The sequence below is a fragment of the Gigantopelta aegis genome, chromosome 12 (assembly GCF_016097555.1).
Source record: "Gigantopelta aegis isolate Gae_Host chromosome 12, Gae_host_genome, whole genome shotgun sequence".
NCBI lineage: Eukaryota > Metazoa > Mollusca > Gastropoda > Neomphalida > Peltospiridae > Gigantopelta > Gigantopelta aegis.
The window spans coordinates 15,149,842-15,289,841 of record NC_054710.1 but is presented as its reverse complement, the minus strand read 5'-3'; the positions used below and the strand labels follow the sequence as shown (position 1 = coordinate 15,289,841).

The 140,000-nt window shown below is 38.5% G+C and overlaps 4 protein-coding genes and 1 pseudogene across 8 annotated transcripts; 2 read left to right on the top strand and 3 right to left on the bottom strand.

Moving 5' to 3' along the window:
• Positions 1-1,267: 1,267 nt before the first annotated feature.
• LOC121386731 (tripartite motif-containing protein 43C-like) lies at positions 1,268-19,762 on the bottom strand. 3 transcript variants are annotated; one of them, XM_041517727.1, is made up of 4 exons: positions 19,626-19,762; positions 13,409-13,596; positions 4,738-4,803; positions 1,268-1,853 (listed from the first exon to the last, which is right to left on the bottom strand). In XM_041517727.1, the coding sequence occupies exons 2-4, from the start codon at positions 13,590-13,592 to the stop codon at positions 1,318-1,320; spliced, it is 786 nt and encodes a 261-aa protein (XP_041373661.1). In that variant the 5' UTR covers positions 13,593-13,596; positions 19,626-19,762; the 3' UTR covers positions 1,268-1,317. The 3 variants fall into 3 exon arrangements, 2 of the variants coding, with proteins under 2 accessions (XP_041373661.1, XP_041373662.1); XM_041517728.1 differs by having other exon boundaries at positions 13,415-13,596; XR_005959697.1 differs by lacking the exon at positions 13,409-13,596.
• A 9,839-nt stretch (positions 19,763-29,601) lies between these two features.
• Positions 29,602-59,042, bottom strand: LOC121386854 (E3 ubiquitin-protein ligase RNF185-like). 3 transcript variants are annotated; one of them, XM_041517874.1, is made up of 4 exons: positions 58,873-59,042; positions 40,333-40,526; positions 37,088-37,159; positions 29,602-30,488 (listed from the first exon to the last, which is right to left on the bottom strand). In XM_041517874.1, the coding sequence occupies exons 2-4, from the start codon at positions 40,520-40,522 to the stop codon at positions 30,151-30,153; spliced, it is 600 nt and encodes a 199-aa protein (XP_041373808.1). In that variant the 5' UTR covers positions 40,523-40,526; positions 58,873-59,042; the 3' UTR covers positions 29,602-30,150. The 3 variants fall into 3 exon arrangements, with proteins under 3 accessions (XP_041373808.1, XP_041373809.1, XP_041373810.1); XM_041517875.1 differs by having other exon boundaries at positions 58,983-59,031; XM_041517876.1 differs by lacking the exon at positions 29,602-30,488 and adding an exon at positions 35,159-35,453.
• Positions 59,043-67,414: 8,372 nt separating this feature from the next.
• Positions 67,415-92,259, bottom strand: LOC121386635. Its single transcript, XM_041517600.1, has 5 exons — positions 92,086-92,259; positions 80,382-80,578; positions 76,348-76,458; positions 71,348-71,413; positions 67,415-69,061 (listed from the first exon to the last, which is right to left on the bottom strand). Exons 2-5 carry the CDS (start codon positions 80,566-80,568, stop codon positions 68,523-68,525), a joined length of 903 nt encoding a protein of 300 aa, XP_041373534.1. The 5' UTR covers positions 80,569-80,578; positions 92,086-92,259; the 3' UTR covers positions 67,415-68,522.
• A 4,807-nt stretch (positions 92,260-97,066) lies between these two features.
• LOC121385737 (protein ALP1-like) lies at positions 97,067-100,236 on the top strand. The gene is made up of 3 exons (XM_041516505.1): positions 97,067-97,437; positions 97,900-98,015; positions 99,449-100,236. The coding sequence occupies exons 1-3, from the start codon at positions 97,116-97,118 to the stop codon at positions 100,010-100,012; spliced, it is 1,002 nt and encodes a 333-aa protein (XP_041372439.1). The 5' UTR covers positions 97,067-97,115; the 3' UTR covers positions 100,013-100,236.
• Positions 100,237-100,443: 207 nt separating this feature from the next.
• LOC121385855 lies at positions 100,444-136,606 on the top strand (annotated as a pseudogene).
• Positions 136,607-140,000: the final 3,394 nt, after the last annotated feature.

The window sequence follows — 140,000 nt, the reverse complement described above, 5'->3', positions numbered from 1 at the left end:
GTATTCCAGTCGCCTATCTTGACGGAAAGCCTCGAGTTCGAAAGTCGATCGATCGAGATAGTAAGTTGATCGATCGAGATAGTAAGTCGATCGATCGAGATATTAAATCGATCGATCGAGAAAAATAATTTGATGTGATGTCCTTTCCCAGCCACCGTAGTTTATCGATAGGTAGCGGCAGCGGGTTTCCTCTTTTTATCGACCAGTTGTTCTGAGGTTTCTTTAAACAAATATTCCATCAAAGCTGACTATAAACAAATGTTTTGGTATCCAAGAGCAATCTAATTAAAATTAGCTCCACTATTACATGTGGATCTAACAGCAGCCCGTTGGAGCTCATGTCCAGTTGACCTTTCATTCGACCAATCAAAACCTTACTTGCAAAATCATGCCAGTGATTTGACTTGACTTGAAAGTGTTTTACATGCACATATATCACGAAGGTTTCGAGCATTTAAAAAGAATTTGAAAACATTCAGGATTATGCCAAGGGTATACGAAATGATTCGGGTGAATTACGAAGTATGCCGGAAACTAATTGCAATATAAAATTTTATATAAAATTCGTTTCAAGACGAAACTAAAAACCGTGATGGTATAGCCATAAAATCTGTTTATACTAGTATACAATCCAGACTTTATTACTGCACTTTTCCCCCTGGTTTTTTTTTCAAGTTGAAATAGACCAACAAGTTCGCCTATTGCACGCCCATCCCGGATTTGATCTCTGACCTCGCCAATGACCAACTCCGGGACAGGAGGTGCTGTGGTATGTGTTATCCTGTGTGTGGGATGGGGCTCATAAAAGATTCCTTGCTACTAATGAAAAAACGTAGCAGGTTTCCTCTCTAAGATTATATGTCACATTACCAAATGTTTGATATCCAATAGCTGATGATTAATAAATCAATGTCCTCTAGTAGTGTCGTTAAACAAAACAAACTTTAACTTTTTAATAAGTAGATGTAAGGACACCAATAGAGCACTAACCATCGACTATTGGATGTGACACATTAGGTAATTTTGACATATAGTCTTAAAAAAACAACCTGAAACATTTTTCCATTAGTAGCAAAGGATGTTGTACATGCACCATCCCACAGACTTTGATATGGTGGATCGGCTGGACCAATATTATATCGACTTCTCTCTCAGTAATTACTAACCCTCTGTCCTGAACAGCCCCGATAGCTGAGGAGGTGTGTGCCCATGACAGCGTGCTTGAACCTGAATTGGATATAAGCAGGAAAATAAGTATAAACAAACAAACAGTTTGTCAATTATTACAGATAAAAAAGAATTAAAACTGAAAATATCTCAATCTCCTTCTTCAATCAGTCTTCTCAATTTCCTCCAAAATCTGAGAAGCTTCGTGAAAAGCATGTCTACGTAACCCCGCGAATATGGTTTCGCCAGCAGTAACACCACAAAAGCTAGCGTGAAGACCAATGCCAGCCGCGTGATCGTGGAGGTAACCTCGGCTGTAATGTTTAACAGGAGTAACATCCCAGTACCGACAGATGTTAGGAAGATGCCTGGAATAAAAGCCAACTCATTTACAATATCGAAGCCCAAAGACTTAAGATCAAGAGCAACGTCCCACAGCATGGACATAACCTCGGGATGACATCGTCGAACACACAGGGACAGTCGGTTAAACACGTTCAGAAAAAAACTCATAAGGTGACGGACAATATCGGCTACCGGCGCCACCACTGGCAGAAGACAGCCCAGGATAAATCCACGTTCGTTCTTTGCATCATGGACAACAGCACAAAGCATGAAAGTGAGCAGGAAGACGAAGAAAAAATGTCCACCAATCCCAAAACTGTTCCACGAGGCTTTAGCCTGGACTAAAATATAAAAAGCAAAAACAAATATTAAAGATGCTAACACTAGTTTTCAGACATGACAAAGTATTTCCAGCTGTTACAGATCTTTTACCATCAACTTCACATTATTTAAACTTTCTGATTAAATTATGAATTTTGGAAAATGTAACGAGTTTCTGTTCATCGTGGGGTTTGTAGTAGTTCAGAAGAAAGACCTCCTGATGCTGGATCATGAAAGCAATCACGACTTTGCCTATAACGTCCTTTCGACTCTGCCTTATGCAGAGATCAATATTGATTACGTAATACGGTTTTGTCATTCAGAATTATACGAAGCGTCGGGTTTCCTCTGATGACTACGAGTCAGAATTACCAAATGTTTGACATCCAATAGCCAATGATTAATTGATCAATGTGCTCCAGTGGTGTCGTTAAACAAAACAAACTTTATTTATACGAAGAGGTACACAGCTGTAAGAGTAGTGTCAGCAACTTTAAACCAGATTGTTCTGCTTCACCACTTTTCTGGCATCAGGATATGGTAAGTGTTTATCCATCTTTACCTCCTGAACCTTTCTGTCCAATTTCCACTTCGCACAGTCGACGGTCCGGGACGTAGCCCAGTGGTAAAGTGCTCGCTTGATGCGCTATCGGTCTAGGATCGATCCCCGTCGGTGGGCCCATTGGCCTATTTCTCGTTCCAGCCAGTGCACAACGACTGGTATATCAAAGGCCATCTCTGTGAGATGGTGCATATCAAAGATCCCTTGCTGAAATTGCTACTAATGGAAAAACGTAGTGGGTTTCCTCTCTTACACTATATATCAGAATTACCAATGTTTGATATCCAATAGCCGATGATTAATAAATCAATGTCCTCTAGTGGTGTCGTTAAACAAAACAAACATCTTCGCACAGTCGTTCGAATATATAAAGTGGATAAAGATGATATTTGTTTATCATCCATTAAAGGCTTTTGTAGGAGATATCGCTAGCACTATAATTTGCGATATCTCCTGCAACATTATCCTAGGAGATATCGCTTCTTTTGTTACGTCACTGTGTATGTTTCAGCGCTAAACCTATCATTACTGACGTCACGCCACTGTCGTTCTGCTAGTTAACGAGTCTACCGTTGCCAAATGAAAAGAATGATAATGAACGATAAAAAGAATACCTACCTCGTATCTTGTGATATCATATTTATCAGCATTTGTTGATAAAAGTATAAAACTAGTGCTGATAAATTATAATATCACAAGACACTCGGCTTTAGCCTGGACTAAAACATAAAAAGGAAAAACAAATATTAAAAATGCTAACACTAGTTTTCAGACATGACAAAGTATTTCCAGCTGTTACAGATGTTTTACCATCAACTTCATATTATTTAAACTTTCTGATTAAATTATGAATTTTGGAAAATGTAACGAGTTTCTGTTCATCGTGGTGTTTGTAGTAGTTCAGAAGAAAGACCTCCTGATGCTGGATCATGATAGCAATGACGACTTTGCCTAAAACGTCCTTTCACTCTGCCTTATGCAGAGATCAATTTTGATTACGTAATATGGTTTTGTCATTCAGAATTATACGAAGCGTTGGGTTTCCTCTGATGACTACGAGTCAGATTTACCCAATGTTTGACATCCAATAGCCCATGATTAATTAATCAATGTGTTCCAGTGGTGTCGTTAAACAAAACAAACTTTATTTATACGAACAGGTACACAGTTGTAAGAGTAGTGTCAGCAAGTTTAAATCCTAGGAGATATCGCTTCTTTTGTTACGTCACTGTGTATGTTTCAGCGCTAAACCTATCATTAGTGACGTCACGCCACTGTCGTTCTGCTAGTTAACGAGTCTACCGCTGCCAAATGAAAAGAATGATAATGAATGATAAAAAGAATACCCACCTCGTATCTTGTGATATAATATTTATCAGCATTTGTTGATAAAAGTATAAAAACCCTCGGCAAGCCTCGGATTTTATACTTTTATCAACTAGTGCTGATAAATTATAATATCACAAGACACTCGGGGAGTATCCTCTTTATTATATTTTTCTCTCACGATCAAACAGACTACATCGAGTACATTATTTTTCCTCGACATGTACTTTGCCCATGACCAAATTTTTGGTTGGCACTGTAATCAAATGATTTGGAATGTAAGACTCAACAGTTGCTCATCATTAACAGCCTCTGGAAGTACTATTGTACTGAGTTAGGTTTAATGTATTCAACACTGAATCATTATTCCAACGAAACATTATCCATTTAACAGATGTTAAAGTTTCACATATTTCTTCTTTGCAGATTTCTTCAAAATCACGTGATCTAATAACTTTCATCAGCTGTTGCGAATAACCATCAAACAGCCATGCCAGGGATACATGGTTGATAATATATATTAAAAAAAAAATCACCCAACAAATACAAGTAGCTACTTTAGCAATTTTTATTCTTGACAATATAAATCAAACAAGCTTGGCATGACTAGCTGACTGATCAGGTTGGGCCTTCATAACCACCCCTCTACCAGAACTCCAAGTGAAAGTGACATAGTATAAGAAGTCATACCCGCAGATATGCCCCAACTCAACCACCAGGATACCATCATACAGTTTTAAGGGATGCATCTTACAGCCCAAAAGCTACCCTATAGTGGCCACTCTAAAAGAAAATGTAACACCTTTACATTACGTTGCGGAATCGAACAGCACACACAGATATAGGAATGTTTGAGTAATGATGATTACAACAGAATGTTTATGCTCTTAATAGCATGTAGTATTTACAACAATAACAATACCAAGATCGTTTCCTGAAACAAGTCCCAAAATGACAAATTAATGTAGGATTAATCATACACTACGATGGTCGTGTTATAAGTAACAGATCCCTACCTGTCAGTTGCCTCAATTTTTCAACATTGAGAAACTTAAAAGCTTTCCTCTTCACCGATCGCTTTCCTGAAAATTAAGAATGTATAATTCATAAGTTAATATAATCAAGGGTAAACTTTAAATAGAGAATAACTAGTTAATGACGTCGGGTATCTGCCTTATTCTGTGAAGGTAAGAATGGGAAATACCAGTGCAGAAAGGATGTATTGTCCAATGAATTATCTCCCAGGGGTGATTGTCCGCCTAAAGACGAAGCACTAAATAGACGTTCATGGAATCAACCACTATTTTGCCAAAATCCCATTCGAATTGTTTCCTCTTTAATACTATATGTCAGAATTACCCAATGTTTGACATCCAATAGCCGATGATTAATAAATCAATGTGCTGGTGTATATATAAAAATTATTCCAACTGTAGATATTAATGTAACAAGTATTTAATAATATACAGAGTGGTTAATAAATTGTGTAATTGAATGTTATGTAGCGTATATAAATGTCGTTGTTTTCCTACTCTTTTACACCAGTGGTTACGATTATCTAAACGTCAAAATTGTAATGCACGCCTGTACAACTTAATTTCAGAAACAAATAAACAAACAACAACAAAAAAATCATACTACAACTACAAAATATATAATTTAAAATAATTACTGTATAAATAAATACAGGTCAAACCGATTAGAAAAATGTTGTTCACTACTTTTAATTATAATTATTTGTAATAACAATAGTTCTAAATAAAAATAATAACAGCAACAACACAACATTAGTTACGGTAGGTTTTTTTGGAAAATGATAAATTTAAGATATCAGGTTGGATTATAAATACATTATCTCACTACCAAGTGCACATGAAGTCATCCACTGATGTAGTAAGGCCACTACACCCTCTCTCCCTAACCACTAACCAATTAACAACTAACCCGCTGTCCTGGACAGACAGCCCAGATAGCTGAGGTGTGCGCCCAGGACAGCGTGCTTGAACCTTAATTGGATATAAGCACGGAAATAAGTGGAAATAAATGTGTGCATGTGTGAAAATACACACGTATAAGTAAACAATTGTGGGTTTTTTGTGTTTTTTAACGACACCACTAGTGCACATTGATTTATTGGATGTCAAACATTTGGTAATTCTGACATATAGTCTTAGAGAGGAAACCCACTATATTTTTTCATTATTAGCAGGTAATCTTTTATATGCACCATACCATGGCTTTTGATATACATGTACCAGTTGTGGTGCACTGGCTGTGATAAGAAATAGCACAATGGTCCAATCAAAATGGATCAATCCTAGACTGACCACGCTTTACCACTGGGCTACGTCCGGCCCCTCCAATTTATGGAGACACTAAAAATTAAATATGAATATGAATTATTCATCAACTATCTATCTGATCAGGGTAGATTTCCATTTTATTACATATGTGCAATTAAAATTATATTATTATTTTTTAAGTAGATGTGAATAATCTTACTGTATGTTTACTACCGATGTCACTGGTAGTTTTCAGAAAAACAGACACGTAACATTTCAAAAGAGTGGATTTTACGGTACCTAAATACCGAGGGTACATGGATATCATCCACCGAGGGTACTTTTCCTTTAATATGGTATATTGCATTACATATGTGTTGGCTATTGTATATTTCAGCTAAGTAAACACCTTTTAATGTAGACATGACAAGTCAATATGAACAGGATGGCTTAATCCATTATTTAACTGATCAGGATAGATATTCTTTTCATATGTAAAGTTTCAATTTTTTTTTAATAAATAGATCTGAATAACCTTACTGCATATTTACTATCCATTTCAGGAGTAGTTTTCAGAAAAGGAGATCCTTAACAGTTCAAAAGGGTGGATTTTACAGTATAGTACCTAACTACTGAGGGTACATGGATATCATCCATGAAGTGTAGTTTTTCTTTAATATGTTATATTACATTACACATATGTTGGCTAATGTATATTTCAGCTACTTAAACACCTTCTAATGTAGACATGACAATTCAATATGAATGTGATGGCGTAATCTATTATTTAACTGATCAGGGTAGATTTTCTTTCCATGTGTGAAAGTTTTTCTTCCTTTTTTTTTTTTTTTTTTTTTTTTTTTCAGTAACAAGATGTCAATAATCTTACTACTATCCATGTCAGGAGTGGTTTTCAGAAAAGGAGATTCTTAACATTTCAAAAGGGTGGATTCTACTGTACCTAACTACCGAAGGTACATGGATATCATCCACTGAGAGTACTTTTCCTTTAACATTGCATATTACATTACATATATGTTGGCTAATGTATATTTCAGCTAAGTAAACACCTTCCAATGTAGACATGACAATTCAATATGAATATGATGGCTTAATCCATTATCTAACTGATCATGGTAGATTATCTTTTCATATGTAAATATATATTAAAAAAAAAAAAAAGTTATTTTTTTTTAAAACTAAATATATATGAATAACCTTACTGCATATTTACTATCCATGTCAGAAGTAGTTTTCAGAAAAAGAGATCCTTAACATTTCAAAAGGGTTTATTTTAAAGTATGGCACCTAACTACCGAGGGTACATGGATATCATCCACTGAGGGTACTTTTCCTTTAAAATGGTATATTACATTACATATATGTTGGTTAAAGGCATATTGTCACAGATTTAAGGACCTTATTTCTCTAAAAATGGATAATAAATAAAAAAATTACATTCATCGTTGGAAACCAAATCTAGTTATCGCATCACCTTAACTGAACCACGATGGAGTGAAATCCATGTCATCCCTCTCTGCAATTTTATTTTTTGAATTATGGACCATTGCCATAATTCAATTATTTTTATAAAATGTCATTAATAAATGAAGTATGGTGGTTATGAAGATGGTTGAATAAAGTACATTTAGAGACAAATTAAATTATTTTTGTTCAGGTAACACTTTGTTAGACCATTAAATAGGTCAGTGGTCTGTAACAATATGCCTTTAATATATATTTCAGCTAAGTAAACACCTTCTAATGTAGACATCATAATTCAATATAAATATGATGGCTTAATTCATTATCTAACTGATCAGGGTAGATTTTATTTTCATATGAAAAATTTAATTTTTAAAAAAAATAAATAGACATGAATAACCTTACTGCATATTTACTGTCCACGTCAGGGTTAGTTTTCAAAAAAGGAAATCCTTAACATTTCAAAAGGGTGGATTTGACAGTATGGTACCTAACTACCGAGGGTACATGAATATCATCCACCGAGGGTACCTTTCCTTTAACATGGTATATTGCATTACATATATATTGGTTAATGTATATTTCAGCTAAGTAAACACCTTCTAATGTAGATATAACAATTAAATATGTATATGATGGATTAATCCATTATCTAAATGATCAGAGTACATTTCCAAATTAAAAGAAATTATTATTATTATTATTATTATTATTATTATTTAAAAATATATGTGAATAACCTTATGGTATGTTTACTGTCAGTGCTAGGGACAGTTCTAGGAAAATGAGACACTTAAGTTTTCAGTAGGGTGGATTTTACAGTACCCAACTACCGAGGGTACATTATCATCCACCAAGGATACTTTTCCCAAAAGATGTTATATTAATTTACATATTTGTTAACTAATTTATATATCAGCTAAGTAAACACCTTCTTATGTAGACACTATATGTGATAAATTAATCCATTATCTAAATGATCAGTTTAGATGTCTAAATTGTATGTAATGTTTTTATTTTGTAATCAAATATATGTGAATAACCTTACGGTATGTTTACTATCCATCTAGTAGTGGAGCGACTTAGCTGATCAATTGTGCACTTTTCCATGAAAGCATGAACATTGGCAAATGGTTAGAGTAACCCAATACAAGGATATTTAATCCAGGGCCCATTGGAAATTGCACCCTGTATGGCTACCATCTTGAAATCTAAGATGGCCACCATTGTGGATCTGTTTTGTTTAATATCTCCTTAACTAATACACATATCGAGAGAGTTGAAATGCCTATACCTACATTTTAGGGGACTAGGAATACAGTGGTGACAGAAGTGTTTGCAAATTGTGGCTGCCATCTTGAAATCCAAGATGGTCGCCGTCCACATGCTATTTTGCTCAATATCTCATTTAGTAGTAAAGGTATCAATACAGATTTAACACCTTGACTGACATTTCAGGGGTCGAAGAATCCAATGGTGACATTAAATATATGGCTGTCATCTCGAAATCCAAGATGGCCACCATCCACAAGCTATTTTGCTCAATATCTCATAAAATATAAAATATATCAATACAATTTTAACACCTATAATGACATTAATCATCGGCTATTGTCACTATAGGTACTTGTGCAATCATACATTAAAATGACAAATCTTGCAATAATAGTGGTCATCCTGTTCTGTTATAAAGACAGGCTGCATGTTCTGAAATCAAAAGTCTTAAATGAGTGGCAAGCAGTGTGGACCATACCACTAACAAGTCAGCAGGTGTGCAGGCAGAATTAATGGAATTTTCCGTAAGAAGACTGGAATTTTAGGTGATGGTAAAGATCTTGTCACAAAGGTATTGTTGGACAGCTCAATATTTTATATAGCACAACTGACAGAAACAAGCGGACACTTATAAACAATGGGGAATGGGGAAAGCTAACGAAACATGAGTGGCACCCAGAGACATCAATGCTTCACTATAAGAGCTGACAGATTTTTTCAAATGCACTTGCAAATGTATGGCTCATTAATGGGAGATGGTATAAATATAAAAAATCAACCAGAATTACAGGTAGTGAAATGTTTAAGCAACACTTTGACAACAAATTAGAATTTACATTGTCAAACCATTAGCAAACATCACTGAACACATTTTTTTCTGACTGAGCACATTGAGTTTGCATTTTAATGTCAGGATACCAACTTTTAAGTATGTAAATACTGTTTGAGTTTCCAATAACAATTACATTATATCTAATCACATTAAATATTTATTATAAGATATTCTTTATTTTTATAACATTTAAAACAACAGAACATGTCCAAACAGAACAGAACAGAGGGGTGGGGGGGGGGGGAATGCAGTGTAAATTAAAACAAAAATTATTTACAAATTACCATCAAACTGTATAGGTTAACTCTTTGTGTGTGTGTGTGTGTGTATGTGTGTGATAGAGATTTTAAGGCAATTGATGGGACATCCAAGGTAATCTGAATGACATAACTATAATACATGACCAGGGCCGTATACCTGCACAAAGCAGAGTGGAATGGGCATTTGGCAAAACAGTGGATGATTCCTTGCATCTCTATCTAGAACAGCTACTCCCGAGGAAATAATTTGCTGGGAATTGCACCCTTCTTGTATCACCACAAAGTTTATTCGACCCCCCCCCCCCCCCCCTTTTCATCACCACAAAGAGGACTGCCACTCCCAGACTAGTTTACTAAAGCATGCGCAGTTCTACATTTTGTCTGTTTCTACTGCATTATATTTTACCCTGTAATGAAAAAGAGATTTATTATTATTAATTTAATCGTACTTTGTAAAGAAACATGTTTATATATACTGGATTTGGGGGTTTTTTCTTTTTTGTTTTTTCGGGGGGTTTTCTGGGTTTTTTAATATAAATTTTTGCTTTATTCATTATGATGTTAAACATCAAGTCATCGGGGTTTTTTTTAACATAAACGGTTATTATTAAACAAAACACACTATAGTCTTAATTTTACCTGTGCAGTTAAATTCCAATGTGATAATTGGAGGTCTAGTTGAATTTGAGAAGGGCCAGTAAGATGTTTTTTCAACTGACCCTGCTGGTGACCTTGGTTTTCATGTTAATTTTCAACCCTGATGTATGTATGTATGTCTCTCTCTCTCTGTGTGTGTGTGTGTGTGTGTGTGTGTGTGTGTGTGTGTGTGTGTATTTCATTCTTCTCTACACTGTAAGCCTTCAGTTTATGATAATAAAGGTCAGTGTCATTGTCTTTATGATAGTCTCGAAGAATTACCACTTGGGTGTGCAAAATTTGACACACAGTTGTTATCTATGGATTCTGACACTGTTGGGGGTTCTGACACTGTTGGGGGTTACGGTTATATGGCATCAGACATATGGTTAAGGACCACATATATATAAAGAGAGAGGAAACCCACTGTCACCACTTCATAGGCTACTTAGCAGCAAGGGATCTTTTATATGCACCATCCTACAGACAGGTAAGTACATAGCACAGCCTTTGATATGCCAGTCATGCTGGCACAAGAAATCAATAGCTAACAAATACATAAATTAATATACCATATTAAGGAAAAAGTACACTCCGTGGATGATATTGTACCGTCAGTAGTTAGGTACTGTAAAATCCACCCTATTGAAATCTTAAGTGTCTCAATTTCCTAAAACTATCCCTAGCACTGATAGTAAACATACAGTAAGGTTATTCACATATTTTAGTTTTTTAAATAATAATAATAATAAAAAATAATAATAATAATAATAATTTCTTATAATTTGGAAACCTACCCTGATCATTTAGATAATGGATTAATCCATCATATACATATTTAATTGTTAGTGTTTATATAAGATGTTTACTTAGCTGAAATATATATTAGCTAACAAATAAGTAAATTAATATACCATATTTTGGGAAATGTACCCTCGGTAGATGATCTTGTACCCTCGGTAGTTAGGTTCCATATAATTATTTTTACAAAAATAAAGGAAGGAAGGACAAAACACCAAGCCGGGCGAATGGTGAAGTTGCACTTTTTGTTGTAAACTGTTTATCTTTAATTATTTAATTGGCTATTTAATTAGCCAATCAAACCTGAAGCTGAAGAAGAAATAATTAGTGTGTAAGTGGTTGTTAATTGTTGTGTAGTGTAGTGCCGGGCTACACTTTATTTCTTTGTTGACACGTGCTATGCGGAATCTGGTATTTGCCAGGTACATAGTAAAGTTTGTTTTATTTAACGACGCCACTAGAGCACATCGATTTTTTATTTTATCATCGGCTATTGGACGTCAAACATATGGTCATTCTGACACTGTTTTTAGAGGAAACCCGCTGTCGCCACATAGGCTACTCTTTTATGACAGGCAGCACGGGATCTTTTATTTGCGCTTCCCACAGGAAAGATAGCACAAACCATGGCCTTTGTGGAACCAGTTATGGATCACTGGTCGGTGCAAGTGGTTTACACCTACCCATTGAGCCTTGCGGAGCACTCACTCAGGGTTTGGAGTCGGTATCTGGATTAAAAATCCCATGCCTCGACTGGGATCCGAACCCAGTACCTACCAGCCTGTACACCGATGGCCTAACCACGACGCCACCGAGGCCGGTATCCCCAGGTACATAGATTCCGAATTCGCAACGTCCTTTTTGTTAATTTGTAACTTTGCTAATACTATTTTCCCGTTCCATCCCACAGACAGGATAGTACATACCAGGGTCTTTGTTACACCAGTTGTGGAGCACTGGCTGGAATGAGAAATAGCCCAATGGGTCCACCGATGGGGATTGATCCCAGACCAACCTCACATCAAGCGAATGCTTAATCCACTGGGCTATGTCCCGCCCCACTTTTACAAAAATAAAAAATGAAAATTACAATTAACAAATTGTAAATATACCCTGATCATTTAGATAATGGATTAATCCATCATATTCATATTTAATTTTCAGTGTCTGCATAAGAAGGCATTTATTTAGCTGAAATTAACATTACATATAAAATGGAAAATCTACCGTGATAAAATTGAAATCTGAAGTTTATAATTTTTGCAAAAACTACCCCCAGCATATATAATACATGTGCAGATTTGGTGCAATCTAAAGCTCTGACATTAGCCAAATATCATGTACCACATTGTTAAGTCAGTTGTTAGGTCATTTAACCCCATTCTCTCACCTTACCTGTAGGTGGTACATCATGAATTAACCCACGATTATATATTCCTTTTTACATATACTGTATATATATATATATATATTCATGTTTAGATATCTGATACAGGCGTTAAAAAAACACACAAAACAACTATGCGATATATTATATTATTCACGTATTATTAATATTGTGTCACGCTAACAAACGATTAACTATGCAGCGTTGTTTGTAGTCCGATACATCTGTCATAAACTCAGTTGCTGAGTTGACGGCAGGTGTATCGGACTACGTAGGTACGTCAAAACATCGGAAGTACAGATTAGAAGAAAAAACACATTGAAAAACGCTCAGTTATAAAACGGATTTGTATTACTTAATATTTTATTAAATGCTCGTTACAATAACACAGATCTATATTTGGCATAATTTACTAGGGAATTAGGCCTACTCGTTCATATTTTTGTATATTTCCCGCGGAAACATCATACTCATTTGTGACATGGGGGCGTGGCTTACGAAAAAGAGCACAGCTTAAAATCGCATTTCGCGAGATGTTACATCCTGCTGGTTACGTTTAAGTATTTCCGTATGGTTAAGGACAGTAAAGATATTGAGGGAGGAATCCCGCTGTCGCCACTTCATGGGCTACTCTTTTCGATTAGCAGCAAGGAATTTTTTATATGCACCATCCCATAGACAGCATAGCTCATACCACGGCCTTTGATGTATTACTTAAAGACAACATACTGTTACCATCCCAGATGAGTCGCTGCGTAAGGTTGATCCTAACACGACAGTTAGGACACAGCTTGTTAGGCGTCATCTGCTCCCATTGGGTGATACAGGACTCGCAGAAAACATGGCCGCATGGAATGCACGTGGTTGGACGATATAAAGAATCAACACAGATTGAACATTCCATTGTGCTCATAGTTCTGAAATTGTAACACAAAAAACCCCAAACGTAAACAAAGACTCCTTATTCAGAAGAATTACTCCAATGTTAATATAATATTAACTAATTAAAGTGCCAGTCTTCTTATTAAGCAGAAATACTAATCATGTGTCAACATAACATTTACTAAATTACTAATACTAATTGAGCAGAAATAGTATTTATGTGTTAACATAATACTAACTAAATTTAATCGTCTTATTACGCAGAAATAGTATTTAGGTTTTACCATAATATTAACTAAATTACTAATACCCTTATTCAGTAGAAATAGTATTCATGTGTTAACATAATATTAACTAAATTACTAATACTAATTGAGCAGAAATACTATTCATGTGTTAAAATAATATTAACTAAATTACTAATCTGCTTATTCAGTACAAATATTATACGACTGGGTTACAGACTGACGTTTGCCCCCCTCGTCTCAGGGGAGTAGAAATCGTTGATGAAGAGTACAATGTAAATCTTGCTAAAGTAGTGTCGGAAATAGAATAAAAATGATTTTTGTAAATGATTTCTTTTATATTAAACTGACAGGTAAATATTTTGTAAATACCTATTTAATGATACTCTACCTAATTTAGCATTTACTTTTTTGGGCTCTCATTGATGTACAAGGTGGTGTTTACTCTTGAAATTGAAATAAAAATGTCAGTAAACAGGAGATTTGTGACCTTTATTGGAACAGACTATAACACATTTTGATGATATGTGTCAATTTCATTCACGCTTAAACAAACTTTTAATTTAAAACTGCAAGTTAACTGATTATTTTAAATTGCAGCATAACTTATTAATTATGACCGGCACATTTAGTGAATATAAATTCAATATAAGTACATTAGAAATTTACACAATCTTGCAACCATTTAAAGGTGCTATATTAGAAATTATATGTGAGCATCTGTTTGTGATAAAAATTCTCCAATAAAAATGTATTTTCTACTAGTAAATAAAATTATTTCATGTAATCATTTATGGGCATACAGTTATTAAAGGTGTAGTCTTTAAACGTTAAAGCAAAATTTAATAAAAACATGATTTGCAATAGCTGTCATTATGCAACTTTGAGATAGCACCTTTAATACCGGTATAATAGATCACAAACTTAGAATGGTTCTTGACAGTTTTGCTCAAATGTTACTTATAAATGTCTACAAATATTTTGTTTTGGAGAGGGATAGGGGTAAACCGTCATCAGAAACAGTCCTTCACATATTGTAACAGTAAAGAAATTGACAATGTATGTTGACAAGAATTTTTTATAGTCTGTTCAAATAAAGTGCACAAATCACCTGTTTACTAACATCTTTCTTTTAATTTGAAGAGTAAACACCACCTTGTACATCAATGAGAGCCAAAACAAGTAAATGCTAAATTAGGTAGACTATCATTAAATAGATATTTACAAAATATTTACTTGTCTGTTTAATATGTAAGAAATAATCGATGAAAATCATTGTTATTCTATTTCCGACAGTACTATAGTCCCTTGGGCGAATTGCTCTGAGCAGAATCACACGGTGTTTGATAATGAGTGTCATGACTTGGGAATGATGCTTGTTCTGTACCAAAAGAGCTGATATGCTGGAGGTCCAGGGTACGGGTGAAAGTTAATCATTATACGCTGTAGTTATATATAACCTTTCTTTTCATGAACATTCTAATGAGAATTCGTCTTTATTCTCTATCCATATATGTACAAACGGGCATCTTGTGGACATCGAACGTTGTACCTAGATGAGTGGCAACTGGTGCAGCTACAGAAACGGAATGAAGAGTGACTTTTGGTTTACAAAAGACCCTTTTTACCATAAACTATACTAGATTAGATCAAAATGTTCCATCCCTATTAAAATATGTGGAACTGAAGTCCAACTAGATATCTGAGGCATCTGTCTGTGGACTGAAATACATTTAAAGGGACATTCCTGACTTTGCTGCATTGTAAGATGTTTCCGACTAATAAAATATTTCTGCAATTAAACTTACATATTAAATATAGTTTAGTTTAGAATATCAGTATCTGTATATTGAATGTGTTTCTGGTCGTCTTAATATTTTTAAGAAGCACAAACTGGATTTTGTCTTCAAATAATTTCGTACGCACGAAAAACAAAATTGGAAATAAAATGAAATTTAACCTAGTACAAATATTAGAACGATCAGAAACACGTTTAATATACAGCCACTAATATTTTATGCAGAAAAATATATTTGATATGTAATTAAAATCGTTAAAAAGTTTGTGTTAGTCGATAAAATATTAACAATTGCAGCAAACTCAGGAACTCCCTTTAACTGGTCATACACACAAAACGTGCACGGCCTTGATTTGGATGAAACAAAAACTCCGCAAGGCCTCCAAAACTAATCTTTTGATATGCAAATAACTTTATGTATTGACAAGTAAAAAAGCTGGCATTCAAAACATACCGAGATTTGTTTCACATTGAAATACTAGTTGAAATGCTTCGTTCCTTTATGATGAAGGATTATTTATGAAATTTGTCGTGGTTTGGGTTTGATTTTATAAGTATGTTAATCTGAACGACAAAACCGTTATCCAAGATCAAGACCGTATCTCTGCACAGTACAGAGTGGAATGGGCATTTGGCAAATTAGTGGTTGATTCAATGAATCTCTATCTAGTGCCTCGTCTGTAGGAGGACAGCCACTCCTGGATACCATATTAACGTGGCGATATCCAATTAGTGGTTGATTCAATTAATCTCTATCTAGTGCCTCGTCTATAAGAGGACAGCCACTCCCGGATACCATGTTAACGTGGCGATATCCAATTAGTGGTTGATTCAATTAATCTCTATCTAGTGCCTCGTCTGTAGGAGGAGAGCCACTCCTGGATACCATGTTAACGTGGCGATATCCAATTAGTGGTTGATTCAATTAATCTCTATCTAGTGCCTCGTCTGTAGGAGGAGAGCCACTCCTGGATACCATGTTAACGTGGCGATATCCAATTAGTGGTTGATTCAATGAATCTCTATCTAGTGCCTCGTCTATAAGAGGACAGCCACTCCCGGATACCATGTTAACGTGGCGATATCCAATTAGTGGTTGATTCAATTAATCTCTATCTAGTGCCTCGTCTGTAGGAGGAGAGCCACTCCTGGATACCATGTTAACGTGGCGATATCCAATTAGTGGTTGATTCAATGAATCTCTATCTAGTGCCTCGTCTATAAGAGGACAGCCACTCCCGGATACCATGTTAACGTGGCGATATCCAATTAGTGGTTGATTCAATGAATCTCTATCTAGTGCCTCGTCTATAAGAGGACAGCCACTCCCGGATACCATGTTAACGTGGCGATATCCAATTAGTGGTTGATTCAATTAATCTCTATCTAGTGCCTCGTCTGTAGGAGGAGAGCCACTCCTGGATACCATGTTAACGTGGCGATATCCAATTAGTGGTTGATTCAATGAATCTCTATCTAGTGCCTCGTCTATAAGAGGACAGCCACTCCCGGATACCATGTTAACGTGGCGATATCCAATTAGTGGTTGATTCAATGAATCTCTATCTAGTGCCTCGTCTGTAGGAGGACAGCCACTCCTGGATACCATATCAACGTGGCGATATCCAATTAGTGGTTGATTCAATTAATCTCTATCTAGTGCCTCGTCTATAAGAGGACAGCCACTCCCGGATACCATATCAACGTGGCGATATCCAATTAGTGGTTGATTCAATGAATCTCTATCTAGTGCCTCGTCTGTAGGAGGACAGCCACTCCCGGATACCATGTTAACGTGGCGATATCCAATTAGTGGTTGATTCAATGAATCTCTATCTAGTGCCTCGTCTATAAGAGGACAGCCACTCCCGGATACCATGTTAACGTGGCGATATCCAATTAGGGTTCAGGCACGCCTCTTCCGGGCACAACCTCTGACTTCGTCAGTGACTGCGTCCGGGATATAAGGGATGAGGGTGAGTTGGAAATGGACAGATTTTGGAATAGAAATTAGTGAAAAAAGCTAATAGATTTTTCTTTAATTAAAAAGTTTACAATTCAAAAACAAAAAGTAATTGACTGCTCGGCCGAATATTTATATCAGTTGGAGCATTTGGAGAGGATTGGACTATTTAATAATACAAAAAAAGAGAGGTAATTTTGACATAAAATTTTGAACGAAGGTCTAAAAGTTTAAAGTCCGGTCTATATGTTCATGCGTTTGACCTCGATTCAGGGCTTTAAGGTGCACATCCATTTTAACATAATATGAACTAAGTTACAAGGCCCCTTATTCGGTACAATTACTCCAGTATTAACATGATATTGCGTAGTTTTGATTACAATGTTCTCTGGTCGTAATGAGACCGTCACAACAGTTACTGTCCGTCTTGCTCTCTTACAGCCAGAGTACTAGCGCTAGGGCAGTTGAGCTAAGAGACCATGCATAGACCAGGAAGGACAGCCAACCTTTCATAGGGGATATCTTGCTCATATACGTACTGGGGGACGTTATCAGTAAAGTAGGGGCGGGACGTAGCCCAGTGGTACAGCGCCCGCTCGATGCGCGGTCGGTCTGGGATCGATCCCCGTCGGTGGGCCCATTGGGTTATTTCTCTTTCCAGCCAGTGCACCACGACTGGTATATCAAAGTCCGTGGTATGTACTACCCTGTCTGTGGGATGGTGCATATAAAAGATCCCTTGCTGCTAATCGAAAAGAGTAGCCCATGAAGTGGCGACAGCGGGTTCACTCTCTCAATGGTCTTTAACCATATGTCTGACGCCATATAACCGTAAATAAAATGTGTTGAGTGCGTCGTTAAATAAAACATTTCTTTCTTTGTATGTATGCATGTATGCATGTATGTATGTATGTATGTATGTATTCACACAAGTATTGGTGTTTATTTCACACTTTTATTTTTTTCTCTTTTTTTTTTCATATATTTATATATACATATATATGTGTGCATATTTGCACGGTTTGTATTTTTCTCATATGACAACAGATCATGTATATATGGTACTGATAACAGTCTACTAAATTTCTATAGATGTGTGAAAAACATATTATCCATAATGTTTAACTGAATTAAAATGTTTTAACCTACATGTAATATTTGTAAGTCATGCGAATGCTTACCGACATTGTAATATACTTTTACATACCTAAATAACTTAACATGTATGTTTAATGACATAGATGTGCAAAGTTCATTTCAAAGGGTTTTAAGTAAGCAGTATTACAAAAACAATTACTTATGCAGGGAAATAAGGTGTGATTGGGGCGTCAATAGTAGAATTGTTCTGTCCGTCCATGGTGCCTGTATTCTGGTAATCTGGTATCATACAAGTTTGGATACTTACGAACTTCGTTAATGAGAAGTTCGTCTTCTATTGAAGAAAAGAGAGCTTTTTTAACGCCAGCCATCTTTGTTTTTTTCCTCAACAAAGCAGAAACGCATTTGCGCAAAAAGATAAATAAAATTCATCTCAGGCGAATTGGAAACTGATCAAGCGTGCGAACGCTGAAAACATGTCAGTTTCATTCGCTTTGCTACGTCATCTTGCGTGCCCCTTGCGCGCGAGTTTGTTCGACGATGCGGTGCGGTATACTTTAGCATGCTCATATACCACGAAGGGTTTCAAGCATGTCCGCCCCAGGCAGTGGCGTAGGCAGGATTTTGTATTGGGGTGGGTGGGGGCAACCTGTGTAGTGGGATATGACACAGGAACCTTTTTAATTTTATTAATAAGTGAAAAGGTAAAAAATTCCCGGGATTGGGGGGGGGGGGGGGGGGGGGGGGGGGGCATGGTCTCTGGGAAACCAGGGGCCCAATACGGGGCAGATTTGTTCGACGAATTTTTTTTTTGTCGGCAACCTTGCTGCGACCTAAATTTCCGTTCCGCATGGAGGTCGGCGAGTGAAGTATGAATCCATCTTAAATTACAGTCAGAGTACTCGGGCTAGGACTCGTGGAGGCCCTATAAACAACTGCAATGACTTACAATCGACTTACCTCAACTGATGTATGCTTTTTAAACTGACTTTGACCGTTCTTATTCTGCTATGGTGTTCATACCACTCTAGACGTACTTCAGTATTAATAACCACAACTCAACAAACAAAACTGCACACACAAAAAACCCGATTTGCTTTCATACTTTCGTTTGTCACGCGTCACGTGATTAAACTTCGCTACGTTAAAATAGGACAACTCCATTTAATCATTTCGATCCATGGGTTACTCGTACTTTAGGACCTTTCGTTTATTTATTTATTTACCTACCTATTTACGGTATTTCTGGAGTACTACTGGAGGATTAGTGCACGGAGTACGTTATGTCAATACTTTTCTTAACGTGCACGGCGAGTTGTCTCCCTGTATGTAGCATATATACTCTGTCAAAAAAGAAACGCATAGGCGAAATATTCATGGAATTATCTCTTTTAATACAAAGTGGCATATTTTCGTTATTTATGATTGTATCAGTCAAATTTGACATGAGTATGTGACAATGTTTTTGCTATGGAATGACGGCAGTGGAGGCGTTTTTGTCACCAAACAGCGTCGCACGACGGCGCTGAAATCAGTACCTTGTGTGGCCAGCAGCAGCAGCAATCACTGCGCGACATCCCGTTGGCATAGACTGAATGAGTCTCTGAATCCGGGCACGTGGAATCCTAGTCCATTCTTCCTGCAGTGCATGTGACAGTTGCGGAAGCGTCTGAGGCTTCGGGTCACGCTGGCGTACACGTCTGTCCAGTTCGTCCCATAGATGTTCAATGGGGTTGAGATATGGCGATCTTGATGGTCATGGCAGCACATTAATGTTCTCATTCTGCAGGAAATCCATTGTTACACGTGCCGTATGCGACCTGGCATTGTCCTGCTGAAAGAGTTGTTCTCTCCGTCGATCCAAAATAGGAAGCATGTGACGGTAGCGTATAGCTGTCAGGTTGCCTTATACGAACACAAGTTCACTTCTGCCGATGTATGAGATGGCTCCCTCTATGACACCCCCTCTATGACAGAACCTGGATGTAGCGATCTTGTGCTGCAGTTGTTATGCGAGGTCTTCCACTTCTGGGCCGGTCTTCAGCTGATTGAAACTGCTGGTACCTACCCCAGAGACGTGAAATGGTACTCTGATGGACGTGCATGTGGCGTGCGACTGCTGACTGCGATTCACCTAACTGGAGGCGGCCTATTGCAATGTTTCGATTCGGCAGACTTAGTCTCGGCATCTTGTAACTCGTCTACGTCGAAATGGAAATGAGGCATCATTGCGAGCATTGCAGCTTTAAATACCCATCACTACTCCAATCTTTTCCCCGAGTTTCACATGCATTCGTCAAGATCTGACCATTTCACGCAGATTTCCTGCAATTGTCGCACAACGTGCCACAACGTGTGTTAAATTTGTTTTAGGGTGCATTTGGGCATGCTGTCCCATTCCGGGAATATTAACAAACATGGTAATTCAGCAACATTGTACAAAAAAAACACCCAATATTTTGTACAATCAAACACTTTTCTTCTTTCCCTAACACCTATGCGTTTCTGTTTTTGACAGAGTATATTTTGAAATGGCGGGGGACTTTTGACGGTTGTCGTTGGAAAATGTATTTTGTTAATAATGTCACAAGTACTTCAATCGGGATTTAGTTACTACGGTAGGTTATACACTTTTGGTTTGTGTGTCCATTTGTTGCACTATTTCAGTTGAGAAACGTTTGAAACATTGTGTCACAAGTTTTGAATACCAGCTACATATAGGTAGATAGATAACTATTCTAACGTGCTCATATACCACTAGGGTTTTCAGCACGCCCATCCAGAGTCCGACCTCCGATAAGATCGGTGGCCTGACCCGGGATGGGGGGAGGGGGAGGGTAGAGTTGAAAATGGGCAGAATTTTTAAAATAGCAATTAGTAAACGAGTTAATAGAATTTAAAAACAAATAGTAATAATAAAAAGTTACACGCCAAAAATAAAAAGAATTGACTGCTCGGCCGAATATTTATATAATTTGGAGCATTTTAGAAGGACAGTCCAAAATTAAATAAGAGAAAGAAGAGAGGATCGGACTATTTAATAATATAAAAAAAAGTAATTTCGACATAACATTTTGAACGTAGATCTAAATGTTTAAAGTCCGATCGATATGTCCACGTAAGTGGCCTCGTTACGGCCGTTTGGGTGCACAGCTTATAGGGATGAGATGGGTTGCATGCCGTCAAGAAAACCCCTAGATTGACAGTCATTAGACGTTGAAGGTGTAGTGCTGTGCTGAAATACAGATCTTGAGAAGCTGGATCCGTCTTAACCAGAGAGAGTATCAGACTAGGGTATAGTCCAGTAGTCATGGGTTGGTATAGTGGTGAGAATGGGCCCGACTCTGGAGGATACGAGATGGTATCACTATAAAGCAAAGTAAAGTCTAAAAAAGAGTAGTATGGGCCGACCCCGCTTCCTATTTCTTCTTAGAGTGGGGCGGTCAATCTTCCAGTGCTGCTAGGACAGGCTCGGACATGTAGAGACTAAACGCGAACAACCGTGGCGTTCTGCAGAATGGCCGTCATACGAGTCACGAAAAAGCAATTTCGCTAAAAAAGAATCCAACCTGGTGGTGCAGGCTGTCGAAACAAGAAGCGTTCGAGCGTTCAATCAGTTCCAATGGCCGCATACATCCCAGACAAAAACAACGAAATGAAGGATCCCCAAGTCGAGCACACGAAAGCACGTGCAGTGTGCACAAGCGAAACAAACACGTCTTACCGCGTTGAGCTCCAGACTGGGAATGGCTACATATAGGGTATGTAACAAGGTTCGGACGTAGAAGAACCACACATTCTACGTCCCTTCCGACTATACTGGAGGGTATAAAACGCATTAATTGTTCAGGTGGGTCTGGGACATTTTGAACACTGGATGGGCTAAAACGCGATCTAGGCCCAAATTTTCGAAGCTGTCTTAGTGCTACGATATCGTAGTGATGTCATAGCCTACGACGGTTTAACAATATCGTATCGCTAAGATAGCTTCAAAATTTTGTAGCCAGGGTTTTAACAAGGCTATTGACAAATGCAAATCCAGTAGCAAAAAAGTATAACAACACCACTAGAGATTTATTAATCATCGGCTATTCGATGTCAAACACCTGGTAATTTTGATATAGTCTTAGCGAGGAAACCTGCTACATTTTTCATTAGTGACAACGGACCTTTTATATGCACCATCCCACAGACAGGATAGCACATTCCGCGTCATTTCATATACCACTCGTGGTGCACTAGCTGGGACAATAAATAGCCCAATGGGTCCACCGATAGGGATCGATCCTAGACTGACAGCGCATCAGGCGAGCACTTTACCACTGGGTTACGCCCCGCCCCAACACTCTCGAGGGGGGGGGGGAGCAGGGATTTAGCTCAGTTGATTGAGTGCTCGCCTGAGATGCTTGGGTCGCAGGATCGAACCACCTCAGTGGATCCATTCAACTGATTGGTTTTCTTCTCATTCCAACCAGTCCTCTGATGACTACGGGTCACAATTACCAAATGTTTGGCATCCAATAGCCGATAATTAATTAATTAATGTGCTCCAGTGGTGTCGTTAAATAGAACAAACTTTCTTTCCTTTACTGAACAATACATGTGTTTGACTGCCACAAAGAAGACTGCCACTCCCAGACTGGTTTACTAAATCAAAACTAGCACAGGAAAGAGTTCACTGGAATAAATACAGCTGTGATGACATGCACTCATGAATCACTGTTAAAAAAATCCAATAATATATATTTTTAAAGGGACGGACCCTAGTTTTTAAACACCAAGGCATAGTTTTCACCTAGACCCTAGTTTCAACCCGTAAAATTTTTTAATTTACAAACCTGTAAACAATGTGGATACAATAGAGTGAAACAAGACATTGAAATACCCTTAAAAATCGATTAAAAAGCGACTCCATAACCGTTACTTCTCAGACACACGTGAGTTTTTATAAATATGTAAATGCATTTTATGGTGATAGAAACACCAGAATGACCAGAAACTCTTCGGTTGTTCGGAAATGGATTCTCTAAACAATAAAATATAAGTAATGTTTTATGGTGATAGAAACACCAGAATGACCAGAAACTCTTCGGTTGTTCGGAAATGGATAATCTAAACAATAAAATATAAGTAATGTTTTATGGTGATAGAAACACCAGAATGACCAGAAACTCTTCGGTTGTTCGGAAATGGATAATCTAAACAATAAAATATAAGTAATGCTTTATTTCATGACCATAAACAGCTCTAACAGTGAACAATATGTCTCAGTGTTTAAAAACTGGGGTCTGTCCCTTTAAATGAACACAACAATATAATATGATGCTACACAGCGAACGTGACGTTTTTGACAAATTCCTTACGGTCCTTACGGTCCTTAAAGGACACCATAACATTACGTCACATAACATTATGTCAGGCCCCATAAGTATTTCAGTTTAAAGATATTATCATGTGTAAGTAATTTTCATATTATAACGGTTAAAAATTATACAGTTTAGCAGATATCAGTTAATATCAGCCATTTTATCAGCCAATTACTTTTCGTCTTGTTATGGCATAATATTCTGACACTTTGCTCTATTGTAATTTGGGTTAACTTTTGATATTCTGTTCTGCAGACCCGTTAGTACAACAACAACCAAAAAACAAAACAAAAACATCACAAAATTATTTTTCTCCAATTTGTTTGGGATTAAAGCGACATACCTTAGTTTTAAAAAACGCACGTTCGTCTAAGAAATAATGGTTAATGAGACAACCTCTAGTTATTTTTGACGGATTTCCCTGTTTAAACATCACAGACTTTATCTTTTGACGCGTAGCCAGAGAGGAAAAAACGCCGAGGTAAAAAACGCCGAGGAAAACCTGTAACATTAATATTAGTGTCATTCTTCTCTCTTTTATAACCATATCCAAATGTATGTTACAGGTTTGTAAATTAACTAAACTTAGCGTCCATTTTTACGGGCTGAAACTAGGGTCTGTACCTTTAAGTTTTTTCTTTCATATTTTGAGTATATTTATATTATTATTATTATTATTATTATTATTATTACCATCATCATTATTATTTTAAACTCAGCCTTTGTAAACCATGATCGTCTTTCTTTAATTATAATTTGAGACGGTTTTCGAGTACACATATTTAGCAGTAGCATATTCAAGGAGGGGTGGAGGCAGGGCGGATCCGGCACAGGGGACGTATGCCTCCGAACAACCCTATCAGGTTTAGGCCCTCAAACATATTTACATTTATTTCAATCCATTGATACCCCCCCCCCCCCTTTCACTTTCACATACACGCCCCCACCCACCCACCCCTTTTATTTTCACACACACGGGCCCTGGTATTTGATTACGACATACAAAGTGTTTTACTTATTAATAATCACGTTTTAAGCTCAGATAACAGATACATAATCTAGGTCGCAAGGCTCAGTTCATTTCTACAAAGTGTTTTACTTATTAATAATCACGTTTTAAGCTCAGATAACAGATACATAATCTAGGTCGCAAGGCTCAGTTCATTTCTACAAAGTGGGTGTATGGTTAAAGAAGAAATGAAGGAAGGAAATGCTTTATTTAACGACGCATTCAATATATTTTATTTACGGTTATATTATGGCGTCGGACATAATATGGTTAAGGACCACACAGATATTGAGAGAGTAAACCCGCTGTCGCCACTTCATGGGCTACTCTCTTTCGATTAACAGCAAGTTATTTCTTGTATGTGGAACCTGACCTTGGACAGAAACTACTCACTAACTTGGGTAAATTGTGAACTTGACACAAAAGGGTGGTTCTTTTGGCACACATATCAGATATCTGGAGTGAATGAGTGAGAACTCTTTGTGCATACCACTATACCAAAAGGGTTTCGGGCATGTCTATCCCGGGCCCGGTCTCTAGCATGGCCAGGGACCTGACCTTGGACAGAAACTACTTACTAACTTGAGTAAATTTTGAATATTACACAAAAGAAGGGGAAGTGTTCTTTTGGAAGCGCTGATAAGAATGTCTGTCCAGGACAGTGGATTAGTTGTTAGTTGGTTAGTGAGTGAGTGAGTGAGTGAGTGAGTGAGTGAGTGAGTGAGTGAGTGAGTGAGTGAGTGAGTGAGTGAGAGAGAGAGAGAGAGAGAGAGAGAGAGAGAGAGAGAGAGAGAGAGAGAGAGAGAGAGAGAGAGAGAGAAACAGCCAGACACACAGAGACAGAGACAGACAGATAGAGACAGAGAGAGGAGAGAGAGAGCTAGAGCGAGAGACAGACAGACAGAGACAGGTAGAGACAGAGACAGACAGATAGAGACAGAGAGAGAGAGAGAGACAGGCAGACAGACACACAGAAACAGAAAGAAAGAAATGTTTTATTTAACTACGCACTCAACACATTTTATTTACGGTTATATGGCGTCAGACATATGGTTAAGGACCACACAGATTTTGAGAAGAAACCCGCTGTCGCCACTACATGGGCTACTCTTCCGATTAGCAGCAAGGGATCTTTTATTTGCGCTTCCCACAGGCAGGATAGCACAAACCATGGCCTTTGTTGAACCAGTTATTGATCACAGAGACAGAGACAGACAGACAGACAGACAGACAGACAGAGAGAGAGATAGAGAGAGAGAGAGAGAGAGAGAGAGAGAGAGAGAGAGAGAGAGAGAGAGACAGAGAGAGAGACAGACAGACAGACAGAGACAGATAGACATATAGAGAAAGAAAAAGAGAGAGAGACAGACAGACAGACAGAGACAGACAGACAGATATATAGAGTCACAGAGAGAGGAGACACACACAGACAGACAGACAGAGCCACAGAGAGAGAGAGAGAGACAGATAGAGAAAGAAAGAGAGAGAGAGAGAGAGAGAGAGACAGACAGACATATAGAGAAAGAACAGAGAGAGAGGACACACAGACAGAGGACAGAGACAGACAGGAGAGAGAGACATAGAGAGAAAGAAAAAGAGAGACAGACAGAGAGACAGACAAGAGAGAGAGAGAGAGAGAGAGAGAGAGACAGACAGACAGAGAGAGAGAGAGAGAGAGAGACACAGAGGAGACAGAGAGAGAGAGAGACACAAACAGATAGAGAGAGAGAGAGAGACATAGAGAGAGAGACAGAGAAGAAAAGAGAGGAGACAGAGAGAGACAGAGAGAGAGAGAGACATAGAGAGAGAAAGAGAGGAGAGAGAGAGAGAGAGAGACAGAGAAGAACAGAGAGACAGAGAGCGAGAGGAGAGACACACACAGAAGGAAAGAGAGGAGAGAGAGAGAGAGAGAGAGAGAGAGAGAGAGAGAGAGAGAGAGAGAGAGAGAGAGAGAGAGAGTCGTTAAACTCGCTCTAGGAGCGATCCAGTACTGTGGTTTGAACCCAGTAACTACCAGCCTTGTGTCCGATGGCTCAACCACTACACCACTTAACCCAGCATATTATTCAAGTTTAAAAAAAAGAGAGAGAGAGATTTTAAGATATATTTCAATAATAATATTTATTATTATGTCCAAACTTTGATGAACAATAATTTGAACAGGTAGTATGTAATTATTCAACTAAGCACAAACACAATACATACTATACTATGATGTAACTGGCATCATGCGAACTAAATTAAATAAGCATAAGCAACAATACAATTTAAGGAATTATTTAACTAAAAAGCACACAATACATACTATGGAATGATGTAACTAAGCTAAATGCGACCATAAAAGGAGTTATTCAACTAAGCATAAGCACACAATACAATTTATGGAATTATGTAAGCACAAGCACACAATACATACTATGGAATGATGTAACTAAGCTGAATGCTACCATAAAAGGAGTTATTCAACTAAGCACAAGCACACAAACTGTGTATAAAAAGTTTTGATTCATATTATATATCACTATTGAAAAGTACGAATTCTGGATAACAATAACATGGAAACGAAAAGTGGAATGTGAAATTGATTATCAAAAAACATTGTGCATGACTTCTGTGTAATGGGTGTATTAGAAGAAGAAGAAGTTCGTTTAGTTTACACCACTGGAGCACATTGATTAATTAATCATTGGCTATTGGATGTCAAACATTTGGTAATTCGGATGCGTTGCTATCAGAGGAAACCCGCTAGATTTTTCCTAATGTAGCAAGTGATCTTTTATTTGCACTTTCTCAGAGACAGGAAAGCACATACCACGGCCTTTGACCAGTTGTGGTGCACTGGTGGGAACGAGAAAAAAAACAATTAGCTGAATGAATCCACCGAAGTGATTCGATCCAGCGACGCAAGCACCTCAATCGAATACTATTTGTATTACTCAACCGACTGAGCTAAAGCCCGCTCCTGGGTGAATTAGTACATCTTGGATAAATATATAAAACATTCTGTAGAATAAATTATTTCTTTTGTCACTACCGGCCTTTGTGGCTGGTAGGTACTGGGTTCGGATCCCAGTCGAGGAATGGGGTTTTTAATCCAGATACCGACTCCAAACCATGAGTGAGTGCTCCGCAAGGCTCAATGGGTAGGTGTAAACCACTTGCACCGACCAGTGATCCATAACTGGTTCAACAAAGGCCATGGTCTGTGCTATCCTGCTTGTGGGAAGTGCAAATAAAAGATCCCTTGCTGCTAATCGGAAAGAGTAGTCCATGAAGTGGCGACAGCGGGTTTCCTCTCAAAATCTGTGTAGTCTTTAACCATATGTCTGACACCATATAACCGTAAATAAAATGTGTTGAGTGCGTCATTAAATAAAACATTTCTTTCTTTCTTTCGACACTTTACAATCGAACTGCTTTGTTTAACGACACCACTAGAGCACATTTGTGAAAATTAAATGTTCTGAGATGCAATTTCATGTGTTTTGGGGTCATTTTACATGAGGAAAATTTGAACATTTTGAGGCAACAAGTAGATAGGAAACTTTGTGTCACATTTATGCCACATGGTCACACCTGACACCTGTAGTTATTACTCTCTAGGGTAAATATATCTCTATCACGCCAAGTTTGAACATTTAAAGTGGACACCAGATATAAAATGTCACTTCCATTTTAAAAAAAAAAACTTTATCAGGGCAATCTTTGGAAATCGGGACAATTTTGCAAACTTCCGGGATGCCGAAAAAATTGTCAAAATTCGGGGATGTCCAACGCAAAACGAGACGGTTGGCAAGTATGTTGTATATTGTAAGACGATGATTCAAGGCACCCCAACCCCAACAAAAACCAAAACGTTTTGAAAACAGAATTGTTCGAGTGCTCTCATACAGCTGGAAATATCACTAACAGCCGATTATATACTGATGGAAAGAAATAAAGGATCACACAGATAGCAACAAGAAATAATGACTGCATCAAAAATCAATTCATATTGTCAGAAGTTAACTGGGAACATATAGGCAGCACATTCAACACTACAGACATTCAGTCCCACATTACAACTTGGTATGAAATACAGATATTACTATGCTAGTAGTAAATTAAATTTGGTCTACAATTCGATGTGTCCCCTTATTTCTTTCCATCAGTATAGTTATGGACAATGCCAGCAATGAAGCCAAAGCATTGGACAAGATTGGGTGATCGGTTGTTAAAGAAGGTAGGACTTTTCAACAACAACATCAACAAGATTGCGTCTCGAGGAACTTAGTATGACACTTCCACAAAGGTCGACTTGCAACAGAGATTGTTTTAAGGAAACAAACCCTTCTGCCAAAAACTGCTCAAAGGACACAAACTGTTGATGGATGAAAGTTTGTTAGACAGGTGACCGCTTATTACAGGTGCATTTACATTATAAATCGTTTGAGAGGGAAAACGTGGCCGCTTAAGGCAGGTGACCGCTGAAGACAGGTGGCCGCTAGGAGAGGTTTGACTACCAGGTTAAGTAGTGCATTTGGATATACTCGCTCGTTTATTTGAATATTTAACACCTTCGATAAATACAGCATTTATTATCACATTCCATAAATACAGGAACACTTGCTAACAGAGACAAGAATTTTAGCAGCAAAATGTTCACATTCATTGAAAAGGTAACAGTTGTTAGCATCTTAGTACCTTTCACAATTGACATTTACATCCTATATGCTGATCAAAAGGTCATAGATAAAGTCACACTCATAATCAACAAGCTGAAAATAGTTTGATGCCCGATCCAGAACAGAACCCAATGACTGAACAAATTAAGATGGAAATGATGTAGCAAATGACAATGTGGATGAGCAGTTACGAGGATGTGTTTCTTTTAGGTAACCTAGCTCATTCTCTAATTTATATATATAATTATTTTTATTTTGTTTATCTTGAGTAAAATATCAACCAATTATGACGGATGATTGTATGGTCGCCTCAAACCACCTGTCCAAATGTGAAGAAGGTCCACCATTGTTTTGAAAAAGTCAGTTTTAGGAAGTATGTTCGTCAGTAGGAATAGCCCAAATGAACACGGTGCCAACGCGTACAACACACGGACGACGATCACCAACTACAACATCTTAACAGTATACTTCAGCAGGATTACGACCGCATTACCAAGACTTTTTAAGAGGAAGAATAAAATGGAAAACAAGTATTTTAAAATAACGAAAACTGTGGACACCAGATACGGAACAAAGTAGCATATCACGAACAGGACATTGAGTAAACATCGTCCTATATACAGGAAAAATCGTCCTACATACAGGAACGGTCGGGCAAACACCTGGATAACTCCACGTTCGTTGTTTGCATCATGGACAACAACAGAAAGTCCGAGAACGAGAAGGAAGATGATGAAAATCTGTACACCACTGTTACGCCTGTTCCACCAGATTTTAGCCTGAGCTGAAATGGGACCTAACTACCAGTCGTATGGTTAGTGACACTCTGATGATTCGTATAGTGGTAGTACTCTTTTGTAGTCGTCGCTGTACGAGCGCGCGTTGTGAAACACTCGTACAACGGTTGATAAACTCGGAAGATCGATCAAGTTTAAGGAAGATTTTAATTGGTTATAAGTTACACATTTCACACATTTCACAAGGTATAGTTCAGTTCTTCTCTGGGTTCTCGTCACAGAGTTAACTGATAGGATGATCGTGGTTCGGGATAAAATGTTCACAGGAACTGCATCTGCCTCACGTGATTGTCGGATGTTTCAGTTTTACTTTCGTCAGAAAGTATAACGACCGGCTGGGTCAACAAAGTAGTTGATTCTTGGATTGCCGTTGGCCGGAGCTTTTCGTGGTCGAGAAAAGACTGTCGATAGAGGTTGCTGGCTCTTCTTTTAAACACTACTGGCACGAGGACGGTATGCGGGTCATGCAGCGACATTGGTCGTTTGAGGCCGGATCTGTCCGTCAACACAGTCGTACGCGGTCATCTCGCACCGTCCACAAAGTTCATATATGACTTATAGACTGACCACCGCTGGCCCATCGCTGTTCCTTTAATGTCAGGAGAATTAGTTCGGAGATTTCTGGACTGACTTCCGCTGGCCATCGTCGTTCCTTTAATGTCAGGAGAAATTAGTTAGCTATCTGTTTCGTTAATGTGAGGGTATTGTGTTACATTCGTCCCCCGCAAGAAAAGATCTTTGCAAGGCAACGATCTTCCAAATTAAAGTAACACAATCGATCCTCACTGTAAACGTTATTTTGTTCATCTTGCGTCGTCTCCCTGGAATACACAATGTTCATGATCATCTTGTGCGAAAATATATAGCATCGCACATTATATAATCATTTATATATAGTCATAGGTCGTCACAGCGGACTGAATAATAGTTAAATATAGTTCCTTGTACTGGAATACGTGTCCTTTATTGGGGTTGGTTGATCGTCGGGTAGATTCGTCTCACTATACTGCTATCTTCGGAGCTTGGAACTGGTGCGGAAGGTAAAGTGCTTCTCTCAGCGTGAAATTCGCCGTCCAGCTTTGTGGACACCAGATTATAATCGTTGGTATCGATCACTGCTATTCCCTTTTTACTTCTACCTTTCGTGAACCAGTAAACTAATTGTTTTCGTTTCTTAAAAATGCAACCTAGTGTTGCCAATAAGAAAATGACGACTATCAGTGCTATCATATTTGGCCAAAGTGGTCTATGTAAGTCGGTTATTATTGGTTCTAGTTGCGACAACTGATTGATGAGGTCACCTATAGGGACATCTTGTAGTGCTTTAAGTTTAGGAGGTAATGTGGTGAGGTTCAGTTTTGGGAATTTATCATGTAGCGGTTTCCATAATTTAAACTGAACGGCCTTGAAGTGTTTCAAGTAATTTGCATTTTCGTCACTGATTTGGAAATCAGACGTTTTGCTGAAGTAAGGTAATAGTGTTAACAAGTCACTTGTTGCTGAACACGACTGGTTGACATTAATCACATCCAAAGGTGGGTTGAGTATCTGTGTGTCATTGGTTAGGTGTTTACCGGGGCATACAATTTTAAATCTCAAAGGTTTTGCTAACGAGACGAGCCAAAAACCATTTTTTAGATGTATCGCAATGGGTAATTTACTTATCCGAATGGTTGTCTGACAGTGTGTTTTAATATTTTGATTATCATGCCTGAAAAGCGCGATCACGCATAGATGGCTTAGATTGATTGGGTAAATAGCACTCTGAATTTCGCAAACGCTGTTTAACGGACTATTTTCGGCGCATCTTTCCAGTTCATTGTTTGTTAACAGAATATAGCGAGTGTTGTCGGAGTTGACTGCTATTGCTTGCGTTTCTAACTGATACTGTGCGGTTAATTGGGCGAGTTGGTTCGAACTGGTTGTTGATTGTTTTATTGGCATGGGTAAGTTATGTATTTGATATAATTCAAATGTGCCGTCGACATCCAGTAATGGAATGGAAATGATCACTAAAATATGTTTTTCTTCTAACACTGGCGCGCAGGTGAGGGATTTATAGAACTGCCACAATTGTGTGCTTGGATTTCCAGCTAATTTTAGATTGGCGGGTAAATGTCCTGAAATCTCTAATTACAATCTTCTTAAGTTAGACGGTGTAATAGTCGCTGGCGATAAATACGATAGTGATAACATGTTTAACTGTAATTGTAAATGGTCCAGGTAAAATGTCATGGCATTAATTATTTCTCTAAGTTCACCTATAATTTCATCAATTTGTAAATACAATTGGATATAGAATTCTAATTCGTACATACGCAATTCGATTTCTTTTGTTACATTTCTTAAGGCGGCGTCTATTTTATGTAAATTTGTTGCTAGTGCGTTTATGTCATGTCGGTTCTCGGAAATACGGATTCTTGATACGTTTAATATAGACAAACTTTCTTTTACCACGTGGGTAATAGTTTGTTGGTTTCTTGCCAGAATTTTTACATTTCCTCTAATCGTAGAGAGGTCTTTTTCGGAAACTGTCCCAAATAAAAAACTCAAAGCGTCTCCCACGAATGGAAGTAGTGAACGTTGATGTGTCGAACGTAATATTTTGTACTCTGAAAAAGTGATTACTAGTTTCCGTTGGTCCCGTTCCAACGCGAGTATGTTTGTTTTCAATGTGTTAAAAAGTCGGAAAATAAAGGTGTGTGTTCGCTTGGTATGCAGTGTGAGGTAATTCTGATTTAGTATGGCTACTGTTTATATGTCGTCATTGAGGCGTGTGAGATACTTGTCATACAGGGATAAGTCAATCACAAAAGTGACCAACCAACGTGATCTCGTGGTTGTCACTGGGTTAAGCTTGTTAAATACGACATTATCGCTAATACTAAAACCGGTCACGATACTAAGGTAGGCGAATCGTAGCAAGGTCGGGAATAGTGTGTTGGCTTCCATTATCTGGAAGTATAAAAGAAAACTCGTTAGTTTGTCTTTCTTTCTATGTATATACATACTTCGCCCTCGACGGTCGGTTACCACATCAATCTATTACTTTAGATACGGTTTGTAGGCACGCGTCAGCTTATTTTGCAGAATAATTATCGTCGCGATAATAGCATTCTCTAAGCTATTTAATTTGCGAATAATCTTGCACGTCCGGTCTACATCCCTACGGCGGATGGCTTAATAGGTTACATCAAATCATATACATCGTCTTGATACGTCGCCATCGGCGGTTGGGTTCCTTGAATACTTCCCATATTCATATTTATGTACATCCTAATAACTACAATCTATTTCTTGCCTACACGCGGCTACTAAAATGTCCTACTATTTTCGGTATGCTATCGCGCTTTATGGGGTCCACTTGACTGTGGCGCGATACCATAATTTACATTAATTTTAGTGCCGTCCATACAGCGGCCAATAGCGTTCTTATCGCTTTGTCCGGTTTAGATTCCGTGTCTTTTTTCGTCTCGGTACGGCGAGCAATTTCGTTGACGGTTTCAACGTCCATGTCGGTCTCACTGCTAGACGCGCTTACAATGTCGTCTGAATCGGCGGCAGACGTTGTGCTCGGCGGTTTTTGTTTACGTTGTCGTTCGCGTATTCTTTTCTGTAATTCCATAAGGGGAATATCATCTTCCGATGAGGAATCTTCGCGTTCGCGGCGTAGTCGTTGGGTTAGCATTTCGCGATTTGTTTTGGGGAGGCTATCAGTGTCTGATTCGGATTCGGATTCTAGTGGCATGACGTAAGTTTTCCGTCTCGTTGGTCGCTCGGTTTTCCGACCTGTCGCTTTGGGTAGATCCCATTCATCCAGAGTAGCTAGACGTAAGTGTTCGGCGTGGGCCTTCGTTTCTGTGCCCGTCAGTTGATCGCGAATTGTAAACGTGACTGGTGACGTCTGCTGTACTACGCGGTAACATTGGTAGCCATTTTGCTTTGTTTTGTAGTTGGGGGGTTTTTTTTTTTGGGGGGGGGGGGGGGGGGGGAGGTAAAAATTAAATGGTGTTTGTTCGTCTCTTAAGCTTTTCCTATTCTATATATAAACTTGAAAAAACAATAACAACCCAATTCTTAAAAATTAAGAGTTTTGATAAACCTATTATTATTGTTAATATTATTCCTTTATATTATGGTTCACTTAGGTAGAAGCTAGAGGAAACAACAAATGGTCTTACCTTTCTGATCTGGCTACACTTGTCCGGAGGTTTCCTTCCGCTGGAGGGTTGCTAGGTTCGGTTGCTAGTTTCCTTCTTGTTGAAAGAATCCTGGTCACGGCACCAAATCGGTTCCTGTGCCACTACCAGTCGTATGGTTAGTGACACTCTGATGATTCGTATAGTGGTAGTACTCTTTTGTAGTCGTCGCTGTACGAGCGCGCGTTGTGAAACACTCGTACAACGGTTGATAAACTCGGAAGATCGATCAAGTTTAAGGAAGATTTTAATTGGTTATAAGTTACACATTTCACACATTTCACAAGGTATAGTTCAGTTCTTCTCTGGGTTCTCGTCACAGAGTTAACTGATAGGATGATCGTGGTTCGGGATAAAATGTTCACAGGAACTGCATCTGCCTCACGTGATTGTCGGATGTTTCAGTTTTACTTTCGTCAGAAAGTATAACGACCGGCTGGGTCAACAAAGTTGTTGATTCTTGGATTGCCGTTGGCCGGAGCTTTTCGTGGTCGAGAAAAGACTGTCGATAGAGGTTGCTGGCTCTTCTTTTAAACACTACTGGCACGAGGACGGTATGCGGGTCATGCAGCGACATTGGTCGTTTGAGGCCGGATCTGTCCGTCAACACAGTCGTACGCGGTCATCTCGCACCGTCCACAAAGTTCATATATGACTTATAGACTGACCACCGCTGGCCCATCGCTGTTCCTTTAATGTCAGGAGAATTAGTTCGGAGATTTCTGGACTGACTTCCGCTGGCCATCGTCGTTCCTTTAATGTCAGGAGAAATTAGTTAGCTATCTGTTTCGTTAATGTGAGGGTATTGTGTTACAATACAAACGTCAATAAATATTGTTTAAAATAATGGTTGGGGTTTATTGTTGTTGTTGTTTTCATTTTCGTTGTTAGTGTATGTTTGTAAAACAATTCTTCCAATATTCCGTCATGAATGTTAAAATAAAGCACTGAATACCGAAACTCGCCTGCGACTATTCCGGTTACGCTTTTTCTTCAGCTAAATTTTTCTGGTGAACAAATCCTTGCACTACTAAGAGCTTTCTCATGCACTTACCGGCACGAATAAACGTCTTTTTGATTGAGACTAATGTTTGGAGTGAATTAGCACAGTCAGGAAAACTAGTGGTACATCAATAATTGAAGGGATAGTACATTTTTAGACGCAATAGTGTTTTTTGATTAAAAAAAAAAGAAAAAAAAAGAAATTGTGAACCTTTTTTTTTTTTTTGCCATTTTTAACCAGCATTTTTATTTAGAACGAGAAAATAGAAGTTAATGCTGTAGCATGTAATTTGTTTAATGAATAATGGATTAAGTCAGAGAATGCACTCAGCGATCGTGAATTATTTTTCACGAATTTACACTTCCTCGTACAGTCTCCTCTAGATAATATTTAAAACCACAAAGTGTTAGTTGGCAGGTTTTGAACCAACTGCGCTGATTCGCATGGCAATGGTTAATCCAAGTGACCAAAGTGGCTTTTACAAAAAAATAGTCGCACGTTAACTGGTATTTAAAACCGTATAGTACTATATACAGTTAGACATTCGGCTCAAAACTAGAGTAACAATTTTGTATTTATATACAGCCATTTTTAAAATAGTAAAGTTAAAGTTTTGTGTTTTTACTTAACAACAACACTAGAGCACATTGATTTATTAATCATCGGCTACTGGATGTCAAACATTTGGTACTTTTGACATATGCTCTTAGAGAGGAAACTCGCTGCATTTTTCCATTAGCAGCAAGGGATCTTTTTTATGCACCATCCCAGAGACAGGACAGCACATACGGCGGCCTTTGATATATCAGTCGGGGTGCACTGGCTGGAATGAGAAATAACCCAACAGGACCCACTGACGGGGATCGATCCTAAACCGACCACACATCAAGCGAGTACTTTACCACTGGGCAACGTCCTGCCCCCTTTTTAAAATAGTAAGACATAAGTCATTGCGTTAAGAAACATGACATGTAGCCGAAGTAAACATATAAAAACATATACATGATTCATCATATACAATCGAAAATATAGACCATTTACATTACGTATTCAAAATCTGAAGACTTCAGACCTATATTAATATTTTAGCGTTAAACGAGATGAGAATTGCAGTAAAAATTCATCTGGCACATTCTTCTATCAATTTGTATTAGGCGTCTAACAACGTTGAATGATCCACATATTTCTCATAGGGCACTGACTGAAATATTAGGCATCATCATACAAGTGTGGACAATGTCTTGTGAGTGGGGCATAGCCTCTAGTGGGGGCGGGCGAGGGGGGGGGGGGAGGGGACAGGCAATATATTTATCTTTAATTATATAGATTAGGAAAAAAACATTTTTGACACTGAGTGGGGTTGGGGGCTATGTCTTATAATTACCTGTTTTCTCTTTAAGCTGTACGATTTTCCCACGATCTGTCTTAGGAGTATTTTCTTTATAGTCTTGATAACCTGGTGAAAGAAAATATAGAAAGAAAGAAATGTTTTATTTAACGATGCTCTCAACACATTTTATTTACAGTTATATGGCGTCAGACATATGGTTAAGGACCACACAAATTTGGAGAGGAAACCCGCTGTCGCCACTTCATGGGCTACTCTTTCCGATTAGTAGCAAGGGATCTTTTATTTGCGCTTCCCACAGGCAGGATAGCACAAACCATGGCCTTTGTTGAACCAGTTATGGATCACTGGTCGGTGCAAGTGGTTTACACCTACCCATTGAGCCTTGCGGAGCACTCACTCGGGGTTTGGAGTCAGTATCTGGATTAAAAATCCCATGCCTTGACTGGGATCCGAACCCAGTACCTACCAGCCTGTTGACCGATGGCCTAACCACGACGCCACCGAGGCCGGTAAAGAAAATATAGATAATATCACGTGTAGTAACAATGGGGATAGATATTATGACCGCTAATGATGAATAGAAAACGACAGTTCTGCACCACTCGCCAAGACACCTATATTCTGATTGGCTAACTGCGTCACGTGAGCCATCATGACTATGAAAATGACAGTTCAGCATCACTTACTAGTATGCCGATTGCTCTGATTGGCTAATTGGTCCTTGTGACCTAGCATGGATATAGAGAACTGAAAAGAATTAATTGCTATTGCTATTAGATGCAAAGATATCAAACTTGACACGTCCATATTGGTGACGTCATTTAACCATGTTTCTCCATTTGTATTTTGGGTCATTTTTACCTCGGAGATAGTCAGGATCTACACAATTACCCATTGTCACTTTATCAGTAATTTGAAAATGACATTTTAGCAAACTATTACAAATATTGCACTTAGAAAAAGGGTAGTCTAAACTTCTTTTTTACATTTGAAATTAATCTGCTATCAGTAGGTATTCCTACATTAATATACCATTAAGCTGAAGCAACTTGTTTTCAGGGCCGTAGCTAGGAATTTTTGTTTGGGGGGGGGGGGGGGGGGGGGCAAATGAGTAGTTAATAGTTTAACACTCCCTAAACGGTTAACAAGAGAATTATCTTTAAGTTTCTATAAACAAAAAATCAGTTTTTTAGCACACACACACACACACACACACACACACACACACACACACACACACACACACGCACGCGCGCGCGCACGCGCACGCGCTCGCTACGGTCTTGGTTTTACAATTGGTAACCTTTTATATGCATGTTTGACTTAGATATATTGTAAACATGGGTGGATCCAGGATATTTGATGGTAAGGAGTTGTTTTGGCAGATTCCTCCTTTTGTTGGTGGACATAAGGCTGGTAGGTATAGGGTTCGCAGCCCTTTACCGGCCTTGGTGTTGTCTTGGTTAAGCCATCGGACATAAGGCTGGTAGGTACAGGGTTCACAGTCCGGTACCAGCTCCCACTCAGAGTGAGTTTTAATGACTCAATGGGTAGGTGTAAGGCCACTACATTCTCTTCTCTCTCACTAACCACTAACAATTAACAACTAACCCATTGTCCTGGACAGATAGCCCAGATAGCTGAGGTGTGTGTCCAGGACAGCATGCTTGAACCTGAATTGGATATAAGCACAAAAATAAGTTGAAATGAAATGGAAATTAATCTCACGCACAACATCCATATGTATCACTGTCAACTTCACTTTCACATACCACATTAGATCTGTACCACATGAACTGTTGGGTCATCTTCATCACTAGACTCTGCCCGCTTTACTGTGAACTGGGAAGTCATTTAACGAGTTCATATCCGAAGAGATTCAGGCACGCCCATCCCGGACCTGGTCTCTGACATCGCTAGGGGGAAGTTCCGGAACAGAAAGTCTGGTATACTGCTTCACACGGTCATCTTGAGTGCAAGGTTGGCTGTGCTGTCTGCTCGTGTGTTTGTTTAACAGAGCAGTGGTGGTAGAGTTCGCCTGATTCACGATCGATCTAGGATCGATTTCCGTCGGAGGGCCCATTGGGCTATTTCTCGTTCCAGCCAGTGCTCCACAACTGGTGTAACAAAGGCTGTGGTATGTACTATCCTGTCTATGGGATGGTGCATATAAAAGATCCCTTGCTACTAATGTGAAAATGTACATCCTGTGCACCCCACCCCCACCCTCCTACGCTACTGGCCTTTTGCCAGAACTGGATTTACTAGGTTTCTACAGGAAACACATTTCCTATTTCGTGATTGGTACAGGCATAACGTAACTGGACTTTTTGTATCATTACTGAAAACAAAAAGCGCCTAAGTTGAAATATATAATCATGATATTTCAGGGTACAAATTAAATTTTTTAGAAGCAAAGGAAATCTGTATTTAAACCCAGAAGAGCAGACTAAGATGTGCCTAAACTATAACAAAAGTTTCGAATAGATAATTATAACATGACTTTCCAAAGCATAGTTGCTTAATTAGCTCCCAGGGTGTACAAGCTTTCATCATGACACTTGCCAAGCGTATAAATATAACTTGGTTCATTGGAATAACACCAAAAAACCTTTGATCATATTTGTTTGGGCCGTCTAAACAGCAAGATTTTTCTTTAATAGCTTTTTTTCTGGTTGAGCAAAATCGGGAATTAAGTAAATAGATGTATAGCGTATTCATTATAAAGCCGTATCTGAATATTATTTAAATCGAAAAGGCATTCAGCATGCAGCATGTAGCGAAGTGCACTTTATGTGCTATTTTGGTAGGGGTGTATACGACGTTCAAGCACGTGTCATACGGTTTCGGTTGAACCCCTTGTGTAACCACTCACGTAGTATTATTTACGCCAATTTGCAAATACTATGTCTAAAATACAGCTGTCGGGTTTCTTCTTTCAGTGCCTGTACTAATCTGAAGCATTTTAAGTGAATGTTATGAATGAACTCGTTGAATAAAGTAAATTTAAGGACAAATCAAATATATAGATATTTTAGTAATACTTTGTTAGGCTATGTAATAGGTCAGTGGTCTGTGACAATATGCCTTCAAAGAAACTAAAAACGTATTTTTAAAAACATATATGATGAGGATACAAAAAATGCAGATCTACATAATTTCCTCTGTGGATGGTCCTTAGCTCATTCTGAAGCCAGTCTCGTATTCCCATCAACAGAATACTGCTAGAGTATACTCGATCTACATATATGTGACTGTATAACTTTAAAAAAACCCACCTATACTGTCGTTATCCAAGAAGATTCTCTGCACTTTTTGGATCCTCTCTCGACAAGTAGGACAGCCGTTGTTGTACGATGTCCTCATCCACTGGGAGATACACTTCTTGCCAAAAACATGGCCACATGGAATGCACGTGGCAAGGCCACACGAAGAATCCTCACAGATTGAACATACAGCTGCACTCATCGTTCTAAAATTGAAAAATAAAAATCAAACTGATATTAAGTTTCATTATATTATAAATATCAACTTATCCGTGGCTAATATACATTCATTAATCTGAACAACAAAACCAAAATCCGTATCTCTGCACAATGCAGTCGAATAGGTATTTATAATTTTTGTAAGGAGGCAGGCGGGCTTTTTCCCAAATTAAATGAAGATGCCCGAATTTGGATAACAACATTTATCAATATTAGCATTAGGTTAGGTCAGGTCAGGTCAGAGTGGTTAAAATGCACATCCAGAGCAAGCTGTTGTAGCGCACGCCTGTCCTGGGCACAGGTGCCGGCCTTAGCCATCTCCTCCGGTCAGAACAGGAAATATAGTAGCATTACTACCAAACAACTTATATAGAGCTGCAAACGAATCACTACGCATTTTTATACGGATTACAACTAACTTTGAGGGTAGAATGATGGAAATACATGATGAAAAGCTCTCAGGTTAGCACATTTATCCCGAATATCTATATAATGTTTTCCCGAATTTGAGGTTTTGCTCCAGAACTAGGGGGCAGTCCCCACTCCTGCCTCGTACGGTTATGAGTATTTAGAAATATAGTGGTTGATTCCACAAATCTCTTTAAAGTCTACTTTAAGTATAAATATTATACACGTGTTACTATAAGCGTACGAGACGTGGAGTGTGTGTGTGTGGGGGGGGGGGGGGGGGGAGTTGACAGTTACCCAATCTCCGTCAGTGTGGTTACAACATAAGTAAGGTGACTAATATTTTTAATAAAGCCAAGCAACATACTAGGAATCAACTATTGAAGTATAAACAACCCATCAAAGACTCCAAAAGAACACTACCATGGGTTACTACATTTGATCCACGCCAGCCCCAATTGAGAAAACTGGCTGCGCACACCAACATTCTAACTACTAGCAACAGAATGCCTCAGGTGATACAGGAGACTTGAATGGTAATTGTAGCAACATCTTGAGGAAGAACAAACTCAAACCAGCGACTTCGGGTTATACTATTTTGGGTTGTCGCCCCTGTCACAGGCCTAGATGCAAAACTTGTGAAAAAAATACGACAACCCAACTTATTACTATCAAAAACAATAAAGTGTACCAAATAAAAGACAGTCTCGACTGTAGTACCACTTTTGTAGTCTACTGTTTGACATGTAAAAACTGCAAAATTCAGTATGTAGGACCAACTACTTAACAATTATGTACTATAAAAGATTGTTAATTTTGATAAATCCAAACTTAACATTGCAGAGTCACTCTGATACACGCTTAAACACAATGTGGCCTGGAGGGCTCAATGAGTATGACCCAAGCAGTAATTAACTTTCTGTCTGTTAGTCTTCCCAGGCAGCTTACCCGGTGACATTATGATTCTCTTATCTGAACTGTTTTTATATCTTTATTTTGTCAGTCCTCCCAGTCAGCTTATCTTGAGATGTGATTAACCTTTTAACTCTGGTGCTTCACTTGAACTGTTTTTATCCTGTTTTTATGTTTAGTTTTCTCCTGACGATGTCAACATAACAAAAATACATATATACAATAAGTCAGTAATATTGGGTATAGTAGAATAATTGAAGTTCATTATATAATTTGTTATACATGTACTAGTATATTTCGATTTATTAAAATAGGGATATCTGTGATATAATAATAAAGCATATTTAACTCGAGTGATGTGGTATATGTTGATACAAATAGCTATGGTCTTTTAAATTTATCATTAATTTCTTTAATTAATTTGCTGACTTTTCTTAGGACACCTATTTTATTACTAGTCATTAACTCTTTAAATTTTAGGGTACTGGGGTTCACATAATAATATTGTTTTAGGAGTGTTTTTCGAGACTTAGTAAAGAAGGGACAAGAGTGAGTAGATAATGATATTCATCACCAATATCGTTAGAATCACAGTGTTCATAACCTATTTTCTACTGGTGTATTATTCCACCGTCCTATTTCAATCGGGAGATAATGATTTGATGTTCTTAATTTAAGAATAATGATCCATAGTTTTTCAGGCATTATGGTGAGGAATTTTTGAAAAATTAGCTGATTTTTAAAAATTGTATATTTTTTCCTCTAGACGATGATGCAATGTTATTGTTCCACGTTTGAATGTCATGCTGCCTCAATTTGATATATTCAAGAAGTTGTGGGTTTTTGTTGAAAATCTTCGAGACAACCATATATCAGTCATACCTAAGTTGTTAAATAATTGTTTTATATGTTAAATTCAAGTGTAGCTGAGTCCATTTACGGACGAGTCCTGTAACATAAATGCATGCAATAGAGAGGATAGTTTTGTTTGTTTTCCTGATACAATTGTGGCCCAGAAATTTATCATTCTTTGTTGAATAATTAGTTTAATCGGTCTGCGTCCTAGTTCTCCGTATAACCTTGAGATTTTAAACTTGTGGTTTTAAACAGAGACTTTACTTTTATTATATAAGGGGTCATCCATTTAGTACGTACGCACAATTTTCCGATTTTTTGCACCCCCGTACGCATGCGTACGCCAGTGCCCATACCCCCCCCCCCCCCCCCCCCCCCCCCACCCTTGCGTACATACGCAAAAGATCGTCAGTCAGTACCAGTAAATGTAGACAATGCCACCGTCGATGTCATCATGGTATACTATAATTAATGAATACTGCTCATTGTACAAGTGTATTAAACAACGCTTGACGACGAATAAAATGTTTCTAAATGTATTATAAACCGGAACGTCTGCTCTGTTTTAATTACAAAAAAATTCAAATCATGTTTAATGATTTAATCACAAAACTATAAAACTGGAACTAACTCGGAACTATAAACCTAAAAGTCGGAACTTAGTACCAGTAGGTACAACTTTTTGGGGCACATGACAACAAAATATTGATAAACAATAGGACTGCCTAGATCAATGAGAAAATTTGTAGTGTTATTCATCCAATGCCTCCCAAGGTACACCAAGGGCCTCAAAAATATTTCTGTAGATCGGCGGTGCAAATACAGGCTCTGCTTCCTCAGTTAAGACTGCGTCGCCGTTGAGGTGTTCAGGATCATCATGAATGGCCTCATAGGCATCCGGCCCTTCATCCATTGTTTCAACCGTACACCCTCCTCCACGGCGATGCCTGGTCACTGACGCTATTGATGGGAAATAGATTCCACACTTCTTGCACACACGCCCATCAATGTCCTTCATTATTGTAGGGCAGTATGAATCGTACGGGATCTCCTTGTATATCTTGAGTACTTGGGGTACACGCGATGTCAAAGCCATTCTCTCCCATAGATTTGGATACATATCTGTTGGGCGGACATCTTTCGGATCAGGAATAACTGGCCCTGAATTAGAAGACCTTTTTGGTACTGGGGCAGGCAGGAAACGACCAGGGAATATGTCCGTCCACGATGTACGCATTTCCCCACAGCAACCGATGGAGGCGCACTTTACAATGGTGAGAGTGTATTGGCTGATACGACAGTGCTTCGCCACCCAGGCTTCATCAATGTCGTTCACAGTCAAGGATTTATTTTCAACGAATTCTGCTAATACTGGATAGTCATCTAGGGTCATATTGCTCCATAAGCCTGCAAGAACTTTGGCCGCATTCCTAAAGTTTCGTCTCTCCAGCTCATCATCAATAGTCACCCCTGAACTGTCCAAGTGGGAACCGCAAGCGTCATGAGGTAATATGATACTAGCCAACTCCTTGCTAAGGGGAGCCATTCGTCTTTCCACGAAGTTGTAAGCTGATAGACCGGGTGCCGTGGTCAATGCGATGTAAACATCTAAATTGAACTCTTTGAAATGATGAATTGCAACCTGGAGTGTCTTTGGAAACCGGGGGTTAGTATGGCGAACAAAACAGGCGCCGACGATCTAGAACGTCAATAAATAATCAAATTAACTATATATATATATTTTTTAATTTTACCCTAATAACACACACACACACACACACACCCCACGCCGTACGCAAGCGTACGCAAAATGGCTCTTAAATTTTCAAACCCCCCCCTCAAAAAAAAAAAATGCGTACGTACTAAAAGTATGCCCCCTAATCCAGATTCGGGCGCTTATGATTAATTCTGGCAAAAATCGGCCTACCTCGCTACAAAAAGGGGACTCCGTACGCTTATGTGTGTTACAAGTCTCCTTATTCAGTACAATTATTCCAATATTAACTAACTTACAAGTCTCCTTATTCAGTACAATTATTCCAATATTAACTAACTTACAAGTCTCCTTATTCAGTACAATTATTCCAGTGTTAACGCAATATTAACTAACTTACAAGTCTCCTTATTCAGTACAATTATTCCAGTGTTAACGCAATATTAACTAACTTACAACTCTCCTTATTCAGTACAATTATTCCAATATTAACTAACTTACAAGTATCCTTATTCAGTACAATTATTCCAATATTAACTAACTTACAAGTCTCCTTATTCAGTACAATTATTCCAGTGTTAACGCAATATTAACTAACTTACAAGTCTCCTTGTTCAGTACAATTATTCCAATATTAACTAACTTACAAGTATCCTTATTCAGTACAATTATTCCAATATTAACTAACTTACAAGTCTCCTTATTCAGTACAATTATTCCAGTGTTAACGCAATATTAACTAACTTACAAGTCTCCTTGTTCAGTACAATTATTCCAATATTAACTAACTTACAAGTCTCCTTGTTCAGTACAATTATTCCAGTGTTAACGCAATATTAACTAACTTACAACTCTCCTTATTCAGTACAATTATTCCAATATTAACTAACTTAAGTCTCCTTATTCAGTACAATTATTCCAATATTAACTAACTTACAAGTCTCCTTATTCAGTACAATTATTCCAGTGTTAACGCAATATTAACTAACTTACAAGTCTCCTTGTTCAGTACAATTATTCCAATATTAACTAACTTACAAGTCTCCTTGTTCAGTACAATTATTCCAGTGTTAACGCAATATTAACTAACTTACAACTCTCCTTATTCAGTACAATTATTCCAATATTAACTAACTTACAAGTCTCCTTATTCAGTACAATTATTCCAATATTAACTAACTTACAAGTCTCCTTATTCAGTACAATTATTCCAGTGTTAACGCAATATTAACTAACTTACAAGTCTCCTTATTCAGTACAATTATTCCAGTGTTAACGCATTATTAACTAACTTACAACTCTCCTTATTCAGTACAATTATTCCAATATTAACTAACTTACAAGTCTCCTTATTCAGTACAATTATTCCAATATTAACTAACTTACAAGTCTCCTTATTCAGTACAATTATTCCAATATTAACCAACTTACAAGTCTCCTTATTCAGTACAATTATTCCAGTGTTAACGCAATATTAACTAACTTACAAGTCTCCTTATTCAGTACAATTATTCCAATATTAACTAACTTACAAGTATCCTTATTCAGTACAATTATTCCAATATTAACTAACTTACAAGTCTCCTTATTCAGAACAATTATTCCAGTGTTAACGCAATATTAACTAACTTACAAGTCTCCTTGTTCAGTACAATTATTCCAATATTAACTAACTTACAAGTCTCCTTGTTCAGTACAATTATTCCAGTGTTAACGCAATATTAACTAACTTACAACTCTCCTTATTCAGTACAATTATTCCAATATTAACTAACTTACAAGTATCCTTATTCAGTACAATTATTCCAATATTAACTAACTTACAAGTCTCCTTATTCAGTACAATTATTCCAGTGTTAACGCAATATTAACTAACTTACAAGTCTCCTTGTTCAGTACAATTATTCCAATATTAACTAACTTACAAGTCTCCTTGTTCAGTACAATTATTCCAGTGTTAACGCAATATTAACTAACTTACAAGTCTCCTTATTCAGTACAATTATTCCAATATTAACTAACTTACAAGTCTCCTTATTCAGTACAATTATTCCAATATTAACTAACTTACAAGTCTCCTTATTCAGTACAATTATTCCAATATTAACTAACTTACAAGTCTCCTTATTCAGTACAATTATTCCAGTGTTAACGCATTATTAACTAACTTACAAGTCTCCTTATTCAGTACAATTATTCCAATATTAACTAACTTACAAGTCTCCTTATTCAGTACAATTATTCCAATATTAACTAACTTACAAGTCTCCTTATTCAGTACAATTATTCCAATATTAACTAACTTACAAGTCTCCTTATTCAGTACAATTATTCCACTGTTAACGCAATATTAACTAACTTACAAGTCTCCTTATTCAGTACAATTATTCCAATATTAACTAACTTACAAGTCTCCTTATTCAGTACAATTATTCCAATATTAACTAACTTACAAGTCTCCTTATTCAGTACAATTATTCCAGTGTTAACGCAATATTAACTAACTTACAAGTCTCCTTGTTCAGTACAATTATTCCAATATTAACTAACTTACAAGTCTCCTTGTTCAGTACAATTATTCCAGTGTTAACGGAATATTAACTAACTTACAAGTCTCCTTATTCAGTACAATTATTCCAGTGTTAACGGAATATTAACTAACTTACAAGTCTCCTTATTCAGTACAATTATTCCAATATTAACTAACTTACAAGTCTCCTTATTCAGTACAATTATTCCAGTGTTAACGCAATATTAACTAACTTACAAGTCTCCTTGTTCAGTACAATTATTCCAATATTAACTAACTTACAAGTCTCCTTGTTCAGTACAATTATTCCAGTGTTAACGCAATATTAACTAACTTACAAGTCTCCTTATTCAGTACAATTATTCCAATATTAACTAACTTACAAGTCTCCTTATTCAGTACAATTATTCCAGTGTTAACTAACTTACAAGTCTCCTTATTCAGTACAATTATTCCAGTGTTAACGCAATATTAACTAACTTACAAGTCTCCTTATTCAGTAGAATTACTCCATTGTTAACGCAATATTAACTAACTTACAAGTCTCCTTATTCAGTACAGTTATTCCAGTGTTAACGCAATGTTAACTAACTTACAAGTCTCCTTATTCAGTAGAATTACTCCAGTGTTAACGCAATATTAACTAACTTACAAGTCCTCTTATTCAGTACAATTATTCCAGAATTAACGCAATATTAACTAACTTACAAGTCTCCTTATTCAGTACAATTATTCCAGTGTTAACGCAATATTAACTAACTTACAACTCTCCTTGTTCAGTACAATTATTCTAATATTAACTAACTTACAACTCTCCTTGTTCAGTACAATTATTCTAATATTAACTAACTTACAACTCTCCTTGTTCAGTACAATTATTCTAATATTAACTAACTTATAAGTCTTCTTATTCAGTACAATTATTCCAGTGTTAACTAACTTACAAGTCTCCTTATTCAGTACAATTACTCCAGTGTTAACGCAATATTAACTAACTTACAAGTCTCCTTATTCAGTACAATTATTCTAATATTAACTAACTTACAACTCTCCTTGTTCAGTACAATTATTCTAATATTAACTAACTTACAAGTCTTCTTATTCAGTACAATTATTCCAGAATTAACGCAATATTAACTAACTTACAACTCTCCTTGTTCAGTACAATTATTCCAATATTAACTAACTTACAAGTCTCCTTGTTCAGTACAATTATTCCAATATTCCAATACTCTCCATGTTCAGTACAATTATTCCAATATCAACTAACTTACAAGTCTCCTTATTCAGTACAATTATTCCAGTGTTAACTAACTTACAAGTCTCCTTATTCAGTACAATTATTCCAGTGTTAACGCAATATTAACTAGCTTACAAGTCTCCTTATTCAGTACAATTATTCGAATATTAACTAACTTACAAGTCTCCTTATTCAGTACAATTACTCCAATATTAACTAACTTACAAGTCTCCTTATTTAGTACAATTATTCCAGTGGTAACGCAATATTAACTAACTTACAAGTCTTCTTATTCAGTACAATTATTCCAATATTAACTAACTTACAAGTCTTCTTATTCAGTACAATTATTCCAGAATTAACGCAATATTAACTAACTTACAAGTCTCCTTATTCAGTAGAATGACTCCAGCGTTAATGCAAAGCTCTTAATTTATAATGATGTATAATTTGAAAACAGTTAGAACAGAAAAGGTTTTTTTTCTATATGCACCATCCCACAGACAGGATAGCACATACCACGACCTTTGATATACCAGTCGTGGTGCAATGGCTGGAGCGAGAAATAGCTCAATGAGCCCACTGACGGGGATCGATCCCAAACCGACAGCGCATCAAGCGAGCACTCTACCAGTGGGCTACGTCTCGCCCTCAAATTAGCTAAGGATTCTTGGCGAAGTTAGTGTCAGCACATTACAATTTTCATATTATCGAGTTATTCCTCCACCACCCCTTCTCAACTTTCCTGTACCCGCCACTCGCCGACTGCTAAGTAGGCCTACTATTGACCTAAAATGTAATACCGTCAATACGTATCTTGTTAGCACCACTTCCTGTTCAGAATGATATTGAATGTTCGTTTCCTAATATACCAGAAAATACTTACCCACTCTGTTACCATGTTGACAGAACTTCCTGAACAAAATGATTAGCAATGCTCTATCCCTCATAGACCAGAAAACACTTACACCAACTACTATTATATTGACACAAAACTGCCTTTACAAGATGATATTCTATATCCTATTCCTAATATTAGTGACAATATTTACCTATACTATACTGCAAACACACAACTTCCTGTACAGAATGATAGTCAATGTTCTATACTCTGTCAAAAAAGAAACGAATAGGCGAAATATTCATGGAATTATCTCTTTAATACAAAGTGGCATAATTTCGTTATTTATGATCGTATCACAGTAAACTTTGACATGAGTATGTGACAATGTTCTTCCTATGGACTGACGGCAGTGGAGGCGTTTTTGTCACCAAACAGCGTCGTACGCGGGCGCTGAAATCAGTACCTTGTGTGGCCACCAGCAGCAGCAATAGCTGCGCGACATCTCCTTGGCATAGACTGAATGAGTCTCTGACTCCGGGCAGGTGGAATCCTAGCCCATTCTTCCTGCAGTGCATGTGACAGTTGCGGAAGTGTCTGAGGCTCCGGGTCACGCTGGCGTACACGTCTGTCCAGTTCGTCCCATAGATGTTCAATGGCGTTGAGATCTGGCGATCTTGATGGCCATGGCAATACAATAATGTTCTCATTCTGTAGGAAATCCATATGCGGCCTGGCATTGTCCTGCTGAAAGAGTTCTCTCTATCGATCCAAAATGGGAAGCATGTGACGGTGAAGAATTTCATCCCGGTAGCGTACAGCTGTCAGGTTGCCTTGTACGAACACTTCTGCCAGTGTATGACATGGTTCCCCACATCATGACACTCCCTCCACCGAATCTGTCAACTTGGGCGACGCAGTTGTTGGCAAAACGTTAATTGCGGCGTCTGTAAACACGCTGTCGTCCATCACGTCGCTGTAGAAGGAAACGTGACTCGTCGCTGAACCATACTCGCCGCCAGTTTCCCCAAGTTCCACCCCTGTACATTCGTGCACCAGCGAACACGTAAATGTCGATGCTGACGTCGCAGGACGGGACCAACATACGGTCTCCTAGACACCCTTCTAAAAACAGGTATGCGTCCAGCAGTGTTCGTTGCTGTAGCAGTTCGGTGACGCAAGTGCAGAACCCGGAGGTAGCGATCTTGTGCTGCAGTTGTTATGCGAGGTCTTCCACTTCTGGGCCGGTCTGCAGCTGATTGAAAGTGCTGGTACCTGTCCCAGAGACGTGAAATGCGTGCGACTGCTGACTGCGATTCACCTAACTGGAGTGGGCCTATTGCAATGTTTCGATTCGGACTTAGTCCTGGCATTTTGTAACTCGTCGAAATGGAAATGAAGCATCATTGCGAGCATTGCAGCTTTAAATACCCATCACTACCCCAATCTTTTCCCAGAGTTTTACGTGCATTCGCCAAAATCTGACCATTTCACACCGATTTCATGCAATTGTCGCACAACGTGCAACAACGTGCATTAAATTTCTTTTAGGGTGCATTTGAGCATGCTGTCCCATTCCAGGAACATTAACAAACATGGTCATTCAGCAACATTATACAAAAAAAACGATATTTTGTAAAATCAAACACTTTTCTTCTTTCCCTATCACCTATGCGTTTCTTTTTTTGACAGAGTGTATTTCTAATATACTACAAAATGCTTACCCCTTGTATCACCATATTGACATAGAACAGTCTGTACATAATGGAAGTCAATATATAAATAATGTATGTAATTCCCCAAACAGTGTACACATTGATACATCTAATAGGACTTCAGGGCCGTAGCTAGCGGGGGGGGGGGGGAGCATTAAAGAAACTTAAAGAAAATTCTCTTAACTGTTTAACAAAAAATCCTAGCTACGTAGCTACGGCCCTGGACTTACGGTACAGGACTAAACAGCACATTACTGTTTGTTCGACAGTCAACCTACCAGGGCCGTAGCTAGCATGGAGGTAACTCCCCCCCCCCCCCCCCCCCGAAAAAAAATCGGAAAGCATTATAAAAACTTAAAGAAAATTCTCTTCTTAACCGTTTAAGGAGTTTTAGACTATTAACTACTCAGTTGCCCCCCCCCCCACTCCCCCCCCCCCCCCCCCAAACAAAAAATCCTAGTTACGGCCCTGCCTACTACTAACAATGTACATGTACGTAACTTACAAAACATAGTACATGTTAATACTTACCCAGGCAATGTGGATAATCCACACACCAATGTATATACAAGTGATAATACTATTCATAGGTGCGATTATTCTGATCCAGAATTAACTGAACCTAGAGATATTCAAGATGCCAGTGACACATGTTGTAAATATCACAATAGTGTACATACTGATACTGTTCCCAGCTTTTACCACTCAAATCCACAAACTAATGTACATACATGTAATAACACCAACCGAAAACATGATTATGCTGATCCTGAATTAACTGTACCTAGTGATATTCAAGATCTCAGTTGTAAATAATATTATAGTAAATATAATACTGAAAATACAGATGCTATCCCAAGGTGTGTCCATACAAATACTGATAACAGGTTGGAAGCCAACACTTTAGATATTGATGATATGGCTAATACTGCTTTGAACAGTGACTGCATTAAGTTGCGAATACTCAGTTTGAATGTGTGTGGTTTGAGAAGTAAACGAATTACACCTGATTTCTTATTATTAATATCAAAATATGATATACTATGTTTTTGAGAAAGCAAAACAGATCAAACTGACTGCATGCTAAATCTTATTCCAGAATATACAACTTATTTCAATAATAGAAACGGTATAAGGCCCTCTGGTGGCATTGTTATTAGTAGAAAGGTGCCAAAAAGTGTGTGTGTGTGTGTGGGGGGGGGGGGGGGGGGGGCACACTTTTATATTTACACACTTTTACACTATTATAAAGCAAATATAAAGCAAAATATCTAAAAAGTGGGGGACATACCCCTTGCCCCACCCCCACCCCGTTTCCTACGCCAGTGAGTGTTAAAAATGAACTGGTTAATATTGTTAAAATTAATGAAACAAACCACTCACAGTATATGTCCTGGTTTAGTATCACAGGCACTCAGATTAAGAACGATATTAATTGTCTAATGGTTGGTGTTGTATATATTCCACCTACTGGCTCACCATATTACAAAGATGACACTTTTAATATTATTGAAAGTGAAATATTTGACAATGTGCAATCAGGAAAACTACTGCTCCTGCTTGATGATTTTAATGCCAGAACCAGATGTTCTCCCGAGTACACTACAGTTGATGATAATATTTATATTGATGATACTGATATGTATAATTTTTTGAATGACATATCAAAACTTGATAACCTTAATATCCCTAGAGACAATGCAAGCCAGAACCAAGGAAAGGTAAATCAGCATGGCGTGAAACTACTAGATTTATGCAAGTTACATAACATCTATATTCTCAATGGCAGATGTGGAAATGATAAAAATATAGGTAAAGTTACCAGTAAAGATTGCAGTATAATTGATTAAGCTATAGGTACTTACCATGTTTTTAAAACTGTTACTGATTTTGAAATATGTGATATTGACCCACTTCTGTCAGATATACACTGTGCACTGGTACCTATATATACTTGCAGATGTAACACTGACAATAACCCAAACAATGCGGTTGATAACAGAGTTAAAAGTCAGTAAATGGGTCCCTGGTAAACGTGAGGAATTTACTAATAATATAGACAACAATATAATTGAAAAAAATCTCTCTACCTCATGGCGACGCATCTGTTGATACAAAAACGCGTGTTAATCAAGCAGCCGATATGTTAAAAAAAAAATCTATTTTTAGACACAGCAGTCTCGACATTCGGTCACACGCGCGTGTACAAAAATAGTCGGAATAAAGGGTCAGGGAACAACAAGTGGTTTCGGAGCAACATGCAAATATTTACAACATAATTATCACGAAGCTGACACCTTATACGCAAAACATAAAACTGCAGATAATAAAATGAGATTAAAGTTACAGTGTCTGGATACCATATAATAATATCATGCACAAATAGGAAATACAAGTTCAACTGCACTTTTTAAAAATTCGTGTGTGTTCGCTATGAACGAAGAACGTCAAAAGTATACGCTCGATTCGTCGCCTGTGCGGCTATTACTCGGCAAACCACAAATGACAGCTTGTTATCAGTTTCAGTCATTCCACTGAGATAGTTATGAAGCTAGACGCGTCGACGTGAGCTCTGAACTTGCCCCCCCCCCCCCCCCCCACACACACACACACACACACACACACATACACACACACACCTGGGGGGACTTATGGCAAGCTTTGGAATGTTGTTGGAGTTCCGCGATGCGTATACCGGGTCGCGGGCGACCGTGACTTTGGTGTACGAGGACGCGGACTCCAATAAGAAGAGGAGAGGAAGAGGAGGACGGAGGAAGGAACGCGCTGCAGGGGCGGCTCATGGGGACCAAAGCTGACGGCTCAAACGCCAGTGGCAGTTCCGTTTGCGTCGCCGCCCCCAGCTTCACCACCGAAGAGGAAGAAGACGCCACCGGCTGAATCGACCGCGGAGGTGACGAGCGACCTGTAGTTGGACACTGCCATGGCCCAGTCGCCGCCGCCTCGATACACTTCCACTCCAGCGCCTCCGGTGAAGCGGTCGACTATACAGACCGCTCCCGCTGAGAAGCGCCCTGCTGCTGTTGTTGTTGTTGAGGCGACGGCAGCCGTCAAGAGGAAAGCAACATCTCCTGCAAGCCAACCTGTCCGACAGACGACACCCCCGGAGGAGGACGTAGATACCTGGCAACTGGGCTTGGGGAAACTTAAGGCTCAGTACCGGGACTACGTCCAGGGCGACACGACCGATACGGCGAAGCTGAGAGGCCGGTTTTGCGAAACCCTTCCCTGACCAAGATAAAAAAAACTGAAATAGATTTTCTGGGGGAACATGGCCCCATATAAACTTCGCTCAATGCAGTCTATAACCCCCAACCCAGCTGAAATCCCTGCACATGCGCCTTGGAAACCCGCTACATTTTACAAATATTTGTTTTTAATTATTTTAGAAAAGGATCATTTATATGTACCATCCCACAGACAGGATATCACATACCATGGCCTTTTATATACCAGTCATGGCGCACTGGCTGGATCAATCCCGCCGATGGGGATCGATCCTAGACTGACCGCGCATTAAAAAACAAAACCCACATTTTTAGGTCTAAGTAATGAATAAAAATAACATATAGTCTTCATAAATGTTACGTATATCGAACATACCGCCCTCTTCCTCTACCCCTAGAGCGTTACGTGATTATTAACACCCCTTACATGTAACGCGTATGCCAGCCGCTGGTCACTGTCAAAATTTCAAGGCAAATCCCCCACCGACCCCTGGAAAGGTATTGTAGCATACCTCTACGGATATAAATATATTTTGGAGGACGACCCCTCAATCAAGACAGTTAAATTTGTTCAAAATCACGTGAGAAGCTCAGCGCCTGCGCAAATCGCGTAAATTCCCAGTTCTACTGGCGTCCCGCTAATTGAAGAAAAACAAGCTGGCCATTGAGTTTGCAGTTGACCTAGATAATGTAAATAAGCGAGCATTGCGAAACTATAGCGTTGTCGTGGGCCTTTTATGTACCAAACAGAACTGGATCATCTATTCTAAATGCTTAAATAATAATAATATTCCAGACACTGCAGCTTTAATAAATGCTAGTAAATGTTATAAGAAATCTATATTTAAAGCATATTCACAAAATAAATTTAAGACAGAAAAGAAAATGAGACAATTACGTTCAGATGACCCAAAAGATTTTTACAAAATATTTAAGAATAAAGAACAATGCAACCTGGATAAAAACGCCCCTTCTATAGATAATTTTTTTAGTATTTCAGTGATTTAAATAAGGGCAAACCCAATGATGATAACCAATTTCATTTTTATATGGACCAGGTACTAAACGAAGTAAATTTTATTAACAGGAAATGCAGCGAAAATGAAATAATGAAAGCTATAAAACAATTAAAAAACGATAAAGCAGTAGGTGCAGACAAAATAGCCAACGAATATATCAAATCAATCGCCACCTTGATCATGCCAGTCAATGTTAAACTTTTTAATACTATATTTGATCACGGCGTTCTACCTGAGGAATGGCTTACAGGTATTATTATACCAATTTTTAAAAATAAAGGGAACAGACTATTACCTGAAAATTATCGACCAATTACACTACTCTGCTGTTGTTCTAAGCTATTCACAACTTTACTTAATAACCGGTTAAACTTATTTATTGAGGAAAACAATATCATTAGTGATGCACAGACTGCATTTCGTAAAGGCTATTCAACTACAGACCACATATTCACATTACATAACTTGATCCATTTCTTAAAAAAAAAAAAAAAAAACGAAATTATACTGTGCTTTTATTGATTTTGAGAAAGCTTTCGATATGGTAGCAAAAACTCAACTTTGGCATAAGCTGTTACAAAATAACATAACCGGTAAAATTTTTTCTGAATTATCTACCAGATATATCAAGGTCTAAAATCATTAATTTCCGTAAATAATCAGCAATCAGCTTTATTTCCTTGCAACAACGGTATCCGCCAAGGCGAAAATGTATCCCCTCTTCTGTTCTCCTTGTATCTCAACGATTTAGAAGATTATTTATCCAACCAGGTATGCGAAGGAATTCCAATTAAGACAAATAATCAAGAAAACCCGGTGTAGACATTGCTATGCACATCCTTTGTTTGTTATATGCAGATGATACGGCCTTATTAGCAACAAGTGCAGCTGACCTACAGTATACTTTAAATACGTTTTACCAGTATTGCACTGATTAGAAACTTAAAATTAATAGTAACAAAACAAAAATAATGATTTTTAACGGAACTGCTAAAGACTATAAACATATTTTTAAGATTGGAATTACTATTTTAGAAAATGTTAAAGAATACAAATATTTAGGAATTACTTTTAGTAAATTAAATAACTTCCGAACTACCAAGAGCAGACTTAGTCAACAGGCTACCAAGGCTATGTACTTTGTACTAGCGAAATCAAAGGAATACCATCTATCAACTGAATGCAAACTTAAAATGTTCGACTTGATGGTCCTGCCAATCTTATTATATAACTGCGAAATTTGGGGGCACGAGAAAATGACATATTTAACTCTGTACAAATCAACTTCTGTAGACATATTTTACCTGTTACGAAATCAACACCATTTTTTATGTTATACGGATAGCTAGGGCGAATGCCAGTTGAATTACTCATACATAGAAGAATGATATGCTACTGGGCTCGGCTTTTATCAGGAAAATAATCAAAACTCTCTTTCTTATTATACAAAGCTATGTTAAAAGATCATCTTACTAACGGAATCAACTATAATTGGATCACCGCTAACAAAAACATATTGGATAACTTAGGAATGAGCAATGTATGGATATCTCATGCGATCATATCAGTAAACTCTCTCGCAACAAAGCAAAGGCAATACGATCAATATCTACAAATATGGAGAAATAACTTACCACAATCATCGACAGGGAAAGGTTACGAGCTATATAAAGAAAACTTATTTCTTGAAAATTATTTTAGTATACTTCCTGAAAAGCTATGGTCAGTTATCATAAATTTTAGAACGTATAATCATTATTTACCCGTTGAAACAGGTTGTTGGAATAACATACCTGTAGATGAGAGACTGTACATGCACTTTGTATTAGTAACTGATATTGGCGATGAGTTTCATTATCTTTTTGTTTGTAAAAAAATTTCATGACTTAAGGGTCCAGTATATACATTCATATTACTATAAACGACCAAGTATTTATAAATTTAAAGAATTAATGAACAGTAAGCGAATCGAAATATTAAAGAAATTAGCATATTTTATAAATGTAATTATTAGTAACTTTAAACGTCCCTAACCAAACAAAACAAAAATATATAATTATTATTACGATGACATGTTTGCTTATAAGTACTTGGCCACACATGATGTATATCTAGATCATATTTATATGAACACCAACTTGTGGTATATGTATAACGATTGTCTTAAATATGTACATGTATCTAATGCATTTAGAGTTTTTGTTATACATATTGTTCTTATAGAATTTTATTTATTGGTCTTTGTATATGTTTGTTTACCGGCCTCGGTGGTGTCGTGGTTAGGGCATCGGTCTACAGGCTGGTAGGTACTGGGTTCGGATCCTAGTCGAGGCATGGGATGTTTTATCCAGATATCGACTCCAAACCCTGAGTGAGTGCTCCGCAAGGCTCAATGGGTAGGTGTAAACCACTTGCACCGACCAGTGATCCATAACTGGTTCAACAAAGGCTATGGTTTGTGCTATCCTGCCTGTGGGAAGCGCAACTAAAAGATCCCTTGCTGCCTGTCGTAAAAGAGTAGCCTATGTGGCGACAGCGGGTTTCCTCTAAACAAAAAACACCAATGTCAGAATGACCATATGTTTGACGTCCAATAGCCGATGATAAGATAAAAAAATCAATGTGTTCTAGTGGCGTCGTTAAATAAAACAAACTTTACTTTTGTATATGTTTATTATCGACCATCTTGTCATGTGAATGTTATAAATTGTATATGTATATATTCCTCCTATGCCGTTGTGCAACGGCCCGAGTGTAAATAAATTCTTGTCTTGACTTGTTTGCCGACGACTGAATAACGAGATATTAAAATATGAAATACCAGACGCCTGTGCAGGGGGGTGGGTCACACACACACACACACACACACACACCAGGCCCGTACGCAGAAATGTATATGGGGGATGCGTAATCGATGGCCCAAAGGGCCGGAGTTGCTAGGGAGTCTGGGGCATGCCCTCCCCCCCCCCCCCCCCCAAAAAAAAAAGTTTTCTAAATCTAGAATGCAGGAGATGCATTTTCCTGCATTGTAGGAAGTAAATTTGTCACATCGTACTTTTTTTTTTTTTTTTACACATCCACGGATGGACCTCGGAAGACTATGGGGGGGGGGGGGGGGGGGGGGGTGCGTACGCACACACGCACACCCCAGCCCTACCCCCCCCCCCCCCCCTCTGCGTATAGGCCTGCACACAGAGACAAACTTGCACAAACACAGACACACACACGTTCCATCCCACCTATAAACCTAACTATAGGTGCTGTACGGTATACTTTACCATGCTCATATACCACGAAGGTTTCGAGCATGTCCGCCCCAGGGTTCGGTCTCTGGGAGGCCAGGGGCTCAATCCTAATGCAGGGCGCAGTCAATAGCGCAGTCAATAGCCCACTCAAGAAACACACTTTCTACGTGTGTTCGGACTACTATAAACCTAGTGCAGGGCGCAGTCAATAGTGCAGTCAATGGCCTACTCAAGAAACACATTTTCTACGTGTGTTCGGACTACTATAAACAGGGCCGTAACTAGCGGGGGGGGGGGGGGGAGAGGCAGTTGCCAACCCCACCCCGAAAAAAATTCGGAAAGCATTAAAGAAACTTAAAGAAAATTCTCTTAACTGTTTAAGGAGTTTTAGACTATTAACTACTCAGTTGCCCCCCCACTCCCCCCCCCCTCCCCCCCACCCCTAAACAAGACATCCTAGCTACGGCGCAGTCAATAGTGCAGTCAATAGCCTACTCAAAAAAACACACGTTCTACGTCCGTTCGGACTACTATAAACCCTCGCTCGTCACAAGCTTGGCCTCCTCGCTAAACCTCCTACACACGCGTCTGACTTCCCTACCACTTTACTTGTGTAAACTGTCTGCAATTCCTGTTCTTCTTCTACAAACCTTCTACAACTCCAAACGTAAGCAAAATAATTAAAATATTAGTAAATAAATCTCGATTTATGTGCGTACTTTCAGTTCTGGTGCGACTGACAACCCGGTTACTAGAACAACATCCGGGTGTGGGTAGCTGGCGTGTCCTCTAGGTTGGACTATACTAATTAAAATCCCATAGGCGACCATGTTAACGTTTGTGTTTAAAAACACTATATGCAATATATCAACCAAACTATGGCCCATAAATATCAGTACTACAACCCCTACCTCAAAGTATTAACTGCAGCCAGTGGTACTAGATGAATTAAAATTGTATACATTTTTAGCCCAGATGAAACTAATTTGTTTTACAACCAACACACTCACATTTATAACCAATCACAGGACTTGTGATGTTAACTTCTCTATCAAAAGCCGAACTTCGACCCAGCTGGAAATTAATTGGTTTAGTGCTACCTCTAGCGTTATTCTAGCCTACTCACTCCCAGTCAAGCTCACGATGAGACAAGACGTATCTGCGTTGTCTCTCGACTTACCACCCCACCTGGGGGGGGGGGGGGGGGGGGCTTATAGCTACTTACGGAGTTCTGTTGGAGTATCGCGTCTTGTACACCGGGTCACGGGCAACTGTGACATAGGTGTACGGCGAGCTTGTTCCGAAGAGAGGAAGAGGTCAACGGAAGAGAAAACGTACGCCAGGGGCGGCACAGGGGGGGGGGGGGGGGGGGTCCAAAAACCGGCTGCCAGGGTTCGAACTTAACGACGGCACCGACGGCAATTGCCGTCGTTGAGATATAAATTGCTGTAGGTAGAGAGCATCACCGACGGCACTGTTGTGCCATCGGTAAAGTTCCTCAAAAATGGCAAAATGTATACACATGATGTATATTAACTGCCAATATGTAACAGTTGCACGTTTGAAATGTCTACATACAACAAAATAACCTTTCAATCAGGTTTATTTGCTGCAAATGTCACTTTAAAAACATTTTGCCATACGCAGGCTCAAAATTGCCGTCGGTGGGCCGTTTCACTCACCTTCACACAATTCTATTAAAAATTGCCGTGGGAGACAAATTCTTAATTTCGAGCCCTGGGCTGCTCAGCTGTCGGCAGCGGTTCCGTCTGCGTCGCCGCCTCCAGCCCGACCTGACAAGCTTGCCAAGCCGACCGAGCCTGCTCATCCAGCGAAGCCGGACGAGTCACTGGCGCCAGGAGAGGAACTCAACACTGCCATGTGTGAAACTCCACGTCCGGCGTCTCCCGTTCCTGCTCCTCTGCGTTCGTCTTCGTCGAGGAGGCCCTCACTCCCGAGGGACTCCGTTGAGACGAGACCGGCCTCGGTGGCGTCGTGGTTAGGCCATCGGTCTACAGGCTGGTAGGTACTGGGTTCGGATCCCAGTCGAGGCATGGGATTTTTAATCCAGATACCGACTCCAAACCCAGAGTGAGTGCTCCGCAAGGCTCATTGGGTAGGTGTAAACCACTTGCACCGACCAGTGATCCATAACTGGTTCAACAAAGGCCATGGTTTGTGCTATCCTGACTGTGGGAAGCGCAAATAAAAGATCCCTTGCTGCTAATCGGAAAGAGTAGCCCATGTAGTGGCGACAGCGGGTTTCCTCTCAAAATCTGTGTGGTCCTTAACAATATGTCTGGCGCCATATAACCGTAAATAAAATGTGTTGAGTGCGTCGTTAAATAAAACATTTCTTTCCGTTGAGACGAACAAGGCTGGAGTTGTTGCGAAACGGAAGGCCTCCACTCCCCCCGAGTGACCAGCCAGCTAAGGCACCGACCTTCAACATCTAGCCGCGGCAGGGTCTTCGCCACCTGGAGTTTGCAGGCCAACAAGATCACACACCAGTACTCTAAGTACTTGGTCGGCGATACAACCAACGTGGACTCACTGCCGGACGGTATTCACGAGGGATACTTCAAACGCTTCCCCGACGGCAGTGAGGTGGCGATCCACGACACGGACCTGAGTGCTGGAACTGTCTGCCTTGCGGTGACGTCGCGCCACGGTGGTCTCTACAGACAAGGGATGCTCTTTAGAGACATGGACAACAACACCGTCCACAGTGTTGAAGATCATCGCTGGCTATTGGGCTATTTCTCGCTCTAGCCATTGCACCACGACTGGTATATCAAAGGCCGTGGTATGTGCTATCTTGTCTGTGGGATGGGGCATATAAACGATCCCTTGCTGCTAATCGAAAAGAGTAGCCCATGAAGTGGCGACAGCGGGTTTCCTTTCTCAATACATGTGTGGTCCTTAACCATATGTCCGACGCCATATAACCGAAAATAAAACGTGTTGAGTGCGTCGTTAAATAAAACATTTCCTTCTTCCACATATTGTAATGTTGTACCGTATCGCAATAGAACACCTGTCGCACAGATTCACAGAAAACCAGGACCCAATTTCCCTAGTTTTGCACGTAAACGTAAATCTACGACTAATACACAATTATTATTATTATTATTATTATAGCAGAGGTGGGTCTAGGGGGGGGGGGGGGGGGGGGGGCGATAGTTATAATTTTATTATATATTCATTTAAAAATTTTCACGACCCCCTTCCAAACCTCACCCAAAGTTCCCTTGGCAATCCACATCATGTCACTGGGGCCCCCCTAAGTGGATTTTCTAGATCCGCCACTGTATAGTACAACAAATATATTTAGAAATACAATTTGTTTGTTTTTTTGTTTTTTTAAATGCTCCATCTTCCGTAATGATGCAATTTTCTACGCGAAATAGACGTAAAACACGCGTAAACAAGGGCGGACCCAAGGGAGGGACCAGGGGGATCTGTCCCTCCACCCAAAAAACTTAAAGTGCCCCTTTTTAACAATTTATTAACAATTTTCAATGAAGTGCCCTTTTCATGGAGTTTGTCTTTTGCTCTTAGTCCCCTCATTAAAATGTTTCCTGAGTCCGCCCCTGGTATAACTGCTAGTAGCAGACGTAAACTTGCGGTGTTTAGTGAAATGGGCCTCTGAACTTTGAACTACAGGGACCACCTTTTATTCAGTAACACTGGTATAATGCAGTAACACTGATATGGTCCGATAACATGATAACACGACACCCCTGTGTATTTAACAAAGGCGTGTTTCTACACCGCTTTCTCAAAGCAACGCAAAAAATATGTTAAAGGGACTGACCCTAGTTTTTAAACACTACAGCATATTTTTTACTATTACAGCCGTTTATGATCACTGAAATCAAACATTACTTATATTTTATTCTTTAGATTATCCATTTTTCTGGTCATCCTGGTGTTTATAGTACCAAAAATAGATTTTTTTCATATTTTAAAAACAAACAAAAAAACGCACGTGCGTCTGAGAAGTAACGGTTTATTGATTTGAGTTCTAGTCTATTTTAAAGGATATTTCCTGTTTTAACGTCACAGACTCTTCTTTCACTCTATGGTACCTGTATCCAAATGAGTTACAGGTTTGTAAATTAACTAAACTTAGTGTCCATTTTTAACGGGTCAAAACTAGTGTCTGCGCACAAAGGCATATTGTCACAGACCACTGACCTATTTAATGGTCTAACAAAGTATTTACTGAAAAAAAATATTTGATTTGTCAATAAATGTACTTTATTCAACCATCTTCATAACTACCGTACTCCATTTATTAATGATATTTTGTAAAAATAATTGAATTATGGCAATAGTACATAATTAAAAACTTAAAATTGCCGAGAGCGTTGACATGGCTTTCACTCCATCATGGTTCAGTTAAGGTGATGCGATAGCTAGATTTGGTTTCCACCAATTAATGTAATTTCTATTTATTATCAATTTTTAGAGAAATAAGGTCCTTAAATCCGTGACAGTATGCCTTTAAGACCTATGTTTATTATACACCTGTGGGCGCTTAGTCTTCACTTCGGCTGCGCAGGATCGATTATCTGAACCACAACCCTCCGAAACCGATTTCAAGCGGGGCGGAAGCGAGCCCAGTGGTAAAGCGTCCGCTTGAGGCGCGGTTGGTCTGGGATCGATCCCCATCGGTGGGCCCAATGGGCTATTTCTCGCTCCAGCCAGTGCACACCGACTGGTGATTCTTACCCATATGTTCGACGCCATATAACCATAAATAAAATGTGTTGAGTGCGTCGTTAAATAAATTATTCACACAAACACACTGGCTACAGTTATACTAGAGAAGAAAACAATAATTATGGAATGTGAAACGCTAATAAATGATACGATATTTGTATTGACATACGTTTATCAGCAAAACCACTCCTATGTATTCTTGTTTAGTATTTTCAAAAAGTGTAACATACTGTCAATGAAAAAAACATTACTCATAGATGTGGTGCCGACCGATATTATGCAATCCTGAATGAACTGAATGCTGGAACTTTCGGAAGTCTTGCCAATTATATACTCGCCATATAACCGTAAATAAAATGTGTTGAGTGCGTCGTTAAATAAAACATTTCTTTCTTTCTTTTTGTTTTCATTATATTCACTATTCTTGGAGGTAGGCTTACATCATCCAAGTCTGTACCACACACTTATAGGCCTAAGTGAGTAATGCTTGGGTTTTTTCATTGACTGAATATTTTACAATTTTCAAATAATATACATACTTCATGATTCTTGTTTAAGAAAAGTTTGGGTCAAATAATTCCAATTTGGGGGAGGGTGGTGTGTGTGTGTGTGTGTGTGCACACACACACACACATATATAGAGGAGAGAGAGAGAGAGAGAGAGAGAGAGAGAGAGAGAGAGAGAGAGAGAGAGAGAGAGAGAGAGGAGGAGAGAGAGAGAGAGAGAGAAATAGACAGGATACGGCCGGGTCTCACAGCGTCACGAAATAAATAGAGGCCTGCCTTGAACAGAAGCCTGCCTATTTCTGCTAATCTAGCTTTGCCAGGTGCAATCTGATTAAAATTAGCTCTACTGGTCTACCAGTAGATCTAACAGCATTGCGTGGACTCCCATGTCCATTTGACATATCATCTACAAATAACAATTTAAAAATCGACCAATTACACTTCGCCGTTTATAACGTTATATAAAATTTTATATTAAAATTAGTTTCCGGCATACTTCGTAATTCACCCGAATCATTTCGTATACCCTCGGCATAATCCCGAATGTTTTCAAATTCTTTTCAAATCACTGGCATGATTTTGCAAGTAAGGTTTTGATTGGTCGAATAAAAGGTCAACTGGACATGAGCTCCAAACGGGCTGCTATTAGATCCACATGTAATAGTGGAGCTAATTTTAATTAGATTGTGCCAGGTGATAATGACGTTAGCGCCGAATGCGGAGACGAAGTCGATATTGAAATTGATAGCGACAGCATCAGCAGCTGTCAGAATTAACTTTATTTTAACGGTGACAGCATCGGCTGCTGTGAAAAAATATTACTTTCTTTTAACAGCGAATGCACCGACAGTTGTGGCAATTTTAGTTTTTAAAAAGTTACATTTGGTATTTATTGCATGCATGTTTTTTGGTTTCGTTAATAAAAGTTCGAACATATAATAACCTTAATCCTCAATACCACACAATCTCTAAACAATAGAATTAAAGTTAAAGTTGCTTACAAGTTAATACTAATGAAAATGCTATAAATATTAGCCAAAATTAAGTTACCGTTTAAAAGATGTTAATTATCAACTACATACATATACGTATTCTTGTAGCTGCGTCCCAAGGATATCAACAATGTCCAGAGAATATAAATAACATCCACAGATAACAAAGCCGAAGTGTTCCAGTTTTCAGAATTAATAAATTTATTTAAGTCATGAGTAAATGAAAATACAGTTAATGTTCACAGGTAACTTTCCAACAGATAGATAGATCTCTTCCTATCAGCTCTAGTTATATTAAACCAGTGATGACTCTATCCCCAATAAATGTAAACTTAACTGCTGCTTGCAGTTGGTAATAAATATTATACTTAAAGGCAAAAGTTATTGTGACATGGATTGTTTGGAGTAACAAATTTGTCAATGGATTTATGGATGTAAACCAGAGGAAATGTGCATGAAAATGCAACCAAGCAGTTGTTGCAGCGATTGCATGCTTTGTGCAAGAAACATGGAATATTCGGGAGAAATCCTGTCCAGTGTTCACCATAAAATGCCAGACATTCAGTCGCAAATCATTGCCACTTTGTGCAGCCTTCAGAAGTCCAGAAGTAAAAAAAACACCATTAGTGAACTGTTTGATGCAATTTCGTCATGCCACGCATCAGTGAAAATGACAGATGGGGAGTCATTGGGATGCTTGAATCTGGGACATCGCACATTAATTCAACATCCACAGAAACACCATATGGCACTTATGACAACTGTAACAAAACAACCAGGTCAAGGACCGTCCCCGTAGCGGCCGACGACCCGTGACAACCCCTCGCAGAAGAACTCCGGCTGATCCTTCCTCAGATCTGGAATGGCATTCACATGAACTTTCTCCAGCGTTTAGTGGCCTCAATGAGATGACGGTGCCGGGCCTGTATCAATGCTCAAGGTGGACACACTCGCTACAGACTGTGTGAACTTCGCTCTGGACCCCCTCTAGTGATGCGACTCATTTGCATATGGCAGGTGCGCCCTTTTCATGGACTATTGCTCGTTTCCATACCTTCGGACATTTCTCTTTCCATGTTATAACGTTTCATACATGGCAGTAAAAACTTATCATCAATTATCTGTCTTTTGTGTGTCACAATAACTTTTGCCTTTTAGTATTGTTCCATAAAACAAGTTAATTGAATAGAGATGGTAAGTTAATAAAATTTACTTTAAAAATACAAGTTAAAATTATTCCAGTGTCGTTTTAAATGCATGTAATGTAATAAAGTTGGAAAGTTGGACAAGGACATGCTTTTAATGTTTGCTTGTCAGAATGAACGATCGAGAGAACAACCATTAACGTCAGGGCAGGTCAGAGTTTAACGTGCACATTCAGAGCAAGCTGTTGTAGTGCTCGCCTGTCCTGGATGCAGATGTCGGCCTCAACCGGTTCCTCCGTCCAGGACAGGATAGGGGTGGGGAGGGTGAAGGGGGGACCGCCTGCACTGGCAGGTGCAAGGGAGCATCTGCAGTCCGACCATGATCGGTAACAGGCGGAGGGATGGTTTGGTGCTATGGAATTTTGATTCCCGAAGGATGAGTCCAAAGAGAAATGTGCGCATTTATGAGAAGGAATTTGTTTTTTGAAATAATTAATACTGGAAATTTCTAAACAGCATAAACATAAAACTAGCATTTCTTAACTGCTTTTTCAATCTAAAATTAGTGTAAAACAATTTCACAGAAAAAGCCTTTAGAATATTCATAAAAACTACATTATTTACCAGGCACAAAGACAAGCTAAGGTGCACTGCAAATACCTTGGGAATTCAAACTAATAATACACACAAATTCTAATGTGCATAAACATGAGACTATCATTACACAATTTATTTATTTTCTTGTCTAATTTCAATATAAAATAGTTTTAATGAAAAAGCCTTTGGGGATATTATAAAAACAACATCATTCAAAGGCATAACGTCCATTACGCACGAGGCCCCCCAAATCCCCCCGCTCGGGCACGCCTTCTGCCTAATGCTAAAAAATGTCTGGCTACGCTACCCCTGTTATTTACCTGGCATAAAAACAAGCTATGGTGCATTGCAAATACATTGGGAATTTAAACTAATAATACACACAAATTCTAATTTGCATAAACATGAGACTATCGTTACACAATTGCGTTTTTGGTCTAATTTCAATATAAAATAGTTTTAATAAAAAAGCCTTTGAGCTCATTATAAAAAGAGCATTTTAATAATGTTGTTTATAAACATTGTGTACTGATATATCCGACCTTAGCAAACAGTATGTGTAAACAGGTTCTCAGCGTACAAGGATATAGTTCCTAAAAGCACTAATATTACATTAATCAGTTTTACAGTTAGTATCTCAATTAATAAAATGATTTGCCATAATGTACAAACAATATTAGGATACGTTTAAGTAAGAAAATAGCTAATCGATCGTACAAGTTTTGGAGGAAAATAAACTTTACTGAAGGGCAAGGTCAATCCCGGCAGCCATGTTAAAACAGTTGACCAAATGGAAATTTATCCCAGGTTTATTTATGAGCCCATGGAATATTTTCAGTTTGAGGAAATAGTTACATCAATAATATTAATGTCAACATTATGTGATAGTTTTTCTATGCACAGAAATCTGGGAATTAAATTAAGCCGAAGATAGCAAGACCAAAACACAGACTTTAAATTAACACATTTAGCAATCGTAATATACTAATATCCCACAAATAAATTACAGCAACTATTTACAAACATAGTTTCATACACTACAAGCACGGATGCAGGATTTCTGAAGGGGTGGGGGTGGGGGAGGGGGGCGGTCCAAATGTGATGACTGATCTCTCCTTTTACACAGCGCACCTCTTACAGCTGAACAAATCATGCTCGAATGTACAAAAAGGTGGGGGGGGGGGGGGGGGGGGGGGGTGTTCCGGACCCTGGACCCTACTCCCCTTGGATCATCTACTGCACTATACATGTAAACATATTATTATGAAATACAACTAAATGTAGCTCTCATTATGCATCCAAACGATCACTAATAACAAAAGTTTTTTGTCTATAGTGCACAACATGACAAACAAATAACTATAATAAATGGCATACATGTAGTTCCAATCATTACACAATACCAGCAAATATGCAAATAATTACTACTAAATGTAAAAATAAATATTCTGTTTTGTCCAATATTAAAATTACTTGAGAAAAGTCCAAGTCACAGCACACAGTTAGGAAAGCTATTGGACAGCCATGACAATATGAAGCACAATTAACATATTGTTAAAATCTATTAATTATCACACTTATCTTAAGAATCAAAATCAAGTGAAAATTGTTCACAGCAGTTGCTCAGTCTGGACACACCCACATTCAATTGTGAACACACCCATGCCCAGTTTACCGACACCAATAAAGCACATTGATGTATTAATCATTGACAATTGGATGTCAAACAATTGGTAATTTTGACATAATTATAGTCTTAGAGAGAAAACCCGCTACATTTTTCCATTATTATCTAATTGTTAACGTGTACGTTCAGAGCGAGCTGTTGTAGCACACGCCTGTCATGGGCACGGGTGCCGGTGGGGTAGAAGAAGGGACCGCCTGCGCTGACTGCCGCAAGAGAGCGCCTGCTGCCCAGTCGGAGCCGTTAGCAGGCAGGGTGAATTTTCCATTAGTAGCATGGGATCTTTTATATGCACCATCCAACAGACTGGATAACACATACTCCGGTCTTTGATATACCAGTCGTGGTGCACTGGTTGGAACGAGAAATAGCCCGCCCCTCTTAATGAAGACATCTCACCATTAACACTGTAATGGTAAATGCATCTACCATCCCACTGAATACACATATTTGTGAACACACCCCATAGTTAACTTAGTCGTGCCCAGATTCAATGTAGACACCCCCATATAAAGCAATACACATGTTTAGTATTAGTACTGAGCAAACAGCTTGTCAGTTATCACAGATAAACATTTCTAAAATTTAAAACAGAAGTAGGCTGTCTTATGTCGCTTCTTGTCTTCCTCTTAACTCCGTCCAAAATCCCAAAAGCATCGCACAAAACCGGTCTACATAAACGCGAATCTGTGGATCTGGTCTGGCCAGCAGGAACACGACACAACACAGCGCGAAGACGAAGACCAGGCGCACAATCGTCATGACAACCTCAGCCGTGAAGTTCAACAGGAGCATGATCCCGTTGCCAACAGCTTGTATGAGGACGACTGGGATGGAAATCAAGTCCTTTAGAACCGCGAAAAGTGTGAACATGAGACCGAGAGTGAGGTCCCATAGCATGAAGAGGACCTCACGCAGACAAAGGCCTACACACAGGATGGGTCGCGTGAACACATGGAGAAGAAAATACAGCAGGTGACTGACAACATTGACTAGCAGTGCCCAAATCGGCCGCAGACAACCCTGGATAATGCCACCTTCGTTGTTGGCATCCTGGACAACAAGTGAAAGTATTAGGACGAGCAGGAAGAAGATGAAAAACTGCACATCACCGCCAAGACTGTTCCACAAGGCTTTAGCCTGGCCTGAAACAAGGAGAATAAATATTAAAAACTGCACATCACTGCCAAGAGTGTTCGACAAGGCTTTAAGCCTGGACTAAAATGAGGAGAATATTAAAAACTGCACATCACTGTCAAGACTGTTCCACAACGCTTTAGCCTGGGCTGAAACAAGGAGAATAAATATTAAAAACTGCACATCAATGCAAAGACTGTTCCACAAGGCTTTAGCCTGGCCTGAAACAAGGAGAATAAATATTAAAAACTGCACATCAACGCCAAGACTGTTCCACAAGGCTTTAGCCTGGGTTGAAACAAGGAGAATAAATATTAAAAACTGCACATCAATGCAAACACTGTTCCACAAGGCTTTAGCCTGGCCTGAAACAAGGAGAATAAATATTAAAAACTGCACATCAACGCCCATCAACGCCAAGACTGTTCCATGAGGCTTTAACCTGGGCTGAAACGAGGAGAATAAATATTAAAAACTGCACATCAATGCCAAGACTGTTCCACGAGGCTTTAGCCTGGATTGAAACGAGGAGAATAAATATTAAAAACTGCACATCAACGCCAAGACTGTTCCACGAGGCTTTAGCCTGGACTGAAACGAGGAGAATAAATATTAAAAACTGCACATCACTGCCAAGACTGTTCCACGAGGCTTTAGCCTGGACTGAAACGAGGAGAATAAATATTAAAAACTGCACATCACCGCCAAGACTGTTCCAGGAGGCTTTAGCCTGGACTGAAACGAGGAGAATAAATATTAAAAACTGCACATCAACGCCAAGACTGTTCCACGAGGCTTTAGCCTGGACTGAAACGAGGAGAATAAATATTAAAAACTGCACATCACTGCCAAGACTGTTCCACATGGCTTTAGCCTGGACTGAAACGAGGAGAATAAATATTAAAAACTGCACATCACCGCCAAGACTGTTCCAGGAGGCTTTAGGGACTGAAACGAGGAGAATAAATATTAAAAACTGCACATCAACGCCAAGACTGTTCCACGAGGCTTTAGCCTGGACTGAAACGAGGAGAATAAATATTAAAAACTGCACATCACTGCCAAGACTGTTCCACATGGCTTTAGCCTGGACTGAAATGAGGAGAATAAATATTAAAAACTGCACATCACCGACTGTTCCACGAGGCTTTAGCCTGGACTAAAACTAAGAAAATAAATATTAAAGATGGTACATATCACTGCCTTGATATACCAGTGATGGTCAGCGCTTCTAGAATTTTTATAAAATCCACTAGCCATGGGATTAGTAATTAATGTATTTTACTAGCCACAATTAAAAATCCACTAGCCCTACTTTACTTAAAAGTAAATACAATTTTACTAATAGTAATAATCAGATATGACACCTAAACAGGGAGATAGAGCTTAAAAACCCTAAGATTGGGAGGGTAGGAGTGGGGACAGGATATTCATATTTACAATATAGACAAATGCAGCATTTGACAACTTTTTTTTCATTAGCTGTCAGGCATGGTAATAGTACTTATTTATTAGCCTCACATTGAATATCACTAGCCACTGGAGTGCGGCTACCATAATCTAGAAGCCCTGGATGGTGCACTTACTGGAACAAGAATAGCCCTGACAGGGATAGATCCCAGACCGACTGCGCATCAAGTGAGCACTTTACCACTGGGCTACCTTGCATCCCATAGAAGGAAAGAGAGATTGAATTTAAACTATAAATTTCAAAATAGATAATTGTACACTTGGTATTATTATTCCATGCCTAAATATAATATTAAAATGGTATAATTTAAAAAGAGAAAAATTCCATTATAGGCTTTAGCGAAATGAGGAAAATAAATATTAAAAATTCTTATCAAAGTTTTTAGGCAATGCAAAATATTATTACAGTAATTGTAAGGCCTGTTTTTCCATAACTGTCTTTTTGCAAGCAGATTACTATATAAAAATGTGACGTCATCAAAGTGTACTTTTAAGCCACAACTCTCCCTGAAAATTAAACAGTTAAATACAGTTTGTTCTGTTTGACGACACCCATAGAGCACATTGATTTATTAATCAACAGCTACTGGTAATTTTGACATAATTTTAGAGAGGAACCTGCTATATTTTTCCGTTAGTAGCAAGGGATCTTTTATATGCACCATGCCAGACAGGGTAGCACATACCACATTCTTTGATATACCAGTCATTGTACTGGAACGAGAAATAGCCCAATGGGCCCACAGACGGAAATCGATCCCAAACCGACCGAGAAAAAAAAAAATTGGGATTAATCATATACTATAATGGCTGTGTCACAATACCTGGCAGTTGTCCCAATGTTTCAACATGTGCAAACTTCAAAGTTCTCCTCCAAAACAATCGTATTTCTGAAATTAAGAAAAATGTAACGAATAAGTCAAAGGTTAATGTTATCATAAAGTAAAGTTACAACCATTAAAAAAAAAGTTTTTCCAATTTGTAGACAGATATCAGGAGACGGCCATTACACATGCCTTCATTTCCAATAAAAGCTACTTTAATTTTTTTTTAAATTTGGGGAGAGGGGTTTATCCCACTGCCCCCTTTCCTTTCTCTCCTTTGAATTCCATCTCATTTCTTCCCAATCTGGCATCTCCTCCTATCTTTCAACTTCTTTCGCTGTCCCCCTCCACATCCCAGTCCTTGTCTCTCCAACCGCGACAGGTACTTGTTTCTTGTGGCTATCCGTGCCACACACCTGCCATTCCCCATCAGCTTTAGCTGTGGGCTTAGTCTGACCACTTCGGGGAGTGTTCAGTAGTTACTTATGGCATTGTTAAGAGGCACTTGTAACCACCTACTATGCACCCCTACTACCGGCAGTCGTTAGTTAGTGCCGTGGGTTAGACCAGCTTTATTAGCGGTAGAGGACGAAGATGGCAGGTGGGTGCAGGGAACTACAGGTGTGGACAGCTCAGAAGAAGCTATTTTAATTTTGTTTTTTGGCTAAAAGAAAAAATTGCCCAAGTAGTGATGTAATATGTGTGTTTTTCCCTTGAAAAAATAAGTTTTGTTTAACGACACCACTAGAGCACATTGATTTATTAATCATCGGCTAATGGATGTCAAACATATTTGGTAATTGTGACATATATAGTCTTAGAGAGAAAACCTGCTACATTATTCCATTAGTAGCAAGGTATCTTTTATATGTACCATCCCAGACAGGATAGCACATACCACCAACCCCTGCAATTAAGAAAATGTCCACGGCAAAACATAAAAAACATGCCATTGAAAAAAAAAAGCATATATATAGTTCAAGGCAAAAAATTGCTGTGGGCAATTGCAAAGGTTGACCACAGCCTTTGATATACCAGTCGCGGTGCACTGGCTAGAAAGAGAAACAGCAATGCCCACTTAATGAAGACATCTCCCTATTGAATACCAGGGCTTGAAGTTAAGAATTTGTCTCCCTTGGCAATTTAAAAATAAAATTGCCGTGAGTAAATGTTATATACTGGCAGCTAATGTATTCCAGGTGTAAACATTTTGCTATGATTGAGGAGCTTTACCCATGGCACTTTTGTACTGTCGGCAATGCTCCCGACCTACAGCAATTTATATCTCAATGACAGCAATAGCTGTCGGTGCCATCGTTAAATTCAAGCCCTGGAATACTGCACCCATATTTGTGGATAGCTGGAGCAAGAAATAACTATTTTCCCTCGAAAGTAGAGCTCTATGTAATGACCTACTGAAAATTATAAAGAATGACATCACATATGAATAACAGTGTCATCCTTGGTTTCCAATAAGGTTTATTGGTTTCCAATAAAGTTTGTAGTATATATTATAAAGTCTGAAACAGTTAGGATTTTATGGCGTCAAACATATGGTTAAGGACCACACAGATATTGAGAGAGGAAACCAGCTGTCGCCACTTTATGGGCTACTCTTTTCGATTGGCAGCAAGGTGTCTTTTATATGCACCATCCCACAGAAAGGATAGTACATACCACGGCCTTTGTTACACCAGTTGTGGAACACTGGCTGGAACGACTGAAATCGTTAGTGTAGACTAGGTATTTTATAAGATGCTCTGCACTGCTGACATGAAAGCAGAAATAGGAATACCACTTTAATAATAATTTTATTATCGCACAAACCTTTCATATAAGAGGCCCAGGGGGCCTGAATACCTCACCTGGTATTATGCCATCTACACCTCTGATAAGTGAACCATAGTAAAAATGATTTATATTCCCCAGCAGGCACTCGTAACGAGGAAAAGAGAAATTATCACGCATTGGTCTAACGAACAATACTATTGGATGATTTGACGCTTACAAACCAATGACCTTGTCTGTACTAAATATGATGTCATCACGATTTTGCAAACACACACAATGACGTCATGTAGTTTAAAGAGTTGGCGTTTTTACGACTGTCTGTGTTTGGTGTTAAATTTATAACAAAACGTCATTTTATTGCAATTCATTATAGATTTTGTACTAGAATAAAGAGAACTTTTGTTTTTGTTAAAATTATCTATGAATGTGATTAAATTACAAAGCTATAGCAATACTCGGAACAGTGCGTAAAGTGGTTTATATCGTGTCTATACGTGTACGTGCATGTGTGTCCAAAATAAAGGCTTTTAGAGAAAAAAAAATAGCTGAGGTAATAAATAGAATAACAAACTCGGTACCAGTTATTATCAAATTTATGTCCCTCGTGACATAAATTTGATAATAACTGGTAACTTGTTTATTATCCTCTATTTAACACAGCAAATCACAGGGACGTGAGAGGGGCGGGAACAAAAATGCATACTGTGGCCGGCGTCCAGGGACCCCTGAAGGAAAAATTGTTGTTTGCAACCCCTGAACTGACAAAAATTGCATTCAATTGCCAACAAATCTAAACTGGTTATAACTTATAATATAAGGCACACATCATAAACTTGAAACCGTGAAAACATGCAAATGAACCTTGTTTGGTCAACAGTATTGAACATCATGTTTTTGTTATTTTTAGACGAAATGGAAAAAAGCTCTCACAACCCCTGAAATCAACAAATGAAGATGTATGCATACTGTATACATGCACGAGCATAGGAAGGTGCCAAAAGGTGTTTGGGGGGGGGGGGGGGGGGGAGAGGGGGCGCACATACACACATATATAAATAAATACAATGTATAAATATATAAAAAGCATCGCTGCTGCTACAAAGTGGAAGGGTACACATGGCCCCACCCACTTCCTATGCCAGTAACCCGAACCAATAAATGATCCATCTGTATCCCGACAACAATGCCATGTTCAAAATATTTGTGAATTCTAATATCACCTTGACATTCATGTAGTCTCAGGGGAGTGCTGGGGAGAAAAAGAACGATAGCCCCCCTTAAACGTCGAGATCTGTGCACGACAATGATTTCAATATCAATGAATGAAAGTTTAACGACACCCCAGCACAAACATTTACATAGGAGGGTGTCAATAGAAGGCAAACATATTTGTTTGTACAAGAATGATGCAACACGGGGGCTATATTCTGTTCTTCCAAGTAGATGACTGAACATTGATTTTCAGGTTTTAATCGCTATGTAGACTATAGCAGGGTTGAAAATTAACATGAAAACCGTGGTCGCCAACAAGGCCAGTTGAAGAAAAATCTTACTGGCCCTTCTGAAATTCCACTAGCCCTCCAATTTAACTGCACAGCGAAAATCAAAACTACAATTTTCTTTGTCTAATAACAACCATGTATAATAATAACCATGTATATAGTCCATTTCCGTCAAAAGGAAAACGATGAATTGGCATGTAACTTCATAATGAATAAAGTTAAAATTCATATTAAAAAACATTATTTAAGTTTTGAACCCATACCAACCCAAATAATATTTCTGAAAAAAGAAATCCATTATAAATAAAAATGTTTCTTTACAAATTTAATGATACAGATTAAATATAATTTTAATACAGGTGTAAAGAAATATACTAGAACAGCAAATTCATGCAGCTTCACTTGCATTGTCTCTGAAATAATCTGCGCGTGTTTTAGTACATTAGTCTGGGAGTGGCAGTCCTCTTTATGGTGATGCAAGAGGGATGAACTCTCTAGTAAAGGATTTCCTTGGGAGTGGCTGTCCTTCTATAAACAAGGTACTAGATAAAGATTGATGCAATCATCCACTATTTTGCCAAATACCCATTCGACTCTGCACTGTGCAGAAATACGACCCTGATCTCGTATTATGATTTGTCATTCAAGTTACCTTGGAAGTTCCATCAATTGCCTCAAAATTTGTATCAGAAAAGATTTGAACTATGCAGTTTTATAAAAACAATTATTATTTACACTGAATTTTTGTTTATTTCAGATGGTATGGGTTTACAATTTAATATGTTTTATGATGAATTTTATATTTACATGACAATTAATTGACTAATAATCCCTGTAGTAATGGAAAATTTTATTCTTAGTGTGAGTTAAAACTACAAGATAAATTTTGATTTTGTCCCAGAATAAAATACTAGTAAGCTAATTAAATAGGATTAATTTGTACCATAACATTTAATAATGTCAAAAAGTATGTCTACTAGATAATTATGGCGTATCCAGTCCATTACAATAAGCCGACGACTTTAAAAAGAAAACCAATTCAAGTGTCTGCAATGCATTTTGAGTTATATTTATTTACAGCCCCAGACCAAAATCATAGAAGCTGATGAGACTGAGTCTGGTTAGTCCGACGCTGTCAAAATATAGAACATATTCTACAATATCGTTTCCTGTCAGATCTGTTATTCACAGCAGAGACGAGGTGTGTTTTGTCACTCTGGTCATTCGATTCAGTTCCAGTGCATTTCTTTTTTAACTGGTAGTACCATATTCATCAGACTCTAAAATCGATGGTCACCCAACTGACTACCTTTATAAAATTCTTAGTTGCCCTTAGCCAATATTTAAAGCGCTAATTTTCAACCTTGCTATAGTCCTGTTCAGTTGTTTAGACCCAAGTTTTTTGCAAATGTTAAGTTTAATTCCTATTCAATTCTTGTTTTCTTTACATTTGGATGAAAACAAACACAAACCCCCGACAGGTTTCATACCCAATTCATCATCTAAAATGCACGAAGATGACTTATTTCCATTTTACAAAAATCTCTGTATGTTTTGAATGCAGTTTCGTTCTCCTATAAATAGGCTATTTGTATAACAAAAGATTAGGATACGAGGCTACGTGAAGGCCATTATAGCAGTGTAGACTAATTATATTTGTATGCTTGGCTAAACAAGAACAATATTGGTGAGATGTCTGATACTTACCTTTCTTGACATACCCCATGATGTCAAAAGTTTTCTCCTTGACCCACACGACTTTCTCCTGGACGATATCCCCGAGTTCTGTCTGAGCAGTCTTCTTACAGTCTAGATAAACTGGTAAAAATGTTTTATTAAAAATCACATACAGGTACATTAACAGAGGCCAAACATTAATATGACTCTCACTTTTCCAGCTGTCAAAACAATCTATAACATTTTCAAGCTTTTTCTCATTCCACAAATTTAAAAGCCTAAAGAAAAACAAGAATTTTGTGCAGTTATGAAGGAAATGTTTTATTTAACAACGCACTCACAAAATGCTTTAGCCAAATTTGTTTTACGCAGTACTGTATAGAGTATTTATATATGAATATGAAAATGTATCTTTTTAGCTAATTGTGTACAAACTGGAATAAACAGGAATAACAAAACCTTAATGGGGGTAGGGGCAGTTAATATATTACTTCGATTTTTTTCAGCGGTGGGTGGGGTTGGGATGGGGTTAAACAATATCTTCAGAGTCTGAAGCCAGTACCCCATACACCCACCCCCACTTCTAAGGCCTATGACATTAAATTTACAAACATACAGAAATATGGGGGTGGGTGGATGTTTATGGATGGTGTTGTTTTTTTCTTTGAATAACGTTTTTTTTTATTATTATTTTTTTTTTTTTAAGTGACCCATCAATTCCCCACCCCAAACAATTTCATAATTTGTGCCATGTTGTTGCTGTTGATTTCAGTGTCGTGTTAAATGCTTGTTGTGATTTCTGCTTATAAAATACCTCGGCTAAGAATGCCGACTTCACCACAGTATACTCCATTTATTAAAAAAAAAAAAAAAAAAGATTTTATATCTAAAATTATCTAACAAATATGATTAGGGCCTACTGTAAACTAATTTTATTCAGTGTACATTTAACTGCAATTTGTATAATTTAAATACTGCATGTTCATTTCTGACGATCGCAATCTGCATGCGTTCTCTCGAACATGGGTACGAAACTAACAAAGACAAAGGAATGATGCGAATAACTATTGTTTTTCTACAAATTTACATCAAGATTTACTTTTGAGTAATCGTATTGTTTAATGTCTGCAACGATGTCTCTTGACACGCGGGTGTCAGCTGACTCTGAAGCGTGACGTATATTCGCACCGAGAGCTGTCCTCAGTTCAGCCAACGAACGTTCTTCCTAACGTTCGCGAACTATTTGATTGGTGTTCGTCGTGTCCATTTGGTTTAACGTGAAGTGCACAAACCAGTCTAACGAACGTTTTGTTTTCGCTCGGTCTGGCTGAACTCAGACCGTGAGATGGCTTACATGTCTTTTGGCCCTGAACTGGCACGTGTATTCAAATTGACACGCATTGTCGGTCTGTTTTTATTACTTTGGTTCAAAGATTTTACAAAGTAAAAATAACAAGTTACAGATCTTCCAGACATTGCTGTCATACATGTTGAATGCATGCCGTTAAAATTAATAACCGTGATTATTAAAATAAGCAAACATAAGGCCTACGCTGTATTCTGCATGACACCGTTTCTCGTTACCGGTTGCGAGATCGCTATTACGCAAATTGAATATTTGGTAGTATTATTATGTTTGAGGTGTCGGATAGATTATGTAACCGTTTGTTCACCTCAGAAGACAGAAAATGGCTTAGCCAAAATTTTAGCCACTTGCAAATTTTATTAGCCATTTAAAAAATTTTTTAACCAATGGCTAATTTGGCTACCGACAGCGCGAGCCCTGACTCGACACATTTTATTTATGGTTATATGGCGTCAGATATATGGTTAAGGACCACACAGATACTGAGAGAGGAAACCCGCTGTCGCCACTTCATGGGCTGCTCTTTTTAATTAGCAGCAAAGGATCTTTTATATGCACCATCCCATAGACAGGATAGCACATACCACAGTCTGTGCAATTAAATATCTTGTATACAATAAATGTTTTCGATGCACTCTGATGCACATCCATACATGTAAAAACCAAGTTTCACTGACCTAGTGTGTGAGGAATTGATATATATGTATGTAAATGCGAAAGTTTAGTGTTTAACTTTAAACACAAAAGTTGATATATATGTATGTACCTACGGTATATTTTGCCTTTCTACTTCGTAAAGATGAGACAAAAACATTACTGGACTAAAGTACATGGTATGATTTTCTGTTTTAGATTTTGGCAAATTTTTATTCCCCGTTTGGGCAAATTCTGTTTTATTACCAGGTTTTTTTTTAAGTTTCCAATTGTCTATTCCTATTAATGTAAAATTCTCCCATGCAAATTTATTATAACAGAAATGCTAGTACTGTGTCTAAAATAGCCCTATCTTTCATAACACTGAGGAGGCTGGACGTAGTCCAGTGGTAAAGCGTTCGCTTGATGTGCAGTCAGTCTGGGATCGATCCCCGTCGGTGGACCCATTGGGCTATTTCTCATTCCTGCCAGTGCTCCACAACTGGTGTAACAAAGGCCATGGTATATATTATCCTGTCTGTGGGATGGTGCATATAAAAAAATTTTTTTTTAAATAGACGCAAAAATCTTCTTTTTTTTGTAAACGAGACCTAGGCCTATTCCTACATACATGTATCTATCATCCTTTTTTTTCCCCTTCTTTTTATTATTCCGTCTACTATTGAATTGCCTTTGTCTAAATTTCATTTCATTTTGAAGGAAAGTAGAACATTAAACACCTCACAAAAGCTTTGTAGGCTAATGGAGACAATTTGACCTTCTTTATTGATTTCCATAACGAGTTCATTAGTATAGGCTACAGCAGCCACTATTTAATTCAGTTCTATTTTTGTTCATAACTATAAAACGGTAGCATGTCCGCCTGTGAAGCGGTCGGTCATCAGATCGATCCTTCTCAGTAGAACCATTTGCAGTTTGGGCCATTTTCCGTTCCAACCAGTGGTCCACAACTGGTTCATCAAATGTTGTGGTATGTCATGTCCTGTCTGTGGGAAAGTGCATGTAAAAGACCCCTTGATGTTTATCGGAAAGAGTAGCCTATGTGGCGGCAGCAGGTTTCCTCTAAAGAAATATGTCAGAATGACCATATGTTTGATGTCCAATAGCCGATGATAAGATAAAAATCAATGTGCGTTAAACAAAACAAAGTTTTAAAAATAACTGAGTTAGCATTATCAGACATTGTGATCTATTACCTTGCAAAAGTAGACTGTTTCTAATTAATAATAAATTAAATAGGCAAAGGAGTTTTGATCGGATCGTTACGTCTTCAAAGATATCTATTAAACCAGTGGTTTTCAATTTGTAAAACAAAGATAAGTATCAGTCATGTATGAAAAGCTTGCATGGATGCTAACATTCTCGTCACATTTATAATTTTTCTGGTATTATTAAACCGGTCTTTTTATCAGCTACATAAGGTTTTGTAAATAATGGCAATCAATATACAAAATTATTTTACGTGCATTGTTTGTTAAGTGTAACGTGCAATGTTCTTCACACACTGATTGACGGGGGTTGATATTTAAAAATTTTTACCACTATCCCAAAGGAATAGTGAATTTCAAAAAACACTATTCCATCTAAAAATGTACTATCCCTTCAATTATTAATGAACCATTAGTTTTCCTGACTGTGCTACATCGCCCTGTACAACACTGCGTAACGAACAATTGTTTATATACCAGTCTATGCATTACTGCGTACTAGCTGGAATTACATTAGTCTCGATCAAAAAGAAGTTTATTTTGTACCGGTAAGTGCATGAGAAAGGTCTTAGTAGCACGAGGATTTGTTCTGCAGAAAAATGTAGCTGAAGAAAAGCGTAAGCTGAATAGTTGCAGGCAATTTTCGGTATTCCGTGCTTTATTTTCACTTTCATGACGGAATATTGGAAGAATTGTTTACTATTCCGTTTCGAAATTTACTATTTGCCGAATAGTGTAAAATTCGACCCCTGATTGAAATTATGTGCGCTGTACGAGCACAATCGCACCTTAAAAGACAAGTTCTGCAAAGCTGTATAACTTAAAAGAGAACATACTGTTGTTATCGTCCCAGATGATTCGCTGCACACAGTCGATCCTCTTTCGGCAATGAGGACAGCCCCTCTCATCTGATGTATACTCCCATTGGGCGATACAGTTCTGGCAGAAAACATGGCCACATGGGATGCATGTGACAGGACGTGAGAATGAATCGAAACAGATTGAGCATCCCGTTGCACTCATCGTTCTGAAACTGTAAAACAAAAAACTAATGTAACCAAATTACAAGTTTATTTCTGATGTCAACCAGTGTTCGACAAATGTCAGAGAAAGTTACTAGATCTCACAGAAGCTTTGGGTAGTGCCTTTCCGAATCAAGGTAATTTCCGCCAGTCTGAACCACATTGTTAACCAGTCCTTGTTTTTTGAAAATTATAGGCGAGTGGAAAATTGCACACATCAATATACTAAGGCGAGTGAAAAATCACTCTCCAAAATAAATAAAATAGGCAGTGTAGCTCTGATTGGATTTTGACTGGTAAGTCTACAAAATTGTCTATTATTTCCTGATTTGTTCAACAAAGAGAAATTCCAGTTTAACGACTGCATGGAAACCACTGCCACGTTTATAATTTTTATTGTTTTAATAAAAGGACTTTCCTATTAGCTATAAAACCTGTTGATTTTTGTAAACAGTGGAAATAAATATACACATCTACTTTACGTGTTCTGTTTTTCACACTCGTCAGACTAAAATTACGTGCGCTGTACAAGTGTGATCGCACCCGCGCACCTCAAAAAGCAAGGTCTGGTTAACAACTATAATAAATTATTCTCCTACGTACCTTTAATTGCCGAAAGATTTTACCCACATTTTTTCCAGACAGAAATTAATTGTGAAAAAACCCATTACAATGACACAAATTTCACACTAGCTGATGAACATATCACCTATCTCAACTTTGCTAAGATCTCCTAAGACAAAAAGCATGCAGCTTTTCGCCATCTTCCATTTTACTTTTTATTCTTCAACAAGGGTGGAAGCCTTCAAATTATGTGACGTCATCACAAGTGGGGGGTTTTATACCACAACACATGTTATGATGTTGTTAGATAAGGTCACATCCTTTTAACCCTCACTTTTAGCGCCCTTGTTTTGGCTTCGTACACAATAAATATAACATATCCAACGGTAATTTTTTTATATATGATATGATATATCCTGGAATAATCAATAATCGTGCACCTAAGAACAAGCAGTAAACATGTGTAACCAAAAATAAATAAATAAAATATTATTTACTTAAATAGATAGTCCTTTTCTGTATATAACACACTATTTGTTATTAATATTTACTGCCGAATTCATTTGCCAAAGCAAGTTCATAAATAAAACCCAAATGGTTTAGGCATTTTAGACGTTAACTGCTGTAAATTATCGATGAAGGTTGCCTCAATTCATTATCAAACCATAGGTAACTAAGGAAAAGCTTCACCATGTCACGTCATAAACAATGGCGGCCAGAGAATTGATTACTCTACGATATTTGACAAAAGGTACCATGGACGTCCCAAACTGCGTTCACCACACAACAAAAACATGAATACAATATTTACGGAAACATTATTTTACATTTTTCAGCTACGATTTGTGAAACAAAATAAATTGCAATCAGTTAACATGAAAAATCAACAATGTGGATGTAGAAAAAATCCATTCTAGTAAACAAAAGTGAAACACCCTCCAGTAAACAGGAAAGAGTGCAACGTTTCTAACTGCGTTCAGGTGCATGCGCTTACAAAAAGTATCGTACCGCACATGTGCGGTTCATCATTTTCTATTTTTTAAGACCACTACATGAAAAAGATATGTTTCTTAAATATGCACAGTTACGAACACGTTTAATATTTTTTTAAAGGTAATATTCTGTTTGTCAAGTGTTGTGGTCAGGTCCGCGTTTTACCAACACACATCGCTAACACTTGATGTCAATACTGATAGGCATTACATTCATACCAGTTAATAGTTTGTAAAATGTAATTTTTTTAATGAATTGATTCTTAATTAACACTATTTATAAACTCAAAATTATTTACGATTGTTATGAATGGATTATGAATACTGCTCACTACATTAGAGGCACATTACCCACTTGGTAACAAATTTATTAAAGCAGTTTTTACTGTAGTGAATATGTTTCTCAATCAGGTATCTTTGTTTAACTTCGTTTTGGAAATGAGTAATGTTTAACTGTACATTTTGCACTTTGCATTTATATATAAAATACTTAGCTAACATTAATAATAAATCAAAAATATTATGTTTTAGTATTACTTTTACATCCAAATATAACAAGTTCAAAAGATAAATTTAGGTTAAATATATGATTACAAGATTTTAATAACCAATTCAAAAAATAGTTCCAAAAAAGCTGAACAACTTTACATTCCCAAAACAGATGTTCTATAGATTCTCGCATTTCATGACAAAAAGTACACATTTCACTGTCAATAAGTTTTAGTTTATAAGCAAACGTGTTGGTAGTCAGTATTCTGTATAATATTCTATCTTAACCATCTTAATTTTATTTCTTGAATGGTCATAAATGGCTTTAAATAGATAACAGACCAGTTTAGGTTGGAAGTGAAATGAAGTTGCATTTTAGTATGGCAATATTCGAAACTTTCGACAACATTAATGTATAACAATATAATTTTGAGCCTTTTCTAATAGAGCAAAGTGTCCGTTGAACCGGAGAATCGTCCAAGGAGATATCTGTTTAAACTTCTTTAATATTTGTTTTCCTAAAATATGACTTAACGGAATTAACGACGCCATGGTATTCTAGAAAAGAAACATCTAACTTGTTGTATATATCATTAAATTAATTTAAAGTCAAATCGCAAATCTGATAAATGCCTTTCTCAAGCCATTTCTTTTTCAAAAAGGTTTTCCTATCAATTTTTATTTGGGAATTATAAAAAATTGTTTCAGATAAGAAATCTTCAAAGGATGTTACTTTTATTGCTGTCGAGAAGAATTAAAAAGCCTGAACAGTCCTTCCAAAACAGGTTATTTACAATTTTGAAAAATTTTGAGGGGAAGTCATTACCAAATACAAAAATATTACGAAATTGAGCAAGCAAATAAAATAGGTTTCTATAATTTTGGTAACAATGTGAAAATTGTGAACTGGAATGACTGTCAATTAAGGTGTAAAACTTTTGTTTTGTTTACATTTGTCTGTGTATTCCTTTTCAGTGTAAATAAAAATAACCAAAAAAAATAATTATACCATTTACTATAATTTTAAAAATGAAGGAAAGGTGTTTTTAGACTGGTTTTAACATTCTTAATATGAATACTGCTGACCTACTTCACATTTATATATACGAAAGGAGGTGAATGATTTATTTTGAAATTATGAGATAATTATTGATAATTCTAAAAAAAAAAAATCATTGTACCCTCAACAATAAATATGTTGATACTTGATTAAACATTGAAAAAGGAATTGAACTTTAATTCATTAAAAAAACCGACAACATGACAACTTTCTAAGCATATTTGAGCAAAATACCAAGTGCGTCGAATCACCGGACGCGCCGATACACCGGACACGGTTGTAAACAAAAACAACTTTGTAAAATTAATGATTTTAGGGGTTTGTAAAGTTTTGTATTTAGATACTTACTTGTCTGAACTTTATTGGTAATGAAAATGTATCTGAACTGTGAAGAAAAACCTCACAAATGAACAACTAGCAGATGACAACAAATCGGATGTTGATTGCGTGAACCATTCACGAGAAAACAAAGTACAAACTAAATGGAGTTGCATGCATAACACAGTTAGGGATGTTGACAACAGCCCTATACTTTTTAATATTTATTTTTTGGTAACTGACTGGAATATATTTTATTTCAAGTACTGTAACTGGCAAAACTTCTGACCGTTCCAGCATCATTAATATTCATGAATTCTCATTAATTATTCATGAATATAAAGTGGAATAACGTTCCACTTTTAATATAGATTTTTTTCATGTTAAATATCTATGTTTTAATAATATACGTTAATAAGAAATGGTCTAAACAGGCTTCCATATTTTTCTAAAACAATAAGATTTATTTCCCTTTAAAGTGAATGACATATTCAATATTGATATAAACAAAGCAGATGGCACAACGAGTGCAGATATAGCCAATGCAGTAAAGTGCTACATTTGTATTTACATGATGGCATGTACCCAAAACTTGGACAGTGATTCATTAAAGGAATGCTAAAGCAAGGCTTTTGGACTGGTATGCATATTCAACGATACATAATGCACATTATTGCTTAATGATAAGGTGTATCATAAAATATTGTTTGTTTACGGTTACCCGACCGACCCTAATTTGAACCTGCCGACCCTAAAACTTTTTTTGTATATCCAAAAAAGGTTTTTTAAATATAACAACAATTTCCACGAAAACATTCCAAAACTATCACAAGCACCAATTTGGTGTCATTTAGGGGATAACCCTACTGTGTTTTCTGATTTGTGGACGTATATCGGTGGTTTTACTGTCACAAATTTAGTTTTATTGGCGACCCGTTAGCCACAAAATGTTTTCTTCTAACAATTGATTGATGGAGTTACTTCCCTTCAAATTGAAGTTCGGTAACTTTCGTGAGATATCGGGCGAAGAGTCGGAAAATTGTTTTCACGAATATATGCAATCTTTTCCGATTTACTCTACAGCTAGCATAGCGAGGTGTTCTGATAATAATAATAATAATAATAATAATAATAATAACTATATTTAATGATTTACTCCAGCGACAAACTGGCCTTGTAGAAATTTAGTGACCTTCTGATAAACTAGGGGAGGGAATGTTTACCGATACTGATGGAGTTTACTGCCAAATCAAATGATTAAATATGTCAGTAAGATCTCGATGCGTTTCGATGCGTAAGTGGTCACTGGGAACTTCGCGGGTTTCCTCTAAAAACAGTGTCAGAATGACCATGTGTCTTACATCCAATAGCCGATTATATTAAAGATAAAAATCAATGTGCTCTAGTGGCGTCGTTAAATAAAACAAACTTTACTTTTCAAGATTCGTTTGAGCATCCTGAGCATTTGTACTGCATTTCTATTCATTGGACCAATTGATTGCTACAAACCAAGTGTGTACTTTAATACTGGATGCATAATAGAAGTTGGACGGAGCTGACGTCACTTCGCCTCAAGCTATACCACAGGACGTCACAAAAACGAAACAAAATGGCTGCCCCCAGTTAGCAGGAATAATCATGTTTTTTTATTAACTCTAAAATTACGCATTTTTCATTTGTTAAAGTGTTAGTATGTGTTGGTGGTCCGGGTATACATCTTTCCAACACATAAGGCTCTTGTTGGAGTTTAGTCTACCTTTAACATTATTTTTCAATAAATTAACTGTCATACTTACACAAGCAGGGCATAAAATTTGGCACGAATGATTTTGTCGTTCGTCTATCGGTTATGCAAAACCAATATCAACATAAACGACGGATCGTTCTTGCAAAAGCTTTAATCGCTCGTCAGAAAATCCAAACAAACAAGTGTTGGCTAATAATGTCAATGTTTTGGAAAACTGCGTACAGTGGGAAATCCCTGACCTAGATGTGTGTGCTTGATGGTACTGTTCCAACCAGCTTTTCCTCCATCATTCAATGTGTCCAGCTATTTTCCTCATGACCATCATCAACTTACGTTATAAAACACTACCTACGTTAACACGCCAGTGACATATTTCCAATTTAGGAAAGTTTGCTGAAATTCTCCAACTTCTGACATCACTATATTCAGTGTTTGTAGCACATCAGAGAATTTGTATGGGTATTTTAAATAAATAAATAAATAAATAAAAATAACAATTACAAATTATCAGTGGCTGAGGTAGATTAACTGAAAGAGAAACTAACTACGGACAGTACACAAACTAACAACAAGGCTTGAACTTAATAATTTTTCACTGATTCAGTGATTGCAATTTTGAGGCTGCTTACGTAAAAAAAAAAAAATTAAAAGTTTATTTAACCGTAAATAAATATGACTAAAACGTTGTTTTGCTGTATTTAGTAACATTTCAAATGCTCAAAATTGCAAGGGGCAAGAAAACTCAAAATAAAATTTTTATAGGCTACTACTAAAGCTGAGACCACTCGCGGGTCCCTCTCTAAATTTATGTAATGTTTTTGTAACAACTGCCCCCACCCACCGCAACGTGATTTTACCAACATTATAATACATGTAATAATAATAATAATAATAATAATAATAACACACAATTATTATTCCTATTACTATTATTACTACTACTACTATTACTATTACTATTATTATTATTATTAGCCTACTACTACCTTTTTTGGGGTGGAGGGGCGGTGTTTTATTTGGAGGAGTTTTGGCTACACAAATGCAAGATTAACGTGTGTGCACACACGCACAAACAGCAGGCTGAACTTGTCCCTGCACGTAGAACTGGATTCAACTGGGTTAAGTAATAATTAGCCAACCTTTGGACCACAAAACATGCAACAGTACACTGTTTTTTTACGCTATACATTAAAACCGAAATACCACTTTGCGAACCAGTCAAAATCATTTGCACACACGCCTAATAATAATAATAAATGGTGAGTTCATGTTCCAACTGTTTATTATTTTATTTCAGCGTATTCACGGTTATTTTCGTCATGAAATAATATTTTAAAAATTATTTGCCATGTATACAGCTGGCCCTCATTTGCAGTCTCTATACATGCAAGGCGATCGTTTATATAAAATCGAAAAATACATTATACGGTTGTCGTATATATATAGCCTCATCACTACGAGTCTGGTTTTTCTGTATTTTTCATGTCTCATCACAAGAAAAGTTCCAAATTTTAAAAATGAAGCGCATCATGGAATTCCCTCAAACGTAGTTCAATTAAAATATTTTGGATCATACAATAACTAGGTTTGGTATTCCAAATGAATGTAATTTTCATTTATAATGCATATTTCGAGAAACAAGGCCCACTAAATCTGTGATTGAGCTCCTTTAACCATTTCATTTGTATCTTAACTACTGAAGAAAATCGTTCGTGTAAACACTAAAAGCACACGAACAACATATTGATTGTCTCAAAAATTTAAATTTTATGCCCTGCACAAAGAAGTTTTATACGCAACATTTTTGTAGCAAACAATGCACAACCTCTTCTTGTCAGTCTGCGATGTTTGATGACGTCACACCTTCAGTAGGCATGTGGAAAATCGCGTATAAATGAACTGTTCAAAAACGTATGATGTTCGAATTTATATGACGGTACAATATATATATTTATTACATACCCATTAAATCTTACTATATAAATACAGCCCTGAATACAAAAATGAAATACACTTTTCCGTATTCAACTCAACTGCCGGAACTATGCCGTATTCAACGCTACTATTTATAGCACATGGTTACCGGGAATGCCCTTAGCGATATGTAAACAAAGTTGGTGCTTGGTTTGAATTGCCTATTAAAGCAGTTAACTGTTATGCATTTTTAAAATGTTATTTTGTTGAACATTTGAACTGAAAACAGACGAAAACAGTGACGAATATTTACAATTTACTGAGCGTGCTACCAAAACTTGACAGGAACACTACTCATCAACGAGCATTTAATCCACGAATAAGGTCGACGACAGTCACTTTTTGGACCCTTGTTTTGGCTTCATACACAATAAATAAAACATATCCAACGGTAATTTTGTGATATGATGTATAATTTGACAAAAGGTACTTTTTATTTCTTTCATCTTTTAAAACTTAAAATTAATATTTTGTCAAAAATTATAAAAAAAAAAAATAACCACCTGTAAACAGCATTGTCTGCTTGTTATAGGAATTTGACAGGGGGTCAAGGTTAGTAGACTAGTTTTTATTTTAATGTGGTGAAGCATTGTAATAATATAGCTAATTTTGAATTTAAATGACGTCAGTATTCCAATGACGTCACTTTGCATCTCCTTACAATAACCATAAACTGGGTACATGACATTTCCTTTTTAAGGAAACATTCCAATGCACAATTGCTATTGATTTTGTTTTTTTAAATATTTTTAATGCACCTGAATGTGTCTGAACAAAATCTTGTGATTAATTTTTTTTGCCTTTTACGAAATATGGATTTCTAGTGAAATTACGGTAAGATATGCTATATTTATTGTGTACGAAGCCAAAACAAGGGTGCAAAAAGTAACTGTCGTCGACTTTAGTAACAATGACGTTGCATGCACCATCTCTTCAAGTAGAAAATTTTGATGAACTGACAACCGGATTATTCAGTGGAGCGATGATTTATGGAGGCACATTTAATATAAACTTCAACTTTTCAGTAACAAGTAATTCCATTGAACATCAATTTAAAAGAAAACACACCGATGACGACACAGACATTGACTAAACAATTCTTGACATTTTTCTTCGTTGATAAAACTAGCGCGCTGAAGGTTTTGTGACGTATTACAAGCAAATTAAATATTTCATTGTTCGTGAATTTTAGCTATTACATTGTCTTTAAAAGGCATTTCAGACAGTATCATTAAAATTATAGGTATTTTTCACTCATTCTTTCTTATTTCTGTTTATTCTTTAAATAGAACTATATTCCTATGTGTAATAATTGGTAGTTCATCGGTCCACGTAGTAAAACAGCTGACCTAGTTGTGTAAATTGAGAAAACCCATCATTATACCTAGCAGTGTTACAATTTTTTAACTATTATTTGGGAACAAAATTCCAATTTAGGGTATGTAATAAATACAAAACTACATACATGTGGTTTTCTGATTTCTGTATTAGTTTGTGCAGAGTATAGCTGATCCTTCAAGAAAAACAACATATCAATAAAGTACACAGACAGACAATAACAAGTTGATAGTGCCACTAAAAAAAATGTTGTTTCATATACTAAGGTTGACGACAGTCACTTTTCGCACCCTTGTTTTGGCTTCGTACACAGTAAATAAAACATATCCAAAGGTAATTTTTTGATATGATATATTTGACAAAAGGTACTTTTTATTTCTTTCATCTTTTGAAACTTAAAATTAATATTTTGTCCAGAATTATGAAAAATAACAAAATACCAACCTGTAAACAACGTCCGCTTGTTATAGAAATTTGACAGGGGTCAAGGTTAGTAGCCCATTTTTTATTTTAATGTGGCGAAGCATTGTAATAATATAGCTAATTTTGAATTTGAATGACGTCACTTTGAATCGCCTTACAATAACCATGCACACACTGGATTATAAGGGACCAAAACCTTACCGGCTCTGTACAGGACGTTCCTACACAGCACGGTTTGCACAGGACGGTCTATTGTATACGCTGCAGTGAACGGTTACCAGTCGTTGTTCTACACGTGTACTGAGATATGAGGGGGTGAAGTCAGTAATAATAAAGAAAATATATGTATATTGTGGATAATAATCAATAAAATATATATGTGCATATATATAACGTGTTCGTGTGTGAGTATTAACAAAAATATATGTATATATAGTGATGACGGCTCTATACAGGACGTTCCTACACAGGGCGGTCTAGTATTTTATATACTTAGATACGGTGGAAAACACATTAACAGTAAAGGAAATTAATATATATTTTGTATATAAAGAAAATATATGTATACTAGTATTTTGGATATATACAGGTATGTGGATAAGAAAAGTATAACAATATAGCCATATAACCATAATTAAAATGTGTTGAGTTACATTCAGGCCTATTCGGTATGTATTGTATCTGATGTATATTGTTTCTGTATAGAATTATGTACGTAAATAAATTTATATTGATTTCCATGCTTGTTCACTGTGTGTGTTTGAATATGAACACCCTGTACACTATGTGAGTACCAGAAGTGGGGTAGGTAACTGAATTCATTACAAAAAAAAGGACAGTTTTAACTGGAGGGTGCGGGCTGCTACTGGTCCATGTACGTTGCAGAACTCGCTCACTCTCTCTTCTCTCTTATATATCCAATACACCCAACATGGATTGTACACAGTATTTTACACAGATATCACTCCTCTATTAGTAATAGTGAATTAAATTTGATCTACAAAACCGACGTGTCTATATACGGTAGACAAACGTTTATATAGTCTAAAGTTAGCAATGTCCGTTAGCTTATTGAAATGTATACATGTATGATAATATTGATATATCTGTAGGTCTATACTGATATAAACTGACAGAACACAACCAGTAGCACACAATCTTGTGATTAAAAAATTGTACCTTTGACGAAATATGGATTTCAAGTGAAATTATGGTAAGATATGCTATATTTATTGTGTATGAACCAAAAACAAGTGTGCGAAAAGTGACTGTCGTCGACCTTAGTAGCTTACCACAAAACAAAAATAATTAACCATTTCAATGGCTAAGAAATAACATTTTAGATTTACTGGTCTAAATATTGTAATCGAGTGGACGAATTGTCCGAGGTGGGTGGACGAATTGTACGGAGGACGAATTGTACGGTGGACGAATTGTCCGAGGTGGGTGGACGAATTGTACGGTGGACGAATTGTACAGTGAACGAATTGTCCGAGGTGGGTGGACGATTGTACGGTGGACGAATTGTCCGAGGTGGGTGGACGAATTGTACGGTGGACGAATTGTCCGAGGTGGGTGGACGAATTGTACGGTGGACGAATTGTCCGAGGTGGGTGGACGAATTGTACGGTGGACGAATTGTCCGAGGTGGGTGGACGAATTGTCCGAGGTGGGTGGACGAAACGTCCAGAGGACGGGATCGTAGTCATAACGACCCCAGTACTAAACGGCCTTAACAATAATTGGTCAAAACGGCCCGAAAAAAAGTCAAAACGGCCAAAGTGAAAAAGTCAAACTGGCCCTTAACAAAAGTCAAAATGGCCAAAGTTAAAAAGTCATAACGGCCCTTGAAAAAAGTCAAGACGGCCTTAGATATAATACTTTAAAAATGTATTTCATCCACACAAGTGTCGAGAAATGCAGGAGAGTCTTGATGCGTCCTTCAAAATAAGGATGTGTGTTGATCATGACAGTATCAAAGATCGGTCTATCGGTCTTTTCAAATACAAGGTCAATTGGTGGTCTTAATTATATTAGTAAATTGGGGAACAGGCCCGTTGTGGCCCCCAGGTGAGCAGCGCCACTAGGAACTCGTTCAGACGATACGCACTCACCCGGAAAGCCTAGATGGTCCACCCCCCCCCCCCCCACACCCTTCCCTTTCTGAGATTGAATTATTAAAATAATGAATTACAGGGCGGGCACGCACGACACCCTGACGAGTAGCGCCACATGGAACTCGTCCGGGGGGCATGGCCGGCTCGGTCTATCAGTGTTGTTAAATAAAATGTTAATTGGTGGTCTTAATTACAATAGTAAATTGCGTTGTGTAGGCTAATAAATTGTTACCAGTGATTCCTTTGTTTTGGTTATTTTTATACATATTTTTGAACTGCCTGTGATATAGGCTATATTGATTACTAATTATTCTGACCCTTTCTTTTGGCCGTTTTGACTTTTTTGTTTGGCCGTTTTGACTTACATGTTCAGGGCCGTTTCATCATGGGGCCGTTTTGACCGCATAGGCCTACCCAGAGGACGAACCGTCTGGAAACCAGTCACAGTGTCATGTAAACAACAAGGGACTAACACAAAATGCAATTATTGACTTACGTAAACTGATATGTCTTCTAAAATAACTTTGACCCTTCTTCTTCTGCTACGATGTTCGAAAATCACTTGACGTAATTTCAATATTAATAACTAAAATTCGACAAAACTCTAAATTGTTTCCGTATTTTAATTTGTTACCCATCAAGTGAAACTGTCCAGTCACGTGATTATACTTCGCAACATAGGTCTCACTACACAGATGTCATCTGCCATTGAAACCCATGTTAAATTGCCCAACTTCAAACGAAGATTGCCAATAGAACGGGTTCTCGTTGGCACTAACAACATACACCATTGCGAACATACATTATATAAGCATTTATTTTCACTCCAAAATTCTGAACATTTCCGTCTGTTTTTTGCTATATGACCGCATCTGACTGTACTACCGGTCCGAACATTAACCGATCCACTCAGGCTGTCTCTTGCGCTGTACACCCATGTCCCAAAAGGTCGATGCACAATATTACAAAATAACATGTGTAAAATACAGCCAGAATGCTTACCATTAAACATACATATCGTTTTAATTCTTTACCATTTCCTAGAAGTGAATAATTAGCCTATGTGAACCATAACATGTGTGACAATTAGGAAGTGATCTGTGTAGTGAGACCATACTAGTATATATATATATATATATATATATATATATATATATATATATATATATATATATATATATTCGTATTTTCCTCCAATGGGTTGGATCGCTCAGTGATTTACATTTGTATTGGTTCTGTTGGTTCTTGTCGATGCTGCATACAGATTCATCATTGTTGATGTGGGTTCATATGGACGCAACATAGATGGTGGCATCTTTGCGAATTCAAACCACTTCAAAGTCAAAAGCTGCACCTTCCTCTGGATACTCGACTTACGATCACTGCCTCACGTGATTGTAGCAGATGAAGCCTTTTCCACATTTGAATACAGCTGAAAATACAAATAATCTAAACTTGATTTCTATAACTGCTTTTCATAATTATTACGCTAGGTTCAGACTGTCAATTGTCACGACGGAGTTGCCCAACTCGATAGTTGCGTTGTGATTTCCCCCACTCCCAACATACGACGGGTGCGCTCAGGTTAACAACTAATCAGTTATAATCGAATTGTAAGTGCTCAGACTAGCAACTGGACAGACGTAAAAGTCTTGATAGTTCGATCGTAGTATGACCACTGGACATAATGCTAGGACTCAGACTACCAACTGTCAACAGAACGTTGGCCAACTCTACGGTTGCATTGTAATTTCCCCAACTCCCGACTTACGATAGGTGCGTTCAGATTAACAACTAATGTATTATACGACGAGAATTGTAAGAGTGCTAGCAGCTGGACAGTCGTAGTAGTCGTGACAGCAGAAAGTTGGTCAACTTTCCGCTGGCAGTTGGTAGTCCGATCAGAGAAATATACATGTTATTGGTTCAGAAGGTAGGAAGGAACGACGCACACAATGCATTTTAATTACAGTTATATGGCGTCGAACATAAGGTTAAGGACCACACAAAGAATGAGAGAAGAAACCCGCTGCCGCCATGCAATGGACTGCCCTTTCTGATTAGGAGCATGGGGTATTTTATATGCAGCACCCCACGACCTTTGAAACATCAGTTGTGGAGCACTGGCTGGAACGGGAAAACACATGATTCAAAAGTACCTCATTCCGAACACGTTTTTCATTTTCATTGTCTCTGGCCAACGGACTATTATGCATATATTTTTCAAAGAAAATGTCACCATAAATTAATTCTTTATTATTTAAAGCCACTAGATAAACACATAAGAAGCTTACCTTCCTGACAAGTTTCCCAATTTTCAATAATTAGTTTTAATAATCTGTGTTTTGTTATTCGTTTCTTCCTGTTACGGTACTTACAAATGTTATTAACTTTTTGAAACAAAAGTGCGCTGCTCACATTAGTACTGATTTACGATCCCCTGGTGTTTGTTCTCTACCAAGTTATCCAATAATTTAATAACATTAATGACTTTTTATTTTGAAAGTAGAAACCCATTTGAGATATACCGTAATATGATAATGGCCCACATAGGTTTAGTCTCTGATCAGATTTGCGAAAAATCTGAAAATTATGTATGCATTTGTAATATGATTGGGTGATTGGCGGGGGGGGGGGGGGGGGGGGGGGGGGGGGGGATTTAGCTCAGTCAGTTGAGTGCTGGCTGGAGGTGCTTGGGTCGCAGGATCGAACCACTTCGGTTGATCCATTCAACTGATTGGATTTTTTCTCGTTCTAACCAGTTCACTACAGCTGATCAAAGGCCGTGGTATGTGCTTCCTGTCTGTGGGAACGTGCATATAAAAGATCCTCGCTGCATTAGCAAAAAATGTAGCGGGTCTCCTCTGATAACTACGTGTCAGAATTACCAAATGTTTGACATCCAATAGCCGATGATTAATTAATCAATGTGCTCCAGTGGTGTCGTTTAACAACACAAACAAGCAAACTTGTAATATGATGAAACATCTCTGCAGTTGTTTGTATCTTGGTTATTAAGGTATAAAGATATTTGTAAAGAGTTTAATTTCAAAAACTGAAAGGAAATTTGAGTCACATATCGATTATTCTTGTGGAAGTTCAGTATAGTAAAATTATTGTTTCTGTGATTATTACTGTAATACTTGGATCAGACTACCAACTGTCACGACGGTGTTGGTGAACTCTCCGATCTCTCGACTTCTACGACTGTCAAGTTACTAATCTGAACACCGTTACAGCTCGATTCTCGTAGTATATAACTTGACACTATTATATTTAATGCATTTGGTTTCTAGAATAAAGATGTTTCAAGGGCGGTAACTCTTATTTTATTACTATGGAAGGTGCCTGTTGTCAAAAATCTGACACTGACAGCGACACTGGCGATCCTGCAAACATTTCAGACGATTCTGACGAACTCGACGAATTTGACAATTATTGTGGTCTTGAAGCTATTAATCATGCTTGTAAAATTATATATGCAGATCAACCTAATCCACTCCAGGCAATTGCAGATATACGACCGATCTGGGCCCGTGCTTATAAAACTTAAAGTCTAGACTTTAATAAAGTCCAGACTTTAAAGTAATGCTATTTGAATGGCGTTGTCATGACGTTAACGTCTGGACTTTATTAAAGTCTAGACTTTAAGGTTTATAAACACGGGGCCAGTTGTTAATCTCAGCGCATCCGTCTAAGTAGGGAGTTTGGGAAATTACAACGCAACCATCGAGTTGGCCAACTTAAAAAAGAAGAAGAAAGAAATGTTTTATTTAACGACGCACTCAACACATTATTTTACGGTTATATGGCATCAGACATATGGTTAAGGACCACACAGATTTTGAGAGGAAACCCGCTGTCGCCACTACATGGGCTACTCTTTCCGATTAGCAGCAAAGGATCTTTTATTTCCGCTTCCCACAGGCAGGATAGCACAAACCATGGCCTTTGTTGAACCAGTTATGGATCACTGGTCGGTGCAAGTGGTTTACGCCTACCCATTGAGCCTTGCGGAGCACTCACTCAGGGTTTGGAGTCGGTATCTGGATTAAAAATCCCATGACTCGACTGGGATCCGAACCCAGTACCTACCAGCCTGTAGACCGATGGCCTAACCACGACGCCACCGAGGCCGGTAGTTGGCCAACTTCGTCGTGACAGTTGATAGCCTGATACTAGCGTAACAGTAGATTTCTAATGAGTAGTCAATACTGACAATGTAATGTGAATATATTTTAGTATATTACTACCGACTTGGGAATAATGTTTTGTTAGGAACGGAATTTTTTGTTTATATTCATCATCGACGTCAAAGCTGTAGCTATATATAAAGTGATGTTGCAGTCTGCTGGCTGACATTCACGGATTCATTAATTTGTCGTCAAACGAGTTCGATTTTTACTGAAGCTGACCACGAGGTGAGGTAAAATGTTAAAGATTTAGTCCAAAAAAATCAATCGTCAAAAAAAATCAATCGTTGATTAATCATACTTTATTCTCGTATGTGATTACACAGAGCTATAACTTTTATTTTATTAATTTTTTTCCCTCCAATAATGATCAAGTTTAGAAAATTACAAGAATTTCTGGACATTATCGTATTTTTATTAGCTCAAAGTTACATTCTCTGGTTACCATATTATAACATCATGTACAAATGTGAAATACAAGCTCAAATGCACTTTTTAAAAAGTCGTGTGTGTTCGCTATGAACGGATATCGTCAAACGTATACGCTTGATTCGTCGCCTGTGCCGCCATAGCTCGGCAAAGCACAAACGACAGTCTGTTGTCAGTTTCAGTTAACACGTGCGTTTGCTAATTTCAAATTGTAGGGTTCGTCTCAAAAAATTAAAAGAGAAATCTTGCGCTGTAGTTAAAACCGGTTTGATCTTGACAACGTATTATCGACAGCCGTACCTTCCTATTTCAGAATTGATATTTTATAAAGTATTAGTAGAACTTTCAAAGTTTAGTTTGTATACTAGTAACACATTAATCATGTATATATTTTTAAAATAAAATACATGGCCCCATATAAACTTCGCTTAACACAGTCTATAACCCCAACCCCGCTGAAATCCCTGCACACGCGCCTTGGAAACCCGCTACATTTTTTTTTAGCAAGGGATTGTTTATATGTACCATCCCACAGACAGGATATCACATACCATGGTCTTTTTGTATACCCGCTGATGAGGTTCGTTCCTAGACTGACCGCGCATTTCCAAAAAACACCTTTTTAGGTCTAAGTAATGAATAAAAATAGCATATAGTCTTAAAAAATGTTACGTAAATCGAACACAGTACCCTCTTCCTCTACCCCTAGAGCGTTACGTAATTAGTAACACCCCCTTATGACTACCAACTGCCACGACGGAGTTGGCCAACTCGACCGTTGCGTTGTATTTTGCCCAACTCGCCACTAACGACTGGTGGGCTCAGACTAACAACTAATCGTTGGCAATCCACCACGATCGTGATGTCATTTGTATGACGTTGCATGCACACGTGATCAATGTAGATGAAACAGATGAGAATGGATATTATGTATGGTCTAGCCGCGGTCGCCATTGTCAGACTTCGCAGAAAACGGAGACTGAGGAGGAATGGTCGACCGTGGGCTAGGGAGCAAGGTGGGGAGCAAGGTGCTTTTGAAAACCTTCTCCCCATCCTTAGGCTTAAAGAGCTAACACAGTATAATAATTTTTTGAGAATGCCGTCAGACAGTTTTGACGTCCTTCTTGGATTAGTGACTCCCCTGATCACCAAGAAAGACACATCTTTCAGACCGGCAATTACCCCAGCTGAACGACTAGCAGTCACTATACGGTTTCTGGCTACCGGTAAGTAATTTGTTGCACCTGCTGTCACATACTGTTGTGTATCATGTATTATGAATTTTCTTAAAGTCGCATGATACCTGAAACTGTTTTAGTACTTTATTTACTTTACTATTTAATTTAAGTACATGTATCAATATGTGTACACATACTTATAAATCATAAAAAGGCACACTTCAAATCACATTGTATAATTATTATAACATGCGTTATTGTTCAATATGTATCTGACAATCGCAACAGGAAATCATACACGTGAGTTGTGTGAACCTTCCCCACCCCAACACACACACACACACACACACACACACACACACACACACACAGAACATGGATGGATGGATGGATAGATAGATAGGCGGTGATAAGTGGACTTTGTTCACAAGTAATAGTTTGCGTACCAATTGTCTCATTTTGTTCAGTGTACTGTTGTTATTTGTATACATTCTGGATTTTGTTTTTCAGGAGAAACGTACAAAAGCTTAAGTTGGCTTTTCCGAATTGGGGCAACAACGATCGGCGAATTCGTTCCTGAGGTCTGTGAAGCTATATACACTGTGCTCAAGAGCAAGTACATGAAGGTGAAACTTGTTCACTCCATTCCTTGACGTGGTGAGGGGGTTGTACGTCTCAGTGACCCAGAGAGCTATGCCACTAGGAGCTTTGGCTCCTGTTAGGGACACCCAAGCTTACTTGGTTAATGGGTAGAGTCTAGACAAATATGGATTAAGGATGAGGTAACCCTAACAGAAACCTCGAGTGGTGAAGTCAGGGGTATTGGGCCGGACGGCGCACTCTAATAGACTACAATGCCATGCACCAACAGCTTTTATGACTACATTTCTGACCAGAAGACTATTATTCATAGACACTGCTGGTCTCAATGTGTAGTCAAAAAGCGAACGAAAGAAGAAAAACTTGTTTGTGCTAAATTAATAACACAAATAAGATAAACAGGCGGTAGCATTTATTAAAGGTCATTTACATTGTATACTAGTTAGATCAGATGAGTAACATTATTGTCATAGATATTCTAGCTGCAACAAAACAACATAACATATTCGTTTTAAGCGTTTACATCAACAAATGAAAAATAGTTCATACCCCCCATCCTTGTGAACATCACAACCATAGAACAATGGATTAAAATGCATCATGGGACTGCAGTAAGTAAAACATCTGTGAACATGAAACAATCTCTTTTAGCAGTTTTACATCTCAAGCATAGAGGTGAATGTCTGATTTCCATCAGATGGGGGACTGTTGATGGTGCCGTTTTCATAATTATATCAATTCTGTCTAAATCCATTGACCTGAGTAGTCGATGTAGAAGGCGTGGTATACATTCCGTATGACTGTGTTTGTGATGGTTGAACTTGTGATAGTTGTGCTTGTACATGATTATCCCATTTTCCCATATTTGCTCCGAATATAATCTGCTCTATTTCATTTTGCACGATCAGTAGTACCCTGCTGTCTGTAATCTTTCTTAATTTGCACCCCAGGTTTTTTAAATAAACTGTAATATCATCGTCTGGTTCCTTTTGCTTACTTGCCTCTATAGAGTTCTTCATTGCGACGAGTAGCTCTATCTCGGCCACTTCACTGTCTGTCCTACTTCGTTTTCGTTTGGATGTCTTCGGTGTACTACCATTTTCATTCACCTGCTTGCCACAGCTGTCAGACGTGACGGGTTTGTTCTTCCCCTTATTTTTTGCAGACTGTGTCGTTTTATCTGTCTCCTTGTCTTTATCCTCTCTACAGTTGTCGCTATTGTTGGTCGAGTTGGCTTCATTAGTTTCCATAGCATTGTCCAATGCTCCAATCTCTTGCCCATTCTCACCATCATCGTAATCATCATCGTCGTCGATATCCGAGTTGCATGTGACTTCAGAGTTTTTGTTTATGTCACTGTCAACATCAGACTGAAATTATAATAGAAAAATCAAATGCAAATAAACGTTTGTGTTCGTGGACATCCAATAACAAAAACGTATTATTCCTTTATTTACAGTGCCCAGGAAACCAAATGGAATGGAGGGAAACGGCCAATCTATTTCAGAGCCGGTGGCAACTACCCAACTGTTTGGGAGCTCTGGATGGAAAACATGTTACCCTCAGACCTCCAATTGGCTCAGGTTCAACGTTTTACAATTACAAGTCTACTTTCTCTATTGTGTTGATGGCTGTCGTTGATGCAGATTACAAATTTATGTGGGTTGATGTTGGTTGCAATGGAAGAATAAGCGATGGCGGAGTGTTTGAAGGTTGCAGCCTCCAGCAAGCGCTGGATCGGCGTTCATCCATGTTCCCTGATTCTGCACCATGTCCTGGAGACGAACGACCACCGAGCTACTATATCGTAGCCGACGATGCTTTCCCGCTGCAAGAAAATCTGATGAAACCGTACTCGCACAAGGATATGATTCATGAACATCACATTTTTAACTACAGGCTCTCTAGAGCACGGCGGGTTGTGGACAATGTTTTTGGCATTATGGCAAACCGCTTTCGAGTCTACTTCACAAAAATTGCACTTGAACCTTCGAAGGTAACGAAGATTGTCCTGGCAACGTGAACACTACACAACATGCTACGAGAGGAGATTGGAATAACAACGGGAGTAGCTGACGTTGAGGACTTTAACACACACAAAGTCAGTGATGGTTCATGGCGAAATGATCCTGTCTTGGCACAGGCCACACTTCCTTCGGGGACCAACAACACAACCCGTGCTATGGCTCAACGGGAATACCTGGTCCAGTACGTCAACTCTCCAGCAGGCTCCGTGTCCTGGCAGGAATCTATGATCTGATACTAGTTACAGTTACAGTCTGACGTTTTGTTTTTAAAGTGTATTAAATATTAATGGTAGTATGTTTATAGCACATACTTATGTACCAGATGCATTTCTTTTCTATGTGCTTATCTCACATTAAGAATGCTAATAAATACACAGTTTACAAAGTTTAATAGTGTTCATTATGATATATACCTCATTGTCACATGATGTTGAAACACTTTTCCTCTTCCACACATAAGGGCGAAGAAAGCTCAGGTTCTCCAGAATCCATTCCTGACGGTGCGTCTTCTTTGTGGCTGCACTCCCACTCTTTTGCTTGTCGCTTTTCAGATAACGAGAATACTGCGTACGTAAACTGTTTATCTTCTTATTTATATCTTCAGCTGGAATAACAAGTAAACACTAATAAATAATACCACGATGAAAGAATTTTAAAAAGCCCAGAAACGTTAGGCTGTAAGAAAACAAATCCTTTTCGCCGAGTAGTATTCCTGATAAAGTTAAATGCCGTATTTAACAAATATCCATGGATCTTCATTATTTGGAATATGTGACGTTTACACCACGATGTTGAGGTGGGAGGTGGATGGGGGGAGGGGGGGGGGGGGGGGGGCGTGTCTTGACCATAATGTTGGTTTATCTACCTACTGATATCGGTTGAGTGGCATTCATTGTTACAGTTTTGAGGTAATGCATTTCCAAGGAATTGAACAAGCGGCTATTAAGACAATACCAACATTAAAATCCCAGGTAATCTATATTGGAAAAGCATTCCAACGGAAAATCATTTGTATTAGCATAACAATACTTTTTAAATAGATAAGTTTGAAAACAATTTTCCGATTCATGGCAGGGTGGTACCTAGTCTGCAATAAATGGTGTGGCACTGGCAGTAAAAAAAAAAACCCTGAGACAGAGCAATGTACATGTAGTGTCTTCCTCCCAGTAGACAAAATGGCATTTAAACAAGAATGGTACTGTTTTCGTATTTTTTCGAGGGAACAACTGCCCTCTGCTACCTCTAATTACAGCCCGTGTGTGTGTGTGTGTGTGTGTGTGTGGGTGGGTGTAGATAATAGTGTGTGTGTGTGGTGGGGGAGTAGTTAATAGTCTAAAACTCCTTAAACGGTTATTAAGAAAAAACAAATTTATGTTTCTATTATTTTTTTCGAGGGGGGGGGGGGGGAGTTTCTACGGCCCTAAAATGGCATAATATTTACGTGGCCCTGCATTTGAAATGAAATTTTACAAAGAGTTGGATCATACACAATAAAACAGACTGAACAGTACGTACGGGTCGTTCCAAAATGTTGCGCAATCTCCCAAATTGCTGCATGCTTTTGGTTTCTTTTAGAATAGTTCTTTGAAAATGTGTTGTATAACACAGGGTAGGAACGCCACATTTCCACCATTTCCTCTTCTTTTAAGTTGTCCGCCATGTTTACTTTTTGTGGATGTTGTCACATGGCCAACGTGCTGCGCTGTGGTTGGTTGGTTGATTGCCGACGTCCCAGTTGAGTTGGGAATACGCTCAGACTGCCAACTGGCCGTCGGGTTGAGTTGTAGTTAGCGCTCAGACTACCAGCTAAAGTTGGGCCCGATTCATTTTTGGAATCGGATAAAACTGCGTCGTAGGAGTTGTATACGACTAGAATCGAGTTGTAAGAGCGCTCAGACTTGCAACTGAAAAGTCGGTAGAAGTCTTTAGCTCTGTGAGACATGGCCAACTCCGTCGTGGCAGTTGGTAGTCTGAACCCGGCATTACATGTAACGCGTATGCCAACAGCTGGCCACTGTAAAAATTTCAAAGCAAATCCCCCACTCACCGACCCCTGGAAAGGCGTTGTATCATACCTCTATGGATATAAATATGTTTTGGAGATATGAGACGACCCCTCAATCAAGACAGTTAAATTTGTTCAAAAATTGCGAAATCTCACGTGATCTCTTGTTGGGGAATTCTATACTTGTGATAAGCCAATGAAAACCGAGATCAGTGCGAGCCCGTCAAAAGTGTTCCACTTTCAAAATAATGGCTTTGTTTTTGACCTGGATAAGCCAGCGTAGTGAAACCAATGCGGAGTGCGGCGTCATATATGCACCAAACATAATTGGATTTTCTGTTCTATATGCTTAAATAATAAAAATATTCCAGGGAATGTAGTTTTAAAACGGCAATAAGGGCTGGCTTTTTAAAAACTAGGTTTGATATTTATTTATTTATCTATTTATCTATTTATTTATGTATTACTATAATTATTATTATTACTTTATGTATGTATATATTATTGTTGTTTTTAAATTATATTTAGTAACTATGACTATATGTCAAAATTACCAAATGTTTGACACCGATTAGCCGATGATTAATAAATCATTGTGCTCTAGCGGTGTCGTTAAACAAAACAAACTCTTTGTTTTTGCATTAAAAAAAGAGGACTGTACTTCATTCTCTTTTAAACTATACATTTCTCTGGAACACTTTTGTTTTCTGTGTGTTCGTCATCTGTTCATATGTTTTCTTTTTCTAACTACAAATTAAGAAACGACTATACATTTCTCTGGAAAACTTTTGTTTTCTGTGTGTTCGTCATCTGTTCATATGTTTTCTTTTTCTAACTACAAATTAAGAAACGACTTTAAATTGGTTAGAGTGAAATATTTAGTTCTAAATATAACTTTTATGCCGACTAAATATATCAAATATTGTCATGTACAGTGAAATCCCGTCTAAACCGGGCACCCTTGGACCCAAGTAAAATGCCCGGATATAGAGGTATCCGGTTTAGAGAGGTTAATTTCTGTACTGATTTTTAAAAAAGGACCATGAAAAACGTCCGGTAATGAGAGAATTCCAGTTTACAGAGGGTCCGGTTTTGAGAGGTTTCACTGTATATGTATTTGCTTCGAAAAGACTATTTCAATACTTCATCCTCTTTTAAACTACACATTTTCTATTACTTTTTTTTTATCTGTGTTAATAATCTGGACATATTTTTTGTTTTTCTTTGTCTCTCCTTGGAGCTTCTTGGCTCTAATTACAAATTAAGAAACACCTTTAAATTGGTTAGAGTGAAATATTTAGTTTAAAATATAACTTTAATGCCGACTAAATAAATCAAATATCATATCCATGTATTTTCTTTTTAAAAGACAAACATATTTCATCCTCTTTTAAACTACACATTTTTCTATGACACGTTTTTATCTGTTTCAGTTAACGTGTGCGTCACCCTAGCAATCAGTTTCAATTAAATGTATTCGTCACAGAGCAATCAATTTCGGTCGTGCTACTTCCATTGGATGATATTACTTTGGTTTCCGGGGTATCATCGTGAATCTGCCAATCAGATGTCTTTAACTTGATATCAAACGTACGCTGGAGATTGCAGTGTGAAAATGTAGTAGTGTTAGTACAAAGTGCTCCTACTGGCAGTAGCTGGTGGGAATTTCCCTATTAGCTCAGTTGGTAGAACATTGGACTCCCGTACTGAGAGTCTGTGGTTCACATCCCCTCTGTGGAGGTTGATTTTTCTGTTACACCTGGAACCGACGTCGGGGCTGGGTGCATTCTTAACAAAAGAATACAATTATATCCTACTCATGACCCGTAACAGTCCAACTGCCCGTAGCCCACAGCTCCGGGACGTAGCTTCACTTGAGGGAGGAGTATGTAATAGTGTTGGTATAAAGAGCTCCTACTGGCAGTAGCTAGTGGGAATTTCCCTATTAGCTCAGTTGGTAGAGCGCTGGACGCTGGTTGATTTTTCTGTTACAAAAACAAATTCACACGTTCTTTCCAAATGGTATGTAAGAAATTATAGTTTTTATGTTTCGTAACTTCTTTTTGTCTACATTTCAGCTGTGTAGTCACACAGTTACAAGACTAAATGAACACGACTACTGTTTGGATCGCCCTGAATAGGTCTACAGCTGAATCATTATTGGACGATAGCACTAAGAAGGAAACTCGAGAAGAAGTAGATTGGCATCTTAGCAAATTTAAAATAAGTGGCAAACCCTATCTTTCGTTTGTGTTTATCATCGCTGCAGTGGGAGTCATCGGAAATAGTCTTGTATTCATACTAATGAGTGATGTCAAGTTGAAGTGTTTTGCGTACTCTGTTTACCTGCGATGGCTGGCCGTTTCTGATAGTTGTGTTCTGATAACACTTGCAATGGCAGTCGCTGCAGATGAATACCATTATTTTGATATTATCTTCACATACCACATCGCAATTAGTAAAATATGGAACTTTATTTTATGGTTTGTCTTGTTTTGGTCACCCTGGCTGGTGACTGTCTTAACCTTTGACCGATTTATCTGCGTTGTTTTACCTCTTAAACGTAACTTATTGTGCTCCAAGTCCATGGCGATAAAGGTTTGCATTTGTCTAACAGTCTTGTTGATGTTATTGAATATTGGACAACTAACGCAAACCGATGAAACTGATCAACATTTTTTGTTTTACCAACTTTTCACCACACTCTGTTTAACGTCCATTTTACCGTGCACAGTGGTGTTGATTCTGAACATTGTCATAATCATTACGATCCGACAAAGCACCTCTTTCCGTAGGAGATTTCAGAACAGTGGTACGACGACGACAACTGAAAAACCAGACAAAGCAACGCTTCCACTCTTACTTGTTTCAGTGTTTGCCTTTGTAACCTTGCTTCCGGTTGCTGTTACAGAATCTGTTGAGTTCCTGCTAGATCTCACTGAAGCCGACCCCAGCGTGATATGGTCCTTGACCAAACTCATTTACCTCCTCAACTTCGGACAGAACTTCTACATCATGATGGCAAGTTCGGTACAGTATCGAAATATTATGTCCACGAAATTTGGATGCTTCAGAAAACGAAGAAGAACACCTGCCAATAGCATTCAATGTTCTAGAATATCGTAAACCATCGTCTACGGGAATAACCGAGTCGTCTCTGGCTTCATCACAAAACACAGAGTTGGGCGTCTACGTTGACTCAGAGGGCCAGGGACCTATTTCAGAAAACATCGTAAGTTTACGTTTGCGACTAGCAGTTATACCAGGTATACATTTACAAGTGTTTGGTATCTATTTAACGAAGAAAATTACATCATTACGGAAGATGGACATTTTAAGAATAAAAGAAAATGAAATACGTGTACTTTTAACTATGTTTGTTGTACTACAATAGTAATAAAAATGTTTTGTGAAATTGGGCCCAGAGCTGGACAGGAAAGCCATTATGTAGCAGAGTTATCTCGATGTGCGACTGGTCGTAAGATGCATCCCTCTTGAAAGAAAGAAATGTTTTATTTAACGACGCACTCAACACATTTTATTTACGGTTATATGGTTAAGGACCACACAGATTTTGAGAGGAAACCCACTGTCCCACAGGCAGGATAGCACAAACCATGGCCTTTGTTGAACCAGTTATGGATCACTGGTCGGTGCAAGTGATTTACACCTACTCATTGAGCCTTGCGGAGCACTCACTCAGGATTTGGAGTCAGTATCTGGATTAAAAATCCCATGTCTTGACTGGGATCCGAACCCAGTACCTACCAGCCTGTAGACCGATCGCCTAACCACGACGCCACCGAGGCCGGTCACATCCCTCTTGAAAGTGCTGGACGTAGCTCAGTGGTAAGCCGTTCACCTCATGCTCTATCTAGGGCTGTCCCCGTCGATGGGCAGGGTGGGACTTAGTCCAGTGGTAAAGCATTCGCTTGATGCGCGGTCGGTCTAGAATCGACCCCCGTCGATAGACCCATTGGGCTATTTCTCGTTCCGGCCAGTGCTCCACAACTGGTGTGACAAAGGCCGTGGTATGTACTATCCTGTCTGTGGGATGGTGCATATAAAAGATCCCTTGCTGCTAATCAAAAAGAGCAGCCCATGAAGTGGCGACAGCGGGTTTCCTCTCTCAATATCTGTGTGGTCCTTATCCATAGGTCTGACGTCATATAACCTTAACTAAAATGTGTTGAGTGCGTCGTTAAATAAATCATTTCCTTCCTTCCTTCCATCAGTGGGCCCATTGGACTATATTTCGTTCCGGCCAGTGCTGCACAACTGGTGTAACAAAGGCCGTGATATGTACTATCTTGTCTGTGAGATATAAAGGATCTTTTCCACCAATAGAGAAGCGCCCATGGCCTGGTGGCAGCGGACTTCCGTCCATATGTCCTACGCCGCATAAAGTTTGTTTTGTTTAATGACACCACTAGAGCACATTGATTTATTAATCATCGGCTATTGGATGTCAAACATATGGTCGTAAAGAGGAAACCCTCTACGTTTTCATTAGTAGCATGGGCTCTTTTATATGCACCGGCCCACAAGCAGGGTAGCACATACCACGGCCTTTAATATACCAGTCGTGGTGCACTGGCTGGAACAAGAACTAGTCAAATGGGCCCACCGACGGGGATCGATCCTAGACCGACCTCGCATCAGGCGTGCCCTACGCCACATAACCGTAATTAAATGTGTTGTGCATTGTTAAATAAAACATTTCTTCCTTGCTTTTTATAGAACTATTCAGGCCCCCCCCCCCCCCCCCCCCCCCCCCCACCCAACCAGTGCTCCACGGCTGGCTCCTGCTGATAGTCAACAGGGGACTATCTAATGGTAAATTGTTTTTGTCAAAATTACCAAATGTTTGACATCCAGTAGCCAATGATTAATAAAGCATTTCATTTCAACTTATTTCGTGCTTATATCCAATTAAGGTTCAAGCACGCTGTCCTGGGCACACACATCAGCTATCTGGGCTGTCTGTCCAGGACAGTAGGTTAGTGGTTAGTGAGAGAGAAGACGGTGATGTGGTCTCAGACCTACCCAATGAGTCGTTGAAATCGTTCTGGGTGGGAGCCGGTACCGGGCTGCAAACCCTGTACCTACAAGCCTTATGTCTGATGGCTTAACCACGACACCACCGAGGCCACTCAATAAATCAATGTGCTCTAGTCGTGTCGTTAAACAAAACAAACTTTTTAACTTACCTGGATATTCCACCCATCCCCCAATATTATAATAAACTGGTCCGAACATGCCAACAGCCAATGAATCATTGATCCCCTTGACTATGAAAGTATCAGTAAAAAGTTAGTTTGTTTTATTTAACGACACCACTAGAGCACATTGATTAATTAATCATCGGCTATTGGATGTCAGACATTTGGCAATTCTGACACGGAGACAGGAAAGCACATACCATGCCCTTTGACCAGTTGTGGTGCACTGGTTAAAACGAGAGAAAACCAATCAGTTCAATGGATCCACCGAGGTGATTCGATCCTGCGATGCAAGCACCTCAAGCGAGCACTCAACCGATGAAAGTATCAGTGTCGTGTTTAGATATTCAGTTCTAGAATAAAGTGACATTTTGTTTATCTATGTAAGTATCAGTATCAATAATGTTCAGATATTTAGTTATAAAGTGACATTTTGTTGGTCTGTGTAAGTATCAGTGTCAATAATGTGTAGATATTTAGCTATAAAGTGACATTTTGCCTGTGTATCAGCGTTACGTCTTTTTAATTATTTAATTATAAAATAAAGTGGCATTTTGATTGTATGTTCAAGTATTTTGTTTGTATGTTCAGACATTCAGTTCTATCAAGTCTATTTAGTGCTTTAGTGAAATTGTGTTTGTCCGTGAAATAATAAAGAATAAAGTGACATTTTTGTTTGTAAAAGTATTGGTGCTAAGTGTATTTAGAATGTCAGTTTTTAAAGCAATCTAATTAAAATTAGCTCCACTATTACATGTGGATCTAACAGCAGCCAGTTGGAGCTCATGTCCACCAATCAAAACCTTACTTGCAGAATCATGCCAGTGATTTGAAAATAATTTGAAAACATTCCGAATTATCCTGAGGGTATACGATATGTTTCATGTGAATTACGAATGCCTTAAAACATGTTTTATTTTATAAAATAAATAATTTGTAATGTAAAACTGAAGACTGATTTAGTTATAATTAATTAACCCTATTATTAAAGCCCTTCAGATCCTGAACCTCGTCTTTCTTATTTATATTAATACATATTTACTATATTCATATTTGAGGGTGAAGGTAGTCAATCTGCTTTCTCTGTAGCATACGATAAAAAATCCCCCCCCCCCCCCCCCTACAAATAAATAAATAATTTTTAATGTGAAATTGAAGACTGATAACCCATCCCGTACGTATTGGTATGGTTCGCTGTACTGCGGCCACTAAAATAGACTCGCCCGACATTTTTAGAATTTGTATGCTCCCAAATAACGTTATAAAAGACGAAGTGTGATTGGTCAATATTTAAATTATTATTTACAGACGAAATGTTACCTGGACATTGGAGACTACGCAGTGTTGTTAGCAATCTGATTAAAATTAGTTCTACTGGTCTAAATAAGGCATTCGTAATTCACATGAAACATATCGTATACCCTCAGGATAATTCGGAATGTTTTCAAATTATTTTCAAATCACTGGCATGATTCTGCAAGTAAGGTTTTGATTGGTGGACATGGGCTCCAACTGGCTGCTGTTAGATCCACATATAGTGGAGCTAATTTTAATTAGATTGTTTTTAAAGTGACATTTTGTTTGTGAAAGTATTAGTGTTAAGTGTATTTAGAATGTCAGTTTTTAAGTGACATTTTTGTTTGTGAAAGTATTAGTGTTAAGTGTATTTACAATGTCAGTTTTTAAAGTGACATTTTGTAAGTCTACGAATATTACATTGTCAACTTCGTCTTGGTATTAGTAATTTAAATGGCCATAAGTTTTCACGTTTTATATCAGACGAACCAACCTGTGGCTGTGGGCATTATATTGAAGATTCTGAGCATTATATTGAAGATTCTGAGCATTATATTGAAGATTCTGAGCATTATATTGAAGATTCTGAGCATTATATTGAAGATTCTGAGCATTATATTCGGTATTGCCCCCTATACACTGAACTTCGGAACAAAATCATGTTTCAGTATATAAATCTTGATTCCACAACAATCTTTTTTTACTTATTAAATAATACGGTGTTTTCATTTTATCATTACTTGATTGTTGCATCTGTATATTCTTATGATGTAATGGAGAGGTGTTACAGGGGGCGTAGCGTGATCTGGACCTGAAAGGGGGGGGGGGGGGGGTCGAATATGAACCAAGTGGACCTTTTTCTATTTTGTTTTTGCACCACCAGAAACTCTATATGTATACACCTGTATGTTTTAGTTCTAAAAGCGGACCATTTGCTTAATTCAGGCATGACCTGTTGACCGATCCATGACCATTACAATTTAGTAATAAATATGTTTAAAACAAGTCTACGAATGTAACAGTTTGTTTGTTTTGTTTAACGACACTGCTGGAGCACATTGATTAATTAATCATCGGCTATTGGATGTCAAACATTTGGTCATTTGACATATATCTCAGAGGAAACCCGCTACAATTGTCAGTATCAAAAGATCTTTTATATGCACAACCCCACAGACAGGGTAGCACATACCACAGCCTTTCAAAGGAAACCTGCTACATTTTTTTCCAAATGCAGCAAGGGATATTTTATATGCACTATCCCACATACAGGATAGCACATACCACGATCTTTGATATACAAGTCTTGGTGCACTGGTTGAGAAATAGCCCGATGGGCCCACCGACGTGGATCAATACCAAACCGACAGCTCATCAAGCGAGTGTTTTACCACTGGGCTACTTCCCGCTCCCAGAAATGTACCGGTGTCAAGTATTTTTACAGACGTGGTTCGAGAATAAATTAACATGTTGTTTACCTGTGCAAGTCAGGGAACCTTTTGTTCAGTATCGCTATGCAAAATATATTTTTCTGCATAAAATATTAGTGGTTGTATATTAAACAAGTTTTTGATCGTTCTAATATTTGTACTAGGTTAAATTTTATTTTATTTTCAAAAAAAAGAAGAAATTTTTTCGTACGTACGAAATTATTTGAAGACAAAATCCAGTTTGGGCTTCTTACTAATATTAAGACGACCAGAAACACATTGAATATACAGACACTGATATTCTAAACAAGAAAATTATTTAATCTATGTAAGTTTAATCGTAGAAATAGTTTATTAGTCGGAAACATCTTACAATGCAGCAAACTCAGGAATGTCCCTCTAAAGTGAATCAGATTGATTTGATTTGATTTCAACTTATTTTCGTGCTTATATCCAATTAAGGTTCAAGCACGCTGTCCTGGGCACACACCTCAGCTATCTGGCTTCCTGTCCAGGACAGTGGGTTAGTTGTTAGTTTGTTAGTGGTTAGTGAGAGAGAAGAGGGTGTAGTGGCCTTACACCTACCCATTGAGCCCTTAAGAACTCGCTCTGGGTTGGAGCCGGTACCGGACTGCGAACCCTGTACCTACCAGCCTGTAGTCCGATGGCTTAACCACTGCGCCACCGAGGCCGGTAGTGAATCAGAAAACACGGGTTCAAACTAATAATTTCTGAGATGACGAGTAGCGCCTATGACTACCCTAGTTCCGCACAAAATTTGAGTACTTTTTTTTTTACAGGTACCCCATACATATTTCAAGCACAAGGCTACTTGATACAGTGGTACAAGATGAAATAAAATTGCATACATTTTTTTTTTCCCGGATGAAACTTTTTTTTTTTTTACAACCAACACACTCACATTTATCACCAATCACAGGACTTGTGGTGCTCACTTCTCTATAAAAAGTTCACTGCACCTCAAACTTTGACCCAGCCGGAAGTTATTTGGTTTAGTACTGCCTCTAGGTTCATATTCGGTCACCCCCATCCTCGGTACACACTACGCTACGCCTCTTGATATAACTAATAGCCATTGGAGGTAGTATGTCAAAGATATGCTATAATGATGATTAAAAAATTTTTTTTTTTTTTTTTTTTTTTTTGGTGGGTGGGGTGTGGGTGGATCTTGAGAGTGTGTCAAACGCATTAACTTTTGATGTCTCTCTGTTATGCGTAAAGAAAAAGACACGGACGTTCGGGTCCTGGGCCCCGTTTCACAAAGCGATCTTAGCCCTAAGATTACCGTAAGCGCATAGCTACCCTACGGTATGCACTTAAGTTGATCTTGGGGCTAAGATCGCTTCGTGGAAGGGGGCCCTGGTCTGCGGTTATAGGTGTATGATTAGTACCAGTCGATGGAACACCGATGCTCTCAGTGCGACGGGTGCGAACACACCTCACCCCCCCCCCCCCCCCAGCTCCGCGAGAATTAGAGTTCCACCGGAAAATGTATAATGTATTTTAACGTTTACCCTAACAGATGGCTGTATTAAATACTAGTTTATTCGAAACCATTATTGGAAGCCCTCTGATATTATTTGGCTCGTCTCTGTAGAAGCTCAAATATTAATTTCAGCGTTCGGAAAATTCCGTACATATTTTTTTGCCTAAAATGGTACATGTTATTACAAGACGTCCTTATGGGTATGACCGGCCTCGGTGGCGTCATGGCAGGCCATCGGTCTACAGGCTGGTAGGTACTGGGTTCGGATCCCAGTCGAGGCATGGGATTTTTAATCCAGATACCGACTCCAAACCCTGAGTGAGTGCTCCGCAAGGCTCAATGGGTAGGTGTAAACCACTTGCACCGACCAGTGATCCATAACTGGTTCAACAAAGGCCATGGTTTGTACTATCCTGCCTGTGGGAAGCGCAAATAAAAGATCCCTTGCTGCTAATCGGAAGAGTAGCCCATGTAGTGGCGACAGCGGGTTTCCTCTTAGAATCTGTGTGGTCCTTAACCATATGTCTGATGCCATATAACCGTAAATAAAATGTGTTGAGTGCATCGTTAAATAAAACATTTCTTTCTTTCCTTATGGGTATATTCAATTGAGAACCAGTCTATCATGTAAGTAACTGTGGAGCGCTTTTGTCGACTCAAACTACGACTATCATGGGACGACCTGAGCCAAGAGCTGCCAAACCATGGACGCTTTTCTTACGAAAAAGAAACGAGGTATAATGTAACTGGTCAATACAATAAATACGTTTACGAAATATCTTGATCAACTACGATCACCCGAAAAATAATAAAATGCGCGTGCTGTAACCTCACCGTGGTGCAGGGGTGTAACATTCTCTTTGAGAATGGCCAATACAGCACAAATTGAAATTTTGAGTAAACGTCAGTATCTATCTGTGATATTTGTATTTTTGCACAATTCTTTACACTTTTTATTTAAATCTTGAATTTTTATATTGATGTTGATCATCACCTTATTTGTTTGCATTACCATATTTTGACAGCCAGTAGCCGATGTATGTTTCGTGCTGGGGTGTCGTTAAACATTCATTCATTCATTCATTCATTCTTTGTTGCGTTCAGCGAATTGCTTTTTATGTTGCATGTTGTTTAGATTGATTGATTGATTTCAACTTATCTTCGTGCTTATATCCAATTAAGGTTCAAGCACGCTGTCCTGGGCACACACCTCAGCTATCTGGGCTGCCTGTCCAGGACAGTGGGTTAGTTGTTAGTTGTTAGTTGTTAGTTTGTTAGTGGTTAGTGAGAGAGAAGAGGGTATAGTGGCCTTACACCTACCCATTGAGCCCTTAAGAACTCGCTCTGGGTTGGAGCCGGTACCGGGCTGCGAACCCTGTACCTACCAGCCTGTAGTCCGATGGCTTAACCACTACGCCACCGAGGCCTTTGTTGTTTAGAGATGAATTTATTTAACAGTTGACACTATTGAATGCGTTCTCAACTCAAACCGTGTCTGGTATGTGATTGGTACCAGTAAGCCTACCGTAAATATGTTTAACATGTCATACATTTCATTCCGTCTCGAATAAAGTCAGTGGTGGAACTTTGATTGCAATACACTTCTTGAATTAACAATCAAGGGGAGCAACTGACTTAAATATTATTCACAAAAGCGATTCCGATGCCGTCAGTACAGCAAATAGAAAACGAAAGCTATGCCCAATACCAAAATTTAAACACATTGATGGGAGTGTGTGTGTGTGTGTGTGTGTGTGTGTGTGTGTGTGTGTGTGTGTGTGTGTGTGTGTTTTACCACACGAACGTTTAGTCATTCAGTTCAAACTGAATCCTTGTCTGTTAATGATAACATTAAACCCATCATACTGCCCCACATTTTTCGTGGGGGGGGGGGGGGGGGGGGGGGGGCAGGCTGAGTTTTGCCTGAATTTAGAGGGGTTTTTTTTAAAAGCTCTAATCTGGATAACATTTATTCACATTTGCATTAAGCACTACCAAACATCTATATATGGTTGTAAACGAACCACTACGCATTTTACATAGATTACAATTAACGAGTATTAAAGTACAAAATAGAAATGTATTGTTTCACAATGTAACTAGTTCTATTCACTTATATGCTGGTCTTAGAAAAAAAATATGCGTCTCGCCCCTTGCTTAAGCCAAATATGTCAATGATCGTATCCATATTTTGAGCGATGGTTATATTGGAGTACAATCGCTCTATGTTATGAGTGCGACACTGCTCATTCGTACCTGGCTCATATAGTCGAGCACAGGTAGGTTTTCACAACGTGTCACACATTTAATGTAGTCAAAGTTTACTGCTGCTCTTGAAGTCTTATAAAAAAATGTACGCGCTACGACCGCAAAATACCTGAAATAAAATATGAAAAACCCATGACAAATAGCTCCAGAATGCACCTCCGAGCATCTACATTAAAAAAAAAAAACATTCCGGGTAAGCATGCCCCCGAATTCCCTAGACCTCTCGCGCCCTTCAGTCGCTGGATTCGGGTGCATTTGGCACCCATGATACAAATTTAGTTCCACCCAGTATCTCAACGCACCCCACCCCCCGCAAAAATGGCTGGCTACGGGCCTGTGTCATTGGTTCTTTGCTAGATTTGGTTATTATTATTTTATTATTGTTATATTTATTATTATTATTATTATTATTATTATTATTGTATTTATTATTATTATTATTAGCATGATAATGAAAACGAAACCTGTTTGGCAAAACAATAACAAACAAAAAACCCCAACAACAACAAAACAAAAAACCCCACACACTTGATTCGTTTTATTTTTTAAGGGGTGATTTTGGATTTGGCGGAATTATGAGTACGTTTGTATTACATTATGGATATATTTTTAGTGTTGATTCCGGTGTATATAAACAGCAGCTGGTTGGATTGGGGTTTTTTACTTCTTGTTCCACCAGTGCTCCACAACTGATCAAAGGCTGTGGCATGTGCTTTCCTGTCTGTGGGGAAAATGCATATAAAATATCCCTTTTCTGCTAGTGGAAACATGTAGCGGGTTTCCTCTGGTGACTAGTGTCAAAATTACCAAATATTTGACATCCAATAGCCGATGATTAATTAATCGATTTCCTCTAGTAGTGTCGTTAAACAAAAACAAACTTTAAAATGTAAACCACGTGCCCGCCCATCCCCATTTAAAAAAATATATATATTATAGTATAGTAGAGCACATTGATTTTTTATCATCAGCTATTGGACGTCAAACATATGGTCATTCTGACACTGTTTTTAGAGGAAACCCGCTGTCGCCACATAGGCTACTCTTTTTACGACAGGCAGCAAGGGATCTTTTATTTGCGCTTCCCACAGGCAGGATAGCACAAACCATGGCCTTTGTTGAACCAGTTATGGATCACTGGTCGGTGCAAGTGGTTTACACCTACCCATTGAGCCTTGGAGCACTTACTCAGGGTTTGGAGTCGGTATCTGGATTAAAAATCCATGCCTCGACTGGGATCCGAACCCAGTACCTACAGCCTGTAGGATTTAACACCGAGCCAGTTGGAACTCATGTCCACCAATGGAACTCATGTCCACCAATCAAAACCTTACTTGCAGAATCCTGCCAGTGATTTAAAAATAATTTGAAAACATTCCGAATTATCCTGAGGGTATACGACATGTTTCGTGTGATTTACGAATGCCTTAAAACATGTTTTATTTTATAAAATAAATAATTTGTAATGTAAAACTGAAGACTGATTTAGTTTAGTTTTTTTTTTATAAATAAATAAATAATTTTTAATGTAAAATTAAAGACTGATAAACCACCCCGTACGTATTGGTATGGTTCGCTGTACTGCGGCCACTAAAATAGACTCGCCCGATATTTTTAGAATTTATATGCTCCCAAATAACGTTATAAAAGGCGAAGTGTGATTGGTCAATATTTAAATTATTATTTACAGACGAAATGTTACCTGGACATTGGGGACTACGCAGTGTTATTAGTTTTAAATCACTGGCAGGATTCTGCAAGTAAGGTTTTAATTTTCGGCAATCTTCGGCTTTTAAGAACATCTAATAGGGTTATTAACTATTTTTAATAACTTGTTTATCATTCGTGGTATCCTTTAAGGTTGTCGATAATCTTCGTTATTTTTCACGAAAAATTGTAGGATAGGTTAACCAATCATCATTTACGATGACGTGTCATTAATTTTGACCAATGAGAGCCATTCCATGCATTAATGCACGGATTATGACCCAGTTTATTCACTTCTGATCGTTCAACCAAAGGTAAAACGTGTGCACGATTATTGTGTTTTTTTATGTGTAGCTTTTGAATGGTTTTTCTCTCTCACTCGTTCATTATTCCAAGTTGTTTTTAGACTTATTATGTGAGTACCGGCAATAGTAAGATATATATAACTTGTTTATTTCTTTAACGCAATGCCTTAAAATGGTAGTGTATTCAGGGCCGTAGCTAGGATTTTTTGTTTGGGGGGGAGGGGGGGGGTAATAGTCTAAAACTCCTTTTCTTTAAGTTTCTATAATGCTTTCTGAATGTTTTCATTGCCCCCATGCTAGCTACGGCCCAGGTATTTCCGTTAGTTGAAGAAAGTCACCGTCTCGCATTGCATTACCGTAAACCTTAGTTATTGTTAGGCATATTTTGTATTGACAGTTGAGAGGATTCTGAAATATTATCTAAGGAGATTATTTGAATTTCAGAGAGAGGAATGAAGGAAATGTTATTTTTATCTCGTAAATTTTCAAGTAATATATGTATGTGTGGGGATCTTGTGGTTTCACGAGTGGGGATGAATGTTTGGGTACGTTTTCGGTGTTTGCGATTGATCTTCGTTCTCTTAGCATACAAATGGTAATCCATATTGTTTCATGGGCGGGGAATTAAATGATGGTAGAGTTGTAGGAATTTTGAATAACTAGCATGTAATATGGACCTCTCAGGTATAATATCCGCCCTCATCCCCCCTAAAATTTGTTTATTATTTTTTATAAACGCTTTATATTAAGGAAAAAATAAAAAATGATTACACACTAAAAGGTAAGTATTTAAATACATCAAATAGAACCAAACAATTCTTTAACATTTCAAACCGATAATCCGAACGATGTTGTCATGTCGGCCATTTTAATTATCATACAAAGTAATACATTCCAAAAGATACTCAAGCACCATTAAGAAAAATATTCCAAAGTGATGGCACGCAACAGTTGACTGAAAACTTCCTCTTTGCTGTGTTCGAGATTAACAGTATCCCGATATCCCGGGGATACCAGAATTTAATTTTGGATACCAGACTTCAAGAACCCAGTATCCCACCGGGATGCCATATATATAATACTAAATTCTCAGGTGGGATACTAGATTTTGAAATGTTAGTATCCAACTGGGATACTGGCCAAAACATTTAATCTGGAACACTGCCTTGTTATATTTACTCCTCCACATGTATTCCGCAACACGAAGGCCAAAATTCCCACGTGTGTAGGCCTACTTGGAAGTTGTATCTTCACGCACCACCATCTGTTTTCAATTAAGTTGGTACATGCCTTGGTTATAGGAGGGCGGCCGCTCGGCATCACGCCCTTTAAAAAAAACCAATAAACGAAAAGAAAAAAGGGGGGGGGGGGGGGGGGGGTCGTTTGGTTACCATATTGATGTGTGTTGGTAGACTTTGTGAAAAGACATATTCCTTATTTCCTTATTTTGCCTACAAAAAGGTTTATAAATACGAAATACAAGCAATCTCGTCTTTTAATTGAACCGAAGATGATATCGGTCTGACATTCACGGACAGTTCGGTTTTGCTGAATCGATCAAAGTTTTAATATTATTTTTAATAAAGATTTCAAGATATACGAAAAACAATAAAGATGTTTGTAAAGTGGATCCCCTAATGTCGGATACATTTTTTGTTATTTCCATCTTCATCGAATTAATGGATCGCTGTGATAAAATATTATCGCCAGCTGATAAACTGCTTCGGCGAACATCCCTATAGTTTCGTTTTTGTAAAGGCGGTGTATATATTATTTGGCACTCAAGATAAATGATTTTAATGATAAACACTACCACTTCCGTTGTTTTTATAAGCGTTCATATCTCCCCAAAATGAAAAGTTTACAATATTTTATAAAGAACTGCTAAATAAACAGAATGACAGAAATGACAGAAAGTAAAAATCCGTTACAACGAATTATATCTGCAACTGAGGACAAAATATCAGACAATAGTTAGTGGAAGCAAAAGATAGAATGACCGTTCTGATCACGTGACACATTTGGCGCCAAATAAGTGAGAGTTGGGGTTTTTTTCAATCGGAGATTCCTGAATCCGTAAAAAAGAAAAATGTTTTCATTGCTGAAATACAATATATAACTTTTATTGTGTCTATTAAACATACAAATGGATACAGATATGGGACAAAATAGAGGCTGTTAAAAATACTGGTAAATTACGTTACGGTAACTGTCGTAAATGTATCGTACACGACGCGGCTTGTTTGTTTGATGTCCAGTGTGCAGACTGATCGTCGTTTTTTGTGTGTGAAAAAAGTGTGCATTTGGACGGAGATAGGTGCTGGAAAATAAAGGGGGGCGCACAAAAATAAAAGGAGGGCGGAGAACGTGAAAGGAGGGCGGCAAAATGGAATAGCAGGGCGGGCCGCCCCGCTTAAATGGAGCAGCGAGAACACATTGACAATGTTGGTCTGACGAATAAACATAATTAATATAATAAAGTGTAATAAATTGATTTTACATTATTAACTTTTATGTTATTCATGTAATTAATATAGGCACGTAGGAACTATTTGTATTTTTTTAATTTTTTTTTTACACATTAATGTTTGCCATTGTAAAAAAAAATTAATATAGAGTTTGTACCCAATCCGTCAGTGCCCCACCTCCCCAACTCGAGTTATTCCTATGGGCCTGTAATATCCATATACTATATTTACCTACAAAATTCTCCGAATGATTCAGTTTCATCGATGTAAATTTGTTGCAATTCTCCAATTCTGGAATAAGCCACCCACTGGTCTGATATAATTTTTGTTTTTGGTTTTATGTATTTAACAATTAAACTTAATGTTTGCATTTCTTTTTCCCCACTGAAATTAAGAAAAAATCTCTTGTTTCACGACAAATTCCACCAAATACCCACTGTCCGTCTACTTGGCGACCCCGGTTGTATTTTCTCTTGCCGAATTTTGCTTCATCTATTTCAACAGTACAACCTACCCCACTTATTATGTTTTTTTCCACTGATGCAGCACAAATTTCACGACAATAGTTGTAATAGTCAACAATAGTCTCAGGTGAAGTTTTTTTCTCTCATTTTATCTCTTCTTCGGGAATCGTTGTTTCTATTTGAGCAATTTCTATTGGATATTGCCTTGAAAAGCAGTACAAAATTAATAAACTTCTTCTTATGGAAAGGTTTGACGCCTCAAACCACGTACGTTTTCTTAAAGGCACCTGATTTTTACTTTTGTTTTTACAGATTTTTTTATTACACTGAAATCGATAATGTAACTAATTATGATTTTTCCGTTTAACCTATATTGTGTAATTGACATTTTCAATTGAGGCATCTCACAATTTTTGGTAGAAGTCTTAAATTTCGGCAAAACTTAATTGCTTCCTCCTTGGTTCTAACTTCATTACATAGTGTAAATAAATTGTAATGCTTCAACATAGGGGTATCAACACCATGGTCTATCGTAGCAGTAACAGGTTCTTCGTTGTTTTCTTCAATAGTGTTGAATGAACAAGATGGGGTGGGTTTGGTTTCGCTGCAAAACTTCTTTTGACCGCAGGGTATTTCAAAATCACTACTTGAAGAAACTAAATTGTCACTAGACGATTCCGGTAATGTTGTAGTACTTTTTAAAAACTTATTAGGTGGTATAGCATGATCGTCATCGTCACTGGATATATTTCGCTTCTTTCTATCATTACTCGTTTTACAAATGTGTCAGTTAATAGGGTGTGATAATAAATAAATCTTACTGGCCTTCGAGACAGATTTGATAACTGGTAACTTGTTTAATATTATCCCCTATGTACTACCTATTTCAAGCCCTGCTGGCATAACAACATTGCAGATTGTCCGATGGGGGTTATAAAAAAAAAGTAGTTTCTCTTTTTTTAACGACGTCACTAGAACACATTGATTTTTTTTCTTAATGGCTATTGGACGTCAAACATATGATCATTCTGACAGTTTTTTTTTAGAAGAAACAGGCTGTCGCCACATAGGCTACTCATTTACGACAGGCAGCAAGGGATCTTTTATTTGCGCTTCCCACAGGCAGGATATCACAAACCATGACTTGTTAAACCAGTTATGGATCACTGGTCGGTGCAAGTGGTTTACACCTACCCACTGAGCCTTGTACTACTCACTCAGGGTTTGGAGTCGATATCCGGATTAAAAATCCCATGCCTCGACTGGGATCCAAACCCAGTACCTACCAGCCTGTAGACCGATGGCCTGACCACGACGCCACCAAGGCCAGTTAAAGGGTCATCAGGTCACGGGGAACCGGAAGCATGGTTGCAATGCAGCATGATCAATAAATATTCCTTTCCTTTTACTGTCAATAACTGCACTGTTTTTTTTTCTTTTACAGCAAGCAAGTTCGTGTGCTTGTTAATTTTGATCCAGTGTCAGGAGTCGGTTGACAGACAACACATTCATGGAGCCAAAACGCGTTTTGAAACCAGTGAACACCAACAGTATGGAATCGGATGACAGACAGGAAATGAAAGTGACATGCGATTCAGCAAGTTCGCCCCCGTCAAGTCCAACCAAGTATGGATCAGAGTAGCAGTATTTTTGGAAACAATTTTGCTTTTGATCTACCAGTCCCGTTTAAAGGCATATTGTCACAGACCACTGACCTATTTAATGGTCTAACAAAGTATTACCTGAACAAAAATAATTTGATTTGTCCATAAATGTACTTTATTCAACCATCTTCATAACCACCATACTCCTTTTATTAATGCAGGGGAAAATATTTCAAAATCTTATGTAACCGGAAGTCGGTTCACGTGAGTTTTACTTAGGTAACCGATTGTTCAGTTACGTGAATACAGTTATCGTAACCTATAAGCTAGGCCTACCTAATCCTAAAACACTTGTGAACTACGGTTCTATGCTACTTGGTGGTTCGAATGTATTTAAAAAAAACTGATTTTTTCTTTCATTAGTGATATATGTTACTTTAAAGTTTAGAATGTAATAGTTCACCATATAACCGATTGGCAGTTCTCGTGATTTTGAAGTTGCGTAACCGACACGCGAACAGAACAACGGTTCTCATGAAATATTGTGCCCTGTTAATGACATTTTGTAAAAATAATTTTAATTATAGCAATGGTCCATAATTCAAAAACTAAAATTGCCGAGAGGGATGACATGGACTTCACTCCATCATAGTTTAGTTAAGTTGATGCGATAGCTAGATTTGGTTTCCAACAATTCATGTAATTTTTATTTATTATCCATTTTTAGAGAAATAAGGTTCTTAAATCCATGACAGTATGCCTTTAAACTACCGGTACGAATAAAACACAATGCATGGTTAAATACTTACCTCATTTTTAGATGTCAAATTCAATAAGAATTTGGATTTATTAATCATCGGCTGTTGGGTGTCAAACATTTGGTAATCTTTACAGATAGTCTTTAGAGAGGAAACCTGCTACAGTTTTCCATTAGTAGCAAGGATCTTTTATATGCACCATTCCACAGACAGGAAAACACATACCACAGCCTTTAATATACCAGAGCTTTGAGGTGCATTGGTTGGAACGAGAAATAGCCCAATGAGCCCACAGATGAGAATCGATCCTAACCATGTGTTTTATCTGTCAAACAGGAATCATGTTTTGACAAAAAAAACAACAAAAACAAACATGATTGCAATAGATGCCTTTAACAATTATTTTGTTTTGCTTGACTCTACCCACCATTTTGATCGGTGGCGTTGTGGTTAGGCCATCAGTCTACAGGCTGGTAGGTACTGGGTTCGGATCCCAGTCAAGGCATGGGATTTTTAATCCAGATACCGACTCCAAACCCTGAGTGAGTGCTCCGCAAGGCTCAATGGGTAGGTGTAAACCACTTGCACCGACCAGTGATCCATAACTGGTTCAACAAAGGCCATGGTTTGTGCTATCCTGCCTATGGGAAGCGCAAATAAAAGATTGCTCCTTTTTGTAAAATAGTAGCCTATGTGGCGACAGCAGGTTTCCTCTAAAAAAAAAAAGGTCAGAATGACCATATGTTTGACGTCCAATAGCCAATGATAAGATGAAAAATCAATGTGCCCTAGTGGCATCGTTAAATAAAACAAACTTTACTTTTAAAAATTATTTTGTTTTGTGTTGCTCGACTCTACCCACCAGTTTAGTAATTAGGTTTGTTGCTTTGACAAATGGAGAAAGCATTGCAGAGGATCAGATGGATTGTTTGGGTCACAGCATTTGAGAATTATTTTTTCACATTCTTATTCTGCATTTCATTACATAACAGTGTAAATTACTATTTGTAGAAATTGGTTACTGGCAGATTTTGACATTGGGAGACCCCTTGGAAAAGGCAAATTTGGCAATGTTTATACCTGGCTAGAGAGAAGAAAAGTAAATACATTGTGGCTCTGAAAGTAAGTATGTGTTTTATTCCGGTGTTACTTTAAAAAAAAAAAAAAAAACACACACAAAAAATATTATTTCGCCTTCATGTAAAATTACTGGCGTCGTGGCAGGCCATCGGTCTGCAGGCTGGTAGGTACTGGGTTCGGATCCCAGTCAAGGCATGGGATTTTTAATCCAGATACCGACTCCAAACCCTGAGTGAGTGCTCCGCAAGGCTCAATGGGTAGGTGTAGACCACTTGCACCGACCAGTGATCCATAACTGGTTCAACAAAGGCCATGGTTTGTGCTATCCTGCCTGTGGGAAGCACAAATAAAAGATCCCTTACTGCTAATCGGAAGAGTAGCCCATGTAGTTGCGACAGCGGGTTTCCTCTCAAAATCTGTGTGGTCCTTAACCATATGTCTGACGCCATATAACCGTAAATAAAATGTGTTGAGTGTGTCGTTAAATAAAACATTTCTTTCTTTCGTTTTTTTTCATGTAAAATTTTTAATCTCATTGGTTGTTTGCCGTTGGACAAATCCGTTATACCCCTGTGGGTGGAGCCAAATTCTCTTATACCCTGTCTGTAATTTCCAACAGTTTCCAGCCACCCCAGTTAATGCTAAAGCAATAATTAGATTTAAATAACATTAATAATCATTGAAGTATATTAATATCTGTTTCAGACAATTTCGTATCACAAACATTTGAAGTTAAAAACTTGTTTATCGATGGAACTATTTTTCGTCACTGGCAAGTGGTTTCATTTGCGTCTGCGTGGTACAGCTCTGTTAATAAATTGTTAACAATTATTGTCTGGTGCTATTTTGATTATTTGGCTATATGGTTTAACATGTCGACAAGATAAATTCGTTGTAAAAGCATCTCTGGGGGCATATGGCTTTTTATGTACCCTCTGTGTGCTCTTTTACCCCCTTGCCTTCGGCTCGGGGTAAAAGAACACACAGAGGGTACATAAAAAGCCGTATGCCCCTCATGATGCTTCTACAACTTGTAGCATCCCATGTCACATGCACACAATGGCGTTGGTAATGTGATGTAACATTTCTTCAAAATCTTTCACTGAATACGTCAACCAAATTGCATGTAAAACATTTGATAATGAGAGAATAAATTTGTGTATTTTAAGAATCTTCTATAATATGAGACACAACTTTTAATTTAAAAATAAAAAATTGGAATAACAATAATAATTGTTTGATAAAATTAACAGTATAAACTCGTCCGCAGTTGAACGGCTACATGGGGCGGGGCGTAGCCCACTGGTTGATGCGCGGTCGGTCTAGGATCGATCCCAGTCGGTGGGCCAGTTGGGCTATTTCTCGCTCTAGCCAGTGCACCATGACTGATACACATGTATATCAAAGGCCGTGGTATGTGCTCCTGTCTGTGGGATGGTGCATATAAAAGATACCTTGCTAGTAATGGAAAAAATGTAGCGGGTTTCATCTCTCTGACTGTCAAAATTACCATATGTTTGACATCCAATAGCCGATGATTAATAAATCAATGTGCTCTAGTGGTGTCATTAAACAAAACAAACTTTTTAAATGACTGCATAAACCGCAGTAGTTGAATTGAGGCAGCAAAATAAGTACACCGCAGAGATGGTCTATTCTAAATAAATATTTATTTTATAGTAATAAACTAATTTTTATTTAATTTTAATTGTTGGATCAATGTGGTTTGAATGGCTCAAAGGACAAAACTTGAGATTAGAAAATAACTTTAACCTAATTGCATATAGTTACTGTTATTTCTGCAGAAATTGATAAAAGATAGCTTTAGAGATTTACTAGTTTAATTATTTATATACTGTAAAAAAATAATTGTTTAAAATGCTGTGTGGATTAAATGAAAATTGTATCCATTGACTATGTCCGCATTTCACCGACGTATGTCCGCATTTCTTCTCCTCTAACCATTCTTACTTTATTATAATTTACAGTAATAAAATAGAATCTACCCAATGGCTGATTGTCATGTACAGTGACAAGAAAAACAGCCAATCAAGTTCATGTAAATTTTATGAAGGAAAGAAAGAAAGAAAGAAATGTTTTATTTAACGACACTCAACACATTTTATTTACGGTTATATGGTGTCAGACATATTGTTAAGGACCAGACTGATGTTGAGAGGAAACTCGCTGTCGCCACTTCATGGGCTACTCTTTTTGATTAGCAGCAAGGGATCTTTTATATGCACCATCCCACAGACAGGGTAGTACATACCATGGCCTTTGACATGCCAGTCGTGGTGCACTGGCTGGAACAAGAAATAGCTCAATGGGCCCACCGACGGAGATCGATCCTAGACCGACCGCACATCGAGTGAGTGCTGTACCACTGGGCTACGTCCTGCCCCTTTTATGAAGGTGTTATCATGCAGTGGTGTTATCATGCAGTGGTGTTATCATGTAGTGGTGTTATCATGTAGTGTTCTGTTAACAAGTGACAAATACAGTGGAAGCCAATGGTGTCCGCAATTACCCTAATCTCGCTTAGGTCATGGGGGGTGGGTGTGTGTGAAAAGGTCATGAGATTTTGCCCAACCATTTGATACCAACTACGGCTTAGGAGGATGTTTCAGGGCTTTAACTCTCACTAATTTGGGCACAACGGGGACTTCAAGTCTTTTGAGAGGATGGTCGTTTTAGTTCAGTACGGTCATTAACAGCTGAAGAGTTGTCACTATTCAGAAATGCATTTCAAGTTATTTTAATTGTTTATTTTTAGGTCCTGTTCAAATCTCAACTACAGCAGACTGGAGTAGAGCACCAGCTAAGAAGAGAGATTGAGATCCAGTCACACTTAAGGTACTGCCGGTTATTCCAGTCACTTAAGGTACTGCCTGTTATTCCAGTCACACTTAAGGTACTGCCTGTTATTCTGCTGAGATTGTCACACTTAAGGTACTGTCTGTTATTCCAGTCACACTTAAGGTACTGCCTGTTATTCCAGTCACACTTAAGGTACTGCCTGTTATTCCAGTCACACTTAAGGTACTGCCTGTTATTCTGTTGAGATTGTCACACTTAAGGTACTGCCTGTTATTCCAGTTACACTTTAGGTACTGCCAGTTATTCCAGTCACACTTAAAGTACTGCCTGTTATTCGTCACACTTAAGGTACTGCCTGTTATTCCAGTCACACTTAAGGTACTGCCTGTTATTCCAGTCACACTTACGGTACTGCCTGTTATTCCAGTCACACTTAAGGTACTGCCTGTTATTCCAGTCACACTTAAGGTACTGCCTGTTATTCCAGTCACACTTAAGGTACTGCCTGTTATTCTGATGTGATTCAGTCACATTTAAGGTACTGCCTGTTATTCTGATGTGATTCAGTCACACTTAAGGCACTGCCTGTTATTCTGATGTGATTCAGTCACACTTACGGTACTGCCTGTTATTCTGATGTGAGTCGGTCACACTTAAGGCACTGCCTGTTATTCCGCTGAGATTCAGTCACACTTAAGGTACTGCCTGTTATTCTGATGTGATTCAGTCGCACGTAAGGCACTGCTTGTTATTTCAGTCACACTTAGGTACTGCCTGTTATTCTGCTGTGATTGTCACACTTAAGCAGGGATTTGGAATTTTTTTTATCAAATATACATACACAAGTACAATGAGAACAGTGATATGAATCAATAAAAAACTAAATATCAGTGTATCTGCTAATGGATTATGTAGTACCAGTAATGAGAACGGGAACTGTAAACTTTATAAATCTGTCGTAATCTATATAGTGATTTCCCTAGAAATTTGGCAAGACATGGTAGACCAAACACTTTGGGGCATTTTCTCCATTTTCGGGGCACTTGTTTTTCCTTAAAAATACACAAAAATTAATTCATATAAACATTAATGTAATTTATGTGCTTGCTTTAATAAATGAATGGTAAAAGATATAAAAGGCATATTTTATTAATTAGTAATACCTTTTTGGGTGTTTTATAAAGGCAATTTTAGAATTAATCAGTGAAAAAGGCTTGTTTAATCTCAGGACAGCATGACGCTGGTTAAGGCAAGGTGGTGCTAGACTATCAAGGTTTGTACATGCTTGAAAAGGCCTTAAATTTGAAGGGTTGCCCTAAAATGTCCCTATTTTGATGATCTAGTCCTAAAAGGCCCTAAATTTGAAGGGTTGCCCTAAAAAGTCCCCATTTTGATGATCTAGTCCTAAAAGGCCCTATATTTGACGGGCAAGTTCACAAAAGACCCTAAATTGGGCCATATAAGCCCTGAAATCGATACATTTTTCTTCTTCCGGAAACATTGAATAAATTGCCAAAAATACATCGATATCTACTTTCATTTGTTGATCTCTGTGCTCGCTCAAACGTTGGTGTGTAAACAATGCCAAAATGATACCAACGATTCATTCGTAAAACATAATCAATGTTCGGTATTGTTCTGAGTAGTCTAAACCTCCTTAAACAGTTAAGAGAATTTTCTTTAAGTTTCTATAATGCTTTCCGGATTTTTTCTGGGGGGCAACTGCCCCCCCCCCCATCCCCCCCCAGCTATGGCCCTGGCTAATATAGGTTACTTGGGCTTAGATTTTTTTAAACTACGATATAAAACAATTGCAGGCTATGGCATATGTCGTTGTGACATCTTAGTGTACGACAAGTTTATGATATCGTAGTGCTTCGATTGCTTTAGAAATCTCTAGTCAGGTCTTATTTTGTGGTCACCTTTACATGAGTTTCCAGATGCTATACTTATTTCGATGCCTACAGAACTGTTTTAGAAAAGGCAGTAAACAGTCCCTTCATTATAAATTGGGTTTCATTGCAGGCATCCTAATATTCTGCGACTTTTTGGTTACTTCCATGACAAAACCAGAGTTTACCTCATTTTGGAGTATGCGCCCCGAGGTGAGATGTACAAGGAACTACAGAGATGCACAAGATTTGATGAAAAGAGGACATCAAATGTAAGACAGTTTTGTTATTATCTGCACTATTTGGCTCTGATCGTACTTTTAACCCTTTCAGCCTTGTACATCACTGGATTAGATTATCTCAGTAGTACGTTGAACAAAAACCTAGGAGTGAAAGAGTTAATACAGTGTAACTCCTCTGAACCGGACACCCTCGGGACCAAGTAACAAGTCAGGTTTTAAGAGGTATCCGGTTTAGAGAGGTTGTTTTCTGTACAGATATTTTAAAATGTCCTGTTTTGAGGGAATGTCTGGTTTACAAAGGGTCCAGTTATGAGGGAATGTCTGGTTTACAGAGGGTCCGGTTTTGAGTGGTTTCACTGTATTTCATGTTCTATACAATCTAATTAAAATTAGCTCTACTATTACATGTGGATCTAACAGCAGCCAGTTGGAGCTCATGCCCACCAATCAAAACCTTACTTGCAGAATCATGCCAGTGATTTAAAAATAATTTGAAAACATTCCGAATTATCCTGAGGGTATACGACATGTTTCGTGTGAATTACGAATGCCTTAAAACATGTTTTATTTTATAAAATAAATAATTTGTAATGTAAAACTAAAGACTGATTTAGTTTTGTTTTTTTATAAATAAATAAATAATTTTTAATGTAAAATTGAAGACTGATAACCCACCCCGTACATATTGGTATGGTTCGCTGTACTGCGGCCACTAAAATAGACTCGCCCGATATTTTTAGAATATGTATGCTCCCAAATAACGTTATAAAAGGTGAAGTGTGATTGGTCAATATTTAAATTATTATTTACAGATGAAATGTTACCTGGACATTGGGGACTACGCAGTGTTGTTAGTTTTAAATCAGGATTCTGCAAGTAAGGTTTTGATTGGTGGACATGAGCTCCAACTGGCTGGTGTTAGATCCATATGTAATAGTGGAGCTAATTTTAATTAGATTGTGTTCTATAGTGTGTATCATGTTCGACTTAATTTTTATTTCTAATATATACCTATACTGATATCGATGGGTATTTTTGGTATACTCAACCTTAAATGCATGCCCGAGTCTCAACTCGCCTGATAATTTCATCTAAATAAAATTAAAATTCCACACACAAGGCTCTCATCTGATTTATACCCAACACATACTAGTATTTTCCCTAGCTTGTTTTAGCATGGCGCAGCACCAGGCCTCAATAGTCTAGCACCATCTTGCCTTAACCTGTGCCATGCTGCACTGAGATTAAAAAAGCCTTTTTCAAGAATTAATTTTAAAATTGCCTTGATGAAACACTTAAAAAATGTATTATTAATTAATAAAAATGTTATATATACTACTCAAAAGAATTTAAGGGTCAGACGATGTTTTCGACATTATTTTCTGAATGTCAATTATATTAGCTAGACCATAATGTCACGCATGGTATTGTTCCATTTTGACGAAAGTGGGTCTAAGCAACCCATAAATGAATTAAAATCCACTGTCATTGACACTGTCGACTAGTTCTAATGGCGAAAACATACTTACATTTGCACGTAAATTAGGGCGAAAGCGAAAGGTCTGCTAAGTGCCCATAACTTGCTTTTTCACAAAGCGCTTCATTTGCACGCTTTGCACGTGTATTCCATGTTCCCAATGCTGAATTTCCGTATAATTGGAGCTTGCGTTCGTGTACGGTGCACACTCCAAATTCGACAATGGTACGACTTCAACTATCGAAGATCGAGGAAGGGCTATTGCTTGGCTTCAGGATGGCAATACGCAAAGAAATGTTGCTCTGAGACTTGGTGTCAGTCAGTGTCGTTGGCCGACTGTGGCAACTGTACCAAGCAACAAATTCTGTTCGAAATCGTCCACATTCGGGAAGACCCCGAAGCACTACAAATAGAGAGGACCACTACATCACCAATATGGCTCTACGTCAACGCACAACCACTGCACGCCGATTACGTGACAATCTGCGGACTGCGACTGGAACTCGAGTGTGATCAAACCATACGCAATCGTTTGAGAGCCAATAATCTACGCTGCCGTCGCCAGGCTGTTCGACCACCACTCCTACCACGTCACAGAACGGCCAGACGTCACTGGTGCACGCTTCATCTGCGGTGGCAACGTGTTCAGTGGGGTCGAGTGATGTTCACTGATGAGTCCAGGTTTAGTCTCCAGTTCAACGACGGTCGGGTTCGTGTCTACAGATGTCCTGGGGAGCGCTTCGCTGATGTTAACGTTAGACAACGTCACCGGTTCGGTGGTGGCAGCGTCATGGTGTGGGGCGGCATCTCTATCCACCACAGGACCCCCCTCTATGTGGTGGATGGCAATCTGAATGGAATCCGCTATCTGAATGAGATTATCCGGCCGTTGTTTTTCCCAGGCCTTCAGCAGATTGGCGGCGGGGCAGTTCTGCAGGATGACAATGCCAGACCCCACCGCGCCAGGGTGGTAACGGACTTTCTCAGACAACAAGGTATCGCCAGGATGGATTGGCCAGCATATTCGCCTGACTTGGCCCCAATAGAGAACGCCTGGGACGAATTAGGCAGAGTTCGGGATAACCATGCCCCTCCGGCCAACCTTCATGATCTGGGTCAACTTCTTATGGCAGAGTGGCAGGACATTCCCCAAGAGTTCTTCAGACATCTGATCAACAGCATGAGGCAACGATGTGTCGAGAGTATTCGCGCCAGGGGTGGATTCACACACTATTAAACGAATGTTCTAATGTGTAAAATCCATGTTTGACAACCTTCAACTTTGACAGCATGTCATGTGACTTTCTTGTATACAGTGACGTTTATTTGTGGGTTTTTGTAAATATGGAACAATAAATAAAAAATTTGGTGTAGTTTACATCATCAATCTAATACACTCTGAAACTTATTTGGTTATAAATTTTTGACCCTTAAATTCTTTTGAGTAGTATATTTTGCCATTCATTTATTAAAGCAAAAACATTAATTACATTTATGTTTATTTCAATTTTGTTTTTTGTCTTTAATGCAAAAAAAGTGCCCTGAAAATGGTGAAAATGCCCCCAAAGTGTTTTGTCTACCATGCCTTGCCAAATTTCTAGGAAAAACACTACATACTGTGTTTGTAAGATATATTGTTACTGATTTACTAAATGGCGGAAAACATTTTTCAGTTCTGAAATTTTTGTAGTTTGAAAATTGCCCAGTACAATAAATCGGTATTGGCATGATACCAAACGCAGGCCTTCAAATATCACGGAAATGATTGTTTCCGGTACCGTGTCGGTAAAATCAAATTTAGTTTCCCATGATTATTCAGACCTTGAAATTTACGGCGGCATTCGGCAATGCTGTTGCAAAACCTATCGCAAGTGGATGAAAAGTCTGGAGGCATTTTTCTCTGAACTCTGTCCAATTACAGATGCCAGAAAAAAAAGTATTTATAATTTTGACAGCATTAATCTTTCCTTTAAAATTGCTGCCATAGTGCCGTTGCAAAATTGATTTGCGACAGCATTTAACTGCCTTGGTAAACTTGTTCGAATTTCAAGGGCTGATTATTATATCGAGTACGACTATTCAGCGGAACCTAAAAACAGTTTCCAGTGGGTTCCCATTATCACAAGGCACGGAACCGAAAAAGTGATTCCTATGAAATTTGAAATCCTGTGACCTGCAAATGGTATATACAGTATACCACCTAGCTCTTCACACGAGGGTAATAACCTACCCCACTCTCTCCATCTTTCTCTCTATCTTTCTCTCTCTCTTTCTCTCTCTCTCTCTCTCATCTCACATTCTCACTCACTCTCTCTCTCTCTCTCTCTCTCTCTCTCTCTCTCTCTCTCTCTCTCTCTCTCTCTCTCTCTCAAAGGGAGATAATTTAATCATGCACTTTTACAAAAAAGTAAATACGATTTCTATATTTTCACTGTGACTGAAATACAGTAAAAATATGACTTTTCACAGAATATCACTTTGATGGTTTCTGTAGATCTATATATTTCGTAGCTATCTATATAATATATATTATGTTATGTATGTATATTTTCTCATTACAGTACATCCATCAACTGGCGAATGCGTTAATGTATTGTCACAGTCGTCGTGTCATTCACAGAGACATTAAACCTGAAAACTTACTGCTTGGATTGAAAGGCGATCTTAAGATTGCCGACTTTGGCTGGTCTGTTCATGCCCCTTCATCAAGGTGTGTGTACATCATTATATGTATGCAGGGCTCGGACATGCGAATTTGTTACCTACGGCAATTATGAAATGTATTTAAAATAGGCAATTTTGAGCCCTATGACCAAATTAAACCATTACGTTTGGCAACAAATACAAAAATCAAAAACCAGTCCCTTCAACTGACGGCAATAATTGTTATCCCAGGTTTGAAAATCAACGTGAAAACAATGGTCGCCAGCAGGGCCAGTTGAAAATAATCGGGGTTCGCATACATCCTGGAAAACCATGGAAAGTGCTTAAATTTTATTTTCATCCTGGAAAGTGCTTAAAACTCCTGGAAAAAATAAATTAACCCCTGCAAAGTCCTGGAATTTTATATATATATATTTTTTAATTTAATAATAATTTGAAAAATATATTTATAAACTATCGCGTTTGAAGTCTTCATGCAACAGTAATTATAAGAGGTTGACTGCTAAAATGTATACACAGTAAGGCGTGGACATAAATGAACACAACTTGTGATTGGTTGAATAAATTATGTGATTGTCAGCAGTCTTGTTTCTGATGTTTGTGAGTTGGAAACCGTCAAAGATAAATAATTTAGTATATATACTGTAACTAGTGCCTTCCAACAAAACAAATACTCCCAAGGCTTATGTCTGCTATGCTTCTGTGCAGTGAGACTCGTGCAAAAGTTGAGAACTTGTAGTTGACACATACGCCTATTCTGTTGATCTCCATTGAAGTCTTAGATGACTCGGTACATAGCAAAACGGTATCCACATGCCGAGACATGTCACCAAATTTGGCAGTTTTGAATTTTAAAAACTAATTTTGATGGGGTTTTTTTCCCCATTATTTTATCTCAAGTCTAAACGTAATCTGAATATGAATGAGAATTGTATGTGGCAATACATTTTTCCTCTTGTTCTCTTAAACCAAGTCTTGCAGTCACCATGTTTGACCCCCCACCCACCCTAATGATCACCAATTAAAACAATGTGCTGTAATGTTATAAAACAAACACCAGGACTTAATTATGGTATCCCCACTCCCATGGCTAGTGATATTCGATGTTGGGCTAGTAAATAACTACTATTGTTATGCCCGACAGCTAGTGAAATTTTTCTGGGGTTAAAAGTTGCATTCAAGTGTATTTTGTAAATATGAATATCCTGCCCTCACCCCAACCCCCCAATTAGGGTCTCCACGAGTACTCGGGTACTCAGGCTCGGGCCGAGTCTATCAAGACTCGATTCCGTTCACAGGACTCGAGTACCTGTAAAAGGTGGAATACAGTGATCAACTATAATACAATGGACAATGTAGGACAATAATTTTAGCAGTAGATAATCAACGATATAAGTTGCACAATAATTATATGACCTTTTTAAACTGGCCATCCATCCATCACTGAACACATCAACCGGTTTCTAAATGCAATACAATTGCATGATTTGGCATCTATGTTCAGTGCTGGAATTAAGATGCATAATGCTATTTAACTTTATTCCTTAATCTCATCATCATCTAGTGTAAGTGTCGGGTCCGGGTCGAGTTTGACCCTCAAGTACTCGAGTCCAATATTCTGGATTCGTGGAGGCCCTACCCCCAATGTTAGTGTTTTAAGCTCTATCTCCCTCTTTAGGTGACATGTCTGATTACTATTATTTAGTAAAATTGAATTAACTTAAAGTAGGGCTAGTGAATTTTTAATCATGGCTAGTAAATTTTTTAAAAATAACTGATCCCATGGCTAGTGGATTTTATTAAAACACCAATCTTGTATTTTTTTAAAGACGTACCACATTGTGTGGGACATTGGACTACCTGCCTCCAGAGATGGTAGAGGGAAAGACGCACGATCAAAACGTCGACCTGTGGAGTTTGGGCATCTTGTGTTACGAGTTCCTGGTGGGGAAGCCGCCATTTGAGTCCGAGGGACACTCGGAGACTTACAGGCGCATCACTAAAGTGGACTTGTCTTTTCCGAGTCATGTGTGTGAAGCAGCCCAAGATCTGATATCAAAGGTAGTGTTTTCCTGAGCTTGTTTTAGCATGGTGCAGCACCATGCCTCAGTAGTCTAGTACCGTCTTGTTTTAATCAGCACTATGCTGCCCTGAGATTAAACAAGCCTTTTTTTAGTAATTAATTATAAAATTGCCTTTATAAAACACCAAAAAAGGTATTAATTAATAAAATATGCCTTTTATATCTTTTGCCATTCATTTATTAAAGCAAGGACATAAATTACATTAATGTTTATTTCAATTAATTTTTGTGTATTTTTAATGAAAAACAAGTGCCCCGAAAATTGTGAAAATGCCCCAAAGTGTTTGGTCTACCATGCTTTGCCAAATTTCTAGGGAAATCACTAAAAGGATAATCTATATCTTTAATGTTGTAAAACACTGTTTCTTTATTTTGAGGTGAAGGTTTTTTTTTTTTATATGCATATCTTTGATGGGTCATAAGTTGCGGGACGTAGCCCAGTGGTAAAGCGTTCACTTGATGCGCGGTCGGTCTGGGATCGATCCCCATTGGTGGGCCCATTGGGCTATTTCTCGCTCCAGCCAGTGCACCACGACTGGTGTATCAAAGGCTGTGGTATGTGTTATCCTGTCTGTGGAATGCTGCATATAAAAAATCCCTTGCTGCTAATCGAAAAAAGTAGCTCATGAAGTGGCAACAGCGGGTTTCCTCTCAAAATCTGTGTGGTCCTTAACCATATGTCCGATGCCATATAACCGTAAATAAAATGTGTTGAGAGTGTTAAATAAAACATTTCCTTCGTTCCTTTGATGGGTCATATTATAGTATGGTGTCGTCTATCCATCTGTACCTTTTCATGTCCAGGTAGTAAAACACTCGTCTGCTGTGCGGTCAGTTGGTATAGGATCGCAGACCTTGTCTTTTAAGGTGGATGGGTGAAAGTTTTCCGGCATATGCCGGATTTTCCGTGTCTCAGCAAAACTGACTCAATGTGATCAACATTCAACGGAAAAAAAACCTAATTGCAGTCCCCGTCAAACGAGATCGAGAAAACAAATAAGATCAGGACCTGTGTACGTTATTGTCATTCGTTTAAAACGATACTTTTGATTGGCTTGCTCGATTTAGCCACCCAATGAATTGGCGTGTCTTTAATTGTTTTAGTATCACTTGAAAAAAATGTGCGATACAAGATCGTTTGACAAGAAAACAAAAAAGTTTTGAAAATGAAGTTTTTGCCTGCGAGCTGTAACAAGTGAAGGTGGGAATGGTTGACAAATGTGGTGATAGCGGAGGAAATTGGCTTCAAAACACCAATATTGCAGGGATTGCGTTTTGAGTTTTTTCATTCATAATCATTTATATTTTTTAAATCGATGCATTAAGTGTATTCGACTCCAAAACTGCCAGCTTTTACTACAACGCGAGCTTCACAATCGACTTGAGTTACTGTCAAATCATGACAAATACAAATTTGTACTTTGACAATGACCATGACTGGCCGCTTATTTCAATTTTTGGCATTAAGACCAGTGCTCTTGGACAAAGCAAAAATGTATTATCCTTTTATAATGTAAGCTTTTTGTCCATATTAGTGCTGTTGATTTTTGTAGTTTATTTATTGCCATTTTAGAGCAGTGCCCGTGTTAGCAATTCGTTTTCTGTATTTTAGTTACTGCGTCACGATCCCAAGAAACGTCTCCCTCTGTCACAGGTGCTTGAGCATCCATGGATCCAGCAGCACATTTCTGCATCACAGCGTCAACCAACCAACAGCAGTGGACACAGTGATGTTTAACACAGACCAGTTGACCTAGCATTCCTCCTCCCCCTCACCGACCAGGAGTGTGAGACTGATGACGACAAAGACGTTGTGATAATACACAGTCAAGTAGAGGGAGACATGAGCCATATTTGTATTGGATATTTATTTATATATGGAGTGGGGGGGAGGGGTGTCTGAACATTTTTGTCCTCACCCCTGGTCCCTATTAGGATAACCAAAAATGCACTGGATATACACACTTGTTTAATGTATTTAATATGTAATTTTAGTTGTGGTACTAGTGGTCTGAAACATCTTAAATGGCAGACGGTCCCTACTACTGGTCTGAAACATCTTAAATGGCAGACAGTCCCTACAGTCCCTACTAGTGGTCTGAAACATCTTAAATGGCAGACGGTCCCTACTACTGGTCTGAAACATCTTAAATGGCAGACAGTCCCTACAGTCCCTACTAGTGGTCTGAAACATCTTAAATGGCAGACGGTCCCTACTAGTGGTCTGAAACATCTTAAATGGCACAGTCCCTACAGTCCCTACTAGTGGTCTGAAACATCTTAAATGGCAGACAGTCCCTACTAGTGGTCTGATACATCTTAAATGGCAGACGGTCCCTACTAGTGGTCTGATACATCTTAAATGGCAGACAGTCCCTACTAGTGGTCTGAAACATCTTAAATGGCAGACGGTCCCTACTAGTGGTCTGAAACATCTTAAATGGCAGACGGTCCCTACTAGTGGTCTGAAACATCTTAAATGGCAGACGGTCCCTACTAGTGGTCTGAAACATCTTAAATGGCAGACGGTCCCTACTAGTGGTCTGAAACATCTTAAATGGCAGACGGTCCCTACTAGTGGTCTGAAACATCTTAAATGGCAGACGGTCCCTACTAGTGGTCTGAAACATCTTAAATGGCAGACAGTCCCTACTAGTGGTCTGAAACATCTTAAATGGCAGACAGTCCCTACTAGTGGTCTGAAACATCTTAAATGGCAGACAGTCCCTACTAGTGGTCTGAAACATCTTAAATGGCAGACAGTCCCTTTAGTACATTTTCTCATGTGACTAATCACTAGTTTGGGTGGAACCATCCAAGTTTGACAAATTTATCCATTTGTGTAACAACCATTCTGGTTATAATGTTTCAAGTCCTAATAAATATACCATTTGTTTTGTCTTCATGTAGTATAGTATTTTTTCATCATCACAATTCTCACACAGCATTTTTATTGCACCATTAAACCAGTTTTCTCCCACGAAATGATCTTTTGGAATATTTTTTTTTAACAGTACACAGTCACTTGTATAGCTTTAATGTTGTGCACCGGTACACTAGTATGTATCCGAAAATTATGATTATGCCATTCAACTTGGAAGACGTTCTTTGCTTTATGCCCAGGGCAGATTTTTGTATCCTGGCAGTGTGTGTGGTCACTGGTGAAAAAAACACATAAGATACTCTGTAACTAATAGCTTTGCATGATAATTTGCATTTTTGTATGTTGGTATTTGGTATTTTCTGTAAATTAATATCTTGCACAGTTCGATTAGTATGAATAAATTCATGGAATGTTTCACTGGTTTGTTTGTGATTGGCGTGGTGAAATGTAAACCCAAATATTTAGTGCAGGTGTGCATGTTTTAATGCTGAACAATAATCTTATTCAACTTACTGTGCTAGCACAACAAAAATGCTATTCAACCTGAGTCATACCTACACTGCAGAATTCTCTCCCTTGCCGGATATGAGCAATGCTATCCTTGCACGGGCTACCTGTAACTTCATTCTCAATTCTGCAGTCCACCTGTTAACACCTGTTAAGCTTTGGCAAAAAGTTTTCTTTACTTGTAATTTTGTGTTTGTTTTTCGGTTGAACTTGACATACGGTTGGTAGTTGGGAATTCTGTGTTGAATTTACCATGTCCGACGCGAGTTCGTTGACAGCTAGTGCACGGAAAGTTTGTGCGCGAGATGGCTGTCCATTTCCTTTACAACGTAAAGACACACGCGTGTTGTGTCCAGACTGTCGGTCTTGTTCTCAAGACCGTCGGTGTGAAATCTGTGCCACGTGGTCTCCTGACCAGTGGGTTCGGTTCGGTTCGCAGACTCAGGTTTCGGGTACCAGCAAAATCTTGTCGTCTGCTTCGGCAGTAGTCGGCAAGTCGGACTTAGTGGGTAGGTCCCATAAGTCTGTAGACACTTCAAAAAGTGTCCGGAAAGGGGGGAAACACGAGGGTGTTTCTTCGTCGGTCCGTGTTACGAGTACAGTTACCGATACTTTGGGAGCGCCCCCCCCCCTGGGCTCCTATTGTGACCGTGGTAAGTGAGCCATCTTCGTTAGTGACGGCGCCTTCTTCTGTTTGTGTGGGTTCGTCGCGGGCGTTGCCATCGTCGTTACGGTTACCTTTACAAACAGAAGGGGGGCAGGGTGGAGTCGTCGCGGCACCGGTTTTGACGACTTCATCGGTTACCGAGCACATGCACTCCGTTGTGCATAGGTCCACTGCTTCGTCCGCAGAGCAGGTGGCCCCGACTTTGCCTTCGATTGCTGACAGTCGCTTCGGCACCTCAGCATTCTCAAGGCCCGAGGAGAGTTCTGCCAGTTTGCTTCGAACTGAGCCAGTTGTTCCGATGCCGGGACCCGTCTCTGGCATCCCGACCGATGTTTACCGTTGGGTGGAGGACTCATCCCGTTTGGGTCCTCCGTTTGCATATGTTTACCCAAGGGTCCGGTGACTTCGGTAGCAACGGACATCTCCTCAGTTTGCACCGTCTTTGATCCCTACCTCTTCGACTTTACTCGATAGAGGACGAGGTTCGCGCAGATTACCCCTCGGCTGGGGGTACTCTGTGGCCGCATACTCCGACCGTTCCGCACTTGGCGCAGGAACGACCGTTAGGCTTTCAGGAAACGTTGTTTCGGACTTTTGTGGAATTTTTGAACACTTCGCCTCAGTTGGGATCATTGCTTTCGCAGACAGGACCGTCGGGCGCGGCTCCCATTCCTCCATCCCCTGGTTTTCCGCCAAAACCAGCAGAAACTGCATCTCGACAGCAGTTTGACGATGCAGTTAGGGATTGTCGTTCGGTTCCTATTGTTTCCGTCTCGGGAGACGCTGCCCCAGGGGCGTCTCGATTAGGGGGAGGAGTTCATGAAGATCTTCGGGATCCAATGGACAGTGACCTGGCTTCAGAGGAAGCGTCGGTTGGACCGGATTCTGTCGCTGACCCAGCTCTCTCTCACTTCGGTTCGGAGATAGAGGAGGAGTGCGATTATCCGGCGGTTCTGGCTTTTGTCAGGGACCAAGTCCGACGGGGGGGGGGGGGGGGGGGCTCCGCCATTTCCTTCGAAATTGGTGCAAGCTGCCTGGTCTCGACCCCTGGGTTCTGTCGGTCGTTCGACACTGTTACAAAATACCCTTTTCTTCGAGCCCCCCTCTTACTTCCACTCCAAGAATGCCGCCGTTACCGTCCGCGGATCGGCGCGTTTTAGTGGAGAGTATGATTGCCGAGTTTCTCGACAAAGGGGCCATCCAGAGAGTCAGTCTGGACACTCCGGGATTTTATTCTCATCTTTTCTTCGCCCAGAAGAAAAATGGAGAATGGAGACTAATCCTAAATTTGAAGCCACTGAACGTCTACGTCGATGTTCCTTTCATGAAAATGGAAACGGTTCATTCGGTCCGGAACCTGCTTCAAATTGGGGAGTGGGCTGCGTCGATCGATCTGAAAGACGCATACCTCCATGTCCCGATGCACAAGGCATTTTGGAAGTTTCTGCGCTTCCTGTTCGACGGGAAAGCGTACGAGTTACGTGTGCTCCCGTTCGGTTTGGCGACGAGTCCCCATGCTTTTACACGTGTGGTAAAAGCGGTGGTAGGTCATGTTCATTTGTTAGGGGTTCGAATGCATACCTATCTGGACGATTGGTTGATCCCAGCTTCGTCGCAACAGGAGTGTCAGACCAATGTCGGGTTGGTTTTGGACACGATCCTCCAATTGGGTTTTATTCCCAATTGGGTGAAATCGGAGATAACACCGGCTCAGATTTTCACATATCTCGGAGTGGTCTTCGATCTTGTGGTAGCGTCGGTTCGTCCCACCGATGCGCGTATCCACAATTTTCAAACGTTGGCGCGACGTTTAATGGGGGAGCAAAGTACTACGGTACGATCTCTCCACGTGGTGTTGGGCTACCTCGAATCTCTGGCCTCATTGATCGTGCGGTTCAGACGATTCAAACGACCACTCCAGTGGCATTTGTCCCCACGGTGGGACGGTCACAATTGGGACATGATAGTGCCTCTGGGCCCATGGTTCACTCATCCGATACAGGAGTGCCTGTCGGACAAGTGCATGTCCCTATCGGTTCCGTTGCACCCCCCTGCTTCGGGACTGGATTTTTATGCCTTCCCTCCTCCTGTCTTACTCGGCAAGGTGTTGACCAAAGTGGTCCAGGAACCTTGTCACGTGACGTTGATAGCTCCTCTGTGGGTGGCGCTGGTTTCCACAGCTCCTGTCACTGTTAGTGGCAGTCCCGTTCCGGTTACCAGTGTTGTCCGATCTACTCAGCCAGCGACTGAGTCAGACGGTGTGGCATCCGAAGCTGGAGGTCTTCCGGTTTCACGCGTGGAGGTTATCAGGGCTTCCTTGCGACGCAAAGTTTTTTCGACAAGAATTGCGCATCTCGTCTCTTCAACAAAGCGCAAATCTACCGAGTCGGTTTATCAGTGTCACTGGCGTATGTGGGTTCATTGGGCGAACGCACGGGATTTCGATCCCTTATCGCCTACTAGTAGTATATTTTGTACGTAGAGGGGACAACAATGGAAATACAATGGAGTGGCCTCCAATACAATGGATATGCACCTCCGGAACAATGGGTCCCCAATCCGGAACAATGGATGTGCACCTATTGTCTTTCCGGTTCAGTGGAGCGTATAATTGGTTTTCCGGTTCAGTGGAGC

Excerpts from the sequence above, each read along its gene's own strand:
- LOC121386731 (XM_041517727.1), bottom strand. The coding sequence starts at position 13,592 with ATGAGCACAATGGAATGTTCAATCTGTGTTGATTCTTTATATCGTCCA. Across the intron at positions 4,804-13,408 it reads ACTCATCTGGGATGGTAACA|GAAAGCGATCGGTGAAGAGG; the intron begins GTATGTTGTCTT and ends CTTAATTTTCAG. Across the intron at positions 1,854-4,737 it reads AAAATTGAGGCAACTGACAG|TCCAGGCTAAAGCCTCGTGG; the intron begins GTAGGGATCTGT and ends TTTATATTTTAG.
- LOC121386854 (XM_041517874.1), bottom strand. The coding sequence starts at position 40,522 with ATGAGTGCAGCTGTATGTTCAATCTGTGAGGATTCTTCGTGTGGCCTT. Across the intron at positions 37,160-40,332 it reads CTTGGATAACGACAGTATAG|GTTATCAAGACTATAAAGAA; the intron begins GTGGGTTTTTTT and ends TTCTTTCACCAG. Across the intron at positions 30,489-37,087 it reads ACAGCTTAAAGAGAAAACAG|CTCAGGCTAAAATCTGGTGG; the intron begins GTAATTATAAGA and ends GTCCCATTTCAG.
- LOC121386635 (XM_041517600.1), bottom strand. The coding sequence starts at position 80,568 with ATGAGTGCAACGGGATGCTCAATCTGTTTCGATTCATTCTCACGTCCT. Across the intron at positions 71,414-76,347 it reads CATGGGGTATGTCAAGAAAG|AAATACGATTGTTTTGGAGG; the intron begins GTAAGTATCAGA and ends TCTTAATTTCAG. Across the intron at positions 69,062-71,347 it reads AACATTGGGACAACTGCCAG|GCCAGGCTAAAGCCTTGTGG; the intron begins GTATTGTGACAC and ends TCCTTGTTTCAG.
- LOC121385737 (XM_041516505.1), top strand. The coding sequence starts at position 97,116 with ATGAAACAGATGAGAATGGATATTATGTATGGTCTAGCCGCGGTCGCC. Across the intron at positions 97,438-97,899 it reads TATACGGTTTCTGGCTACCG|GAGAAACGTACAAAAGCTTA; the intron begins GTAAGTAATTTG and ends TTTGTTTTTCAG. Across the intron at positions 98,016-99,448 it reads TCAAGAGCAAGTACATGAAG|TGCCCAGGAAACCAAATGGA; the intron begins GTGAAACTTGTT and ends CTTTATTTACAG.